This window comes from Chiroxiphia lanceolata, chromosome 4, assembly GCF_009829145.1.
Source record: "Chiroxiphia lanceolata isolate bChiLan1 chromosome 4, bChiLan1.pri, whole genome shotgun sequence".
Classification (NCBI taxonomy): domain Eukaryota; kingdom Metazoa; phylum Chordata; class Aves; order Passeriformes; family Pipridae; genus Chiroxiphia; species Chiroxiphia lanceolata.
Genome location: NC_045640.1, coordinates 31,093,154 through 31,218,000, shown reverse-complemented (window position 1 = coordinate 31,218,000; position 124,847 = coordinate 31,093,154). Strand labels below are relative to the sequence as shown.

The window sequence follows — 124,847 nt, the reverse complement described above, 5'->3', positions numbered from 1 at the left end:
CAGCCCTCTAAACATCTTTGCAGCTTACTCCAGCAGTCCATGTCTCTCTTATATTGCAGGCTTCAAGCTGGACTCAGTACTCCAGGTGGAGTCTCACAAGAGCAGAGCAGAGGGGCAGAATCTCCTCCCTTGACCTGCTGGCTACACTTTCGATGCAGCCCAGGACATGATTGGCTTTCTAGGCTGCAAGTGCACATTGCCAGGTCATGTCAAGTTTCTTGTTCACCAAGAACCGCAAGTCCTCCTCAAGGAAGCTCTCAATCTGCACAGCTTGTACTTTTGCTTGGAATTGCCCCAACCCACGTGCAGGACCTTGCACTTGGCTTGTTGAACTTCATGAGGCTCACACAGGCCCATCTCTCAAGCTGACATTTTTGTCCGGTTTGTTGACTTCACCACAGAGCTTGGTGTCATTGGCAAACTTGCTGAGTGTGCACTCAGCACTTGGAGGAAGTTTGCCATGTCATGAACCTGTCAGAGCTCAATCCTTTTGGAAGAAACTTAATCCAAAGATGCACAATAGGTGTGTGTCTCGTGTCCCACCTGCTAATGGGCATGCAGTCTGCAGGAGCAGGCGGAGTTTGCTTAAGCCCTAGCCTAAAATTCTCACTGGGTATTTGACTTCAAGCAATTCTACTCTATAATAGTTTTCTTCCTGTAATAAAAGCTTTTCTCAGAAGCCACATATCAGCATGGAGCTAAGATTATGCTTTATTCTGTGAGAGAACTCTTGGTCTGATCACTGCGATCTGTCAAGAGTTGATGATAGCTGGGGAGACATCTGTGAGTCATTCATTTCTTTGGCAAAATTAGATTTAGTTTCCATTAAGGAGTGACTTAAATTGTGAATTGTAGAGATTATGAAAAAAGGAATTTCTTCTTATTTGTAGGACTATTACTTGTAAACTGCAGAACCTGAAATTTGAATCTGTTTCCAAAGTGGACAGCTTTAATTGCTTTATGAATGTGCAGGCAGAGTTCCAGCTGTCTAGACATGCACCTTTTTGTTCAGAGACAAGAATTCTCTTTCTAGGCCTCTGCTTTTCCCAATTCATTTAAAATACATCATTGTTTGTCAGAAGAAATGAAGTATCAAAACCTGTTATATTTGATCTTTCTTTTTTTAATCCACTTGTATTTTTGGCTTCTGGAGTCAGATCAGTGTTCCAGGAACCTTATGTTCTCTGTCACTATTTTTTTCAATATATATAATTTTTATTTTAAGCATTTAACCCTCTTGCTCATTGAAACTAGGCAAGGAGAATCTTTGAGGTGGAAGAAAATAGGTCTGGAACATATTCTGAGTACTTGAAGCTTTTTCCCATATGAATTCAGGGATGACCTATAATATCTGGCATCCAAGAAATCTTACCTTATCTGACTGGTTACTCTAAGCTCAAGAATGGTTCATTCCCTCATACAGGAAATCAAAGAAAAATAGCAGGAAGCCTGCATTGATAACCAAGGAGCTTCTGATTCAACTCAGAAAGGTGGAAGCAGGACAGGTGACACTGTCTGACATGTGGATTAAGGGCCTGGGTTAAGAAAGCTAAAGTCTCTCTGAAGTTGAACCTGTTGAGGGACAAGAAAAGATTCTACAGGGACTTCAGGAGCAAAGAAATATCAGAGAAAATGTGAGACCACTGCTAAATGGGAGCAGGAGACTTATTTACAAAGGACATGGAAAAGGCCAAGGTACTCAATGCCTTCTTTGCTTTGGTTTTTACTCTTAGGATTTGCCTTCAGGAATCCCAGGTACCTGACATGCTTAGCAAAGTCTGGAATAAGGAAGACTTATCCTTGGTGGAGGGAGGATCAGGTTAGGAATGTGTAAAAAAATTGGACATAAAGAAATTCAGGGGACCTGATAGGATGCACCCTCAAGTGTTGAGGGAGCTGACTGATGTCACTGCAAGGCCATTCTTGTTATCTTTGAAAGGTCATTATCATAAGGGTAACTCCCTGACGCGGTAAAGAGATGTCATTCCTACCTTCAAGAAGGGCGAGGAGGACACAGGGAATTGCAGGCTGGTCAACCTCACTTTGACGCCTGGGAAGGTGAAGAAACAGATAATCATAGAAATTATTTCCAAATATAGAATGGATAAGAAGGTGATTGGAAGTAGTCAGCCTGGATTTATAAAGGGGATATAATTTCTGACCAGCTTGCTGTATTTTACCCTCCTTTGGGCATATGTTTTGAATTAGATGATTACACAGATCCCTTCCAATGCTTTCTCTTGTGTCACACTAGAGCACACTTAATGTAGATGGTACTGGGTCCTTATGATGGAAATAGATGAGGCATGAGTATGGGTGTTCTGTGCCCACAAGGTTACGGGGTGCTTATTAGTCACCCAGTGGAGACCAAGTGGGTACTTTATGTTGTATAGCACGGGCTGGAAGACGTAACCCACCTGGCAGGTAGTATAATTTTACAGTAGTTTCATTTAATAGTTCCAAGTAAAATTTCCTAACTTTTAAGTATTAGTGCTTAAGAAATCTTGTATTTAGTTGTGTTGGCTCAAAGTTCTTGAGTGGTAGTACTTGTTTAGCTCTATAAAACTCCTTTGTAGTCATTCAGAAAAATGGGTGAAGGGCTAGCTAAGTCACCTGGCAATGTGAGTCACAGTCCAGTGTTCTCTGACCAGGTTCTTCTAGGTATTCTACATGAGGAAAGCTTAATGCTGTAGAACCAAATTTACTCAGTTGAAGATATTTGTTGCTATGTGGGATTTTGATTTAGAAAAGTAATGGAGCAACACACTGAAATCACAACACAAACACAATATAGCAATTGTATATACAGTTGAATCACAATACAAACATCATTCCCTTTACCATTCTCTATAGCTTGCTCACCACTGCAGTGCTGGGTGATCCCAGCTGCCAGAAGGACCACATGGATTGAAGCCAGCTCAAGCCTATTGCTCTCCTCAAAGTTGCTTTTGCTGGGTGTTCAGGTTTTATACTCTATGTCATGCTGAGCCATGTTCACACATCCCCATGTTGGTGTGGCTGACTCGGGAATATACTACTTTCTATTGATTATTTTAGGGAAGATCTATTTGCAACCAGCTGACCCCTTCAACTGATACAGCTGTTTGTTTACAGCAAAGGCCATCTATGGTCACCTTGATGTGAGGTCAGTTCAGCTTCTTTGGTGACAGCTGTTGTCACTTCCTACATTCTTTTCTGAGCTTCACACACGTCTGTCTACTCTGAGCCTTCTTCCACTGAAGGTGTTCATTGATCACTCACAGAACTAAAGTGTGGCTTTGTAAGGCCAGATGTTGCTGGTTTTTTGGGTTTTGAAGAAAGGGAAAACCCAACAAACTTACACTGCTGTGTCTTTACTTTGGCTTCTCAGTGGTTTATCTTTTTCTGACATGTTTTGGGGTTTTTTCCCCCCATTTTCTCAAGTGTCATTTTTACTTGAGAACATGTGTTTCTGTGACCTCTGATTTAAACTCCCAATTGTTTTTTCAGCCTTGAATAACTCACCAGAGTGCACTGGAAGGAAGAAAACACTTCTGGTACTGAATCAGTTTTTAGAACTTCCTTGGAAGTTTAATATTCACATTACGTCGATGGATTTAGGGTGGTGTGGGTTCATTGCAGTTTATTAACTTGTAAGGTAATTACTCTAAGAAGTGAATTTTTAAATAAAACAGACTTCTCAAGATACTGATTTAACAACACCAACTCAGTGATGGCACAGAAAGCTAAAAGCCTCCAGTAGAATTGTGGGTATTTCTCTGACTACCACAAATTGTTGAATTTGAACAAAATCTCCCAAATAATAAACTTTTCTATTCATACCATGAAGTTATTTTTCTGGTATATCTGATCTTTAGTGTACTGGGGTTGGTTAACAGATTATTTTGGTATTTATTTCCCTCTTCCGTGACTAGGTTACACAGGTAGTGAAACAAGGATGACTCTCCTGCATTATTTTAACAGTCTTGAGTTGGGAATGAAATGTGCCCATTGATGTCAGCTGGTTTCTGCAGAGGCTGGTGTGGTCCTTCTTCTGCCAGCACAGATGAGATATTATTTTCTGCCTCTGCTGAAGTGGGAGAGTTGTCTTGCCCAAGTGTGCTCTTTCTGTGCTCTTAAGACACTTGCCTCAATTCACTCTGTTGGATAATGTGAGGGAGAGAGGGGAGTGGAAGCCTTCCCTTCTCCATGCACCAGGTAGAAGTTGGCAACAGATGAATTTTTTGAGCTGCATTATAGAGAACATGCTTTATGTTTTGTAGAACAGCAAATCAGAGCTGGGTTACATTTGACAATATCCTTTCTCTACCTTTCATAATAGCTGAGCTTGGCAAGCTCTGTTTACCTTCATTCTTGTCTGTCTGCATGGAGTGTAGCTGTAGTATCTAAGATAGTGTTTTATATGAAGATTGATTGCTAGTGCACTTATACCATCACTAAGCTATTTTTTTCTATTGCATCTGTTTGAGCTACTGGCCAGTCATATCTCTGGTATGAAAGAGAAAATAACTGGAAATAAGTTTTTGTTGCTCAGACAAACAGTTTGTGTGTTGTGTATTTTTTCTTTATAACCAGAGCCCCTTAAGTGAACTGAAAATTATTCTGTTTTCAGGGAAAAGAAAAAAAAAAAAGGAAAGTGACTTCATAAAGTAATGACTGTCAGTAAGTGTTGGGTCTGTTCCAGTTATGCCAATCAGTTAAACTGTGAGCACGCAGGAGGTGGGAAAGGGGAGATGGGCTCATGGCACACTCTTCCAACTGCTGCACTCAAACTGTTGGGACCATCTGCTTGAGATTAGAGTGATCTAGGATGAAGCATGTGATCAATCCACCTCCCCCCCCCTCCGTACTGGATTTCAGGATGACCAAGTTGCTATATTTCAGTGATGCGTGCCAACTTGGAGAAATGAAGGAATTATCTATCTAGAATCAACTTGGGGAGGGAGAGGAATAAAGAGACTGTAAATATTTTTATATTTCAAATTAAAGACTTTCAATCTGGACTTCTATGGAAGCAAAGAAGAGAGAGAGCAGAATGATAAAAAAATTAGAAAGGGAACAACTGAAAAATTGCAGAGAGGAAATGGCAGGGCATTCCTTAGATGCCACTTCCTCAAAATTTCACCTCAGAAGGCTGCTGCTTTTCCCATACTATTACCAGGTCACTGATGAACTCTTAAGAGAAGTAGCAACAGAGACACCCCACCACCCATACAGCATAGCAGCACATTCTTTTATTTATTTTTGGTTTTGTTTGCATATGGTTCAATACCAGTATTTATGGAAGGGTTTTAAAAATGGGATGAGCTTAAACCATATACCGCAGGTTATGTCTGAACTGGAAGAGGTGAAAACTGCTTACATAACTGCTCCTGCATTTTTAGAGGCCCCTGAGCAAACAGTCTCCATCCTCTCAGCACCAGAGGTGGAGCCAACACTTTCCTAGGGAAGACTTAGCAAAGAGTGGAAAGTCGGGCAGATTAGAATCTGGCACGGGAGAGACTGGAGAGCTCCCATGAAGCAAAGCTGCTGTGGGCAGCAATCCTGGTGAGTAACGTTACTCCCTTTCTTGCACCACCTCACTTCTATAAAGTTAGGTGGGTTTAAGAACCCTCTCTTCTTTTGAGTCAAAATTCTACCTTTTTGACCTTTACAGTATCCAAAAGAGTGCAGCTGTCTGCTCTGCCAGCATGAAGACATTGAGTGTTTCACCCATAGAAGACCATAAAGGAAATGGTTCTTTCTCAAACTCTTTCAGTGTTGGTGCTTTCTGAGGTGCTAGAGATTTCACAATTAAACTGGGGAAAGGAAACTTACCTATGAAGTCCAAGATTGCTGGTGAAAGGATGCCGAGTGACATTTACTGCAACTATGTTGTTAATGAAGCCACAGCAGAGATGTGTTCTGCTGTTCAGGTACACCATAAGTAAAACTGAAGGAAGTGTGTCACTGACTCCTACGTACATGACGTGCTGAACAAGAGGCATTTATTTATGTGAGCAATACGTTAACAAGTAGCAAAGTTATACACTAAATTTATGTAGAAATATATTTCCCCCACCTCCATGACACCAGTCAACTGAATCAGGGCAAGACCTCTCCAAATAATTATTAAAACCAGCTATAGCATTCCATGCATTAAAACAAACTTGTTTACTGAACCATTCTGGAGTTTCCTTCACTGGAGATACTCAAGAACCACCATGGCAATCCTGTGCAATGTAGTCTAAGACCCTGCTTAAGCACAGAGGTTGGACCACATGACCCCACTTGTGGTCCCTTTTGACCTTAACCAATTCTGTGATTCTGTGTTTCATTCATTTACCTTCAGTCTGCAATGTAAACCGGACAATGTTTTTTCTCTCAAGTTGAAGAATTCAATTGCACAGCACCAGCTGTGTCTAATTGCTCAGTGAGAGGAACTCACCGACATTGTGTTCCATTTTCTTAATAAAAATTACTCTCTGTGAAGATTTTGAGCACTCCATCACCAGTCCACCAACTGACACAGAGTATGGTGTGGACCACTTCTGGTGCAGACATGTTTTGGATTTGTTCTAACCTACAAACTAAAGAAGCTTCTTATGCATGTAGGGAGCTATGATTTATACCACTGTTTACATATATACAAAATAAATTTAACTCTTGTCATTAGGGATTCAGGTCCATCTGAGAACTCGTCCAATTTCCACTAAAGCTTGAAACGCAGTCCTACTACTAGAAAAATCACAGATATCAGGGATATTATTTTCTTTTTAGCAAAAAAGTAGACTAGTAACTGTATAGTAGGTAAAAAGCAGTCCTTAAAAAAAATATACAGAAATTACACAAAAGGCTGTAGTAAAGTGCCTAGCAAGAATATAAAGGACAGGAGAATCAGTGTAAGCAGACAAACAACATTGCATCCTTGCTCCCCTGACCTCTTCACAAATTCTCCTGTGTGCATTTTAACACTGACAATGGTCAATATGTCATAAAGAGCATTTTCACTTTGTTATAGAAAGTATTAGAGAGCTTAAAGCCAAGAACATAGTCATATCATCAGAAATTATACTTCGGAGCATGATTAGCTCACTTTTGTCCGTATCTACACAGACAGGAACCCTCAAAAGCCTGCTGACAGTGCTCTTCATGGAGACAACTCATACCCATCCAGAGAGCAGATGTGGCAACAACCCTCTGGCTCAGATCTGCTCAGTGTTTACCTCTGAGCTATCATCCTTTCTCTTTCCACTTCTCCTCCCTTCATCAACATCTGTTTCCCATGCTTCCATCAGTTTTTTGCTAGGGGGACAGCCTCTGGCTGCACCAAAGCTGCAGATTACTTAGGGCTATTGTGCTTTCCAAGTGTGACTTCTGAGACGCGGAGAAGCCAGGCATTTCTTGATCCCTTATCCCTTTCTCTACACTGATCCCCAGCCTTACTGAGAGCTCTCAGAGAGACTGACATCTGTATTAGAGAGATCCATTTCCTTGATATGTTTTGCTGGGGAAGAAATCTTTTGTCTTTACATAAAAATATGGAGCAAGTTACATTGAAGCTGAATTTCAACTCTTTACTCAGTATTTTTAAATGCATGCTCCATGACAAACCACCCTGTGACTGAGTAAAAAACAAGACTCTACAGATGCAGAGAACCTGAAGTGTTAAAAAATATATTTTCCCTCTTCCCCCTTATCCCTTAACAAGTTCACCTTTAAACAAACATAAATACGAGGTAAGCTGACAGAACAATACTGAATAAATAGCTGCAAAAAATCTTTTGGTTGCTAGACCTCTGCAGGCATCATGTAAACTGTATGCTACCTTCATGCTAGTTCAGAAAAAGTGTTCTACATCAAGGGATCCGCATTCTGGCACTTCTGGCAAGAAACAGATGTTTTCAGGCTGGTAAAACATTGAGATTAAAAAAAAAAAGTAAAATAAAAACATTTTTCCTCACTAGAAAAAAAGCGCCACATTTGTGCTCCACTAGCTATCACTTCAGTTGTAAACCCAAGAAAGGAAAATTTTAAAGTTACCTGCCCGTAGAAGAGTTAATGATAGTATTCTTTGCTTTCAGAATTATGTCACTTAGTCTTGCTGCCAGTTTTGTAAACAAACAACTGGCATCTTTACACTGTGAACCAACCTGCTAAGAGACTCAGGTTTGACAACAGAAGCACTTTTCTGTTTCAACTGAGCTGAGCTTAGTCTGAGAGGTTTTTACTATTTTTTTTGAATAGTCCTTTTATCTAGCCACCTAGAAAGAATAACTGAGTTTCTCTTAAAGTTGTTTTCAGAATAACAATTTGCATTTAAATGTAAACACTGATACTATAAATGTAGTGTACACAAAAGGCACAAGACAGTTAGATTTATGTTGCTGAAACTTCCTTGACTTTGAAAACTGATAGTGTGTCTTTTATTACCTGGCCAGTAACCTCTGATGCTAAGAAAGCTGCTAGCTCCTAACTTTACTGAAGGGGATTTCCTACGTACAGCAGCTTGGCTTTTTGGTATTGCAATCAAAAGTCTGTTGTCCTGTAAATGCAAGTATCACAAGTCATTGTGATAAGTCTCCTTGATTGTACATGATATCCATTAAATTATACAGTAAGAAAGGCAGTGTCTTGAAGAACAAGAAAAAAGAAATCTGACACAAATATCGATAATAAGAAACTAGGAGCTTGAAAGACAGAGGCCCTCAGGAACATAGGTTGGTAAAAAGCCTTTTGGATTAAAGTTCAGTGCCAACATTCACTTCCCAAAGCGGTTAAGAGCTCCAAATGTGACAATAAAATCCCCATTTCATAGCACTATCCTGTGCAGCTCTCATCAAAATCCCCAGCTGGCCAGTTTCATTTATGTATTACCCACCTGAATACAGGCTTTTTATCACAGCACTGAGCAGTGACCCACTGTAGCATTCAATTAACAAAGAATTTTTTTCCCCTCTATAACTTTTCAAACTATTGGTAGTGCAGATCTGAGGGGAAATGGAGCTTTTGCAATAATGTTTTCCAAAAAAATGTTCCAAAAATAGACATTTCACTTGGGTCTTCTTATCTTCAAAAACTGCTTATCAAACACTCAAAAGAAAATACAGTCCACCAAGCCACTAAATTATTCATAATCAACACTGGGTGTTCTCCCAGTTCATAAGGAATTCATAAGGGCAGTAGTGCAAAAATTTGATTTTAAAGTCAACTACTTACAACAATTTGAATTAAAAGGTGAAACCAAGGCAAGAACATGGACTGATATGTAAGAAGGTCACATTTTTCTTGTGCTGAATATCAAAGTAAAACCAGCCATTTGTAAACTCAGCCTCCTATTTTTTTCATTTCCTAATATTCAGTCATCCTTCACCACTCAAACACAGTAATTTTAAGTTGAAAAATTCTTTGTCTGGTTCAGAAGTAGTATGTCTAGTTTTGTATTTCAAGCACTGACATGGAGACAGTTAATCATCTGTTGGTTTGTTTTCTGAGCACATCCATACAGGAGCAGACAGGAACAGCTGACCAACAGGGCTGAACTGGGAAGAATCCATCTTCCTTCCAATGACGGCTTGTTCTTAAACTGGAACAGAACATTAATTACAAAATACATTATTACAATCAAAGAACACTTAAAAATTAAGTTATTGCTACAGGTATCATCAACTTGAAGGGGAAAGTGACCAACAGAAGCATGAAAATTATGAAGAGGAACACTGTAAGACTGTTCACAGTTGTGTTACTCATGTTATGTTATTAATCTACTTCAGGATGACAGTGATTAAGTACTGACTACACAGCAAGCAGGCCACCAGTTTATAAAATGAAGTGAGCTATTTTTACAGTATTTCCAGGTAACAGCATCATTAAAGAACAATTCTCTATTACATTACTGTAAACCACATCTGGCATTCTCAGTAATTAGTCCTCTAATGAACTATGAAGGATTATAGGATACAGGTTATTGAACACATCCTTAGTTGGGACAGAAATTCTAACTCTAACACACTGGCAGGGGCTGTGGGCTGTATTTTTCATGTCAAAGATGAAATTACTTGGTTTTGTTGTGGTGACTTCAGCAGCTCTATTCTATTCACTCCCTAGGAACAAATATAACTCAAATACTGACAATAAAGCAATGAAGTTAAATGCAAAGTAGTTAAAAAAAGTTGTTATATAAGGGCTCTTATTCCAGCAACTGTATGTCATATATATATATATATATATACACAAACACATATATATATATACATATATATATATATATATATACACAAATTGGCTTTTTTATTACTTTTCCATTAAAGTCTTTTAAGTGCCAAATCGGACGAAACCATGCCAAAGAATTAGCAGTCCTTAAGATATTACCCTTCTGAAATGTGCAGGAGCCCCTTTATGTGGTTTTACACTTACTCTTTGGAACATAACCTCCTCCAAAAGTGGTACCTCTTTTAAAAGCCTCATTTCATAATGGATGCTCGCAAAAAGAAAAAACAAAAAAGCTCCAAACAAACAAACAAAGCCCACAAACCCCAGGAGTGAGTTAATCAGACTGCAAACATATATCTAATGGTTACTTTCTCAGACTGGACTAAAAGGAAAAAAAAACCAATTAAAAAAGAGATGAGTTGTTTATCAAGCTGAACAGCAGGGAAAAAACCCCCACTATTAACATCTCTAGAACAGTCACAGACCATGTCTGATATTCAGAATAATCTGAATGACTAAGTTCCAATAAAATGTACAACTCTTCAAGGAAAGATTAAAGTTTAAAAGCTATAACTTAAGTAAATAAAGTGTTAGGACTTTAGAAAGTAGAACTCCAACCCAATAAAACTAGTTGCAATTAATGGTATTTCTGTAACATAATCCAAAAATCTGTTTCTTTAAAGTCTGTCTCCAATGTTTTACTCTTGATCAGTGATGACATGTAAGACATCAAACTAACTGAAGCTGAGTAATTTATTCTTTCCCAGTAGCTGCTCTTTTGTTAAAAAAAAAAAAGATGGATTAAACAAGGCAGAAATACAGCATTTTCCATTTTGAACAAAGGCTTAGAAATGAGGTTTTTATATTCTATTCAGATAACATACACAAAGCAGTCAAAATTGCAGACACTGTCTTAAATTTCCTTCGCTCGTCTCTTTAACTTTGCTCATCTGACACCCACATTTTCAACACTTCCAACACTTCACATCATCATCAAGTTTGCAGATGTACCTATATCTGGAACTGTGTCTTCATCACTGAACACAAAACCAGAATGTAAGGGTCAAGAATTTTTTTAGTTTCTCTTATGAATCAAACTGAACTTTTTGGTACAAGCTATGGTATGTGCCATATATTGCCATATATGCAATACCATCTATGGGTATGTGCCCACCTACCATTTTTATAATCTGCTTTGACAGTGCAATACCATTTCTGATGGATCTAATAACAATCACTGCAGTTCCCTGATGGCTTTCTATGCCTTCCACTTTCTCCATGAGGGACCATGACAGCATGTCCAGGAGCCATGTCGCACACAAATGAAGCATATCCACTGGAAAGGTTACTTCCAACAGTAGAGACAGAATTGACCTTGCTGTCATACCAACTATTGCTCCATACCAGTTATTTGGTATACAGAAAGTCTTAGGGTTGGGGTCAAATTTTTTATACAGTTTTAAATACAAAATAGTTTAATTCCAGAAGCTTTGGTGGACTTAGCAATATTCAAATACTAAACTGAATATGATGATCGATTGTGTTCATTCCCCAAAACCCAATTATTAAGGTCTCCTTATGTACCCAACAGAATCTACTAGCTGCTTCTCAAACCTGCTTTCTGGGAACTCTATGTTGCAAGATATCAATGCAAGAAATCAAAAAAATCTCAGGTGTTTTACCATACCAAGCTGTGATCTTGGCATTCAGTGTTAAGAACTAACTTAATTTTCAAACTCAGCTTTACAAATATGGGCTGAACAGTTTGAATAGTCACAATTTCATTGTCTTTCTAGAGAAAGGGAATAATAATATGTTGGAACATTACCTAAAACTAATAGGTATAAAGACTGAACTATTTTGCAAATATGATACATCAAGAAATAGGAGGTTTAGTTTAAAACTATGAATTCATGTGCTACTACTCATGGTAAAAAAATTAATTGAAGAAAAGAAAACATATAGGAATTGTTTTAGTAATTTTCTTTTGTGCGTTCCTCAAGTGATAAGGAATCATGGAATAACATATTAAGTACAGAGAATATTAACATACCTTTTCCTTACATATTCAGATGCTTCTTTTAAGAGAAATTAGGTTTCATTTTCCATGGTTAATGCAGGATTGTTCATACCTTTAAAGACAAAGAATGGTACTTACACAAGAAAAGGTCTCATGTCTACTTCAGCAAATAATACAATCTTTAATTAACAATCATTTTAATGCCATTACACTATTACCAAGTCTATTCCTGTGTCCTGTGTCTATCACACAGCTTTTCACTAGTTGCAACTAGGTGTTATCATACTCTTTTATAAGCAATTTCTTGTCAAAAGTACTATCAGGCTTAGCTTGAAAGATAATAGCACCTACTGGTGTCAGTGTCCTCAGTACCTCAGTCAGGTTTAACTAGGAAGGGCACAGCAGCTTTGACACATGGAACTTCCTATAAGCACGCATTTAGAAGAAGCTTCATGAATTTTGGTTCATGAATATGAATCAAGTGACCTTCCAAAACTAGTTTATACAACATGAATCATTGCAGCATAAATCAATTCCTTACCAACTTTGCCCTTTTCAGCCTTTACACTAGTTTCTGACCAAGAAGGTGTATCCGTAAGTAGGTGGCTCTGGGAATCACGCAGTGGCTTCGCAGGAAACAGATGGTTCTCACTGTAGTGCCAATAAAAAGAACATTAGTGAACTGCAGTAATTTTTCATTATCTTACCACACATTACAAACACTTTGTCATACGCAGTACTTTTCTTACCTTACCTTGCTGCTTTTCTGATGAATCACTACTCTTTTATCATTACATATATTACAGCGCAGTTGTCACAGATGCAGGTGCAATCTAAAAAGCAACTCCCTAGCACAGAACAGGGAACCATTCTGATTTTTAACTTGACAGCTATTATATATTAATACATGTATGTACTTCAGCTCCAAAGGCACTCTTACCTATAATCTTTCCCACTACAACAAGCTTGACATGATAAATAGTGGAGAGAACATCTCCAAAATCTCTTGCCTAACATAAGCTATGGAATGCTGGGGTAAGATAAAACGTCAGTAAGCAGCTAGCTGAAATATATTTCTGTTATGAATAAAAGATTGTCAATATGATTCCATTATAATTTCTTAGCCATGTATTCAAATTTACTATACTTATCACGCTTTTCATTATATAAATGTTGCAAAAAAGATATGAAATGCTAAGCTATTATATTTATTTAAAGGAGCATCTGCATACTTTTCACACTTTAAAGATGTCATGTTCATTAAGTTTAAGAATTAATAAAATATATTCTATTATCAGCAGAAACAACACTTAATATTTAGCTTCCTGTGCTCTGGCACAAGTGCCATAAGGGATTCCCTCATGTGAAGCAGCTTTCACCAGACACGAAAAAGCAGGTCTCCCCCAAAAGCTGTGCAAGGTAATGGATTTGTATCACAGGCAGACCAACTAACCAGCTCATATGTATGCAGAACAGAATGCTGCTGATACTGAATGTCAGGGAGGGGTAGAAAACTCAGGTCCTGGGATGCCACTGAACCAAGACAAAGTACATCGGGGGAAAAAAAACCCACCCCACCTCACTTCCATAATGTAAAAATAAATCTGAGAATTAGCTGATTTGCTTAGCTGTTTAAAATCTGACTTGGATTTATTAATAGGGTACATAAAAGTGATAAGCAAATGAAGAATATTTTATACATGGTTCTGTTTATGTGTGCACAGGAAAAAAAAAAATCAACTATTCAGAATGCGTAACAAAAAGCAGATTACTTTTTGGATGTTGAATTAAGACCACCAGGTGTGGAAGCTTGCTCAGGATCCTGATTAACAAGGCAAGTTGGGAAGGAGCAACCATCCCCTAAACTGAAAAATTCAGAATTAGTTTCATAGATACAAAAATCCAAGAACTTTGAAGAACTTTTTTACTGAAGTATTACTGCATCTTATTTAAAAAACTAACCACCCCCAAATCCTCTGGATCCTGATTATTCAACAGTTTCAAGAAATGAAGCATTAAGAACAGCATACCTTGAAAATACAGGCAGCAACCAATATTTCTTCTCATCACCAAACACCTGCCTTAGGTTTTTGCTGAAGCCCAAGCTAAAGCCATTCTTGTCTGTTCTATGACGAAATATGGGAGCTCTGAATACCTCTTAAAAGAAAATGATTAATCAGATCTCTTCACAAGTTCCACTGTTTACATTTCACACCAGTATATAGGCAATTGCACCAATGAGGAAAGGCTGTACTGCCCAAACGACTGAGAAAGCTGAAGTCAGTGCTGCACACTCGCTGTGCGTGCAGAGGAATGAATTCCAACGGCTCAGGAAGGGTGGAAGTCTCCTTCAGTCTCCTCCCTAATCAAGGCAAGGGAGAGTGAGGAACTCACTTTTTAAGAAGGCATGATACGTTTATATGAAGATTGCAGCATATGACTGTACCACAGAGAGTGTTCAAGAAAGAAAAACCTAAACGAAGGGTTTAAGACAGAAAGAGCAATGGAAAAGCAGAAAAGCGTAACCCACTTTAGTAGTAAGACTAGCCTTTCACACCCTGGGGTATGAAAATATTGTGTGTTTTTACAGCTGCATAAAGAAACGACTTTGCTCATAGACCCAGATTATTTCCCATGGACATGCAAACTAAATTTCTGGAGAAGAGAGCTAAATATAGCTTTAAGTGTTGCAAAGTGCCTGAAGCACAAAATTCATTCACTTTCCACTAAGTAACTGAGAGCCATTTAATTCCCTTAATTGGCTATATATAGTAGGCAAACTACATACTGATGTCCTGACAGTACAGCTCCCAGAAACCATGTCAGAATCATGCTGAGACTGTCCTTCTGCAGTAAAACCTTAGCTATGAACTGCTGGAAATGACTCTCCACATGCAGTATGCCTTAGTTACCATGGGTTTTAAAGAAGGGGGAAGGGAAAACTGGGGCACCCTTTCAGATGCCCAGGTTAAGCCAGGAAAACACCTCCTAGGATGATTTAATCACAGTCACCCTTAAAGCTATCATGGCTTCATTACCAAATTATTGCATGTTGACGGTTTCACATATTGAGCAATTTCCCAAAGTAAAGTAGGAAGAAGAGACAAACAGATCCCTTTGAGTAGCCTAAGCATGCCAAACCATGTTATGTTACCTGTATTGAATTCTGTTAGTTTTGAAAATGAAAAGTTGAATTAAAAGTGTAATGTATAATGGTTACCTCTGAACAATTTTTTTTGCACTAAAATTGTAAGACCAGTTTATATATAGAATACTTAATTACTGCCATTTATTTAAGCATCATTAATAAAACTTTTCTCCTTATAACTAGACTGAACAATTTTTTTCTAATACTAATTTCTAAGTCAATGATTTGTCAGAATATTGGAGAAACCCACAAACCCTAGAGAAATCTTGATGTAAACAAGCTTTCTTCCATTGATATAGATATCTATTCTCAAAGTTTTCCACTGTCACCTACATATTAGTAAATCTAAAGAGAACTGGAAAAAACAGATCAATTCACTAGCTTACTCTAATTCAGCTTATATCAACAGAAGAGCATTTAAAGATTTAGAACTTTAATGGCTATATTGCAAATTGACATTATTACAGTCCAGGATATAGCACTGAACAGGCACTCAAATCTTCTGCACCTTCTTTTATTTATTAAGATTTGTAATCAGAAACACATGTATTTAAGTGGAGGAAAATCCTGGTTTAAAGGCTGATATTCAATGCAGTTATATATACTGCCATATGGTAGAGGAACAGGCCATCTTCTTTCAGGTTTTGAAAATTAATTCATAACACAGAGTCCCTTCTACGTATCTATAATTATGTGATAGACAGGTCTCACAACTGTGAAACTGCCTTTAGGACTTCCATTGTTTCACTTACTACTAAATAGAGAAGCACTGCCTGTTCTTCTTTAACAGGTCATTCTCTGACAGAACTTTGGTTCTGCAGGGGGTAAGGGGTGGGTATGAAGTGCTGGAGCCACTGTCCTTAACTGAGACACCATATCAGAGGACTCTGATCTTTGGGCTGAGAATGCCAAACAACAATCACATGTGCGAGCATGCAGTACTGCATCTAATATTTATCAGAAAATCATCTCAATTTTATTTTCAGTTTTTTAGTTTATTCAGTTTCTGTTAACAAGCTGTGGGTGGAAAGTAGTGAGAGGAAGAGCCTAAGTTTGTTAATAACTTAGCCCTTTGGGACAAGAAGGAAAGAGAATTTCCAGGGAGCAGCAGAACTGGGGAGTCAGGACTGGACAGTGCCAGATCTGGGCAATTTTAAACAGGGTTCAAGGAACCTGTGTAGAATTGTCCACTTTTTCTATTACACCCATATATACAGTATACATTTATTAATTATTTTTTGCTGTCAAACACAGAAGCATTAAATCTACTTACCTAATGTGGATTTATTCTTGCTGACAAGCCAACAGTGATACCCAAAGAGAGAAGACAAACTGACAGAAAACATAGCTGCAGCAAAGAATAAAAACATGATGTGGAACTTGGCTTGAGTATCAGGAAGGCCATTCTAAAAATAAAAAAAATGATGCCATTAGAACTGGGGAAATAGCTGTTTAATTTGATTATTAATAATCCTCTATTCAGCAAAATCAAATTGAGCACAGAGACAAATGTACCACACAAGAATATGAATAAATGAATCCAGTGTACAGACAGCCACGCAACTAGGTTGGTGACAGCACCTAAGTTAAAGAAACAGGCCCTTTCTTGAAAAACTATAAATACTGAGAGCAAGAATCTGAAATTTGGATCTGAACTTTGAAGTCTTTTTTAGTGAAGAATAATTTGTCTTTACAAAAATTGTGTTGTTTAATTAGCCTTTTCAAAATACTTATAGCATAAATCAGCTTCAAAATAATTAAGAAATGAGTGAAATTTCATGACCTGTGATAAGAGAAAAAAAATGAGGGCTGTGGTTATTAGATCTTTTGTACTTCTGTACGTGATATTAGGAGATACTAGATTACAATGTAATGCCTTGGAATCATAGAATGCCCTGGCTTGGAAGGGAAAACTGCCAGCAAAACCTCGACTCTGGACATGAGGAGAGCAGACTTCAGGCTGCTCAGGAAACTAGTTAGTAAGGTACTCTGGGAAAATGTTTTTGCAGATGCTGGGGTCCATCAGTGCTGGTCACTTTTAAATACCACCTCCTAAGGGCACAGGAGCAGGCAATTCCCAAATGCTGGAAGTCAAGCAGACAAGGCAGAAGGTTGGCTTGGCTGAACAGGAATCCTCTCAGAGACGAGGCAAAAAAGGAAGGTGTCTGCCCAGTAGAAACAAGGTCAAGTAAAATGGGAAGAATTCAGAGATGCTACTTGCCACTGCAGGGAGAAAATGTGTGTGGCAAAAGCTCAGCTGGAGTTGAAGCTGCCAGAAATGTGGGTGACAATAAAAAGAGATTTTTCAAATACATTAATGGCAATAGGCAGTAGAGAAATATCATCAGCCTGTTACAGGATGAGGATGGTCACTTCACAAACAGGGACAAAGACAAGGCAGGGGTGTTTAATACTTTCTTTGCCTCTGTCTTCAACTCAGATGATGGACCAAGGGGGTCTCAATGCCCTGAGCTGGAGGACCATGACTGTGAGAATGATCAACTCCCAGTTGACCCTGAAATTGTGCAGAATCTGCTGCTCCAGCTGGATCCCTACAAATCTGTGGGGCCTGATGGGATTCATCCAGGAATCCTCAAAGAATTAGCTGATGTCATTACAAAACCTCCCTAGATTTTTTGAGCGGTCTTGGGAATCTGGAGAGGTCTCAGCTGACTGGAAGCTGGCAAACCTTGTCCTGATTTTCAAGAAGGGCAAGAAGGAGGATCCTGGAAACTACAGGCCTCTCAGTCTTGCTTCCGTGCCTGGTAAAGTTATGGAGAAGATTATTCTGGGAGATACTGAAAAACATCTGAAAGACAACGCAGTCATTGGTCACAGCCAACATGGCTTCATGAAGGGAAAGTCCTGTTTATCAAACCTTATTTCCTTCAATGATAAGGTAACCCACCTCGTTGATCAAGGGAAGCCAGTTGATGTCATCTTTTTGCATTTCACTGAAGCTTTTGATACTGTATCTCACAGGATCCTTCTGGACAAAATGTCCAGCATACAGCTAGATAAACACATCCTGTGGTGGGTGAGCAATTGGCTCACTGGTTGAGCACAGAGGGTAATAGTGAATGGGGTAACGTTAAGACTTGTGACCTGTCACTAGTGGGGTTCCACAGGGCTCCATCTTGGGCCCTGTGCTCTTCAACATCTTCATAAATGACTTGGATGCACGACTGGAAGGGATACTAAGCAAGTTTGCAGATGACACAAAACTGGGAGGAGCTGCTGACTCCTTTGAAGACAGGGAGGCTCTGCAGAGAGACCTTGACAAATAAGAGGGCTGGGCAATCACCAACCACATGAAGCTCAACAAGGCAAAGTGCCAGACTCTGGACCTGGGATGGGGCAACCCTGCATGTACATACAGACTGGGGAATGAGATGCTGGAAAGCAGTGCCACAGAAAGGGACCTGGGGGTCCCAGTCGATGGCAAGTTGAATATTAGTCAGCAGTGCCCTGGCAGCCAGGACGGCCAACCGTGTCCTGGGGGACATCAGGCAAAGCATCGCCAGCCAGTCGAGGGAGGGGACTGTCCTGCTCTTCTCTGCACTGGGGCGGCCTCACCTTGAATATTGTGTGCAGTTTTGGGCACCACAATAGAAAAAAGATATTAAGCTCTTAGAGAGTGTCCAAAGGAGGGCAACTAAGATGGTGAAGGGCTTTGAGGAGAAGCCATATGAGGAGCAGCTGAGGGCACTTGGTCTGTTCAGCCTGGAGAAGAGGAGACTGAGGGGAGACCTCATTGCAGTTTAGAACTTTCTCGTGAGGAGAAGAGGAGGAGCAGACGCGGATCTCTTCTCTGTGGTGAGCAGTGACAGGACTCAATGGAATGGTCTGAAATTGTGTAAGGGGAGGTTTAGGTTGGATATTAGAAAAAGGTTCTTCACCTAGAGGGTGGTTGGGTACTGGAACAGGCTCCCCAGGGAAGTGGTCACATCACCAAGTCTGACAGAGTTCAAAAAGCATTTGGATGATACTCTCAGGCACATGGTGTGACTCCTGGGGATGGTCCCTTGCAGGGCTAAGGGTTGGACTGGATGATCCTTATAGGTCCCTTCAAACTCAGCATATTCTGTGATTCTGTGATCTAGTTCCAAGCCCCCTGCCATGGATAGGGACAGCTTCCACTAGAGCAGGTTGCTCCAAGCCCCATCTGACCTGGCCTTGAACACTTCCAGAAATGGGCATCCACAATTTCTCTAGGCAAACTCACCATCCTCACAGTAAAGATTTTCTTTCTAATATCTAATCTTAATCTGCCCTCTTTCAGCTTAAAACCATTACCCCTTGTCCCAACACTACATGCCCTTGTAAGAAAGTCCCTCTGCAGCTTTTCTGTAGGCCCCCTTAGAATCTTATACTTCGGGCACAGCAGTAACTTCATACACTTCAAGACAGTATGTAGATTGGGGTACTTACTGTCCAAAACTTGATAAAGTACTGTAAATCTGTTGCAGCAATGAAAAGGCAATACACTAGCGAGTAAGCCAAGAAGAGAAGAAAAAATTTGTAATTGGAGAATCCTACACAGTTGTTCACCCTGATTAAAAAAAAAAAAATAGAAGTAAAAATGGAATGTCATGAAAGTTATTTTCTTTTGCTTTCATCCAATTTAAATTATTTACTCTAAAAAAAGTTAATATCAGCATGTAAACCAAGTTTTGCATCCTATCTCTGCTGCCCCAAGCTACTGAAATGGATTAAGTTTCAATTCTCAAATTAATGTAGTAATTCTAACCCAAAGCAAAATAACACCACCACCAGAAAAAGCCCAAAGAACTTTATCAGGTAACACTGCTTTCAACAGCTTACTGAAATTAAATTTCCTCTTATGGTATGAAATCTGTTTCCAGCACATCTGATATAAATGTGATTGCAGTTAGAGCTACTTTTTTAGTTTGCAGGTCAGTATCCATGTTATACCATTAGGCATACTGCATGTCAACTGGGACAGTAACAAGCCAAGAATTTGAATCTCGACTGAGTTTTGTGAGAGTAAAAGCAGTCTCACTTAATCCACATCCTCCTTCATTCATTACACTACATATTAAAACTTCTTAGTATTATTCTCAAACTTAAGAGCATTCATAGGCAATTCCTAAAAATATTTACATTTACATAAAAAAAATGAGAGAAATAGTCTTAAATAGACAGAAAAGATTTCATATCAGTGACAACATGACAGGAAATAAAAGACATAAGAAATATGCAAATACACATCCAAATGTTAAAATAAATCTCATTTTATCATTTTTGCTTATGGGATTTAAGTTCACCTGTCTCCCATTTGTGAAGATTTTATAAACAATAATGAGCAACTAGTATACACTATGATGATAAGCTTACATTTAGTACCATGGCACCTTCCCAATAGAGACAACATATCAAGTATTATGAATTTCAGAGCTCTATTAAACATGTAATGATATTACATCCACCAAATGAAAAAATATTGGAGTGCTGCCCACAGGTAGTCTATTGGCAAAACACTTCCTCTTTTATTTGGTTGCATTAAGAAGCTAATCGAAGTTATCTTTGCACTAATTTTGACAAAATTCTTCATATGAGTTTAAAAAAATAATTCCATATACCTTAACTAACTGATACTGCTGTCAAAAAGATTGGCTAATTAAGAGAAGATTACACTCACAAGAACACTTGTATATTGAAAAAAAATTCTCAAAAAAATGTGTGGCAAGTCAACTTCAGCTTCTAGAAGTGCAGGACACATTATTGTAACTGTTCTCTTCTCTAGGGAGACAGCAATGCTAATGGCAAAACACATGCTAATAAGATAAAGATAAAATCTTAAAACATCAAATAAATTTACACTGTACACTCTTGTTATTCATTCTCAGAGTGGACAGGGAGTTTGTTCTAAGTTTTGTTTTGACAAAATGTGCCACGTTGGCTAAACATTACATTTAGCATCATCATTTAAACATGCAGCAATAGCTAAGCATCTGCATTAACTACAATTAAGGACTCAAAACACATTGTTCTAATAAAAAAAAAAAGATATATTTCTAAGCTCATCATGCAGTGAAGCGGTTTTCTTTCCATTAAATACGGCCATATTGATCAACAAAACTGGTCTACTCTGGCCTCAAATCGGGAGGCCTGGAGACACATCATCTATAACGCAGCTGTTTCCTTTGAGAAAGCACGCAGGATCACTCTTGAGGAGAAAAGACAACGTGGAAAGAATTGTGCCCTGCAGAATATACCACCTAAGGAGTCTTTCTGCTGTGCCTTTTACAATCGGACATGTCTATCTCGCATTGGCCTTATTAGCCACCAGCGTGCTTGTAACAAATGTGGATAGAGCCTTTCCCAAATCTTCATTTGCAAAGCTTAGCCATGAAAAAGTCAAAGTAGGTAATTCCGTGATAAACTGCAACCAATTCAAATTCAAGGTTTCTGTGATAACCCTGTTTTCCTTTCACGATATTTATTTTAGGACTGTTTTTCCTTTGAGGCATTGTTTGGTGTGAGAAAAGAAATATCAAGTGAAATTTTATTCCCCAAAGATGAAGTTTCTTGAATCAAAGACAGATTTCTTTATCGCTGTTCTTTTGCACTATGGTATGTAGTACACATGTCAAAATAAACTTGTATAAATTTTTATGCTCCCTTCAATTCTGGCAAAGCCCCAGACTGTGGAGTTCTTCCTGGAAGAGAACACTTTATCAGAAGATTGAAGAGAAAGTAAACACGAGGGTTTTGTAATTGTACTGCTTGAGCACGTAGTACCAAATCTTAAAACCCAAGGATTGTGGTTAGATTTGAAATCTAACATTTCTGAGAAAGATTAAAATTGATAAATATACTGACAAGTGGCTAAATAATGGTATGTTATTGCAGTGAAACATTAACACAGAAGAACAGTACAGAGTAACAATTTGTATTACAGCTAACATTTTAAACACTTCATTTTGAAGTATAAAAAGAAAATACATAATTCCTGTCTCAAGAATTAGTTTACTGAAAATGCCAGGCAAAGAAATAACTTACAACGCATTAAAGGTGATGCAACTCAGTTAACAAGAAGCATCACAGAATTCAGGAGATGCTAATTTCTTTTTGGATTACTCAGGAGATAAAGGAGAAATGTTTCAAATTATTCCTAAGGTGTTCTTAATGGACCTTGTTAACATTAGTGTTATATACAAATGATATTTTTGGTGATGCCTCAAGCCATTGCATTCCCGCCTGCAGCTCCATCTGTCTATAGCGAGTAGCAGCAGCACTAGAAATCACTAATGCATCACTTAAAACTGTTAGTGTAGTTAGTGGGCAGTTAGCATTAAATATTTCTGTTTATCACAGCACTTCCATTAGCACAGGAATGACAGCCAAAATAAAGCCTCCCTGCCTGAGAGCAGAAGACAGGTGACTTGGGGCTAGGACATGACTACCTCTTATTAACTCTGCCTTCCAAATGCTTCATCTTACTCCCTAGGTAATTCTTACCTGTCTTCTCTCCAGAAATCCTTCTCGTGGCAGAATATTAAGTTAGAAGTAACTCTCATTACTGTTTCCCTGCTCTCCCCAAGCATCAAATGAGTTCTTTCCCCCTTCCTTCCCACACAACTTGCTCCCACCAAAAAATCCCAACATGAAAAGCAAAGCAGGACCTAATGATGTTCAGAGAGACTAAATCCATCCATTATACTGACTTACACCCTTACTTTTGTTGGCAAAATAGCCATATATTTCCCAAAGAACCTTTGAACATGGGTCTTTACAGGAAACTACAAAGTTTGATCAGCACTGCTGCAGTATTTCAAAACTTTTTTGTCTCTTCCACGTAGTTCTTTTTTTCTGAGTGAGCCAGGAACTCTGAACATCTACTCAAAACAGGAAAAATAACACAAGACAATACTTCTTTTTCTATGCTTTTCTGTTACTTGGAATACAAAAGGAACAATTCTCCATCAAGAAGCATTACACATCTTTCAATTATCTTCTCCATCTGTATTTTTATTTTTTGCACCCACTGCTTATTAGATTAAAAACAATGAGCAATGTAAATACTCTCTCAAACTGGGTATGTTTTTGTTGTTAGATTAAGAAGACTGCAAACAGGTAAAATACACAAATGCTACTGAGAGGAAAACGGAGTTTGTTTTCCTAGAAGTCTCAGCCCTAGTGAAATAACACTTCACTCCCCTTTTACAAAAAATTTAAGTGCTGTTTATGAGTTACTATTTGATACAATGGATTTATATTATGAAATTGAAGTTTACATGAAGTTTACATTTTCATTTAAATGTCTTAAGATAGAACAACTCAAACAATCTCAAAGAGACCATAAAGCTATAAGAAGTGTTTATAATACCGAACAATAATAGTCGTATTGAGACTTTTCACCAATATTTTGTCAGGAATAGCCTGACAGCTGTTTTTCTTATAGCTTTCCCTGTTTTGTTGTGAGGTTTTTTGTTCTTGTTGTTTTTTTTTAAGAAGCACATTACTAACACTGAACATCATCACATTTCACATGCTGATATTCCTACAGCAAAAAAACTTGTAGGAAGTAACTCTACCATATACAGATAACTATTTCTTTCCATTGAATCTACCATGTAGATGCAAAATAAGGGGAGATTCTTGAAATCAAATTGCATTATTTGAGGCTGTAGTCAGGACCACGACAAACAGGAAGAGACCAGCACCCCTTCTTCCCTCAGGACAGAGTCTCCTCTGCCTCAGAATTGGATTTAAGAAAGTGTCAAAACAGCTGCTTAGAACCCATCAGTTTGTCCAACACAGGAGATTCTTCTTTTCTGATAGGTTTCATACAGTGAAGAACTGCCACATATCACTCGATTATCTCAACTTGGACCTTACTAAACAATTATTTTAATTATTTCTGTGAGACACCTGCCAAACTGACATAAAATTAATTATGTAACCTGCCTACCCACTAGTCCCAAGGGCTGCTAAGAAAACACAGGAGAACAAAACCACTGTGCAGGCTGACATGGCAGCAAAAGAAAGGACGGTGGGAGGGAGAGGGGAGGAAAAATGAAAGAACACAAAAACCTGTAAATCTAAAAGAACTAACTTGCTGTTTCCAGCAAGCCCACTCCAGTTGTCCTGGGAGCTTCAGTAAAGGGAACCAGATACAGCCCTGCCCTTTCATTTTTAACCTAGGGTGGCATTTCATTATTCATTGCAACAAAGGCACAGTAATACTCAAACTATAAAGAAAATAGCAATCCTTAAAAGAAGTTTTTCATTGACCAGAAGTCTACCTCATCTTTATTGTAAAAACATAGTTACCCAACTCAGAGATCTAAGAAAAATTATACATGAACTTCTTTCCATATGTCACAACTAAGAAAAGAAGACATACAGTAAATAACTCCAATGGTTCTGCAAGGCCAGTAACTTCGCATAAGCATCTAACTCTAGGAATAGTGAAGTATCACCTTCACAAAAGGCCCAGCAAGAGCGTATTTTATCAAATCAGAAAGTGAGAAAAGAAAGCCAATAGTACACTCACCAAGGGCAGTGATGATCCATTTTCAAAATGCATCTGAATAACCCCAACAGAATTCCAAGCATCGCAAAAGGCAAAAGAAAAAAAAAAAAAGTCAGAAGCACAGATACATGTCAGATTTAAATTACTCACATAGAGATTAAGAATTACCCATATTTATTGTGTACCTAATCTATTTAACAAATATGTGCATTTAAATTCACATAAAACTGTTTACCTGCAAGTGAAGTGCAGATAACCTAAACTCAAAACACCCGATCTGTCACGAGCTTAGTGATTTAAGAAAACGCAATCCAGAGCTTCAACTTCAGGATTTGGTTCTCATTCGGTATAGGTTTTTCAACTGTTCTTTATTCTCTGCCAGAGCCTTAGAAATGGGGCTAATGCAATTACTACTAAGTCATTACTAATTACTTAGTCATACAACTAAATATATTTCCAAGAATTATGGTTTGCTTTTATAGAAATATACACATATGCACATGAGGTTTTTAAGAACTTACCTTGCATGAAAAATACCGAACAGTTTTCCAATTAATCACTCTTCATTAACAAAATGTGCACATGAAAATTGAAGTAATTGAAGTAAGCAAATTTTGACAAGGTAAGGACAAAATAAAGGTATCCTGCAAAATATATTAACTAATGGCATTCTGCAAATTTCATTCACATTTTATACGATAACACAAGTCACTCTTTTTCTCCAGTAAAAAGATATATGACTATTTTCCTATCTTACATTTCAACCACCATTCCATAAAACACAACCAAGATGCCCTTTCTGCCTCAATTCTGTTATTCTTTCACTGCCTCTGCTGCTCTGCTGGACAAAATGGAATGTCTTCTCCACCTCACAATCATGTTGGAAGGTTTGATGCTGTATCAGCTGAAGAGTAACTGGAACAGCCTTAAAGCTAAGAATAGATCATCCTTTGAGGAAGTGTCTTCTCTCAAAGATGAAATTTAAAGCACTGGGGGCAAGAGTGAAGAAACGCACAGACATCCAAGCTTGCTAGAGAAAGGTCAGAGAGAACAAAAGCCAAAAGAAAGATTAAATTAGAAAGCAATCAGACTTCTGGGGACTACAGATGTTAACTTCTTTTTGTGGCAGACAAACAAAATCTTTATTTTATTTCCCAGTTAGAAATGGGAGAATGTTTGGCTGCTTCTTTCTTTAAACAAAAGTAACCTGCAACTTATCCAGTGAAAACCAGGATATTAAGTTTATTACCTCAGATAAGATGTGACATCATGATTAGATTGAGATGGGTAGTGATGTTTATTCAGATTCTAACAAAAGAAGCAAATTTTTGTTTATCAGCTATTTTTGGTTACATTCTTAAAGAAAATTCATTATTATGTAAAGAATGTAGAAGACCACGTAATCAATGCTGGCATCAAGGAAGCCATCAAATGAATTAGACTAAGTTACAGACTTTCCTAGAAATAAGTAAATGAAAACTAAATCTGAAAAAAAATCTAAGGGAAAAAAGCTTACCTGCCAAAATATTAAACCTGAAAAATCTACTCATAAAAAATAAAAGCTGTTGTGTTAAGGAAAAAATGGATTAATTCAGAAAACCACTTATTTAAAATATTTTCTTACTTGTCGCATACAGAACAGTGATGACAACGATCTGGTTTTACAAGATGGCATCTGTCACAGTATCTGATTGCTAAAGAAAAAACATTCCAAGATTAGAGGTCAATGTACAGTTACACATTTTGATACCTGAAGTCTGTGCAAAAATAAATACTAGCAGCTCAGCCCAGAAGAACCCCCCAGGAAAGCATTTCAACATGATCAGAAAGAGTCGCAAATACCAAAGCATTCTTTAACTACTTGCAATGCTGAATCTATCAAAGTGAACCCAAAAAGCTCAATTTTTGCAATCTCTGCTAATCATGCTAATCATGGTTTTTTCCTTCCAAACCCCCAGCTTTGCAAAACAACCAACGAACCAACAAAACCCACAAAAACCTACTAGACTGGAAAAACTTTAAAGATCATTCAACAATATAGCTATTTTAAGCTATTGTTCTAACAGCTTTAATTTACTATATGAGATTATCTCTTGGATTTGCTTAGCTAGCCAGCATTCACAAACTGACAATATCAGTAGGGTTAGATTAACTCTTAGTTTGGAAGAACCTTTGTTCTTGCTACTGAACAACCAACAAGTAAAACAGTAACAATTTCTTACTGTGATCTATCTATCTATATATAACATGCAGATAGTGATTCTTTTTTTATAACTATTTTTTTAACCTATGTAAAAACAAATCTGTGCAGCTAATGACTGCTACAGCCTCTTCTGCAGCTTGTTAGTTTTACAAGCTACTTGCTAAAATCAATTTGAAAACATCTAAAAAGTGTCAATCCACTTTAAAATCCTAAACTGTATGCCACAATTTACTTTCCAACAATCTTTACGCTGAATAAATGTAGCTGCACAAAGTTACATTAAAGTTAAGTTCTTGGACCATTTTGTTATTTTATGAAGGATGAAAAGCACTTCTTCCCTTCAATCCAAACTCTTAAATTTTTTTTAAATTAGTTTAGGTAGTACACCAAGACACCTGTCTTCAGTGGCCTCCAGAACATCTATTTACCTCCAGACATTGTCCGTGTATAGATAGGAAGATCCTTGGCTGCCCGTCTTAAGACTTCTTGCTGGGATTCACCTCTAGGTTCTCTCTCTAGGGATTCCTTGTCTGAATATGATAGATGAAACTGGAATAATTTTTAAAATCAAAGAAATGTTAGCAAATTCCAAGTTAAATAAGCAACTGTAGATGTGTAATGAGAAATAAATATTCATTATATGAAGATGGATTAGCAGCAAGTACAAGGAATTACAGCAAATAACCCAGTGTTCCCAAGACAACTAATTCAGTTTATGGCAAAATTAAAAATACTTCTGATTTGGTATCAACGTAGAGATGAATGCTTTCAGAATTATTAAGCAACTCTCTTCAAGAGGAAGATCAAGAGCTTATCATTCCCCTGAAAGGTCAGCTAATTTACTTCTGTAATACCAAATATTAGCTAGTGAATATAAGCTACGGATGTCAGTATTTAACTGAAAGAAAATACACTACTAATAACAGCCAAAAAGATAGCTTTATTTCTCTTCTGTCTGGCATTTTCCCTTTTATTCTTTGTCACTAGAGAGTTGCTGTTCTTGTCATGCAGGTGTTACTACTCTGTTTTTACTACAGAGACTGGCTGAGAGAAGGAAGAGATGGGTGTCCTATATGACAGAATAACCACATCTTGAACATCTTCCTGAATAAAATGACAACTTCTGTTGTCATGTATAAGGAACTTCTGTTCCTTATACTCTAAAGTCCTTTGCAACACAGCACCATAGCCTTGTCACTGTAGCTTCTAGAAATGGGCAGATGCCAAAGACTTTAATATCTCCATCTCTGATATTCTCCAGAAAGAGGATACAAAATCATCTCTGAAAAGAAGTCCACATTTGGCAGGAAGAGTGGCTGTCTCTAACCTGTGCTAGAAACAGAAGCCCACTCCATAGCATTTATGTTTACAGGAAGGCTAGTTGTTACAATATTGAATTTTTTCCTAAAAGGAAGTGAGGCAGTAAGTAAAACTAAGGAAGCAAAGAGAAACATAGAGTTAGGAACCTACTCTCACCACCATAGAGAAGGCACCACTCCACTCTTCCTTGCAAAGCTCACAATCTTCCAGCTGAAGCTGGAGATTCACCGTTTAGCCTGAGTTTCTCAAGTCACCATTCATTTTTTTCCCTTCCAAGAACACACTCTTACCAAAATCTGATTTGATTTATATTAATGATACATACAATTTCTCACTGCAGAAACTTGGTTCAGAATACTTTTTTTTAAAATGCTGGTTGGATGTAAACAGAGCTACCTACTCCATTATTTTGTACTGGTCCTCAGAGTAGTCCTAAGTTTACAAACACTCCTTCCTGGGAAACCATCTTCTCTCCCACCCTCATGCAGTACTTGCATATAGCTAGTATGCACAGGTACAGAATGGCACACACTACAGCAAAGTCCCTCAAAGTCTACTTTCTATATGTGTTTAAGTTTGAAATAAGCTTAAAAGAAAGCTGTGCAGTTTGCACCAGCTACACTATTCATGAAAACCAAATGCTGAAACTGTTTTTCAGTATTCAAATGAGTTTTTGCTAGATAAGTCAGTTCAGTTCATTTGAAAAGATAATCCTTTAGTATTCACAGACTTCATCCTAGAAAATGGAAGTCAAGCAGTAACTTAACATCACAAAATACCCCAATTAAATTTTGAAAATACTGCTCTAGTAGAACAAGAAAAAGACATGGAACAACAAAGATGTCACTTTCTGCCAGCAACATTGTGTAAATTCAAAGAACACAGAAACATCACACATTGCTTTCTATTACCCAACTTCCATACCCCATCTGAAGTTCTTCAGTAGTATTGTATGATGGCTTTGGAATCCTACTGTAATTAGTAGGATTTGTCAAAATGTTTTGGAAGTCTTTCATTGGCATCAGTCCAGTGCTTTGAACACCCTTCTAATTATTGCTACAGTCACCATATACATGCACACATTTGGCTCTGTAATTACCAAATGAAATAGACTCCTAATTTATTTTGCTCCTCCCTATCCCAAGCTGTAGTAAAGACTGCAGTGTGAACTTCAATGAAAACCGCAATTAGTTTGAATTATCTACTTGTTTCTGCAACTACGTATCTTAGTGGTGAATGAAAACTATTCAGAAAAGAACCTCTGCACTACAGACAGCAGAAACCACCAGTTATTTTGTGTTGACATGGTACTTAAAGCAGCTAGACTTACGAGTCCATGCTGAAGTAAGTAATGGCTTTGTGGGTATTTCAAACTATAGAGCAGCCACAGAATGATTCCTCTTGGCCTTGGAGGTTGCGTGACATAGCACCTACTGAGGACTAGGGGGTTTCTGAATAAAGAGAGGATGGAAGAGGCCAAAAAGTTGTGTTGGTTGTACTAAGCTGCATGGGGAGCATTTCCATCAATAACCTTTTTTCCATGTGGCTGTTGTTTACTAGCTCCCTTCCTGCTTAGCCAGCTGTGGCTTCCCAGCATCAGCTTACCCAATGTGCACTCCCACTACAACGCACAAATTCCTTTATACCAAAATACATGGGGAAGAATCTTTAATTCAGAGGACAGCAGACAGATGCTGGCAGAAAATATAAGTCTTAAACATGGGGAAATAAAATTTTGCCCACATAAAAGTCTGATATTCCCATGCAAAAATTTAAGCTAGTAGTTCAAATAACTCACATTTTTCAAGTGGACAGGATTTTTTCTCCTTAATGTCATAAGTAGCTCATTTTAAAATATCTATTAAAAACTTTAAAATTTAGAGAAGGTGTTATTTTTTTTTGTCTTGGTCACTATATTGATTGCTATCTGACTCACTCCTATTAAGAAGCTGTGTAACTATCATCTGTGTTTTTCTACACAGTGTAAGACTACATCAGATCAGAGACTAAGTTATTCAAATACTACAGAATCCGGCATTTAACTAGGCTATTTCAAAAACAAAAGTTAAGTTTATCTTACTTCTTTTGAAGGATTCATTGGTAGCGTAAAGATTGTTTTCCAATATGACCAGACGAACAGCATGAAAAATATGTGGTAAGCAACCAGGCACACAACTAAAATTAAAAAGGAACAGAATTAATACAAACAGAGCAGTGATACTGTAGTACTTACAAACAGCTCTGCAAAAGCTTTGCAACAAAAATACAGCACTGCAACTTTACATTAGACATACACACTCTGTGGGGAAAGTCATGATAGAGTCTACATAGATTACAAAAGTTTGAGGGGAATGGGCCTATTAAAGCCCCATAATTATTTAGCAAGCACTCTCTCCTTACACATTTGTTAAATCCTAATTAACTGATGCATCTCTGCCTTTTAGCTTTATAAACCATGCAGGGAGACTGCTAACCACGCAAACTCCCCCTCTCCCAAAAACGTCCCAGCCCCCTGCCAAAGGAAGTATAGTTATCTAAATGATGACAAGAGTGAGGGGAGTCTTGGGGTGGATACACACATGATACCTGAGCAGTAACTATAACCAGTTAATTTGTTTTGCTAGATTTTAGGAGGGAGGACAGTTGGGTGGTTTTTACAAACCTGCAGTTCCTTTAAATTAAAATGTTCATTCACTACTTTTTGTTCTTCACAGCCAGTGATTATTCTTATATTTTTAACAGATGCCAGTGAGCATTTATCATGCTGAATTGTTTTACTAGAATACAGAAGGTGACATTAACTTTTCCTAAGAGCCTGCCATGGATGGATAGGTATTTCTTCTTAAAATCTCTCACTGTACTAAGAAATTCACTACAGTAAATAGCATATCTAAAACTCATATCCCCTAATTAACTTACTCCAAAGACAGGAAAGAGTATTTTTCTATAAATTCATAAGATCATTAAAAAAACATAAAGGGAAACCTGTACTTTAACTACACAGTCTGATATATTGCTCTTGTATGGTTAGCTCATGGGCGGTTTTTTGTACGTAATACTATTCAGTGCTAAATAAATTTCTATAACACATGCATGATGGAGTGTATAAATGCAGGAACAATTGCCCAGGATGATCTTATTTTTTGTAATTTTTCCCCAATAGTAACACTGAATAAATATTTCTGGTGTTGAAGTTTGTTTATTCAAAAAACAGAAACACTGTAAATATTTACTCTTATTCACAAAGCAGTAAAAACAATAAAAAAACCCTAAGAAAATTTAAGGAGCAACTCTGTACAGAGCTTTAGAGATGACAGAGGAAAAGAGCCATATGCCAAGCCTATAAACTGAAAGAAAAATCTGATCAGCATAAGTAAGTGATAGAACTGGACTCCACACAAAGAACAATACACTAAAAGACCAACCAACTTGCTATTGCACAAGCTTCTGGACAGGAACAGTCCACATTTTTATCAGAACATTTCTATCAACTATAAAAGCCCCCTGATTTACTCAAACAAAATCAGTATTTTTTTAAACAATAGTATATTCAAGGCATACAGTGAGAGCAAGGTAGGGCAAGTTACCTCAGTTCTGTACACGATGCATTTACTAATCTGCATCAGTATTCTATTGTTGTGAGAAAAACAACAATTGCGATTGATAAGGAAATTGTTCATACATTAAAGGAAAAAAAGAAAAGACTACTGAAGGAAGATGAAAGTTTAGCCTAAGGACATTATCCCAAGATTCCCCTTTAAAGATTGCACAAGACTCGAGCTCATCTTGTTTGATCTTGAACCTCAGTTCTCCAACCTGGCCAAGGTCCCAGCTGGTCACTCCTCCCAGGTTATCTACCCACCAGTTTTTCTGCACTGCGATGGAGACCCTGGGCTACCCACGGCTCCACTGGGTCTGTTGAGAGTCCAACATAAAACCTAATTTCCCTTGAGACAGTGAAAGAAGATTTCTGCATCTCCCTGGCAGAAATCCTTCTATTTCACAGTTTTTCTGAACCACCCCCCCAAAACCCCCAACCCAAATGGTGTATCCCTTGCATGAAGGCAATCTATTTACAAATAGCTAGGATGGCTAGAGTTGTCTGGAGATCTGAGGCAACCTGTAGTAGGGCTGAGTCCCATTTGCCCAGTTTTCACCCCGGAAAAAATTTAGGGCGGAAGTATAAGCCAGGGTAAATTTCTCTTGACTGGCTGAACCTGACCAAGGCCTTGAGTGAGAATTTAATGTTCTCCAATGCATTTTGCTGATAATTCTAATGTGTTTTGTGAGCAATGCATAACAATACACTTGTGTCCCCTCTCACACAGAATGGAGCAGCAAGAAACTGGAATTACTTCAGTGCAGGTGCTGAAATTTGCAGATACGTTTATGCACTCATATGTGTGGAAAGATCACTGAACTGAAGAAAGTTTTTCAAGCAAATGTTTCTTAATTGATAAGCACTTTTTCTAAGTGAGGGACTTGCCAATGACTTGATAAAATACGCTGGAATTACACAAACATAAAAAGCATAAAGTTTATCTCCTAACTCTTAACCCCGTCCTCCAAAAGCTCTGCAGCCCCACACTTTACATTTCCATGCTGTGCCATAGTAGTAAAATAGCACCTGAAAAAGTAATCTAAACATGTTACAGTCTCAGGGTAGGAACTGTAGGAACTGCTAATGAGGTAGTTTTATTATATTCTGAAAAGGCTACATATCCAAAGGATTTTGTTTCTTTAAAGACACTGGCTAAAAAGAAACTACAGTAAAAATTTACCTCCCATTTAAATAGATTGCATCTGCACCAACACCCTGTTCATAGCCAGAAGTCCTGCTTTTACAAGAGCTTTCTCTGCTATGAACACTTTTTTTTAAATAACAGAATATGAGGAGTATTTTAGATGGCACATCAGAAAGCCAGTAGGAACAGCGAAATTTTTTTCTTATCTTTATTTGCAATATTCAGGAATAGCAGGATAATAAAAGGAGCTGAGGAACACAAAAACTATACTTATTTAAAACTAGTTAGATTTGTATCTTAATTCTACTAGTAAACTACTATTCTACCCAGATATATGAATTCCACTTATAAACAGATAATAAAAATCTTACCTTTTTCTCCAATATTTGTCATTGTCACTGAAAAAAGATAAAAAAGGAAATAGTAAAAATTATGTTTAAACAGCAAATGATGTAACTGAATATTTAAACTTTTTTTTTCAAAGAGGGAAGCGTAATCATCAAACAATACATGTTTAATATCAGACACTATCAAGATTTTATGCTGGGTATATTCATTATGTGAATAGGTACAGAATACCAACTACTTACAGTGTTTTTTTGGCTCCTATTCCCAGGCTCGTTTCTTGAGAACTAGTACCTCCATCTATCTGAAACCGCCCAAATTTAATCCAAGAAAAGCCACCCCTGCAGACCCGTTATTTCTTTAACTATGGTTGTACGGGTTTCACTGTTGAAGCAGAGGTATCAGACTCCAGAACTGGTTTTGACAGCAATACTTGGTGATACCTTAGATCTTCAAAGCATAAAAATTTAAAGTACACAAAAGTTGCATTTAGTTTAAGAATTTGCCCATGGATTACAAGATTTAGCGATAGTAAAAGAGTGAGAAAGATGCAAGTATGTCAGGCATGGAGTGGAGTACACAGGTATCACACATCAGTCACTGCATTTTCCACTCTTGATCACATTATTTAAAAAAACGTAGCCATCCTGCAACAGGTGTCGCAGTAAGATCAAAAACTCCCAAGTGATCAAAACCTCTTTCCACTAAAACCACTCCACCACACATTTATCCATCCTAGTTAAGCAGTCTAAAAACTAAAACTAAACAGAGGCTGCATAGCCAGGACTTGTCAGCCTGGAGAAGGGTTTTGGGAGGGCCTAACAGTACCTCCAGGAAGGCATCGAGGAGGTGGAGCTGGGCTCTTCATACTGGTGTGGTGTGGGAGAACAAAAGCCAGTAGGTGTTAAGTTGAAATTAAAGGATCACATGTGATACAAGGAAAAACTTCACCATGAGAACAACCCATCAGTGCAGAAAGCTGCCCAGGTATGTTGTACAGACTCCATCACTGAAGTTTTTCAAGACTCAAACTGATAAAACCCTGAACAACCTGCAATGACCTCACATCTAACCCTGCTTTGATTAGCAGGTTGGACTAGATAAACTTAGGTCCTCTCAAACAAGAATTATTCTACAACTCTGTAATTATAAAATAGGTCTATTAAAATGGAGATATGGCTATAGCTCTACCAAAACAAGCATCTACTTTTACCTGAGGGAAAACAGTAAGCAACCATGTTTATAAAGCTCTTCACAAAAATCAGAAAGACACCACCGAAGTCGCATAAGCCACCATAAACTCTATTCTGCTCTCAGTTTTCTGAAATATTTAGAACTTGATAAGCTAAATATCCATCTAGACAACTGCTAGAGAGAAGCTGAGGGAACATGTATACACATTTAACTCTGAGGAACAGAGAAGGTCCACTACAATAATGAACAAGAATTGTGAAATTGCAAGTAAACAGTCATCCACCAGATGACTGTTTACAAAAGAAAAGACATCCTTAGAGCTGATGTGTAATTTAAAAGTGTTGGAGCTCTCAGATGAGGACAAATTAACCACCACTTAAATTCTGACTTTCTTTCTCCACTTGGCATGGTCAGCAAAGTATGCAGAAACTTTGACAGTCTTCTTGGAATAACTACTCTCTGTTAATTAAAAAGCCCTTGCCAAGCATATATTGCAGAATCACCAGTTTCAAAATAAAATCTATTTAACCAGCCTTCACAATGATATGTGGTATTCTTCTCTCCTTACAAGGGAATTACATAGAATATTGTGAAAGCAGTTGTAATCTTTTTTCCACCCCTTATCTTCGGATAAAATGTATTTATCAATGTCTTTGAGGCATCTAAATTTTTCACAAGCCTGTAGGTAGAGGGCAAATACAAGTAATAAATCCAAATTTCATAATCTCAACTGGACAGCAAACCTACAGCTTTTCAAAATTTCTGTCCACCTCTGGAAGGAAATGCATACTTCAGATTCTTCATCTGCTCAGAGGATTGTCTTTTCAGCTTTTCTGGTATCTAGCTTGGAAGCCAAATGTTCCTGACAGTCAGTACCATGAAGGTTAAAACACAAGTGCCCAGAGACGTCCAGCTAATCTCAGCAGGGTGAGAACATGGGTTTTTTCGAGAAATCTTGTCATTTTAATCTCTTTTACCACCTGAGTATAACTCAAGAGTTATTTCATACACTCCTGACTTTCAACTACTTTAAGAGTCCGAAGCAGAAGAGGTAAGGCTGAAAAGAGTACCTTCAGTCTTACTCTCTTTTTTCTCTACACATACTGCAACTGGTGTGTACAAGGAGACTGGCTGCATTGCCCAACAAGCATTCTCGCAGACGGTGACACAGAGGAACATGCAAGATATCCAATAACCTGTATGAGGTAAAGTACTATTCCTTCTGCTTATGCCTTTCAATTACCTTTGACGAAAGTTCCCTGAAGGAGGTGGGAAAGGAATGGACAAGCATCTGCAATACCACAGCACCAGAGAGGAAATGAAAGGGGGATTTTTTTTGTTTGGTTTGGCTTTTGGGTTGTTTGGTTTTGGGGTTTGTTGGTGGGTTGTTTTGCACAAATGTGACAGAATTGACCAGCAGGAAGAAAAAAAAAAAAAAAAAAAAAATCGCTCTTAGAAATCAAACTCTCTCAAATTTCTCTAAAAAATAAATTTTCTCTATTTGTTGAATGAAGGTGATACAAAGAGTTCTTAGAGTAACCACGAGATGTTTATAATTCTAAAATCACACTATTTAAGTGCATGGAAAATAATTATCTGACATGAAAAATGCCACTCTAATTTTGGTTTGATCGAAGAAATGTTTGTTATTTTCCCCATCCTCTGAACAGCACACATGATGTATTTATTTAAACCAAATTTTTTACTTTTCATTAGATTCAGTGATACAGCTTTACTATATTATTCAGCAGTATTTGATCATTTGGTCTTCCCTGAATCATTTATATCAGTATTTCCGGCAGTTTTCTCATTTCTCTTCCAAGGGGTTACATTCACTGTCTTAGTGCACAGAAAAGTAGGTCAGACTGTGCAACCCGTCATTAATAAATATCAGCTGAAATGCTGCAAATGCACTTACTGGTAGTCAAATAGCACAGAAATAATATGGGTAAAAAGCATTTATGTCTACGATGACTAAAACACTAAGGACATGGCAATCCCAACTGCTAAGCAATTTCTGGAAGAAAACAGGGTAAAACCCTTTGGGACCAAAATGGAATGGTACTCCTGTATATTCAGAGATGGAAATAATTATAAAACTGTGACCTGTCTTCAAGAGATCATTAAAAAGTTACAGCTTTGTTCGTCTGAGATACTGCAGGGGCCAATTTCATTAAGAATCATCCTTCCCCTGCTGAAGCGTCAGGATGCCATTTACAGTTCAGTACTAGCAGACTATCACATCATTAGAGCCTCTCCGGATAATTACGCAGCTTGCAGATGGTGCTCATCAGAATTAGGGACCAGGCTGGGACACACGCAGGACTTCAGCCAACAGAGAGGCCAATTTCCTGAGCCAGAAACATCGTTCCCTGCTTGTCCTGAGCCACAAGCAGCCAGAAACTGGAACAGCATATTCTGTAGTCAATGCTGCTAAACAGCCTGCGCTTGCAAAAAAACAATTGCAAAGAAAACAAAAGATCGGAAAAAGTCCAGGATGGTTTCCATCATCAAATTAGTTTGCTAAGAAGAGAAGTCATACTGCTAGCACCTTGCACTGCATCAGACCTTAATTAAGTGACAGAAATGGATTCTCCATTTCTTGAACTACTGTTCATTTTCTCTAGGAATGTTTATTCTCACTCACTTGTGGAAAAATTAAGTAGACATCCATCTCCATACAGCTAGAGACAGTAAGACACACTGCTACCGAAAAACTCAAAAGAGTTTGGAAGATAAAATTAATGTAAAAAATTTGCATTGGTTTTGTAACATTAAATTTTGCTTGACTTCTAAACCCAAAATCAAAGTTCCTGAACTGTAAATGTAATGGTTAGATTTAAAAAAAAAAAAGGGGGGAGAGAAAGCAATTAATTTTTTAAAGCTTTGATAAAAGTGGATATACAAAATCGTGCTTTCATATTTTATGTATGTGTTTAAAATATTTAAAACTTTGGAGTGGGAAAATAACACACACCTGATTCAGAGACTCTGCAGCCACATCTATAAATAGGTTCTTCTCTCAAACTTTTCTGAATTTTAACATCTTGGATCTCATTCACAAAACTAAGTACATATTTTATCTTTATAGCATGTTTGAATCTGGAAAACACTGATCTATAGATGCAGTTTAACTCAGCTCTGTGCACACATAAAAGTGTTTTATAGTTGTGACAAGTGTTCTGTCATTGCCTGCAACGGTCCCTTAGAAAAAATATCACTGCTTGCAATAAAAACCTACCTCTCTGCTAGACAGAGCAGTGATTTGCACTGATTCAGAGTGACAACATGCCACCAGCGCTTTGCTTCAGAACAAAAGTAACAAGTATTTCTGGGATATTTAAAGTTGCTATAAATAGCTATTAATACTTCATCAATAACCCTTATATTTGGATTTGATGGCATTTGTGAACATTTCAGTAAACTCATTTTAACCCTGTGCCCATCAAACTGCATCACCATCTGCCACCCAGCAGCAAGCTCCTATTTGGTACCTTTGTAGATAAGGTCACAAAACCAGTGCATTTGAATAGAGCATCACTACAAACTGACTTAATCTTCTTTACAAACTTCCCATTTATGTTCCAAATCACAAGGACTGACTGAAGAGTGAAGACTATTTCTAGCAATGTTGTAGAGTCAGATCCTTTTCAGCAAAAACAAAGTACCTCCTGACAAGAGCATCTATTAAAGTATGTATCAAGCAGTGTTAAATCTTTAATTGAAAACATAATCTTATCTAATAATTATATCTTCACCATAGACCTTACGTTTTCAACTTCAGGCCATGGTTTAAATTTCAAGGCACAAAACCTATAGGTAATACACCGGGCACTACATGGAGAAATAATCAGCCATGCTTAACATAGATTTCAATTCCATTTCAGAAGTGGTCAATGGCAGCTGCACAGGTGCACTGCTGGATATACTTCAGAAGCCAATTTTACTTCAGCTGCCAGTTTCAAAACTTGTCTAAAAGTACTCAGGGATCACCAAAGAGGGGAAAAAAAGTGGTATTTGCAAAATATGGAATAAAAATGCAAACTTTCCTTGAACAAAGTCCTTTTCTACCTTAGCAGCCAATGTACAGACAGAGTATTTAACTGGTATTTGACAACAGCCAACTGCAATGTTACAATGTACTTGTATTTCTATAGACAAAGGTAAGATGTAGATGGTTACAAGACAAAAGCTGCAAGTACCATAAATCCTTTAATTCATCTGAAGAACATACTCAGCAAAGAGCTCAAATCCGGCAGACCAAATTGTGGGTCTGACTTCCCCCCCACCACCTTTTTTTTTTTACCTCTTATCAGCTTCTATCTCCATATTTTCTGCCACTTCTTATTCCCTGATGACCCTACGTCAAGCCCACAGGGCACATACTAATCCTGCCTCTAAACTGTGATGAATTAGGCAGCTTTTTATCCTGTTATAATTCCATTCCACTGATGGTACACTGATGGTCAAAAATCTCAAATCAGCACTAATCAATCTGATCCTGCAGCAAAACTTTTTCATGATCATTAACATCTTCTGCATCTGGATGTCATTCCAGATTTTCTGTTCCATTCTGAAGGTAGCTGTGGACAGACACAAGCTACATACTCTACTCCAAAAACAAAGATGTGGCTTATGAGCTCTTCTGACAGTACTGTGCATGTCTTATTGTACCCCCTCTTCAGCTGTGCTGAAGTCACTCTTTTCCAAATCAGGCAAATCATTCACCAGGTGGCAATACTTCCTCCCTTTCCCTTCAGTGAAGTAGTAAGGAAATGCTTAGTGCTCATTTCTTCCACAGCAAATTCGTTTTCCTTCTTTAAAATTACAAATTCAAGCTACATTTTCAGACAGATTCCCTGAGCAAGAGCATAATCCTTAGAATTAAAAATCAGTAACATGTAAAACATATACACATACATCCATATTCTATTTATAGGATAACCCTTTCATGAGCTCAGTTAATATTTTCACTAAAAACATCTGTCACAGCACTGTCAAATTTTTACATTTTCCTTCTTATGTGCACGTCCAAATTACAAACTGGCAGGAAAACAAAACCAAATGCAAACAAAACAAATAAACAAAACAAAACAAAAAAAGCATCTCAGTATCCAAATTTGTAACAAACATTTCTGACAAACAACTATCAGAAAGTGCAAATAACTACTGGTTCTGCCTTACCTAAAGCATGGAGCGGGCAACTACTCCAAGTCTCTTATAGTTCTACAAAACTGAGTGAGAGATGCATCTAAGAAGGAAGACGTAAGAACAATTCTTTTCTTTCCATATGAAACATGCAAAGATTTTAATAAACACTAAATTTTCATATTTGGGTTTTCAGAAACACTGAATCCAATGTGTATTTTCTGAGTATAAACACATGGACGAGGTGCTCGCGGAAAAAACTCCATTTGAACTTCATGATAGTATTGTTCCATATATCCTAGGTTGAAATTTCAGTAACTTTAGTTATCAAAGTTCATTGTACTCTTTGCAGGTTGCCTGTATTTCCTCATCTTTTTTAGAGGAAGAACAACAAGTCTGTATCCCTCAGGTTCTCATAAACACATTCAAATTTTTTTTAAGAGAAGGGATACTTACAGGCCCATTAATTTTAAACACAAAGGAAGGTATTTGAATGAAAAAATCAACTATTATTGCCAGACAGGTTTTGGGAGATGACAATAGTGGCAAAGTTAAGAGAATGGTACCGGAATAGAGAGAAGCAATTTTTAGTCAGGTGTTTTAGGACCAATTAATTTACACATTTAATTCCAGTATTCTATAATAGGAAGAGGAGAAACATTTGCTAGCGTTCAACACCCTTGTCCTTTTCCTTAAAGGTTAAAACAGGATGACCACTTAACTGAATCCAGAGACAAACATGGTAATACTACTGTTAAAAACAGTGAATTTCTTTTTCTATTCCTAAAACCTTTTTCAATTCCTAAAATGCTTTTCAATGCTGTAGCTATTCAGCTTTAGGGATGAAAGGAATCAGACTAGTAGATTTCTTTTTTTAAAAAAATATAATGTTCCTCCTACGATGCTCAGACTAAAATTGCAGAAAAACCCCTCATTCAAAATACTACATTTGAAACACTACTAAAAGCTCAAAATAGCTCATTACTAAAAGGTCAAATAAACCACTTAAAACAGAGCAAAGTCCTTGCTAAGTCCTACTGCACAATGGTTAGCACTGTTCCCTTTATGTTGTCATTAGCATCAATGACAGTAAGCTGCAGGGAAAAAAAGCAGCTATATACGTCCTCTTTTAGCATTCAGTGCTGCAGGAATAAAAGATGCACTGAGCAGACAGGCTGGCTTCAAAGCACTGAAATGCTTACAGCCTATTCCTGCCGTTGGCTTTCGTTCCCAGAGTTGTTAGTTATTCCTTCTGTTGTTTACACTAAATATTCATTAGTAAGACAAGACATAAGTTTATTTTATCTTATTATGCCAAAAATGAGGGAAAGCATCCAGATACAGATAAAAGATGGAATTAGCGGAAGTTGTAGATGACTATTATGCTGAATTCAAAAACCGGTAAGCCAGGCAGAATGGGAAAGGGGTGGTAGTGGGGGAAACTGAAAAAAAAAGAAAAAAAAAAATCACTCTTATCCATAGAAAGGAATTCAGTAAAAGACGTTTTAGCAGAGGCCCAGGATTCTCTCTTCCTCCTCTCCCATCGCAGACTTTATGCTTTGAGGGGTTTTCAAGGCATTAGGGTACCACAGTTTACAGTTTGAAGCAGGTTTCAAGCATGTCATTTCCTTAAGACAAAAGCTTACGGGCTTTCAGGTAAGCTAAAACCCAATCTTCCTCTGTTATACAGAACTATGCAGTAGGAAAAATACAGTTGATCCCTGAAACAGTAATGCCCAAAACAAGCCTCCTGTACCTAGGACAAATGTTAACTACAGAACAACTTTCCGCTTAAATATCCTCTCCCTTGTCATGCCGGCTAACAGCTCCTCTCTCCAGGCTCACTCGGTCAACTTCTCCCAGAACCCTGCAGACAATTCACCTCCTTGCACTGGAGGCAGACACTGCATTCTTCCTCTAGGGAGGGCACAGCAACTCTAGCTAAAGAGTGGTGCTCAGAACTAACAGATTTGACTATTATTAAGGAAAAAATAAAAGATGCAAAAAGCCCACCTCCAACATAGGAACCACACCAAGTCTCATACTTCCCTCCAAAACAGAGGCGCTAGGCCTGGCAATCATTTTTCGCTTAGTCCCTCAATGCTCAGCCAAGCATCTATAGGAAAAAAATCCTATCAATCTTCTATATACAATAAAAAAAATAAAATCAAAATTACATACCAGAGTGCTGAGATTTCCAAGATGAATAGCTGAAGACTTACAACTCATATTCCTTTATGCCATTATTGTAACACTGTTAGTGAAACATCAGTATACCACACACTAGCCCCTAAAATTAAAAGATTCAATTGTTTTCTACAATTGAATACACTATAAGAGAAGTCAAAATCAGAAAAAAACCCAACACCAAACCCAGAGAAAACAAGGGAGCCTGGCAAGCTGGTCGTTTAATAAAGCCCTCTGGCTTGGCTACTCAAATTTACACAAATACTCATATCACACCCAGTCTCCAGTATGGGATTAATGATTTGCCTGACGCTGAGGAACAGGTGCCAAGGTGCATGGTCAGGATGACTTCCGAATGACATGCAGGTTTCCGATGCCAAAGAAGGGACCAAGAAGTTGTGACAGCCGGGCATTTTCTAGATGACTGAAGAGTGGCACGGGGCGACTCGCGGATTTCCTGTTACCTGTTCCTGCTCCCACGCCGGCTGACAAATGGCCTCACACGTTACATGTATGTGTATGTATGTGCACTGTGTGTCTGTGTACAAGCTGTCACGCCGAATGGACGGCGAACTCTGCTCAGCCACCCGCATGGTCAGACCCCGCTTCCCAGGTCCGGGATTGGGACCAGCCACCCGCTGCGCACTCCACGGAGGAAAACTCGCGCCCGTGAAAAGCCCCGTGCGACTGGATCCCTCCTCGCGCGGGATAACCAGGCGCTACCAGGTCGCGGAAAGAACGAGGCGGGGTGATGCCCCTCGTCCGAGCGGCCGGGACGAGAGGGGGTCTGGCCCAGCCCGACCCGGCCCGTTGCCAGCCCCAGCCCCAACCCCAGCCCCTGCCCCGGTCCCGGCCCGGCCCGCGGGCGTGGCGGCGGCGCCGGCAGCACCGGGGGGCGGCCCCAGCACCGACACCCCACAGACGCCGCCGCAGCCCGTGTCCGTCCCGCCGGCTGCGCTCCTCCGGCAGGGGCGGCGGCGCCCGCCCCCGTCCCGCCGTGCCCCCCGCCCGCCGCGGCACTCACGCAGGCAGAGCTGGGTGACATAGGCGTAGTAGGACCAGCAGAGGATGCTGGAGATGAAGAGCACCGGCACCCAGTAGAGCAGCCGCTGGCAGCGCCGCCGCACGCCGCCCCAAGCGCCCGGCGCCCCAGCTGCCGGCGGCGGCGGCGGGGCCGCCATCTTCCCGCACCGCATCCCGGCCGCTCGCTCCGGGGGCCCGGGCCCCGGCCGCGCTCCCCGCCGGAGCCCGCCCCGGCCCCTCCCTCCCCGCCAGGGCCGCTCCGCCCACCGCCCGCTCGCCCGCCGCTCCCCCCGGCCCGGGTAGGGTGGCAAGAAAGAGCCGCCTGGGAGCTCACAGCGTCCCGTCGGCGTCCGACTGGCTCCGCCGGGCTGGGGGCACGGCCGAGAAGTTCGGGCCGGGCGCAGAGCGGCCCCGCCCGGTGAGGGCGCGGGTCGTGCCCGGAGCGGCCGCCACGTCTAGGGACACTGGGCCGGGAAGTGCCCCGTGCCCGGAGCAGCATCCCCGGGCTTTATCCGCCTCGGCAACAGGGATGGCGACACTTCACCGCGCCCTGCAAACGCTTTAAAACACCTGGTTAGGAAAAGCACTGCCTCGTTTGCAAATAACGTTTCAAAGTATTGTACGATGAAAAGCAAGTGCTGCGGGCTGCGGTGCCATGGCAAGCAACAGGCTGTGCGAGGCCGAGGTGACCAGACCCGCTCTTGGCGGCTGCTCGGCCGGGGGAAGGGAGCGTAGGGTTGTGCTGACTCACTGTGCCCCGAAAAGACTTTACTTTCTGGCCATCGTAATGAAGCGCTCGTGAGGTGTCACAATAAGCCCAGCCGGCGTTGCAGTATGTGCACCCAAATTGTTGCTGAATTATGATTGCAAAATTGAAAATACCAAGCATGGGCCGTAGTGTTTCTGCAATCTGCTAGAACCTTTCAGAGCATCGGCAGCGCAGTAGGTAGGAAGGAGCCGGTTGATTAAAATGTGTTTTGAAAAAAGGCTTGTGTAGTATCTCAAACGGGAGACTACACATGAAGCTAAGTAATCACAATCTGGAAGGCATTCAACTGCTATTGATTTAGGAACAGGCTACAAGAGAGGAAAATATGACAAACCCAATAGTAGGTGCGCTGTCAGATTTCAGAGTACGAAATGGAGTAGGTAGCACATTTGTTGAAGAGACAGAAGTTGTCCGGATGGCTGCAGTTTTTTTATAGGATGAAAAATCATGCACCCCTCATTATTGTAAGATCAAGCAGAGAAATTTCAGTTAGCCACAGTGAACTGGGTGAATGGCCAATGCAGGATGATGTATCAAAAGGAATAACACATATCCCATGGCAGTAAATTATCTTTGCCTATTCAAGAGAAAGACTTGTCTATCATTGTGAAGGGCTCAGTGAAACCATCTCCTCAATGTATGGTTATTACAGTAGAGAAAAGAATGAAATATGCCATCAAAAGACTGGAATATAATAATTTAAGAAAAGATTCTGCATAATGGGAATTATGTATTTTACATTAAAAAGGTAAAGATATAGTGAATGTTGCTAAAAACATACATTTGATATTCCTGCATATTATATTTCACAAAACAAGAGCAAAGGGAGCAAAACCAACATGACATAGACAATAAAAGCACTTTATTTTACTTTAATTAATTATGCAAGTCATCACTTAGAACAGCATTTTAATAGAGCATTTAAAGTATTTGACTTTACTATGTTTTAATGCAAACATCCTTGGTTATTCAAAAGAGATTTTAAAAGCATAAGGAATAAGGTTACCAGTGCCTGAAGCACACCCAATGCTTTAATGGCAAAAGTTAAAAGAAATGAAGGCAATTTAATTAATTTGATGGCTTTTTGAACTTATTTGGAAATACATGACAGTGACCTCTCTCAGGTACCAAGGATAATGTATCTATTTTGTTGTGTGTTTGCAGGGACGTGGCTGCACCATGAGAAGTTCACAGCTGGATGCTGTATATGTGAAGTATGTTTTGCGTCATTCTTGGGGGCTGTGAAAGACTTCTTCCTATAAACACTTTTAAAATGCTCTATATGATATGGGGCTTATTAACAACAACACATACCAGGGAAACAGTAAAAATTAGAGAAAACTTTATAATGTAATTTATTCATTGAAGTCATAGTTATTATACAAAATTATGCATATAGAAAGGTGGCAGTCTGCCGGAGGACAGAAATTGTGTGAACAATTTCTATTGCATTTCTGCGACCTTTGCCTTGGCATGGCTGGGTGCAGACAGTAAGAAATACTGCGCCACTGATATGGCTGCAGGCCTTGTGCCAAGGTGAAGGAGGAGTTATTTTGGCAGGAAAACAAGTTTTATGGACACCTGCTGTGGTCCAATTGGTACTGTACAGCTCAGTGTGTTTTTCTTATGTATCCAATGTAGAAAAGAATCACATCTCTGTGTCACAAGCAGCTTATAAGCTGTCTTCCCTCTAATAAAGCGGACATTTTGCCTGATCACATTGATCTAAGAGCAATCTGTCTGTCCCCCTCCGCCGTTAGCAATCTGCCAGAGGTGATGTGTTACAAAGACCTTAAATTATAATTTATCGTAAAATTTCTGGTCAGGGGCCTTTTATTACCCCTTCATGAAAATGGGCTTGTGTAGTCCAGCTTTCTGACTTTTCCATGGCCACTACCACCCTCTGCTCTCTGCTCAGATTTCACGATAATCAGAATTTTCCTATTTAGTGTGCTATTAATTACATGAATAATAATTATTATAGCATATGCTTTACCAGAGCTCCAAAATCATGATCATTCTGGTTTAAAATTAGCCCATCCAGTGAAATAAACAGGCAAACCTCACGTTAATTTAGGTGGGACAAAAAAACCTGCCTTGACTGATAATGCCAATTACTTTGGAGCATCCTTTGGTCAGAGCTGTAAAGAATCACCTGTCCTTGTGTTTTCGTCCCAGGGACGTGGGCTCTCTAGCTCTCCTTCATGGCCACAGTTACTTTTTATTCCCTCCATGACTCTCATCACTCATGGGTGATGGCGGTGATGGCCATGAGAGACCCTTTCTTCTGTACCTTTCCTCCTCTTCCTCCCTCTGTGGTATGACCTACAGACATTTTAAGTAACAGCAGAACAACTCAAGAGCGAGCATATTCAAAGGAGAATTTGTACTATGGCAGAAGTAAATACTGGCATAATCTAAACCCATTAGGTGTTAATGGACGAGTTTCCCAAATTACTGTACTTGGGCTGCCTCTCTCTATAATGAGAGAGGTTACTTGGGGAACAGTTTATTGCTGCTTGTATGAAAATGTTCACAAGGAAAAGATAGGGGAAATGAAGGTAATTTTCTTGTCGGGAGCTGGGCTGTGAAGGTAGCTGGTGTTTAAGGAGGCAACTTGAGTATTTGGCAAATTGAAAAAAAAACGTTCTTGTCACAAGTGGTAATACCACTCAGCTTTTCTCCTCAGGCAAAGTATATGCGAGGTACTGCTGGTGGATTTTTTGTTTTAAATGTGTCTCTCCTGGAATACATTTGGAAATTTCTAACATTACCATGTCTGACTATTTTCTGTATCCAGTTGTGTGACCTTGGTAGCATGAAGGGATGTTAGAGGAAGGGGCTGCCACACATAGCTCTGTGGCCGAGCATCCTCTTCCCTGCTGGAGCCCAGCCCAGGCACTCAGTGTCTCCTCCCTGGTGAAGGTGGCTGCTGCTTTCCTGCCCAACCACCAGCAACTTCAACAGTGCCTCTGCACTGCACTCGCACAAGTGCCAACAGCCAAGTTCCTTTCTCCCCTTTGGCTGTCAGGGCTGAGTTTCACTAGTGAAAGCACCTGCCCCCCCTTGTGCAGCTGATCTTGCTGAAACAAGCAGCTTCCTGCTCCACATACCCTTGTCAATGAGTCTGGCTGACCAGGGTTCTCTGCTGTTGTCTTTTGGGAGTGTTGTGCATCTATATGCTTGGCTTCCCCCCTTCTTTGTCTTCTCACTTGACAAGGTCCTTGGTCAGATGACATTAATAAAGCAGGTGCTCTCTCCTTCCATATGCTCTGACAGATAGATTCCAGCTGGGCTCAGATACAGAAGGGGAGGGGTGGGAACTGTGCCTCTTTCTGAAGGAAGGCATCTTGGTACCCTTAGCATGCAGTCCTAATTAGAAACTACTCCTTTGCAACTCTAGGGGCCTCTCTGCTTTGTTGAACCATCTCTAAATAAAGAATTACACTGTTCCAATTGCTGACACTAAAAGTTCTTTGACACTTACAGTCAGGTGATGCTGCATTCCTACACTGCTTACTGTGTATAGATAGTTAAGAGCATTTTGGTGCATTTAAGAAGTAAGAAACTACTAGTAGTAGTTAGTAAGTTGTCTATCTAGAGCAAACAGTAGTAGAAGGTTTGTATATGTCTAATGAAGTTACACAGACATCTTGAATGTATTTTATTAAGGTGTGATAAACAGTTCCTGACACTCAGTCTTATAAAGTAATGGCAGCAAAATGGAAGGAAATTTAAAGGGAGGATATTTAACACATAACAGAGAAAAATTATCTGTTAATGATAATTTAGCATAGTGAGTCTCTTCAGAGCACAGTTTTATGCAATTTGAAAGGTTATAAAACTTCAAAACAGTACAAATAAGAAAGTAAAATGAGCCACAAAAGAAATGTGATCATGAAAATTAAGTCTTCTCCTTAATGTGTATGTGAATTGAATACCACAGCACTGCAGTAAGAGAGCATCTGTAGCTGGAAACACCATATGTTTATCTAGCTCATTACATTTTGACTATAAAATTACGCTGAATTCTTAAGACTACCATTGCAACAACTGAGTGTGGAAAATAAAGACTTCACATTATTAGATAATTAATTTTAAGATGTCACAGGTTTACTGTGCTAGAACAGTTTGAAAATCACAGAATCACAGAATATTCTGAGTTTGAAGGGACCCACAAGGATCATTGAAGTCCAACTCCTGGTCCTGCACAGGACAGCCCCAAGAATCACACCATGTGCCTGAAAGCGTTGTCCATATGCTTCTGGAACTCTGTCTGTTAGCAATAAAGCATGATTCATTTTATAAACTCATAATAGCTTTTTTTAAGTTCAGTATTTCTTTCATTATTTGGTCTATTTCAAAAATCCCAGACTAAGTATATGCAGAGTACAGTGACAGATAAGCACACACAAAAAATGTTCTTAATTTAAGATGCAATTATCAGACTAGGCACTTACAGTCTATAGACTCTTAACATGTCCTCCCCTATGTAAGCAATCTGATAGGGTGGAATACTTTCTCCCCCACCACATCCTGTGTATTCAGTGGAGCAGCAAGAGGAGGAGGGACAGTAGGACAGGAGTATACATATTTGCTCCTACACAATACACAGAGCAGCACCTAGAAGCAGGAATGCACACAGACAGACATACACGCACAAGGCACTAATTAGGTGAACCAGCAGCTTTACAGGGATGCTCTCTGGCCTTCAGGACAGTGGCTGTTCTGCTCGCTTATCTCCAGAATGTTTGAGTGTCGGACCACGCTTACCACACAAAGGAAAAGAAATCCCTCTGCAACACCTCTGGCGTAAGGTGTCACCTAGAAAATGCATGTTGCATCTCAGCTGGAGTCAGGTACTGTCTGTGTATAGTTTGTGGCTCCTGGCTACATGAAAACAGGCAGCTCAAGTAGCCTCCCCAGTGTCAGTCCAGCTGTCAAATGTATTTTAATTGAAGAACTGGCCTAGATGTATTCAACTTCTTGCTCTCCCTTCATCTCAGCTCGGTACTCAATTATTTGCAACTGTTTGGATACCCAAACCTAACTGTTGTCATATGATTTTTTTTTGTTTGTTTGGTGGTGTTGTGGTGGTTTGTTTTGGGTTTTTTTTGTTTTGTTCCAAGTAATGAAGTCCCTCCTCAAATGTCTTGATTGCTACCTCTGGATTGATACAATACTATATTTGTCAGAGTCTGCCTTCAAGGAAGTTTTTTGAAGTCCTATTTGGGGTTATTATCCACCCACTCTTCTGTCACTTTCAGCAGTAGTGCATTGTTGCAATTCATGCATTGTTTTTTTCTCAGATGCACCCATCTGTAAATTTTCATTCCCCTGCTGCTTCCCCTTTTGTCACTTAAGGTGGGAAATACAGGATAAAGCTAAACCAGCTCCAATCAGTACTAGTTCTGGTGCAATAGAGATCTGTACAGTCGCCCAAGGAGGTCTCTGCTTAGGCAAAAATCAAAATCCCTGTAGTGGAAAACCCCTCAAGAGCTGTATTAAGAAACCTTATCCCATGCTGTGTGCACCAATCCAGTGCTTTCTGCCATTTGCAATAGAAGTTAAGTGACTTAATGGTTGACTCCAAAAGTAGACATCTAAATTTAAAACTATCAGTCTGACAACCTCCTTTTTTCATTTTAGATAGGCTCATTTAAACCTTCGTCTACAGCTAATGCCCCAAAATGCCTTGACAGACCTGAGCCACTTTGTGCCTTGGTCATACATCTAGGTTTGGCCATTGTTCACGGATAAAGTTCAAGCTTTCTGTTGCTGGGGATCCTCAGAATATGTCTGCATAAAATGTAGCAACAGCCATAATTTCTTTCTTTCCACTTCCCATGGAAATGTTTTAACTGCCAGCCTGTAAGCCAGTTTTAGTAATTTGTCCACTCTCTTTTTGAAATGATACGGAAAAGGATGCAAGGTTCACAGCACCAGAGAAAGTAAATGCTCCAGCAGCCTCTGAGGGCATCTGACCAAAACACCAGGGACCTTTGGATTCCAGTCCCTGCTCCTTGTACTGGTTTTTGTCACATGACTTCCAACTGCAAAGGCATATTCTCTTTACAAGCCGTGTTATTTCTGGCAAGATGTATAATTGGATTGCAACTACCACATCTCTCTGAATCCTGACTGCCACTATCCTGCCCTTCATCTCTGCTCCAGGCAATGTACCTCTGGCCTCTCTCACATGCTGTCCCCAGCACTCTTGTAACAGGGAGTTGTTCTCATAGGATCATATCTGTGTGTATGTTTGCACAGGTTTTTTTGGCTGTCACTTTCTAACTGAGCCCTCTCCCCTCACATGCTAATGGCCACTAAAGAAAACACAGGAGAATGCACAGCTCCCAGGACCAACATCTTACAATGGCTCTGTACTCAGTACTGCCCGGTTAACTAGTTTAGTTTGTGGATTTAAAACAGTTTGAGGTATTTCTGAATCTTGTGCAATTCCCTGCATGCATTTTTTGGAAAGCCCAGGTGACTAACTTCAGACTCAGTGATTTACTCCAGAGATTTGAATATCTAAAAGTTTATTTTATAGCACTGCTTTTGAATCTAGGTTGTAGCTTTTGAATCAAGGTTAGAGTTAAAAAAATCCCAGGAGTGATATGTTGCTGTTTCTATGAATATTTATATATACAAATTAGGTATTTTAATAAAAAAATTCAAGTGGGTACTAGTATTTTTATGGAATTCTACTAGCTAATAATAATGCTCCTCTGTGGGAGGAATTTATAAGTCAAACTAGTGGTGAAAATTAACATTACCCATTCAAGTTTAAAGCACACCTCATGTATTTAATTGTGTGCGTAAGAAAAAAGAATGCAGTATATCCCTGCTGACAGGTTCAGGGTGCCAAATACTTTCATGGATTTTCAGATATAGGGAATACTACTGTACATTAAGACCTCACACATATTAGAAAATATTCATATTAGTTTTGGCTTGATTTTAAGGGGATTTCAGACTTTGTATTGCTAAAAATTAGTTTCAGATTCATTTTTGAATAGTAAGCTCTTAGTCTGATTCCTTTTCTTCTGCAAGTGTTAGTCTGGAGTTCTTTTGCTAGAAACTGTCTTGAAAATACCCTCAGTGGGACAAGAAAGCAAGACACATCATAAAGTAAAGAATATCACATGATGTCGAATGAAAAAGAAAAATTTCTCTATAATTTTTTCCCCTTTTATTTCAATGCATTTGTATCCTGATATTTAGGTGGAAGAGATCAAATAACTACAGAAACTAGGCAGTATTACCAACAAAATTCTGCCAATTACTGTTCAGTAGTGTTTCTTTTCCTTCAAGCTGATAGCTTTCTGTGTCATACAACACGACAATCTGCAGTGGTAGGAGTTTGTATCAACTTACTGCCAAAATGTGCAAGGAGGGAAACTGCCACTGTAATCTTAAACATCAGAAGATTAGCAGGAAGGAGCTTGTAGTACAGGGTATTCTGCCAGGAACTAGGAATTCATCAGAGCAGGCAAGAGTTAGTATCACAGAGCTACCCAAAGCTGCAGGTTTACTAGTTCCCATTTTATCCCAGCTAGTCTGGGCATCTGTGGGCAGTTCCTAAAGCATCCTCTAAATATTCACTTACGCTATTACAGTTTTCTTAACTTACGGAGGAGAACAAGAGCTGGTTTTAAAAAAAAGCCCTAATTTACACAACTTTTCACATTGTTTCATGGCAGCATACACATTTTCTCTGCTGCCAGGAATTTGGCAGATTTTGAATAATTTATGAACTTATTGAGCACAGTGACTGCAGCCTATCCGAGGGGTGCCTCTATAGCAGATGGCATGTGCCGTTACCCTGCCTTGTTTTCACCTGTCCTTGCATTCCAGCTCTTTTATACAGAATTCTGTGGCAGAAAAGCAAAGCTATCTCAAGATATGACCAAAAGAAGAAAACAAGTCTATTTTTTTGTGATGGTGAGATGCTCTAATTCAAAGCGCTTACACATTCATGTTACCAAAAAAAAGATTATTTTACAACAAAAGAATTTTAATGAAATACATTGCAAAGAAAATTAGTTTCAAGTGCATTTATTTTGAAATATTATATGTATATATTCATATTTATATTAAATAACATTATTAAACATGAGGAAAAATATTCGTAAAAACTAATCTGACACTTTCACATTCTACTTTATATTACGTGACTACAATTATGAAATACATAGAAAAATGCCAAAATTGTCTCAAGCCAGCCATAAATGCAAAGTGCAATCACTATTGCCTAGGGCAGTGGAGGATCAAAATGATGATGGTACTGCTGCTTCCTCCAAGGGAAGGATCACTGTGAGTGGGCAGTAGTGAATGAAAAGGAAAGATGGGAGTCCCTTCGATGACTCCCTGTCACTTCTTCCCTTTTTTTTGTCCTTCATCACTGAAGAAGCAAACTGGGTTTTTTACATGCTGACAAGAAGCAGTGAGACAGTTCTGCCTACCAAGACAATACACTGAATACAGGTGATTCCCTACATGATCACACAGGGATTGCAGCTTATCTATGTTCTGCTGTGTCAATTCAAGAACCTTTATCCCAATTTATTTGATTTTTTTTCTTGTTGTCAGTAGTTTAAAGACACCAAAGTTGAAATTTTCTAAGTTTTTATCATGAAATATTAACTAAACTATCATCCTTCAATAGTTTTCTAAACTGACTTTTTGTTTTTAGCCAACACCTAGCACACTTTTTCTGGACTTCCTAGTGTGGAATTTCTTAATAAAAAAAACTTACTTCCTATTTTGTTTTGATTTTTTTACCAGAGATGAATCTGGCTATAAATTAAACATTTCTAAACTTAGGTGCACTTACACAAATGCTACTTATTCACATGTGATATAAGATGGTATTTGAGCAACATGTGCACTGAATAAAATTTCTAAAAGTCTGCTTTCACATATTTGATATTTAAAACTATTATTTTGGTTCTGTTTTGATTGTCTGACTACCAAATATTTGCCTTTCTGATAACAATTTATTGACATTAGTTTTAGTGTGTGTTTGTATGTATTCAGCTTGAAGGATTTCGAGGCACAGATTGTTCCAGGACAGATACAGACTTATTCAATGTTCAATGAACCTTTTCAAGAAGGGTATAAAAATATGTGTTCTTCTTTGTTTGAGCTTAATTCATACCACCTGACAATAATCTTGAAAGGGAGTAAAGAAAAATGCTGCTGCTGAATAGAAAACAAGAAATTTACAGAATATGAAAAACAAATATAACAGTGTCCCTACCACTGTTTCAGTAACATTTAAACCTAGAAGGCATGACAGGTTGTAGTGGCTACTGATGGCCTGTATTCTCCATAACCTTTATACAGCCTAATTTATGTCTGATGTTTCATGTGTGATATTCAAATAATATTACTTAATGAGTGTTTTTCTGTACTGCTGCATGCATTCATGTTTTGTTTTGCTCTTTTGTTTGACACAAACACGAGTTATTTGTTTTCAGATACTGCATTCCAGAGTAGCAAATTAGACAACCATAATTTCTACTCAGTGCCCCTTCATAAAAAGTGCACTGTTCACAAGAAATACAAGAAGTTTTACTCTACTGGAAACATATCAGTGTATGGCAATAATATTTATAATAAATATTACAAAGTGTGTGTTACTTAACATGAATTTGAACATTTTGACTTTTCTTTGACATACTGCTTGTAAGACATCTTAAAATCCCTACTATTTTTCAAAAGGATAAATTAATAAACATAATAATAAGACTTGGAGAATCTGAACGTTATAGTTCATACAGTACTTTTCCTAGGTAAATACCTATCATTCACATTATAACCATAACAGCTTTACTCTTTTTAAAATTACGGCTTCTAAGAGTTTAATTTGTCCATTCAACTCATACATAATTGTTATGCTACTTAATGCATTCTCATTTTCAGTTTAGCACAAACTTTCAATAGTGCTCTTCTGAAAGCAAATTCACAGTCTAAGCTGATGCAGGGAGTTTCTCTTCATTGCCAAAACATTTTCCTACCCAGGCATAAAACTTTTTTTTTAATGACAAACTTATCTCAAAATAATAAAAAAAAATATTCAAAAGATGTTCTTAAAAAAAGACTTCTGCCACTCAGGTAATAGTTAGTTCAATATTTAAATAAAATACATACTGAAAAGCAGTTTTAAGAGTTGGTGATCACTACACTAAGTGGAAAAGAAGTCCTGTATTTTCTACTGCAGCTGGAAGAGTCACAATTCACCTGGGTTAGTTTGTTCTTCATTAGGAATTCATAGGAATAAATATTTCTAGCCAGTGCAGATAATTCTTCTTCCTTCCTTTATCTCAGCATATCTTGTCTCCGAAATTGCTTCCACAGATCTCTGAGATGTTCACCGGTTACAGTCATCACACAAGAGTAATATTCCTTCCAACCATACTTTGGAGTCTCCTGTGAAAAGTGAAAAACATACAATTGAAAAAAAGATATCATTCACTAAATTCTTTAATTCTACATTATATTTTACTCAGACTCATACACACTAGATAGATGTTTTAATATTAAAATAATGAAAGATCAAATTTACTTCTGTAAAATGAGGGTTATAAATCCATACACAGGTTCAGTATTCAAAATTCATCCTCACCTCACAGCACACAGTTAGCATTCAACAGATAGCCTATTTATATTAAAAGCTGCAGGAAAGGATTCGCTCTTTATTCAGGTATGTCCTGCTCCCTTTCTAGTTTTGTTTCTTGCTTGTGTTGACACTGTACTAAAAAGTTCACTTATGACACCAAACAAAAAGCACAGAAAATTACTAATGTTCATTAAACGGAGGCATCAGGAAAAGCCAAATACAATATAGGCAGATGACATGAAAGCTTCTCTATTCTAGGTTACCTTAATCCTAAAGTGCACTGTAGTTCAGCAACATGACTAAGTGCCCATTGAATGGAGAAGAATACTGGCCAAGGGCTGGCCTGGGAGGTTCACTAGACTCTATGCTATCTGTAATTATCACTAGATCTTATTATTTCTTCCACTATTCCTAACTTCACAAGCCTATTTTGAAAGCAGGTGTAGAAAGATGGAGAGGTACTAAGTATTAGAGCAACTGGGGAAAGAAGCTAAGGGAGAAACAGGAATTATAATTGCTATAGGGAAGTAAAAAACATTTACAAGTAATTTTAATTTCTGAGATGATTTACAATTTAAGTACAGTGTCTGGAGGCAAGTGGTTACAGTATCAAGGTGTCATGGTTTAACTGGGTAGGCAGCTGAACATCACTCCCCCCACTCTGGAGAGAAAAATCAGAAAAAAACCCCTAACCCCCTAAAATTCATGGGCTAAGATAAAGACAGTTTAACAGAAAAGGGAAAAAAGAATTCAAATATATGAAACAAGTGATGCACAAAGCAATTGCTCACCACCCTCCAACCAACGCCCATCCAGTTCCTGAGCAGCAGCCCCCACCCAGCTTTCCTCCCAGTTTATTTGCTCAGCATGACACCACTTGGTATGGAATATCCCTCAGGCCAGTTGGGGTCAGCTGTTCCAACTCCTTGTGCACCCCCAGCCTCCTCACTGGGGTGTAGAGGACCCCAGGAAAAGCTGAGAAGTCCTTGACTTAGTGTAAGCACTGCTCAGTAGCAACTACATCATCACTGTGTCACTGACATTATTCTCATCCTGAATTCAAAACACAGCACAGTACCAGGTACTAAGAAGAAAATTAACTGTCTCTTAGCCAAAACCATGACACAAGATTAGAGATTGTCCAATACCTTGTTTTGGTTGAAACGAGTGAAGCTGTTAAAAATATTGCAACATTGCAGTACATTAAAATCAACCATTAGACAGTGAAACCTATATCCATTTATTCTTCTCACTCATCTTTTTTAATTAAAAATCATAGAATTTTATAGAGAAGTTGTAAATATTCAGAAAACAATCTAATCCACAGAAGTATATAATCCAGACTTTAAATGAAATATTAGAAACAATACTTACATGAATGCATAATTTATAGTTGAAATTTATAGTCAATCTCATGAAAAAATGCATTACTTGTAAATTGCACTGCATTATTTAACAAAAGCACATTCAGCTGATTAACTTGTGCTTTAAGGTACACATTTTTTATTTTATGAAACAAGTTCAGAGAAATGTTCATGAAAGTCATTAAAAGAAATGCTGAAATACACTGACTGTTCAGATGAACAGTGTCATTTCTAACACATGCACCATTCTTGCATCTACCCTCAGTGTACCAAATCCACAGAAAAAACATTTTGTTCACATACGCCGCAGTGCTTTCATATTTCACTGGAACATTCTCCTCCCACTGTATCCAGGTATGTTTTTAAGCTTCTAGTCAGGTTTAGACTCAAAAGCCCAGGTTCTGTAACCTTCAATTACTTTTGTAACATAAGTCAGTAAGGTGTGCCTTATCACACGCTTCTCACTTTCTCTACTTTAGAGAAGAGGTAAGCAAAAGTCTCTTCAAGTAGTAAGCAACAACCTCTTTTAGTTTTTTTTAATCTTACAACATATATATTCAACTGCTATGTACTAGGATAATATAGAAATTAAAAGCTTTAAAAATATTAGCTACCTGAGAAATTTAATCTCACTTGACAGAATGAAGTGTTTACAGAAGATAACAATTTATAGTTGAAACATAGCTAGAAATGAGATTCTGAATCCATGCTTCACTCTTTCAAAATGAAATTTCCTTCCTCGGTCAGTCCCAAGGCACTATTTTCAGCTTTTAACTATTACTTCCTAAAAACCTTAAATCAGAAATTTTGAAACCCCACAACATTCAGAACATCTAGAAATCAGTTCTTTTAAAGCAAAATGTCTTAAGATTCTCAGGAAATTACTGGTATATAGAACTTAATTTCTAGATTTACATCTGTGACACGTAACAGTTACTTTCAATACTTTAGAAGTCAATAAAATCAGAATTTGGCTTAAATATCTATCACAGCTACTGACCATGCAAATAGTTTGGCAAACGGTATTTTTAGATGGACTTGAATCCCTTCTTAAATTGGCTTCTAGCATCCCTTTTCAGAAATTAACTTTGAAAGGGCTTTGTTAGAAATTTCCTTTATATCCTTCTATAAGATTCAAAGCAGAGTTCTCCTCTATGCTCTGTTAGGCAGCTCTCTCCTAAAATGTTGTTTTCAGTTCTCCCTGCAGTGTATGCAAAGGAGTACCTGCCAATGCTGTGTCAGGCTCTGTGCCCTGCAGGGACCACACACAGCTTGTTACAGGTTTCCCAAGGACAGACTATCATTATTTATTATAAGGGTACAACATTCTTTACAAAGTGGAGTAAATGGCATTAGTGCATTTTAAAGCTACGTGATGTACAGCAGAATGTGCTTTATCCCTTTTCAAGGTGTAGATTCAAAGTAGGGTATAATCTGTAGTGTGTGTGCCAAGTATCTTAATCTCCTTCATCAGAGTTCTACATTTACCATAGGAAGTATATCAAAGCACAATGATCTGTACTTTTATATTTAGAATGAAGTAAAATTAATAGTAGTTGTACTGCATCTACCTTTGGGATGTAGTTGCAGACGATTTTTGTATTTCATGTATATTTATGTGCTTCTTTGTACATCAGACTGAAATTAAATTAACCACTGAAACTGTTCAATTTCAAATCTCCAATGATTCCATCTTTATTATTTATAAACTAAATGGAAAATAATAATTTTTAGAGTTACGTAAATCCACTTTCACTCCACAAGGTATGGTAAAGACAGAACTATCTCTGTTCTCCATGCTGAATGTTACATGTACAAGAACATACACAAATCAAACAGAACTCATCTTCCTTCTAGGAGGACAAACCATCTCTGTAAGCCTGGACATGCCCCAAGCCATCTCTACTGCTGAATTTCAGAGAAACGGCCTGTTCAAAAGATGTGACACACTTCACTAAAAAAAAATGGTCTGAAAAGTTACAAAGAACACAGTTCATGATACATGACATGTCGTGCCACAGGAAAGGTCAATAGTTTAGATATATTTCCTCTCCCTTGTCTATCTCGTGCAAGGGTCTACAAAGGAAAAACACTATTGGGACTGGAGAGCTGATGGGCTACCAGTCTGGGTAAACAGACCCCACCTCTCATCCTTAAACACTTAGATTTTACACTGTTGCTGGAAGCCAGCCATCAACCCAGATAAACAGGATCCAAGATGCTTTGCTTTGCTTTCATGACATGCTATCTCAGAGTTAGGGAAGAAAGATGGAAACCATAGGCCCAGCACACTCAGTGGCATACAAGTGGTCAGAGAGGCATATGACAGAAAAGGATAGGATTCAGAAGGTCAGAGGCCGATGTGATAATATAGGGAGCCATCTGAAGACGGTTATTGAACATAAAAGCTTAATATTACACCTCAGAATTAAAAACAGCAGGGGAATGACAGTCAAACCCTCCTGGCTCAGAAGCACACGAGATGTGCTGGCTACTGCATAGGGTCCACTGGCACCTGACCACCGACCATGGGGCCTTGTTTGTCATGGTGTACATCTCTTTGCTCCTCCCCTCTGTAAAATAATACATCTGAGAACTAACAGCCTTCATAGCAACAACTGCAAACTTTTTAAATGTAAATAGGAAAAAACTTTAAATCACAAAGAAAAAAACTTTTGCTTTATGTAAGAAGGGAAATGTCTACCAACACACAGTGTCTGCTGTGTCCACTGCGTGACAAACAGTTTCACGATTTGGCTACAGAATATGCACACCCCAGTTTTTACACTGAAACCCACAGCACAATCTAATTGTAAGAATGGGCATTCATGTAGTGCATACATGGAAAGAGTCATGGTGATTGTGTGTGGACACAGTGCTGATTTTTGAAAACTGCTGGTATAGCATTAATCAAGCCAAAAATGATTATTGCTTTCAAAAGTCTAACAGTATAAATTGAAGTAGAACCAAGTTACTAACAGTCAGAAAAATCTACCTCTACAATCTTCATTGGTAAATCCTTATTAACTATAGGTACCTGGGAAATTACTTGAAAAGAAGTAACAGGACAGACAGAAAACAGCAACAGAAACTATGAAAGAATACTCATTTCAAACACAGTACAAAATTGGAGCTGGCTTACAAAAACAGTGACAGTGTGAGTCAGTCATCACCAACTCCAGCATAAAATTCTATTGCTTCATTCAAAAACACAACGTAATGCTTTGAGCTACCACACTGCTTGCAGTCAGATAACCTTTTCCTGAGTTTTTGAACAGGAAACAAAGCAGTGACAGCTAAACATTCAGCCATTCTTGCAAGCATGCCAGCACACTCAGATTGGGTGGCTAACACATACCGTCATTTATCTGCTATAGAGTTCCTTCCTCACGCAGGATTTGAAAGTAGTATACCTCTGTATAGGTTTGTAGCCCTGTGGAGCAGAAGATGGAGAAGTGCGCAGATGCAGACAACATGTGAAGGCAGCCAGAGGTAAGCATAAGACAACGGTATCATGAAAATACAAAAAATGGCTTTAAGTGACAAAGAGCTAGGAGATACAGTACAGTATGTGTTATGCAGAACGTTTAGCATTTAGTCATTAAGTCCCAAGTCTTTCAGTTTAAAAATGGAATTTATAAAGGAAAGGGAATATTCTTATATATTTTTAAATTAATAATAAAAAAAGGAAATAACTAATTTAATTAAACATTAAGCAAAAATAAAGTTTTTCATGTCTGTACATTTTAGTAAGTTTACGGCAGTACTCTGAATGACCACCTGATGGCAGCCTAACATATGAATTGGTTTCAAACTACTAAAGCCAAAACGAGGTTTCGGGTTATGCTACTAAATTGCAGAAAGAGAGAAATGTCATTTGATAAACTCTTTAAGACATTTACTTTTCCAAAAACGTATTTAAATTTATATTAAAATGCAAATTTATTATGTTCCTATAAGAAGTAGCACTTGATCCTCCTCAAGTTTGTAGTGTCATGGCTAAGCTTTTAAATACATCAAACTTGGTAGGTTCTGACTGATGTTTCAGAGCTCCATTTTCACTGGACTTGTGTAACTCTTTGCTCTTTAATATGTTTGCTTTAGTTTGACTACATAACCACAAAATGCTCTTTTCTAAAATATATGGTCCTGGTACCAAACTCTGTTATGCCCTCATGATTCTGAGCAAATATTTTAGCAAAACAACTTTTTAAAACGTTGAATTGCTAAGTATAAGATGTTAGTTGTAAAATCATACTTCAAATCGTAGGCCTAGCTGAAACTGTAATTTTTGGACGTTTTTAGAGTGATAATCAGACACTACACTGATTTGGATAGACATTAATTGTGGGATACTTTACATTAAAATTGAGCATTTATACTTCGTAAACAGCTTCATATTTCTCATGGCAAAGATTTCTATGCTGTTACAAAATACTGCATAAGCAGAAGCTGTTATGATCTTTTATCTGTATAATGGAACTGACCGAATCTTCATACGGATGGAAAACACAGTTATTGACAAAGAAGAGGTTAGTGATTTGTTAGTTTTGATTTAGGACCAAGACAACATTTGTGCCTCCACACTGCAGGAGCAAGAGGGCAAATTTTTACTTGTTATGGACACATTAAATACTGTTTCACTTTTAATGTACAAACAACAGGAAGCAATCAATGACCTTCCACCAATTTGTTCTGTGAAAAAGGTTCTTACATGTTTTCTACTTTTCGTTCTAAACCAAGACTGGAGTGGGTAGCGGGTGTTTATTAAACTGAAAAAGCAAATTTCTGCAGAATTTTTACTACTACCCACTCTTGGAAAAATCAGGTTTGTGTGACACTTGAGAAAACTTACTGGAAATTGTAATTCCTTGGTTTGGTACTGTAATTGTCTTGGAATACTACTGATTAATGAAGAGAATGCATTTAACAGAATTGGAGGACCAAATCATGATCATCTCCTATGCAATCTAGGAGGTATTTAGTATCTTATTAAAATTAGACATGTAATTTATGAAAGACTGTGTTATTCTTCTGAATGTCCTTGGCTATTCTTTATAGTTCTTTTACAATCCATGGCAATATTTTATGGAGGTCTAGGGAAAAGAAAGATACATACATGAGACAGAATAGTGCTGGATGATACAGATTTTTTAGGATTATATGTGATTTCTGTCATGCTTTTTGTGAAATAGAAACATGTAATATAAAAATTACTTAGTAAGCAGACCATTTTCTGGTTAAATAACCATACACTGCACACTTACAATTAGTAAACAATTAAAACATATAGCCAAACATCTTAAAACGATTATGAAACAATCATCATTCCCACACCATAATAAAAGGAACTGAGGACCAACAAGGAAATAAGTTTGTTACAAATTCAGTGGTTGTTATCCACATTTTATGTTCGATCATAATATTACAGAAATAACAAGTAAACTATTAAACTCAACACCACTTCACAATAAGTTCTAACATTATATTTAGGAATCTAACTAAAATAACTAAAATTACATCACAGAAATAACATACTGAAATGTGAATCTAAGAACCATAATGCAGCTTAAGATTTATGTCTTAAGTGATAAGGTTGTCAGTAAGAACACCATTTTATGTTTAGTTAAAATGTTAAGCCCATCATATATATAAAAAAAGGCTTTTGTTGATTGTACCCTAATTAAAAAATTTTCTGCTACTATAACATTCCCCTGGCACTATATTGAACCTGAAGAGGGCAGCAAGGCCTACACATTCACCATTGCTCCCTATGAAAATTTTCTGCAAGTAATTTCCTGCCCTCTAGCTTATTATAATTGAATGTATTATATGCAAGGTTTAATTATCAAAAGCAACTCTGAACTAGAATACAACATTGTTCAGCACCACTTCACTGATTCTTTATTTGAAAATTAAAACTATCTTCTGCTGCAACTCTTTCCAACTGTCATTATCAACACTTGGTATTTTATATGTTTTAGAATAGCCAGTGTTTGACCTTTAACTAAATTGTGTGAGCTTGAGAGAGGCAAATTCTCTTTTCTCTGCAGGCAACCCAGACATAATTGCTACCCTTGTAAAAATTCTTAATGCTAATCTATTAATCACACAATACAGAAGAAATGACAGTATGCAGAGGATTTCTCATCTCCGATTTGGTTTGGTAAAGGTACATTATGTCCTCTATGTATTGCTTTCTAAGCAAAAAAAAAAAAAAATCAAGAATTTGGGAAGGTTTTTATCTTACAGACTGCTTCAGTATTTCTATAAAACATATGTCTTTAAAGACATGCACTGCTGGTTTAAAACCTACATGTGCTACAGATGCTAAAGTAGTGGTAAGTAGTAAAGTCAACTAAGGTAAATATAAAAATTAGAATCCTTACCCTAAACCCTCGATTGAGTCTGTCTTTCATAATCCCGATAAATTCTTTATAACTCAGCTGATCATCTCTGTCGACATCAAAAATCTTGAACACTGTGTTCACCAAATGTGGTGAAAGCTTCACACCTGTGGCTACATACACTGCACGTTTGAATTCATCTGCGTAAGGAGAACAACAGAAAAAAATTTAAAACCCCATTAAGTTAATGGTACTTTGTGGACAACATACTGTGAAATACAAGTAAACTTTTGAGTTCTCACGTTTAAACACCAAAAAACCAAGAAAATGTGAAAATTGGGATTGAATTTCACAGTTCTAAATCAAGTAGTTCTCAACTGATACAAAATGACATTGCTTAATTGGTATCAACTATTTTACACAAAATATAACAATTCATGTACTATACTACGTGCAATAACAAACATAGAAGAGCATATTGTAATTAAATCTATGTCACATATAGATTTATTTATTTGACACAAAACAGAACCCAGGGAATACAGCACAGAGAAAATGATATAATCTTTTGGAAAGGACACATGAGGTAGGACTATGCTGGTGTTACTGTGTCAGACTCATGAAGAGGCTACTTGAGGAGAGCACACAAGTCTGACCACATATTGTTCACCTTGCACTCCCCAACCATCACAACTATTTTATTAAGGAGTTTAGTCAGTACATACATGCCTAGTTCTTTTAGCAGCCACTTACTGATTTCTTAAAAAATCTAATCCCTCTTCAGACCTTCTGACACTGTTTCCTTCTGCAACCTTTGTAGAAACCAGATTCCCGATGCTCACTGTGTAAGGAAATGCTTCTGTTTGCTTTAATCTGATCTCTTACTAGTGTCATCAAGTGCCTCAACTCTTGTATTGTAGGATTTGATGAACAAGTATTCTGCATTCAGCTTATCCACCACTTATATGACTTGGCAAAATATCTCTTATGATATGACCGAACCTTCTCCTCTCAAAGCTGGAGTCCTTTTTAGCCTATTACTGGAGACATTAAAAGTACAAACTAAGAACTACAAAACATTTTTGCATTTTTTTCAACAGTTTTATATTGTTATCAAGAGATTTTTATACAAATATAAATAATTACCTTGACCTATGGAACGACTTGCAAAATTATACATTTGCATTGCAATTGTAAAGTCTTCTAGATTGTTCAAGAACTGGAAAAATGATCTAAATTCATCAAAGGTGATACCCTAAAAAACAGAACAACATGCACCATAAGAATTATCAGTAGTAGAAACAACTGAATAAACAAACTTTGCAGTTATATATGTCTACTTCATTTATGAACAGATATACCTATTCAAAAAAAAAAAGAGATTTCTAGTAAAAGTCAATGAAGTAAAGAATTGGAGTCTTTCCTCTTTGCAACTGCAATGGACAGCAATTCTCACCAGAGCAGCTGAAAATACTATTCCATTGCTCATGGCAGTTTTTAAGAATTACGGGATTTATTATGACACAACACTTAATACTGACAATGAAGCCTAGGTTTGTATCAATATTGGAGTATGTTTACTACTGAAAACCTGCAAACCACTGTTACATATATGTGAGTGCATGTGCTCACATAAATACACTGAATGAAATCACAAATACATATCATGATCTACCTTAAGTCTGTACTTTAAGGTGAATTTTTTACAGATCTAGATTTAAACACACAAGTCTCTTCAGCTGATACTCCAAGAATCAAGTACTGCAGTTTGTTCAGCTTTTTAAAAAAATCCTTTGCATTTTGACCAGACTTCAGAATATGTTCTTTGAAAGTTTCACTGAAAACATTGTTAAAAGAGCTTACTTTATCTTCTTTCCTTATATTTGTTCTGCTCTTCTCTCAGCTACAAATCCAAAGACCTGATAAACTATCTCTAAATCAATTTTGAAAGAAACTTTAAACTAAGACTTTGAATTAAGCCTATATCTGAATCCTCTTAGTCTCAGCCATTCTGAACATGGGTTGGCATTCTTTGTCAAACCTTGATCTCCACAGACTCCTTTAACTGTAATTTCTGGCTATTTTTCTGTTTGCTTTTATCCTTTTATCCTATTTAAGTACTTGCCTCTGAAAATAAACCTGAAGACAACGGAAAGACCTGTGAGCCTTTCTGTTCTAACTAAAATATTGACCCGTGTCTCTCCTCAAATACATACATAGTCATTATGGTATGGTGGAACACAGAAAACATACTAAAGTAGGTTTGTGGCAGAGCAGATGGCAGTGTTTGGGTGTAAACCCATATGAGACAGCAAGTACTGTGGAAAATGTGGAGAGCAACATAATATTGTTATAATAAGAGACTTTTATAGGCCTCCACACAGTTGAGATGTAAATCCCTGCTTAAGTAATCCTACCTAAATTCCAGTAAAGGTTTATAAACTGTTTGGAGAGCTTGACCCATCTCCACCATTAATTGCTTTTCTCAACAAGCATATTTGTTCTCTGTTTCATCCTTTGCAAGTGGGAGGAAACTCTCTTAGACACAAGCAGAACCACCTCCTTATTCTCATTTAAATTTTTATCTTAAAAACTTAATTTACTACTACCAGTACTGTTTTTTTGTTTCATTGCACTTGACACTAATAGTTTATGTGCCCAAGTTCCATTTCTTGCACTGTGTTTAGACTGAAAACTCTCTGGGACTGGAATACTTTTGTCACGTATTTGTGAAATTCCTACAAACAAGCCTTCTTGCAGCTTCTGTGTTTCCCCTCGTGGTCAAAACTGCTGCCATGAGTTGACACTGGAGATGGAACAGTGAGATAAAGGAGCCACACATGCAGTCCATGGCTAACCTGTACCTACTCCACAACATGTTAGCAATGAGGAAAATATCTTGCTTCATTTAGGAGTTGTACAAGTACTGCTGAAATAATCTGCAATCATAAATGCTTACTTCCTCTCAAGGAAAAACAGCAAAGGACACAAGAGAAACAGAAGGTCAGGCAAAATTACACCCAGACAGCTGGGCACGCAGCATTCTACTATATCTCTCCTTTTCTACTACCCTATTTTGTTCAACTGGTAATTGTAATAACGTTTCATATTTGCCACACATTTTGTATTTTCACACAGGATATTATCTTTGTGTAAGCGTGCCAGAACTTTCATACTGAAAAATATTTTGTATGTAAAAATGTGCTGGTTTTGCATAGGGCTGAGTTAATTTTCTTCACTGCAGCTGGAGTGGGGCTGTGTTTTGGATTTGTGCTGAACACTGTGATGATAATATAGAGATGTTTTTATTACTGGTGAGCAGTGCTTACACAGAGCCAAGGCCTTTTTCACACTGCCACACTGGCGAGGAGGGAAAGTTAGGAGGAGATGCAGCTGGGACAAGTGACCCCAACTAACCAAAGGAATATTCCATACCATATGATATCAAGCTCAGTATATAAAGCAGGGGGAAGGAGGAGGAAGTGGGGGACGTTTGCAGTGATGGCATTCGCCTTCCCAAGTAACCGTTATGTGTGATAGGGCCCCGCTCTCCTGGGGATGGCTGAACACCTGCCTGCCCATGGGAAGCAGTGAATTCCTTGTTTTGCTTTGTTTGCATGCATGACTTTTGCTTTTCCTATTAAACTGTCTCTATCTCAACCCACAAGTTTTCTCGGTTTTACCCTTCCAATTCTCTCCCTGATCGTGCTGGTGGGGGAGTGAGCGTGGGGTTTGGTTCCTGGCTGGGGTTAAACCATGACAAACAGGAAGCTAACTTTTTATTTATGTGGACAGATTATATATTACTACAGCAAGGAGAACTCATATTAACACACCAGTGCTGCTAAAAATACATAGCCTTTCTTCAGGAGCTGATATCTGTAGTAATTCAAGATGCCAGCTTAAATTAATCGCTGCTTGGCATCTAGTTAGTAAAAGGAGGAAAGCATCTTGAGAGCAGGCAGCATGCCAGCTGAATATTTTAATGTGTCTACAATATGGCAAATGATCATTGTGTTGCTTTAGGAGCTTCTTCATACAGGGCCCTGAAAGATTAACATCGCTAACTGTGAGAGTAGCTGCCTATTACTTTACAGACTCAACTAATTTTTCTTCTAAATGGAATCCTCTGGTTAGTATTAGTATTGCAGCATATCACTGTAATAAAACAGAGAGCACATTTTATAATTTTTAAATTATAATGTTATTACAAGTATAAGAAAGTACAAACACATGAACAGTGCCTCCATGGCAATAAGAGGCAAAATCCCATTCTCAAAATGAGAATGTGGCCAGCATAAGAGATGCCACAGGGATTTACTTTTTTCACTGTACTAACAGCACAGTTACTGAGCCAGTGATACAAAGCTATGAAAAACAGCAGTGTCTTGTTTCACCTAATGGAGGTATAGCATATGACATACGGATACATGGCACTGGTCTTGTGCCAGGATATTCCCAGAATGCAGCATAAGCAAACCTGTGAATAAGTGACACAGCTTTCTACATGGAAGTTTTCCTTAACTGATGGCCCCACCAGAAGTCAAGAAGAGGAAACTACTGTGGAATACTTGCTATCAGAACAGTGACATTGAAAGATTTAGAAAACCTTCAAAGAATACTTCCTTGTGTTCAAAAGAAAGTGTCAGTACTTGTATTTACTTAACTTCACCTTTGCCATTCAAAATATTTCTCTATACCTACAACTGTCATTATTTTTCAGTTTTCCAAGTGATACTTGTATTATTGTTGCTATACGAGCCCCAGAGTGATGTGGTTTTGGGTTTTTTTCACATTTCTGTCTCGGAACCACACAGATAAAGCTTTTTAGCAGTTCTGTTGCAGTATCTTGGCTCTGAATACTACCTTTTATGGTAGGTAGAACTGAACGCCTCAGTGGCTAGACCAAGAACTCAGAAAGGGTCACTAAGCAGGAACAGACACCAATCTTACCACTGCATCTTACACCTAATCTGGTCAAAAGAGACAACCCTGCTTCCCCCTTTCACTCCCCACCTGTATTTATCTCTCAGTGGCCCTAACTGCTGTACAACCACAGGAAGAGTCAGATAATCCAGATATCTGAACAGAAAATTGTTGATTTTTGAGTGTGCTTCTTTCAGGTCAGTTGTCTGTTCTTACTGTGAAGACTGAAATTACAATTTCATTTCTCAAATTGACAAAACAAAAAAAACCTGTCCAAACCTATTTATTACTTTTCCTCACGAGCTCTGCTGTCAATGCCATTAAAGTATATAGCTATTGAAGAGTTAGATTTCTAGGACAGATTAATCTGATTTCCTTCTGTAAACACAAACAGAATATACCCAAACAGTCCTTATTTACAGGGCTACTTTTAACATTATCCTATTGGTTATCACTGATGCAGAGTTACTACTACATTTCTCTCAGATACACTTCTGATGACACATTTGTTGTTAAGCAAATGAAGGACTATCTACCTCATGTCTTTTACCGTTTATATTATCATTTCTGTCTCTTCAGTCACTAATATTAACCACATACCAACAACAATTATACACAAATGATCAATTATTAAGACTATAAAACAATAAGATAAAAGGTGTCAGTGTTATTTCTGAAGAGGTGCTACTCCAATGGTAGTGCAAAAAAGAAGTAGTAAGAAAGAAAGGGTTTTTTAAATACTTCATTGCTAGAAAACTGTTCTTTAAAGCTGTATGGTTTTTGCTATTTAAACTATATTTTTATGTTTTATGTAAACTTCAAAAATATTACTAGCTAAATCCTATGGAACACAATTCTATGCTATTTCTATTCATGCAATTTTTTATTCAGCACGTAATCTGAAAAACAAGACACACATTTTACAGTCAGTATAAAATCCTGAACTAAGTAATTCAGTGACAGAATCTCATTCAGTCCAACAAGGCTATGTTTTCATCTTAGTGACAATGGGACTGCATGCTGTGGCCCACTGCTAACAATTACCTTTTCTTCAGGAATACTGCAGCGCATGTTTTCCAAGTAACTTGATGTATTTTCCACATTTGTATACCTCAAAAGAATATGGGCAAAGTCTTCCTCACTGATTGTGTTCATCCCATTAGAGTAGGAAAGGAACTCTATCTCTAGAACCTCAGTTTGTAGGTTATCCATAAATCTGAAGCACAAACAAACATGAAGAAAGAGTCATACTTTCTATTTCTATTGTTCATGTTCTTAAAAGACTGGTAGAATATGAACCAAGTAACACTACGCAAATTAGTTCTCCTTTTGCAGCACAGATGGTAAATCTATCTATGTTGATGTATTTTCTAATCAATACGATGATCTTAACACAACGATGAAATGTTAGTAAGGATTAAAATTAGTTAATACTTATATTTTTAATTTAATTCTAGTTTCTAGTTGTCTGATTTTCTTCTTCAGCGGGTCACTGATCTTTATTTGTATATGTTAAAGTCAAAATTCCATCATGGTACTAAATTAATTCCCAACATATATTCCCCGTGTTGTTACTTACAGCTTGCAATTTAACCTTGCCTTTGTCTTTTTAGCAAGCCAAGTATGATGAGATCTTTAAATCTAACCTTTTTTTATTTGTTTTTATTCAAGACTTTACTATTCTCATGATATTTCTATAAACTCTTCCCAACTTAACAACCTATTCAGTATAATCTGGACCAAAACTGGATACCAAGTATAATACCAGCTGCCTACAAAAAGGAAATGTAACTTCCCTGATTCTGTCTGATGTCCTAGTCATACAACCAAGGGGGAAATTACCTCTCTGGTCACAGCAGTGCACTGGGAGCTCACATTCATCTGATTGTCAAACAAAACCTGTAGCATTTTAACATTTTAGCCTTTTGAAAAATTACCTTCTTTTCTGCTTTTTATTTTGAACTCACATCATGATTTGACTTGATGATACAGTTTTAATATTCTGTGAAATACTGAATACTTTTCATGACTTTTCATTTAAGGCAAAATATTTTGAAAAATAAAAATTGATTGGAATACATAGCTAATTGATAACTAGAAAGACAATAGGTATTGAGAGCATTTACTGAAGGAGCAATAACCAAACACTGTATCTATTTCAATTATCCAGAAGCACACAGTTTTATGGTTCTGTTTTGATGGCACTCTATTTTTAAATTTTTAAATTCTACTTTTACTGGCATAACTAAGTCAATAGCTTCCACTGTGTTTTCACTTCTACCCAAAGAAGTTTGATCTAAGGTGCCTGCATGGTATCTTCAGAAAATCTTTGCATAAAAAATAAATCAAAACCAAGAAAAAAAGTTCGTACATACCCATAAGGACAGGGCTGGGGTATAACCTCTCCACCCCAAACTAATCATGCACACAAGTGCTAACAAAATTTGCAAACGTAGCAGCATTAGAAGATGACTTTTTATTGTTTTATTGGGCCAATTATTGTTTTATTTTGCTCTTTTTATATATAACACACACAAAGGGAACATAAACCTTATAAATGTGCCTGCATAAGCTATCCTATAGTAATATAAGACACATTAATTAGAAGAACAATGCAAATTTTTTTTACAGGGAATTAATAAAGACTCACCTATAAAAATCTTCAAAGTTCAGTTCAGCTTTTCCTTTTTTGCCGAAAAAGTGTACAAGCAGTGTAGTATCTGACAGTGAACTTGAAATATCATCAGCACGCTTAAAAATTAGAATAAAAAAAATTAAAGGCCATGATTGGATCAGATACAGAAGTATAATCTGAGAATGCCTATCATCACAATAGACCTTTGTATTGAAAGAGTTTATATTTTATGTTCATCGTCTTAAAAAAGATTTTAGTATTAAAATCCATTACATTAACTTTGCCATGCAATTTTCACACAAAAGTGGCATTAGCTGTTAATTGCATTTAGTAGAAAATACTTAAATGAACAAAATAATATAATGGAAGCTGCAGTGAAGGGGGAAAAAACATAAAAAATAAAGCCAGAAACTCATGAGGAAAAAAAATTCTTGTCAGCTGAGATAAACCATAAGCATAATTCCCTTTGTACACAGTTTCCTTTCCTTTCTCCTACGCAACTACAAAGAAATTAAAGGACGTTACTTCATATACTCTTATTTTCTATTTCAGTACTAAGTATGGGATTGTGTTCCAAAACCACTCACATCAATTAGGTATACATTATATTACAGTTTAAATTTTATTGCTCAAACATATTTAAAAATCCAGAATCATAAGGTATTTTGAAATAATCACAGACTCACAGAATCAGCCGGGTTGGAAAGGACATCTGAGATCATCAAGTCCAACCCTTGATCCAACACTGCCGTGGTTACTAGACCATGGCACTTATTGCCACATCCAGTTTCATCTTAAAAATCTCCAGGGATGGTGAATCCACCACCTCCCTGGGCAGCCCATTCCAACGTCTGATTATCCCCTCTGTAAAGAACTTCTTCCTAATATCTAACCTAAACCTTCCCTGGCAGAGTTTAAGACAGTGCCCTCTTGTCCTACTGATAGCTGCCTGGGAGAAGAGACCAACCCCCACCTGGCTACAACCTCCTTTCAAATAGTTGTAGAGAGGGATGAGGTCTCCCCTGAGCCTCCTCTTCTTCAGGCTAAACAATAATGAAGTAATATTTTGACTCATTCTCCTAAGAATGTTCCACATTTGCAGGCAATGTGCTCTCTGCATAGGACAGGAATTTCTGAACATGTATTAATACTTTTTCCTTAATAAGCAACAGAAAACTTTGAAAGCCAGAATTACAGTAGAAAGCCAACTGATTTCGACCATTTGTAATTGCAAGAGTTGTAAACAGAGGTTTACATGAAACGGAAAACTAACAAACAGAACAAAACAAACCTAAGTAACTATCACCCGCGTATAGTGATTGCACAGCATTCCACTTTTTTTACTACATATTCATTGCCTTTAACTATTGTGTACTGCATTGATTTTACTTATTTTACATGCATTTTACATGCATTTTACTTCATTTTATGTGCATTGATTTTACTTCTTTTACGAAGAAACTCTTGATATACTGAAGAGCTAGAAGAATAATTCAGTAACAAAAGGCTCTTAAGCCATAGTATTCCAACATGGCAGTGACCTTCTGAAATTAATGGGCATCTGCCAACATTTGAAATATAAAAAGTAATATACTTAGTCACCTTACTGCACCTGCTTAGAGAGAAACTTCTGTCTGAGCTTTCATTTTTCTTATAAAGACAAGATTTTATGAAAAGCAAAGAGTGGGAGACAGTAGTTTCTGCTCCTCCTAGGCAAGCTACCACCGATCAGGAAGTTTTTCTGATGACTCTAGTGTTACAGTACCAAACAGAATGCACAGTACAGGAACACAGTAAGTATCTGGGAGATTTAAAAGTACTAATTTTTTAGTACTTTTAATCACCATAATGAGAGATTCTAAATCTATGGGATTTACCATAAGTATAGAAAACTCTTTATAAAGATCTGCATGTATAAACCTGTAAGCTGCACTCAGAGTCCTGTAAGTTTGACTTTATTTCATAACTGAAGAGGTTATAAATTTATAAGACAGAGAAATTCCACTTCCAAGTGAAGAAACCAGGAAGAAATTTTGAACAATATGCAATAGTTCAACATCATGAAAAATCATTTTATGATGTACCAAGAAAAACCATTTCATATCTACAATCTCAGAAATATACTATATTAATTTAAAGTTTACATACTGATTTGTAAAAATAGTAAAATGCAATATCCGTTAAGAGAGTATTTACATATCAACAACAAGGGAAAACATGAGGCAGTAACAACACAAATCCTTTCCTTTCACCATCCAAGATCTAAAGAAATGAGAGAGACTTTTCTGTTCTTTAGTATAATCAGTTTAGTATTCTCAAGATTGTATTTCATGTACCCTACCTTCCTCTTTATTCTCATATTCTTCTCCAGGGAGAAATAAGATGACAGCGTATATAGAGATAGAGAGATATTTCATGCCCTTCAATTAAGGCAGCTCTGCTCTTCAAGTGAGCAAACTAATTCAGAAAAGTAATCACTATTTGTCTTTTAATACTGTTATCCTCCACTACAGGACACAATATACTGAAATGCAGATACCCTGACTTCTTATGTCTTTTAAGCAATTAAATCCCTAAGCACATTCAAACAATTTCCCTCAAGTACACTGAAAAGATATCAAATGTTAAATTACAGCCTTTCATCTTGCAAAAACATTTCAAAACTTTAGACTTAGGTTGCATTCGCCCATATCTAAAGAACCATTTAAAAAAAAATACAATCTCTAAGTCTTTTCACAATTCCCATTTGGTTGGCCTTGCTAAATGAAAAAACCCCAAACAAAAATGTCACTGCAGAAACTCAACCCAGTATGCTTCTCTGCAGAACTGCAGGCAACTGAAAAGTATTCCTGTGCTCCTTCTGCACTGATAGCATTAAATAAATTTGCTCTCTTACATGGTAAGGATAAAACCAAAAGCCTTAATCATTTAAAGCTATTGTTTACTGTTCATGATAAAACGATTTCTTTACTTTAGATCAGTGAAAATTTAATGACCACACCTGTTTCCATGTACACAAATATGAGCCTCAATTTTGATCAAATACATTTTGCAGTCATTAAAATGAGAATAAAATCCTGCTGATTTAATTTTACCTTTACACTAACCATAATACAAATACAGGTAAAGAGACAAACAGGAGATAAGTGTTTCAATCACATTATTGACTTGCTGCATAACAGCAACATCTTCTCAATTTCCTAACCTGAAGTGCATTAAATCTATTCATTTTATATTCTGAGAAGTTAATTTCAAGCTTGTGATTAAAGACAGTTGACTAAAAATAGGTAACACTTTACAAGCATTAATTCCACTTGTAGCAACCAATTCTGATAATTATGTATATTATTTATTAAAAGCTTTCTTACTGCAAATTCTTGATTTTTAAATATTGATAAATAATCTGCTGATTTTCAATTTCACTTAGTAATTCAGGAATAAACCCAAAAACTGAATTCAGTGCTAAGTGGTATATTCCAACAGGATGGTGTAGTTATTAAATTAGTAAGAGCAGAAACAGTATTGCACACTGTCCTGGAACGAAACTAGAAGTGATGAATAACTTTTCTCCCCAAAGAGACATTTCCAGTTGATTCCCACAGCAACAAACCTTATTTACACTCTTTTTCAGCTTACACATAGCCTTCTCAAAAGCCTATCAAACAACACAGACTCCAGTATCACTGAGCTTTATGCCACTTTCTTACTACAAAAGCTATAGTATTATTCAGATGCAAGAGGACCTGGGAGAGATAAGAATATGGATGAAAGTCAGCTGACTCAAAATTAAACCAAACGAGACAAAGATGAATATGGTGAGAAGTGGGAAATTGTCAGTGGAGAAAATGCAGAACACGGGTTTGCTTCATAAAATGATTTACAAGTGAGCAAACAGGCTTTTTACATACTTTACAGAGAACTGAAATTGATGCTGAGCATAGCAGCTGTTAAGCTTAAATTACATTGTAGTTACAGATATTAGTCTGAGGCATCAGATATTAAAAAACTTCTCTCTCTTCAAATTAAATGTGTGTAGACATTACCAAACGTAAATCCATCTACACTTGGGACTGAATTCATGCCAGCTAACTGTAGATTAAGATGACAGTTCATTCTGAAAACTCAATGCCTCAAGCTTTGTAAATGGTCAATGAAAAGAGCAGCCTTCTCTCCCCTCTGTCTCTCTCAACTGACTGGACAAGAGCACTGATATTCTGGGTTTTAAAATTTGGTGGAATAAATAAAGACTAATAACTGGACTAACAGTTCAGGATCTCATCAGTGTAAAGCAAGGAAAGGAAGACTGGGTATACTGCTTTATTGCAATATGTGTTATTACTACGAATATTCCTATAAATATTGTTATAAAACTCAATTCTGTAAACTATATTTTGTTTGTTCAAGGTCAAATGAACGCAAGAAGAAAGAAATACAGAAAAGGCCTATTTGATACCTGGGAAATGTAGGTTTTACCTTAAGAGAAAAATCAAGTACCTTATTTTGTTTGGCCTATGAAAATTAAAACTGAGGGATCTGACTACATTTATAAACACAACTACGAGTAAGAAGATTAACACTAAAGAAGAAAAAGCCCTATGAAAATTAAGGAACAACAGACTGGTATAAAAGGTCTATCAGTAAATTAGAAGTAAGTCCATTGAAGTCGTCAGGTTATTCAATAGCTTCTGCAGAGGAACAGCAGGGACAAAACACTAACTACTTTTAATAAAAAGCACACATTGCTTACAAACCAAAGAAAAAGACTGTTTTACCCTGGAGGTCTGTTTCAGTTCCTGGTTCTTTTCTCATTATGATCCTGCTTAGGAAACATTGGACTTTGAGATCAGAGTCAGTGGAGAGCTGCTCTATGTCCTTTAATGCCACAACCAGCAGAGCAATCACTCTCACTGCATGGGGCACAGAAAAGCCTAAATGATCTAGTTTTCTGACCTCTGAAATGATCGATACAAATAAATGTCTTACCCAATTATCTGGAAGCAGATCATGAAACATTAATTATTAGAATTTAAATCACTATGGAAAAATTATTGACTAATGTTTTGGTTACCTTAAAACATTCCTGGTTTTCTCCAATAATTAAAACAATCTTTGCATGATACTTTTTGTGAAGATAGGCTCAGATAACATATATAAAAAGTGCATTAAAGACATAAAGCTTAAAGGGCTGCAAGTCTCATTAAAGCTGTCATATCACTAGACCAAGTCTAAACGGCAGAGTTTCTGAAATTACTTCTCCAACTGTGAAATACCATCACTATTAGTGTTAGAAAATGCTTCTTATAGTGAGGACTGAGGAGGACTTCATCTTCCAACTCTTTCAAAAGGTAACTTTGCTTTTTCTTGGAAATTACAACTTTCAGTTAATGAACTGCACAGAATCAAATGCATTTTATCTGAGAACTTTCGGGTTTAAAAACCAAAGTAATTAAAAGGAAGAAAAGAAACAAGGTGCATAAAATAGGAAAATAATCAGGACAGAAATAAAATAGAAGTCTGTTTATGGACCAGAGACAGAGGTTGTCTTATACCTCTGCAAGGTCCGAAAAGAGTGCTTGGCTTGTGCTACGTCTCAAAGTATCCCAATAGCTTCTGGGGACAAGGTCCTCTCCTTCTGTTTTAAGAACCTGCAGTTTCAAGAAGCACAATTGTTTGAAAAACAAAGAACAATAGAAAAAACACTTATAAACTTTAAAATATTTTTCAACTGATCTTCAAAAGCATGGCTTCATTCTCTTGCTTCTAAATAGAAATTTCAACCCAGTTACATAACAATGAAAGGAACACTGGTCTATCACAGCTACTTGCTTATTATTCTTGGTGGTACCAAAAGTGTCACCAGACTCCACTTTCCCAAACAGAATAAATTAGAGAAAGCATAAAGCGAAAATATTTATTAAAATATTTATTAAAAGGAAAATGACCATTTAAACTCAGCTTTTTGCCGTTGTTTTTTCTAATAATTCTGTTTTGCCAAAAATTATTAATTTATATACTTAAGAAATGTGTTTTGTCCTTGATCAAAATATAAATATCACCATATATAAAAATAATTTCATCCAAAAATCAGGATGACATCCTTGCACTAATAAAGAAAGGCAGTAAGTTCAACTAATAAGCCTAATAAGTTCAACTTCAACAGTAACATACTTATCAGGAAAACACTCTGCATGTCTGATGATCAAACTTACCTTGTCTTGTGAACAAACAGCAGCTCATTCTTTCATGCATACAATTCCGTAATTATCTATCTTAAGTATTCACTGAATTTGTTCTCTTACTGGAGATTTACTTTAGTCAATGGAATTAGTACTTCTGGGTGTGCACATTTTATTTTATTTACATGCATCTCATCATAATTATCATGTTCTGGTTGGCATTTGGCCAGTGAAAGCACTCATGCAATACATGCTGAAGCGGCCTTAGACGCAAATGCAGTATGCACCAGAACATGGCTGGAAAGAATTTGCAAATGAAAATACTAAAATATTTATCCCATTTAAAACATCATTCGATGCTTTCTATGGTCTATAGACCTCAACACTTTTCAAAAAGTTAGCATTGTTTTGTAAGACAAAGTGAGGAGAAGGGCCCAACACAGCATGTTGGACTATCTCAGAATTTTAGGGTTGCATCTCCTTGGTCCTGAGCATCTTCAAATCCTTGGGACATCAAGGGAAACTGAAAAGGCTGCTACACTTCTTGTTTCAGTAGGAGAAATAGAATCCCCAAAAATATCAATTTTGGGGGTGGGGGATTTATTGGATACTGTGAATTCCTATACACCTTAGCTTCCTTTGCATGGAGATCTCCATTCAGGTAGTAGGAGGGCAAAAAAAAAGATGGAGAACACCTGGGCATCATCTTGATAAAGTGTTTGGACATGGCTGGGGTCTAGAAGGAGGATTTTTTCTAAAGCTGAAAATTATTGTATGAGTAGAATGCCTAACTAGTTTGGTTTCCGTTTGAAATAGGCAGCAGCACAAGAATATGTTAACCACTGTACAGAATGTTTCACTGCAGTAAGGCCTGATCTGAAATACATTGAATCATAAGGCCTTACATATTCTACTACATTTTTCTCACAACATCCTGTCAACTGCATCTTTTAATTCAACAGAATTCATTCCTGCATATTGCCCAAACTGTTTGTTTCAACTTCACAGGAAATGAATCTGCACATTTCTCTGAGTGATTGTATAAAGAAACAAATTTTAAAACTGGAATTTCACTAGTCATCTAATTCTCAGATTGCATCCCCTCACTTTGAATATCACAATAATCATACCAAAACAAGATTAATTCTTCTATTTAAACATCAAATCAATCTGGTGTTTTTTTAAACAGTTTTACTTCTGCCATGATCCAAAAATTAATCAGGTCAAGATGAAGACATTAAAAACCTTAGATCTCTCTCTTGCTGATTCTCTCTCCCACCTCTCAAAAATGATTGAAGTTTACTGTCACCTACATAATACAGGGACTATTTTCTGTAAAATCCTGTTCTAGTTCAACACTAGAGTTCTTATGTATTTGTTCTGTAAGCGAAGCACAAAAACAGGAAAGCTCTCTTCTGGTTCCCTTTTTGGGGGAAACAAAGAGGTAAAGGATTCATTTGACTAATTATTACTTCACATTATACACAAGGAAACAAGACAGAGCTTAATCAACTGACTCATGCAGGATGACTTAATTTACATACATTAATTAAAAACAAGTCTATAATTTATTAAAATGTATTTTCAACTTTCTCTTAAAAATACTGTTTCCTTCATATATAAATAAAGAGAACGACCTCTCCTCCGTGTAGGCTTGCCTGTTCAGAATGTGTGCAATGAGCATGCACAATCTTTTACACAGGTGAAGATCCCTCGCATTTTTACAGATTAGCAGAAGTAATTTACTTCATGAAAAAGATTAATATAGTAAATTTTCTTATAGCATATTATCTCACTGGTGAAGACTGCATCGATTGAAAATAATTAGAGTACATACACTGTTAGTAGAAGTATGATATCCATAAAGTTGAAGACGCTGACATACAGCAAAAATGGGCCAAGCCAAGTATCACACGTCAGAATGAAGACAAAAGAAGGGAGAAAAAAAAGACAACAAAATAGGTTAAGACAAGCAAACCTTTACTTTCTATATTACTAGTCTTTTTGGTTTTTTGTTTGCAAAATGACAGTGAAGAAAAAATGGTTTATTTTCAATCTCATTCTTCAAATTTTCAAAAGAGAAGTACAGATTTGTAGAAATTACTCTCAGGAGAAACGTGCAATTTTGCAATCTTTATGTTTTCCAAAAGCTCTTCCCTTGTGTGTACATTTCCTTTTGTCAAAATAAACAGTGTGTGTGAGATTCAACAACTGACCTAGCATTTTGAAAAGCTGAGCAGGAGAGGGTGGGAAGGTTTAAAAAGTATTAATTCTTGAAATTCAAAATTCTTATGATTTCAGGGACAAAGAACTGAGATCAAGCATCTACAGTTGCAAAAGGACAATGGACACTGTGAGAAGTTCCGTGCATGTGTCAAAATGTTTCTTATAGCAAAGAATTTTTTCCATAAATATGCAAATTGCAAATGAACGTGGTTTGTTCTGCTGTGGGCTTTACAGACATTTGTACCCAATTTTTGCTTTTCCAGCAGTAAAATAAGTACCTGCTACTGCTGCCATCCTTCAGACAAACCACCAGAGTCTCATTTATTTCTGACTTACCTTTCTTATGTCCATAAGAAACGCAAATTTGACATCATGTGAGCATCCAATATTCCATAAAAATCTATTCAGATTCATATATATAACTGAAAATATTTTGCATTGGTCATAAGCCTTATTTAGTAAAGGCTTAAATTTGAAAATAAAATCTAAGTTCACTTGTAATATTTCATAATCTATTTTTAAAACTACTCTATTGATAACAAGCATCAGGACCAGTATGTCTACATGAACAGCTTTAGTTAGTTATGAAAGCACAAGTCTTGGTCTTGTCACCAAGATCTCTCACTGGGTCATTACTATTCACTTTTCCCTAGATTTAAGACGCCAAATGCAACCTTTGGTACTGTCGTAACATGTCATAACCATATTTAAACACTATTTTTTCCTTTATATAATACACTTACTTTTTTTTCAGTAACTGCAGTTTAGGATAAATGCTTTTTTTCTGCATATAAGGTTATGCATATTCTTTTAACAATATGAATTTAGTGTTTAAAAAAATAGTGATTAGTGAAATATATACACACACACAATTTTGTCCTACATTGAAGAAAGTAAACCAACTCCCAGATGCAACTATTCTGATTTTACTTACCAGCATTGCACGTTTTTCTTCATCTCCTCGTTTTTCTCTCTTCTCATTTTTTTTCCTGAAGATCTCTTGGAGCTAAAAACCAAACCATTTTATTCATATTTAGTGTTCAGGCTATTTCACATGCATAACAACCTTTCATCATGAGGAAACTACAAACAGGATTAAAATGTAGCTCTTTACTAAAAGAGTGGTGTTTCAATGATGTTTTATTGTTCATAGTCATGCCTTTATGTTCTTTTGTGACTTAAACCATCCTACAGAAAGGAAAAAGGAAATATTTTTTTCCACAACGGAAGGCTAACAATTCTACTTGGGAGCACAATATTAAGAACATCCTATTTAGCCAATCTGACCTATATAAAAAGGGGGAGTTCCAGCCTTTTTCACCACCTCAAGGCACATTCTTTCTTGCTGGGTACTAATTAGTATCTGTGTAGTTACACTGTCAGCTGGATCAATCTTTTTTTCATACTGTTAGTTTCCAACCTGATCAGTTCTTAACTCCTGCTGGCACAAGGGAGGGGTAGAAACACCTGGTGGCGGTGAAACATTCCCCTTCAGCAGCAACAGACTACTACTCAAGAGTAATTTATCAAGTACCCTTTTTTTTCAAGTCTGTTCAAAGAATACCTTCAGGTCTTGTAAAATACCCCTTTCACAACTATCTCAACATTAAGAGCTTTAAACATGACTTCTGAGAAAACCTCAAATACAAGATTTCAAACACAGATTCTTGAGCATATTTATTTTTGTAAAGTCTTCAGAGTATGAACTGGTTTGTACTTATCTTTCTTTGTAAGTATCTGTTTTATTTAGATCTTTTTATTTATAGTAACACCTATTAATATTCCCAAACCATTGGAAAAAAGTGTCACAGTGTTTACTCTTCGTAGCAAGAGAGTGCAGTATTAACTATGATATCACCTAGATCTCTACCAGTAAAATTCAGTTTTTAAAAAACTGCAGGTGAAAATATTGTACTGTCACTTGTAGCATTTGTTACCCTCTAAGTGGGCTGGAAAAAGAATAAATACTGCAGCTGACAAATTCTTCCTATCTGGAATATGGTATTTTCAGAATCAAACACCATGGCATACAGACACAATTGTGGCAGTCCTTTCAAAGACCTGATTTTACCTACCAAGAGTCTGATAAAACCTGATACTGTAATGGCATCCACACAGCTCCCCAGGGATCGGAATGTGAAACATAAAGTGTGTGCGATAAATTTTGCAAGGAAATTTTCCAAACTAAATTTCAGGATATCACTATTTCAGAGAAGGCAGATGACTAAGACAAGGGGATCAGTAAGCTTTACTGCAGGCGTATGCAATATTGAAACAAAAGAATATAACATTTAGCGATTAAGTAGCAAAACACATTTATAATAAACATGTTATGAATTACTAAAATTGACTACAGTGTTCTGGAATTTCCTATAAGGCAAATACAGACCAGAATATTTTGTGTATCACTATACCTATTTCTGAGTATGGATAAACTTACAGATCTTGATATTTTTTTCTAATTTTTTGCAAAGCTCCACGTCCAAATTACTGTAACTTATGCTGACAAGGAAAGAGTCATGATAGGACATCTAGCTGTATGGCCTAGAGTATTACACAGTTTGCAACCCAGAACAATGGAAAGAAAAGAGTTAAATGAAGAGAGAGAAGTAGAAAGAAAGTCCCTTGTGAAAAGTGAAGTGACACGCCATCGAGCAGGAGCGAAGAGTGGCAGTAATTGAAAAACCAAAAAAAGACTGGTAAAAAGCAATGCATCCTTGGATGTATTTTCCCTGCCACAGAGGCAAAGGGAGTAGGATTCTGTTGCATACATAATTAAAGCCCTTGCTAAACTTCTGGAAATGGATCTTTTGTTCAGAAAGGGTGCTATAGGATACCAGCGAGTAAAGAAGTGAATTCAAAAAGGGTCTAGGAGTACTTTCATAGGAACATTGTCTGAAACAGGATAATGGGATTGACTACTGAAGGCAGCAAAAACAGGATCTCCTGTAACAAGGCAACACAATCCTTCTGTTCCCTGACCTCAACCCTATTACATAAGCAAAAAGGGAAGCACAAACACCATGGAATTAGTTTACAAAAACACTAAAGCTGCTAACAGAAAAATTAACAGAATTTTAACTCTTCGCTACATGTACTATTCTCCTCAAGAATAACCCAACATGTGATCCCAAAACAAAACTCTTTAAATTCTCTTTGTTTGCAAAACTGAATAGTATTAACTGTACTTCCAATTTTGTGTTGATAGTTGCCTGTAATCTATGGATAAATACTTTGCAAATACTGGACCAAGTTCAAATGGTATCTTTTGAACAGCCTCCTGCTTCCAGGCACAGAGGGTATGACGCATCTAATTCAAAGTGAGTACAGAAGCCAAATGTATGCTCTGGGGTCAACTCTATCACAGTTGCAGCATCACTGATTCAACTGCTATTTTCAAATTTATTTACACAAACATTATCTATCTACCTACCTACTTCAATCTTTTTCACTTCAGATCTACCATTCTGACTTACAGGTTTTGAACTAACTTTTAAGTGTCACTGACACTCTAATGAAGCAGAGTTATGCTCAGGTTTAATCTATATGAATTTGTTAAACACAATCATAGGTGGAGGACAGTATATCTAATGTTTGAAAATTCTCCTTTCTTTTTTTAATGCACCAAGTCTCCTAAGAGAAAATGTATAAGGAGAATTTTTTGCCAGGGACCATGACAGACAGTAAATACATAGCAGGATGTGAAGGAGACTATAAAAACATAGTTAGAAAGAAAGATACAATATCCATAGTTAAATGTTGTCCTTACTTCCCACTTCACATGCTTATTTTATTTCATTTTTAGCATTAGTTTCTGAAAGATGAAGCCTCCTGCTTTAATTTTCTCCCATTTAGCTGTTGTGATTGAAGTCCTTTTTTTAAAACAAAAAAAGTTTTTAGCATTCCACTACATTCTGTATTATTGAATCATTAGAAGTTTTCTTTTTTTTTTCTTCTTCATCTATTTTTCCTTTTGCTAATTAATCCAATGCTTGCTATTTTGTTCTTCCAATTGGAAATTAGCACATACAAGGAGGCGTACATTTGATATTAGAAGACAAAAAAGTTATCAGCATGCCACAATTTGCAAGTGGTTTCACCTTCCAAAATAAATGACACCTGTTCTGCTTAAGCTATGTCACCAGAAAACAAGCCCCCAGACCTCAGATGTAACTTCCTTGAAAAGGAGAACTGAGAGAAGTTCAGTCCTTAAAACTAAGCACAGTTTCTTTCACATTTTTGTTTTCTTTAGGTTAGCATAGTTTATCTCAATCAATTATGAAACTGCACACAGGAAATTAGGGTGTCTTTGTTTTAAATAAAATGGGATCAGACACTTAAATACATTCCATGTGTCTGTTTCGTTCTTTGTATTTTGTTCCATCTTTGTCAGTGTGGCAGTGGACTTTTTCTCATGTGTATTTACTGTATTTATTTATAAGCTCAACTACACAAAACTCTGTGAAGATAAAATTTATGTCTTCTGCAAATGTCTTTTTTTTACGAGCATCTGATTCGATTCTTGTATATATTTTATTAATCACCTGTACTTGTTCAGTAAAAAATAAAGACCTTGTGCAGTTTACACCACTAACCACAAAATTTTAGATGTTAGTTTCTAGAGAACCTGAACTAGATATATGTACAATATGTTTTATTTAATTACGAATCTTGTCCAAAACAGGTGATAGTGTCCCATTATGTCAGTCAATATTTTCAGGTTACTTGAAATTATCAGCAGAATGAATAGCAAAGTGAAGTGGTCTCCCAGGAAAAGATTCTTTTGCAAGTCCCTTATGATTATAGCAATTAAGTAACTCTGCTGACAATTGATACAGCTATATTAGTTTAACAGCCTAACTATATGTGAATGTAGAAGCAATTAAAAAGATACAGAATAAAAACTGGAATTAAGCTTAAAAAAATCAATATATACAGCACATCCATGCACTGTAAGAAGGAGCTACTATTTTCAATTTACATTACAATAACCATTTATATTAAATAAGGCAAATAAACAACTGCACTCAGTGAAGAATAGCTTGTATGCTCATAACTACTGACATCACATTTGTTTCAAGATTACTTCAAAACCTGAAAATATACGTACCACTAAGAATTCCTTTTTGTCCACCATCTCATTGCCATCCGTATCAAACATGTTGAAAGCAATTCTAAAACCTGCATGTGGCTCTGCCAAAAAAAACCCATTCAATTATTTATTTACTTAGAAAGAAAGCAAATATAAAACTCTAGGGAATTATTCAATGTCCATTTATAAAAGCCATACCCTCAACTAATGTACATCAGTACATTTGTGTACACAGTAAATGCAAATCGTACCATCTGTAAAACAGTATTACCCGTGTTATGCCACCAGAATGCGTGCTCACAAAAGTAGAAATAGAACATGAAATATCCAAGAATAATATCTCACAGTAATAGTTGGTTAGATAGTTAAGACTGTTCATAGGCAGAATCCATTTTATGTTACAAAACCAGATTTGTAGAAAATACATTTTCTATTAAAACTCAGTGTTTTAAAAAGACACTTTTAAAGATTTCGCAGAAAAGTTACAAGATCCAACAGCTTCTGATCAAAATAAATGTTATGCAGAAAGACATCCAGCATTTTCTTGTTTACATGCTTAGAGCCATCGAAGTTTGAGACCAGGTTAGAATTTGAAATTATTTCTGAAACACGGCAATTTTGAAGGTAACTGGAAGTGAAGCCTTTAGGCAACATTTTGGTGACACTCAGAGATTTGAAATATGGATGAATTATGGCCAAAAGTTAACCCAGGTAACAAAGAAGTAACAGAAGAATATCCATTGAGCTGGAGTTGGAGATGAGTTTAGGGTCAAGTTCCTGCTCTGATTCATAACAGGAATCCAGATCATGTCTGATGAAAACCCACTATGAATCCAATAGAAATGGTTTAATTACATACAAATGAAAGAAAAATAAAACTCTTTGCTCCTTCCCAAAAAACACATCTCAAAATATCAAAACAGAGTCTCCATCAGGCTCAGTTCAGTCTAACTCTATTCTAATTCAGTTTTATGGGTGATAAAAGCATAATTATTCAATTTTGTTAGTGTTTTCTAACATAAATACTCTATATTTTATTATTGTCTCATTGATGTTACCTATCAGGCACTAATATGAAACAAACAAGTAATAATGGGCATCCTTCTCTTCTCCCTGTATTCAGTGTCCCTTATGAATGTCAGCAAATTTAGCTTGAAATTTTATAGAAATTTCAAACAAGAAAATAAACTTAAGCTCTTAACTGGGCTTTAGCTGAAGTGTATAGTTTGGCTTCCTCAACATTTCAATAAACATAACACAAGAATCCACTAGGGCAAAAGAGGTTCAAATGGACATAGAGATGTATGATATAGTTTTTTCAATACTGGGATACGTGGGATAAGGGTAAGAATACTTTAACATAGAGCAACACATTCAGAGAGTAGAAATTTGTAATGAATCTTTTAGGGTTTTTTCTCCAGAAATACTTACTTGTTAAAATACATAAGAGGAATAAATATTCTGTGTAAGATATCACACCTGAAGACAAAAAAAAAAAGTTATGTCATATTAGTTTCACTTTATCTTTATATCCTAAACTTGAAACCATTAAATCTATGTGTAAGGAGAATTTTTGTACGTGTGTATATGCATATTCATACTTGTGTGCATATAATTGTATTCAACCTGTTAAATGAGTTATCTGTCTAAAATATTGAACTGGAATGTGGGGCTTTTTGTTTGTTTTTTAGTATTTTAGGGAAGGAGTACATTAAATATGGCAAATAAACAACTACAGTCGGTGGAGAATGGCTCATTAAACAGAAGCTGGATAGATTCTTAAAAGCTAATATAAATGATTTATTAAATTTTCTTTGCAAAAACCCCACCAATAGTTCATGACAACACTCTCTAACAGTATGAAAAGACTTACCTGGAGAACATTAACAGTGCTCCCTCTTGATACATCCCATTTGAATACAGTTCTTGACTTCAATATGTGGTTTTTAAGTGCATTATATTAACAGAGAACTTGGTCTCGTGTTACTTATGAAAGCACAGATTTTGGCTTTTAAGTCGACCTTGTATGAACCTTTTCATAATAATTACCAGAAATTCATATTAAAACTCTTAGTAAATATAAGTGTAATTTGTTAAATATTTTTAAAGCCTGTTAAAGACATTTGTACTCTCTCTTCTTCTACGTTCAGAAGACCTGTAAGGAATATGTTCTAGGCTTTTCATCTTTTACAAGATGTCAAAAGGGAATCACAGTGTGGAATGGCACTTCCTTTTCTCTTCAGAAGCGATTAAGGCAAAATTTAAATAAGAGCTGAAGTCAATCCCCAAATACTATGTCTGGTACCATAAGCTGTACTTGTGCTTTTCTAGCTCTGAAGTAAGGGGCAAAAAGAGACAACTTTTCAAAATGCCCACGGCAGCAACAACGAGAAGCATCTTACAGTTCAGTAAGAACTGAAAACAATGACTTGCAGCTCCCCCAAAAGCCCTTAGCTCCAATGATCTTTGAGGCTGAACTAGGAAAACATGTTCCTTATTTCTAACAAATTGATTTTGTCTGCCCTCCAAAACCAGAAGTGTTAAGTCAGTCCACAATATTAGACTATTTCAAAAGAGAAAAAAACCAAAGTATTTGGATGCCTGAGAGTAAAGATGTCTATCAGCTGGGATTTTCAAAAGTTGCTGGCTGTCTCCTTGATTTCAGTCCAAGTCAGGTGCAAAAGTTTTTCCAAAAACAGCCAAATCTTTGGATTTTTAAATATCTTTTAAAATCTGACTTAACTGAGTGTGTGACAAACCGTGCAAATAGTCATCTGAACTTTTTTTTACACTGAAAAATCTGTACAATTAAAACTCAAAACATTGTATCATTCATGTGGATTTTACTTCCGTTATACTTCATTTCCCATCTTTTGATCCAAAAGCAAATTTAAGTCTTCACAACCAAGATTTTATTACTACTAGTAGATCTAGTTAGGAAAGTTACTAAGCATTTTTAATACCATCTACTCTTTTCCTCAATTTACACATAGCTCCACACTGAAGACTGGCAAAGATTAAATAAAGGTATTTAAATAGTACAGCTCTTATGCTTTATCTTCTTGATTTATACAGCAGCTTGCAGAAATTAGTTTTCAAAGACCTGCTATCAAGAAATCAGATACCTCAAAGGTTCTCATTCAGTGATGTAAAACCTTCTTTAATGACCAGTCAATAAATGTAAATATGTATTTTTGGCTTTTTGATGACACCATCTTTGTTGTAAAACAGAGAAAGAAAGTGCAATTGTCAAGTAGTCCATCACAGTATGAAGAGAGCAATACACAAGGCCTTGAAAGCATTCTCTCCTTTTGTTTGTACTGGTATATTGTAGCTGCAGACAGATAGTTCTGGTTGATTGCTCCGAGGGTTATGGGAGAGAGGCTCTGACATGATGATTGAAGGGAAGAAAAGCTTACACTATGGTCAGAAAGAAGAGAAGGAGGGCACTCGAGGATAAAACATAATAAAACTTAAGGACAGTGGGCATAAATCTGTGTGGCTTATCTGAATTAAAGAAATCCAAGGGAAAATAAATGGACATAGGCTTTTGCTACTTGCTTCGTATGTGCATGTTTTAAATAAAATGAGTAAAGTAATAAATAATAATAAAAAAAACTAAATTAGAATTAAGGAGAGCTGAATTCTATTCCCATTCCTTTCACAGGCTTACTGAATGACATTATCAGTCCTAAGACCCATGGTATTTTCTCATATTATGTATAAAACTGGACAACAGAACTCACTTTTTCAGAAAGCATGCTGAAAAAATATCTAACTGCTAAAGTTTATTACTAATTTTGCCAGCTTATTATGACAGTTTTGAGTCCTCCTAATTCCATCAACTTCTGTAGAACTTCTCTGGCAGAAAACTGGAGTAAGATACTGTTGAATCAAGGCTGTGCATATTGCAGACATTTTATTACAGGCTTAACAAGCAACATCCAGACATGTTTTTTTAAAACTGATAATGTATTGATTTAAGAGATTCTGAGGTTGAATTTTTATGCAATTGATATTTCAAAAGTCAGCTAGACTATATAGAAAGCAGCCTAGAGCAAAGGAATACATGGGAATACAGTGCAAAGATGTGCCAATTTCTGCTTCTCTAGAGTTCTGGCTGCACATTGAGAAAAAAAAGTGAGTGCCTTCATGCACTAGAGATTCAAGCCTAGGATCCTCCTGTGAGGGCAGGTTCATACTACTTAGTCCTTTAATAAAATTTGAGCTGCATTTGATTGGAATTTTGTTGCTGGCATATTTATTTTAAACATCCATAAATTGTCTTTATTGTGGCTGCTTTTAAAAATGTTTCAAACGCTCCACCAGACCTTTGCCATTCTGAATATAAGCAAATAAATATGCAGATAATTTATCATAAATTAAATGTCTGTACAAGCCATCATTGTTTTTTACACTCTATATTTTTGGTTTTGAAGTTTTGATAGAGCTTATTAAGAAAAAAAAAAAAAAAAAGAGGAGACCAGAAGTGACTCTTGGCTCTTCACTTACCAATAGTGTGAGTTTTAAAAGCTATCAAAGCCCTCATCTGCAGAACTTAAAGGGATATATAGCATTTCTGAAACTGTCACTTTGTGTTGTGTACAAAATGCTTATTCAGTGATATACAATACCATTACTGTCTTTGGAAATAAATCATATTATCAAACTTATTAAAAAAAAAAGATATTGTGTCTTTATTAAAATACTCTGTCTATATACCATTCATTGCAACAAACTGAACCTGCAACATTCAACATGAGTTTAACAAACTCTAAGACACAAATTCACCTGAAGAGGCTAGCTGTAAGATGGCATCATTAAAACACTGTAGAGACTAAAAGGAATTTTTCCATGCTGTAAAATGGAGAAAGCAAGGACAAACTTTTTATCTTTTTGAAATTGTGATGCATATGAAAGTACAACTTCACTTTAACCACAACAAATTAATACAGTGATAATCTGGTTCAGGAAAATAAGTTTTCATCAATCACCTTTCTCATTAAGGTTACGGAAAAGTTTGGATGATCCTTTCCAAACTGGTGGTGTCTCCATAAGGATCTGATTCAGTTCCTAAAAAATAAGGTTTAAAAGTATAAAAGCATATAGTTCAATATTTAATGAAGAAGTCAACACATTACGAGTAAATTCTGGGAAAACAATATAAAAGACAAGAAACTGCAAGCAAATTACCAGTTAATTTAACTGCAGTTACCACAATCATTTTGAAAGAACTCAAGCACCATATAAATTTTGCACACACAATTACTGCAAGTATTACTCATCTGCATGAATGCAATGTATTTGTCACTGGAATTACTCACCACTGATCATATTCAGTGAAGCCAAGGATAAGTTTCCCTGCATTTCAGTAAAGTCTTCATACAAAATCCAAGCAACTGTTCTTTTAAAACACTCAGCCTGAACTAAAGCAAACTTCACCCATGAATATGAATGTACTTTCCTTAAAATACAGGGAAACAGAGTGCTTCTGCAGTTATAGAAATGTGGGGGGGAAAAAAAAAGTAAGAGGCACTTAAAGACCACAAAAAGGGAGAGAGTGGCATTTCAGTCAGTTTGGGATATACCTGTTACACTAAGAAAAGGAGGCAGATATGGACTGAGGAAGGAACTGCCAAAGGCTAGAGGAAGTCAGTAAATAACAGGTACAACTGCTAAAGCATCTTAGAGATTCTGGATTCCACTGACTCTGAAGTGACAACAATGAAGAAATTAAACTCTCCTGTGACTCTGTTTACATACATGAAAGTAACTATCAAAATATATGGTTATAAGACACAAAGGAATTAATGCCCACCTGCTTTGAAAGGGATCGCCACTTTTTAGCACCTGGAACAAAAGACAAAGTCATGAGCTCACAGCATTTAGTTTTGCCAATGTGATGTCATAAAAATTAGACTGCATTACACTGTGTTTTCAAGACAAAGAAATAGTATTTTCCTTACTCCATGAGTATAACCTTTAACCCGCTTCCAAAAAAATTCTCTTTACGTTATTTAAAAAAAATTAGCTTAATATATACCTGAAGTCCTAACTTTAAAGAAACAATTCAAATGTATAGTTTTTAATCCAACTCTGCTTCAGTGAGAGAAAAGACTTTCAACCTCCAAAATACATCCTTAAAACATTTAACAGGAAATGGTTTCCCGTTTTCAGCTTTCAATAGTCTGAAATGATTATGTAGTAGCAGTAGTATTACAAGGCAGATTGTAGGGAGATCTAAATTCTGGCCCTTGCTTCAGGGACCACTGATACATTTTAAAGTAAACACAGAAAAAAAAAGTCCTTAAAACTACACCAGGCGCTAAGACCCTCTTCAGCCCTTCCTAGTAACTCAGATTCATGCTTCCTTTTACAAAGAATTGAGCCTGACAGAGGCTGTAAGTTATAACAGAAGAGCTGAAGAGGGCCTCCAATTCAGAACTGCTCATTACCACTGAAAACTGGCTATGACTGACCAGATCCTTTCTTCCTAACATCTTAACTCCAGGCACAGAGGACAATACTCATATTCAACAAGAGTTGTCCATAACCATTCAAGAATTCAAAACTTGAGGTCTATCCCCACCCTCTTAAGACAAATATTTGCACAGATGCAATAAATATTAAGACACAGCTCTGTGAATATCAGAATTCACAAGGGTACAAAAAGTAGCATTGCATGTGATCAAATCCATAAAGTTTTGGTGGGTAAAGGCTCCTTTTTATAGAGCAAAACACACTGTGGTATTAGAAATCCCTTTCCCATGCTCCATTAAATAATTAACACAATACAGAAGCTACTTACTATAGTCTGTTATTAGTTCACAGTTAAAAACTGACTGAAATTAATTTTACATCTTGGTAAAGGTTTGCACCAAGGCAGTCCACAAATCCCACTCTAACAATGGGGGAGTTATATCAAACAACATCATAACACAAGCTAACAGATTTTCATATACTTTTCACCTTATTTTTTAAAATTCAATTAAAGTCTCGTCTCAGAAAACTAAATAAACTCCCCCAAAACGACCTCATTTACCATACAAATCCATATATGTTTATGCCTACCATAAAAAACTTGGAGAATAGATATATCTAATTTTCCAATCAGATAATTTTCCAGTCTCATACATTATATACGTATTTTCTTTCTACACAAGTCAGTGAAGATCTAAGTGTACATTCATACTTCTTACAGCTAAGGCTAAAATTACTATAGTTAGCACTACAGGAAACAAAATATATTTCCTTTTCTCATAACTGGCTGATACAAATGTATCAAGCTTGACTTTTAAAAATATTATATTTTCCCAAATGAAAGCCTGCACCATAAAGACAGCAGCAAGTTAATTATAGCATTTATTTTCTATTTTCTATAATAACTGCCTGGAGTAAAAAGCTCCACTTTATAAGAGAAAATATACTCTTATAATATTAGTTAGTGTTTAATCAAAAAAGGAAGTGAACACCCTCTTGACTTCTGTAGGGTTTACATGATTTCCAAAGTAAATCAATCACAATAGATGCATTCACTCCATCACAAATCTCATTCAGGTCTAGTATTATTAGCTTTTCTATAAAGCAGACATAAAGAGCTACTATTATTATGCTTCAAAGGAGTTTTGTCAAAAAAGAAAAAATGCCAAGACCTTCCTAGTCTTCATCCATAAAACCTCCCATGTCTATGTTCTTTTTTTCTTATGCAAAATATAGATGCTCTAGTATGTCAGCCTGAATGGACTCAATTATTTACAGCCTGCAACATATTTATACAATGACCCCAAAAATACAAAATAAGATGTTTAGAATGTATTACTTTATTCTGAAAAACACCTTCCTTAAATGCACTGCCTTCAATAGAGCAAGACAGAAAATTAAGACTTGCTCAAGCAGACAAAGCAGTACTTTGACAATGCTTTGACAGTACTTTGATAATTTTAACAAGGGTTAAAATTATCCCAGTCAGATATGAGAAGCTGGAAGTGGTAATCTGTGGGTCATCTATTTCACCTATTTCTATTTATCAGCCTTCTGTCCAAATGTCCCAGACAATATGACTTCCACTATAATGAAGTCATCCACTTCTGCTTAGTTGCAATCCCTTAAAATAATTGTCAGCCATGTAGTCTCTGATATTAGTCTAAAAATCTAAAGAACATCCAGGTTAGTTTTGCTTTTGGTCTCAGAGGTGAACTGGATGCACAGGAAGGATTTTGATACAAACAAGGTTTGCTACACTGAACACAGAAGGGTGCCTGACTGTTCAGATCTCAGATCTCTTCTCCTTTGCAATGAGATAAACAGAATGTCCTTGTGAGTTAAATGCTTTTTGGTTTGGTTTTGTTTTTAAAATCTGAATACTTGCTTTGATAGAGGAGGAAGCACAAATTTTGTTAGCAAAATTTTAACAGCAAACCATACATATAGTGTGGTCAAGCCAGTCAAACTGTCATAAAATGGAGTTAAACCAAATGTTTAACTGATGTCCAGTACATGTAGCACAAGTGCTTCATGACCATACACAGTGAAACCCAACTCCACAGTAACAGAAAAAGGAAGACTTGAAGGTCTGGGCAGAGGAAGTAGATATAAATCATCGATGTGTATTTGTATTAACTCGTGTGATAAGCAATCTGCTTCCTCTCTTTTAACTGCAAAGCAAAAAAAAAAAATTTTTGCTTTCTGGTAAGAGTTTCAAAGTTTTGCAAGTTTTCCCCATCTAAGCTCTATCCTCTGTCTTCACTGTTATAACGAGATTATATCTTTATTCAAAAGTTACAGAAGTTTTGATGTGCCATGGCTAAATTCTTTCCCTGTTTCATTACTGTTAGGAGAACAAAGGGAACAAATTCAACAGCTGCACAGAGCTTTAAGCTCTCCTCTGACTGTTTTAGTGCTGCTTTTGACTGTTCTCTATACTAGCTCTGTGGTGTAGACTTCATGAAGAAAGACCCAAGGTGAGTGATCACACATGTCACACCTGAGCAAAGATATTCACATTCCCCAGAAGTTGTGTGCTGCTACCAATGCACTACAAACCTGAGGGGCAGGAAATCAAACTAGAACCGAAAGGGATCACCTTACTAATCAGTCACTCTGATACTTAAAGCAGAGATTTTACAATAAATGAACTAAAGTTGATAGCTGATTTTTCATTAATTTAACTAACACATAATACTAACTCTGGCAATGTTAAAGTGTAGAAAGTGGATCTCCCAGGGGACTGAATCTCTCAGTCAAAGCATGTTATTTAGAACGCTGTGATACAGACAGAGAACCTTTGTGGGGCAAAACACTCCAACAGGACAGCAGATGACAATTTAAGATGGCAACATTCGCAAAAAAATGTTATCCTAGCTTATTTAGAGAACTCATATGTTGCCTGTTTATAGAATAACTATAAAGAGAAGGAAGCAAGAGTTTACAGCAATACTGGCCTGCTCTGAAAGGAACTGTGTCCATGGAAATGACACAAATTAACTTGCTGTCTTTCGTGACTATTGAGCTGTTTGTGACCTTTAAGAGAAGAAAGTTAAACTAATAGCAGATGTTTGCAATCTAGTAGCAATCAAGCATACTGATTGTATGCACTTGGATACCATTAAAAATAAAAATGTGAAAGGTGCAGTACCTTTTTACTACAGTCAGAAATAGAAGTAGGAATCAAAAGCAACTGGAAAAATAACATACACTGCTGACATTTTCCCTAGCAATTTTATCATTATAAAACTCCTGCTTACATTTGGGTTCATCACTTGTAACAGCCTGAATGAAGTCACGTGGAGTCATATATAGCTGTCCTTCAAATTCTAAACTGGCAAACATACGAAACCGTTGCTCGCGAGGAGTTGCGTAAAGGTGCAAATCTTCAAGGTCTGATCTGCTTTCTGTAACCTTCAAAGACAGAAGGAAACAATTTTAATGTACAAAAAAAGTTTTGGTTTACAATGGCATTGCCATTCATCATAAAGGAACTGTAAACATAAAGGTGCATAGAGTGCAGTTGTTGGTATTCCACTGTAAATTCTTCTATGAATACTGCTATTTCGAGTATCCAATGCAATTAAAGCTACTGTACTTGGGGGAACAGAAGAAGAGAAAAGCACAATTATACCTTCAGAGTTACAAAAGTATAATATGACATTATGTCCACACATCACAAGAGTTTACATATGTCAGGATTTTATGGTATATTTACCAGCCAGCTGATTCACATGTAAACTTGGTAGTACAAAATGTTCTGAATTGTTATATCTTTGTGTAACACTGCCAAACTTTGAACAGAAAATATACTACTGCTATCTGAAAAGTTTTTTTAGCCCACAATGAGGCAAGCTGCTCTGTGGAATCAGTGTCTTGAAGAAAATGTAAGTATCCAATGTTTTTTCAGAGATGAAAACACCAAACCCAAAGGAAGAGCAACGATATAGCTAACTTCTCCCAGAATGCTAAAACAGTAATGCAGCATCTTATCACTGAAATATCCCAAGTTGCTTGTTATTCTTGTCATTTCATGCAGTATCCCTAAAATTCTTCAGCTGTCAAACTAAGGAAATGCAACAAGTAGCACATGATTGAACTAATATTATGCTTTCTTTTAACAACTAAGCAACAGACAAATAAACCTTGTTTTTCAGAGAGGCATCTAAACCCAAACAGAAGTTGGAAGATGTCTGCAGTCGCTGTCCACTAAGAGATAACTGACCTCAAATACAAACAGAAATTGGTTTTCCAAAACCCGTCTAAGAATAGACTTCAGATTTCAGCAATTAGAAGCAAAGGCACATTTATACCGGACAGTCAAAGATCGGGGCTCACTTTTCTTCAGCTTTCCAAACAAAGTCCTTAAAAAATAAAGCATTAGTAAGACTACTGCAGTGAAACAGAATTTTATGGCCTCCAGTTATAACTAGGTTTAAATCAGATTGTAAAATAGACACATCAAAAATGAATGTGTCTAGAAGAGGTCAAACACTTTCTATTTGGAAAAAAATTGATTTTATATAGGAGAGTCTTACTACTTGAATATTTTTTCTAGGACACTTTCACCAGCCTTGTAGAAGGAAGAAAGACTATTGACTGGCTATTCCTCTTTCTGGACTGTCTCTAGTATTTTTAAAATCATTGCTTTGTGTCTGTATGTGTGAAAATGTTTTGTTTCAATAGAAAAACCTGTCACAGAAAGTGAGATAAACACTTATACGATAATTTTCACGAGACTGCTCTACAGACAAATATTCTGCACTTCTGCCTGAGAAGCAGCTTTAAACCTGGGCTTTGTGTTTTTTATAATTTTCAAATGATTACCAAATTAAATATGGGTAGAAAAAAAAAAATCTAACAGCCAGTTAGATGACTACAAAGTCATCTTTGAATGATAAAAAGAAGCTAAATTCCTTTCTGACATACTCACATGCAAGCCAAAATATTTCTGTCCTATCTCACTGTCTGAATATTTTGGTCTTACTGATCCTTCAGCAGTCCAGTGGCATTCAAGCTATGTCTTCATGTGGGATTTACACAACTCAATTGTTTTGATAGAGCTTGTAGTGACACAACTGATTATCCCTGTATTTGAAGTTTAATAATCTATCTTATTTTTGATACCTGTGTTATTTTATCACTATTACAAACATGCTTTTTGAATACATTCAGGTTGTAAGCATGAGTAATAAAGCAATATTTCTGCAAAGTCAATTTTCAGAAAAGAAACTGCTTCAAGGCCATATTACACATGCAGTATGTATAATTGATTGCAATCAGTCCTAATCAATCATACACAATCAAGGGAATCTGTAGATAATGTCTCTCTCAAATATCATCTTAGTTTTGATCACTGTTACCATTTTGAGAACATGTTCAGATTCTTTGCTCTCTCAAGAAACTCTGTCTCAGGTACCACTGCTTAGTATTTTGTTTGAGAGGCTGAGAAAAGCATTTGCTAAATTCTCAGACACATATTTCAATATTATCTTAAGGACTCTATGCTACTACAAGTATAAAATAACATGCTGCAAACATGGAATTTTCAAGACATGCTTAAACTTAATACATGTCAGTACTCAGGTCTGCAAAATCTTAACTTCTGCCTCATTTTTCAGTCTAGTTTCCCTCTGACTATATAGCAATGCCAATATTTCATGCTCTGGCTCAAAGTCATTGTCACTTGATATGAATACAGCCTGCCACCAAAAAGAGTAGCACCTCCCTAAAGGCCCAATACCCACATGCCATTGCTCTGCCACTTTATGTTCATTTTTCCAAGTGTCAAATTAGATAATGGAGCTGGTCTGACTGAGAACTTTTCTTTTGGTGGTGTTATTTTTTTAGCCAGATAAATGCCTGGATCTACTCCACAAGAACAGTTATTTGTTTCAAAACCTAGGCCACAGGAACTTACAGATTATGGAAAAGAAAATACCACCCATTCCAGCAGCAAGCTCCACCTACTTCTAATTAAAGTGAAGGGAAAACTGCAAGCTTAATTTATTCCAAGGAATAAAAACACCACTTTATTTTAAACTTTGTGGTTTTATCTGAAAGAACTTGTTTTAGTTATTTCTGCTATTGATCCAACATGAATTTAAATAAATGTACTCAGGGCCTAACATGTATTGGATGACTGGTCCATATACTAAATGGCCAAATAAAAGCAAGGTTTGGCTGCAGAAGACTCCAGACACACACCTTAGTAAACTGACAAATAAAACCATCTTTGGAATAATATTACTTTTTGTCCAAATGTCTTGTTCAGAGCTTTTCTGCTTCTATTACTGTTTAATAGATTAGGAACTATATGATTTTTAAGGTCCCTTCCAAAACAAAGCACTCTATGATTCTATGAACAAGACACAGAAAGTAGATGTTGGATACCTCTGGGAAGGTACTGTTGGTGAAGGAGTGAACAGCATTCACTAAGATTGCAATTTGTATTCGAAGTTTCAAGAGCTTATCCACACTAAATCTCTCTGTAATTATCAACAATCTTCAAACACTTTCATGAAAGTAAATCTCTTTGACAAACAAATGAGGGGAGATTTTTAATGCTTCGTTTACTAACCTCTTGGCAATCCTGCCTACTAATGACTGTGATCTTCTGTAATGTTATGGTTCTCTGCCTTTTAAAAATGGACACAGCCATTTCCTTCAAGCAGAACATCACAAATCTCCCAACAGCAGCATCATCACAATTTTAGATGCAGAACTGCTTTGTAATTAGAAATTTGGGGGGGGGGGGAAGACCACAACTGAAACCAAGAATCTAGCTGGTAGACAAAATTTCCATCCTTCCAACTTCACAACTCAAGAAGTAAATAAAAAGAGGCAAGACTGAAGCTTATGTGCGCTCACAAACAATATATTATCTTTTCCCTATTCTCAAAAAATTCTGAGTGTTAATAGTTGTAATCAAATCATGGTTATCATCCTCCCACCCTTCCTCCCTCAAACTCTGGTACCTTGCTGCTCCATATTTCACCACCCACTCCCTGTCCTCCTGTGCCATACCCTTGCAGAATGACTGAGGATGGAACACAGCACCTTTTTTGGGGTGTTTAAATCAGCTGAAGAGAAAAAATTATCTTGGCCTACTTTCCTGCTGTTCCCTAACACAGAATCGTGCATACATATACCTAACTCACCCATGGAGAAGACATTTCAAAGCACTTTCTAAAATGGATTCAGCACTTATCTGCAAACCACAATCAGACAAAGAAAACAGAAGGAAACATTTTCCATAAGAAAGTCCATTTTAACATCAGGGTATTGAAACAAGGTAAATAAAAATTAAATTGAAGACCAAATAGTAATTTGGCAGGGTACTTCTCTGAGCAGAGAGTATCATTCTTCAATTATGAGCACTTCCGTTTTCTATCTCTGCTACAGACATATCACAAACAGCCTAAAGTACCTGGAAAAGGCTTCAAAAGTTTCAAATTTTTTACAGAAATGAAAATATGACAATGCTCTCTAACATGTTTCAATGACTTAATATAGTTACTAAAAACTCTTTTCTGTAAGTCCTGTATTTAGAGAGGGCCACCTAAAGCCCTGCTTCTTCTAATAGTACCACTATATGTGTCACAAAGCAGTAGTCCTTTAGAGGCAGATCTTTTTTACAGACACTTGACATTTTTAAGTCAATCAACTTTGAAATCATTCCTTGCAGAACCTCTTCAGAGTGACACCCCTCCATATTTCCTCCCCCTTCATAGAAAAAAATCTGAGTGAAGAAAATCTAGGCTTTCTATCAAGCAAATTCAGTGTTCAAAATCCTTTCCCATTATGAGTTCACCTTTCATGTACTGTGTCTACCAACAGAGACAAGTCAAAATGCCCTGAAAGTCTGGTGCTGTCACCAATGGTGTCCATGTATTACTTGAACCATGGCCTAATCTCCATTTCTGGTCCCATGCTTATCTCACTAGCTTTCTTATCTCAGAGACATGCTCAGTCAGAATTTGGTATAACACGAATTAACCTGTATGGCCTTCCAGTGAATCCATCCAATAACTTTGCATTGACGGCCTAACACATGGCATGAGCCCACAGGGGCATTAAAATAGCTAAAATTTTACAGTAGTTATGACCCCAATATCAATAAGTATTAATGATGTGGCTCAGATTCACTGTGAGTAAAGTGCAGAAGACAAAATGCTACATAATTACTCCTTCTATTAAAAACCACAGATGTTCTTTGTCAAGTGTGAGTCTTGTACTACATTAGGTCAGTAATTCGGAAGTCTTTATTCTGTGACAAAAAATATAATTTTCCCACAGAAACAAGCTTAAATCCAGATACAGAAATCCTCTCTTGGAAATTTAAAAACTGATGCCTATCAGCTCATAAAGCTCAACAGAAGTAATCTGCAAGAATCCTTTATCAAAACCCAGAATACTAGTCCAACTCCCAGATTCTGAGAATACCTACAAATAATGCAAAATATTTTACAGAACAAACAGGTAAAAATATACATGCTGTTTGCACATGAGGCAAAACGCTCCAGCAGTATCACATTAAAAAAAAAAAAAATCACAACTTTGCTGTGTTCCACGTCAATTCAGTATTCTCTTGCTTTTTCCAACTGAGATAAAGGTGAGACTATTTTAGCTAAAGAAGCCAACATTTACTACTAAAAGTACATTTTGCTTGCAGTCAAAATTATGTTTGTTGTAGTAGTTTAATCTTTAATTTATTTCAAGTGAGTAACTTTCTTTGAATTTTTGCTTGCAAAGTAATCTGTCTTCCATCAATGAGAATCTGTGCAAATCATTAAAATAAAAAGGTTTTCAAAGCAATGCTGTTCCCAACTTCCTTCGTTTATATTTGACTTCAGGCTTATTTAATATGCTCCCATGTAGATAAAAGTAGCACAATTCTGTTTTCATGCTGGGTGGCCAAAAGGTTAAACGTCAAGTTCCCAGTGTGGGAAAATCCCAAAGTAGACAAAACTGTTTTGATGCTTACTGAAGTTGTCTTTCTAGCAGACAACTTAGATGTAGTACAGCCAACAATTCTGTTAGTTGATCCCGCTTCACTGAGATACGGACATTATTATATTAAAGTATTTACAAGCACAGGAAGCTAGAGTGTATCTAAAATACTGTAAAAAGGGCCATGTTCAAGTACAATTGTGTTACAGGAAATCCTTGGGTAACAGTGTTTAACTGTAAGCACAGCTATTCCAGAAATCCTTTGAAGTAAGTATTATGCTAAAATATTCTCCAACAGTCCTTCTTAGATTAGTTTCACATGGAAGTTACTTAACCTCTAGCAGCTCAAGAAGCTTTAGTCAGTGTGTATATCCTGCACGTGCTTCACCGCATGCAGCACTAAAACATACAAGTAGCTGCATCCATCTGTCCCAAACATGCATTATCCTTTTTTAACATTAGGAGGAACACAGAATTAATGATGAAAGGTAAACCTTCCTTTTTCTTCAGCATGGCTCTCACTACAGCTGCCTGGCAAGCAGTATTCTTCTCGGGATGATGCCAGTAAGGAGCTTCATCTGTGATCAGCCGAAGAGCAAACCATCTTCCTACATTTGGCAATTGACCTATGACATGAAAAACCATTTGCTACAAGTGGCTTCTGCAAAAATGATGCTCATGCATCTTTTGGAACAGCATCCTCTTCGAGCAGGCAGAAGAGTCTCTTTCCTAGGGAAGTTTGCCTTGCTTTTTGGAGTTAAAAGTTTTGTTCTTCATTTCATGGAGATGGAAATACATGACATAATGCACTTAGAAATGTGCTGCTACAAATAAACTTGACCTTTTGAGTATTTTCACAAAAAGGGAATTTGACAGTACTGCTGAGGTACGAGGAAAAACCCTCTGGAAACCTCCGAAGTATGCAGCTTCCTTCTCCTGGAAATCAATGTGCCTTCAAGAAATGTGATAAAGTACACATTCCATGTCTGTCTCTCCCTGCCTCCCTCTTAATACCTAAATCACCTCTAAAGGAAATGACTCTTAGAGACCAACTCCTAAAAATAAATAGAGGCCTGGAGTTCACTACCTTTACACAATGACAACATGACTACAAAAAAGATCTCTTAGGAGTGCAAGAGGCATCATGTGTATTGCCAAGACCATTTTAATAACTTTTACTAATAATGCTGGACTTCTGGAGGTAAGAAACTGGACGACAGTATTAATTTCTCTGAGGAAATCTGGCACTGGATTATGTTTTTAGAAAATTGTTATATTTCTTTGAAAGAAACATGATACACAGCTGTTCCAACAAGGTAAATACTTCATAAGCAATATGTTAGAGCAGGGCTCTTCTTGGGTCAATATCATTCTCAGTTACCAGTACGGAGAACCTGTATCAAAATAACAGCTCATTCAAAGAGATTCCTGCTCTGCATAAGCATCTCCTAGACTTTAAAGGAGCTGTCAGCCAGCAGAGCTCTTCCAGTCTTCACCAAAACCTTCAGACACAAAACTAGCACCTCCCAGTGCAAAATTTTACTTTGATTCTGAGGCAGCAGTCTTGGAATTAAAGCTGCTGCTTTGTTATAGCGTACAAGATTTCACTCAAGGTAATCACATATAAAGCTGTCATGACTGGAATTATTCTCAGAAAGCATCTGGGAAAAGGTAATCCTGTAGGGAGCTTAGCTTCATGCTGCTTCTGTAACAAATTTTACTCTCCACCAGAACACCTCCAATGATATGCTCAATCAAGCAAGTATACTTTTGCACTGATCACATGATCTTTGTCTGATCAAAATGCCTGCCACACCACTGATCCCATATTGGTGATGCATATCATAGCTTACTTGACTTCTAACAAAGAGCATCTTCTCACTCATCTGTACATAAATTCACAAATCTATTGCTCATCAGGTTTCATACTGTAAAAGCCTCATTGAACATGGGGACAGATGTGCAGACCATTTTGACACATTGTTTCTCTACGAGTCTGAAACACATTTTTTTTCCCAGTTACTCTCAAATGGTGTGCCTCATTTCTGAACTGGCCAAGAAAGTGTCCCATCAACATCTGTGTAATCATCGCTATTACTCTTGGAATCTAAAAGCCCCTTTAAAATTTACTTGTTCCATAAATCCTAGATGACAGCAGTAGGACAAAGCAACTAACTAGCAAGATATATATGATAATCTTATATTCTTACATATGCCATCACTACTGCCAAGCATTATTTCGACTCAGTAACAGAATCTCATGAAAAATCAACCGTAGTGATACTAACTGGGATCAGCAAACTCTCAAAATACTTTCACAAGCCATATGAAAATTACCTGGAAGCAGGTGACCTGCCAGAAAAGAAAGTTGTTCTTTGACAGTCAAGATGTAAACTAGGTTAACTGTCATTTTTTAGTATTTGGTGGTATCAGAAAACTGTCCTGCTGTCTGCTGGAGCTTCCTAGATGAAACAAGAAGGCCATTTCACTTATTAAACTTTTACAGAAATTCTTCTGAAGAAACAAGAGAGACACATGGAAATTCAAGACTAGATATTGTACTTAGTTTGGCTTTCTTTACAGTAGTTGGTATGGTGTTATGTTTTGGATTTGTGACCAAAACAGTGCAGATAACATAGAGATATCTCAGCTATTGCTGAGCAGCATTGGCTCATTCGAGGCTTATTCTGCTTCTCACACTGTCCCACCAGCAAGATAACTGGGGAGGCACAAGAAGCTGGGAGGGGACACAGCTGGGACAGCTGACCCCAACTCACCAAAGAAAGCTTCCATACAATATAACTGTGCTCAGTAATAAAAGTTTTGGGGAAGAAAGAGGAAATGGATGCACACACATTCGGAGTGATGGCATTGTCTTCTCAAGTCACCATTATGTGTAATGGAGCCCTGTTTTCCTGGGGATGGCTGAACACCTCCCTGCCCATGGGAAGCAGTGAATGAATTCCTTATTTTGGTTTGCTCGTGTGGCTTTTGCTCTGCCTGTTAAACGTCTTTATCTGAACGCATTAGTTTTCTCACTTTTACACTACCAGCTCTCTCTGCCATCCCACTGTGGGAGGGTGAGCAAGTGGCTGTGTGGTGCCTGCTAGCCAAGGTTAAACCCCAACGTTATAGATGAGACAGCTGCAGCTATCTTGAATCCTTGCGAATGCTCTGAGTATCTAAATATTTTACTTTTTTACTGAATATCACTTTTTGTGATACTGTTTTCAGTTATAAACTTACTATGTGTTAACCATTAAAAATGAAATTATCCATTCTCAGTTGCTGTTTCAGAACAATTTTTTTTTGAATGAACACAAAAAACTGTGGGAGGAGATAGATTTCTTTTTCCCACATTAGAACACTAAAAAATTTTTAAGACTCTCTGACAAGTCTATGTTTATACAAGTCTATACATTATGGCTGTCTATGTTTTAAAAATTTAAAGGATTTCAGGTCTTGCAAGGGCTGATCACTTTAGTGTCAGGACTGAGGGGTTTTTTTAGAGGTTATTCTGTCCCCCAGGGGTGATGCAAGAAACCAACAGTGTAACTGCTTTCACCAGCTAGCTGCTCTAGATCTCTCTACCAAGACACTGACAGCAGAGATACCAGCTGCTTCTTGCTTCCAGTGGTCTAAGCAAATGCATTTGGGAAAAGCATGCTGCTAGAGGGAAGATTAAGGAAGAAACACACAAGTGGAAATATTAGGATGAAACAGAAAAGTGTGGCTTGGATAGAGGAGAAAAAAAAAGCTGTTGCATTATTTGCTTCGGTGTAATGAAACGCAGACTGAGATGGGAAATGAGATGGGGGAACTAGGGAAATGGGAAAGTGGGGGAAGGACAACCCTCGAAAGCCCCAGAAAACAGTGTCAGACTTTATGCATCAAGAATAAAGAAGAAACACCCAAAAGCAGCTAGAAAGAATCCCAAGATACTTGACCCTCATCATTTGTTGTTGGTCAGTACTTGACAGAATTGTAAAAATCTCCTAACAAAACATGCATCACAGTTCCATCAAACTCATCTATACAGAAGCTGCAGGTTATCATCCTCCAGCCATTAGTCTAAACACACTCTGCAGTATATCCAAGAGCTCCAGCCTTGATCCTAATAACACTGACACTTTTATGATTTTTCACAACAGAATTTTCTACTTCCAACATTATTATGCTTTTTAAACTGTTAAACTCTATTAAGGTTGCAAGCTCAGCCCTTAAAATTAGGAATTAAAAAAGTTATTGTCACTACCATGAATACCATTCAATGCAATATGAACAGTATTCACATCCTTTTTTCCACCTCTGGAGATGTTTCAGAAATCTGTAGTGAGAGAGTTGGTGCTCATCATAGGTCTAGAAGGCAATTATAAACGGATCACAGATAAAGCTCCTGGTCAAACTACTCTTGGTAGTTCACCATCTAGATCTGCTTTCAAACTATGGTCTTTCCCCACTGCTATACAAGCCTTTTGCAGCACGAGAGTCACTAATAAAAAAAGCACAGGAACCCACTACCTCAGACCAAAAGTTTCACAGCTGTTTTCCACATAGGACCATGGTGTTTGTCTTTAAAGCTGTGTTTGTCTTCAAAAAAATAGCCCGTGTATACATTGAAAACACATTTTACATATTTTTTTAATTTTACATGGATTAAAATATAACCTTAATTCTAAATTTGCAACCTCAGTCCTTTTACAGTGATGTATCTGAAAATTCACAATTATACATCCGACTAAATTAATTGACTATTCTAGGGTGCAGGAGCCATATTTCCCCTGAAAAAAGACTGAGAATTAAGACTGGCCAAGTAAAACAGTGTTAAGTTCTGTCAAATCAAACCAGTATGAAAATCTGGAGGAGTTTGTCTTCAGTCCTCTATACCACAGTAACACACTTAAGAAACAAGTACATGAATAACCAAAAACACCTGGCTCAACTTCCCTTCATAAAGGATGCTGCCAACAGAATCTGCATTTCAGGTAATGACACAGGGCAAAAGGGCTGATAACATTCATTCTTAAGACCAAGGCCTCTGCTGCAAAAATGTAGATCCTGCTCCCAAAGACAGTTTAAAATAAACTTGGTATACAGAAAGCAGGCCATTTGCACCACTGATTTCCAGTCTTAGCAGATCCCATACTGACAAACTGCCTAATTACAACTCTTGACATTTTTAAATGAAAAAAACCCCACCCCTATCATTACCACGTTACCCATGTCACGGTGTGGAGTTTCTCCCTATCACTTCATTTTCCAGGTAAACTCCAACTGTTTCTTGTCACCCCTGGTTACTCAACCTGTGTTTTCTCTGAACTAGTTCAGCTGAAGCGTTATTTGTCATAATGCTGTCACTTTGCACGAAGCTCCGCGTAAACCTTTCACTCTACAGGAAATTTTATACTAAATTGATGACTGTCCTAAGTATAAAGAAGCTGAACTCAGGTTTTGAGCTGCTCCATTTGCAAACCGGCAGTCTCTATTAAAGAAAGGTTCGGACAGCACCAGGCGCAGCCAAGGCGCGTCAGTGCCCGCTCTCCGCCGCGCTCCGGTGACAGCCCGTCTCTCCCGAGGGGCCACAGCTCCTCCCGGGGCCCTGACTCGCCTCCTGGCCCCGGGCCGGCCCCACGCAGGGTCACCTCTGCGCCACAGCCCGGGAAGCGCCCCCCCGACCGGTCGCCCCTGGCAGAGACGGTCCCGCTGCGAAAGGACGCGCACACACCTACCGTCTCCTTGGCAGCGGCCGCCACGGGGATAGAGAGCAGCGCCCGGGCCCCTGCCGGCTCCCGGGAAGGCTCCCGCCGGCGCTCGTACAGCTGGTACCCCGCGTACCCGGCGAGAGCCGCCCCCGCTGCCGCCAAGCCCAGCTCTCGCCGCCACCGCCGCGGCCCCGCCGGCCCGACCCCGCCGCCGCCCCACAGCCGCCGCGCCGGCGGAGCGCCGGGCGCGGGCCCCAGGCGGCGGCGCCACCGCAGGAGGGAGCGCAGGGCGGCCATGGCCCCCTCCGCCCCAGCGCCGGGCTCTCCGAGCCCCCGGTGCCGGCAGAAGCCTCGCGAGAAGCGGGGAAGGGGAGGGGAACCGAGCGGCCCCGGCAGGCCCCGCCCCGCCCGCGCCACCGGGCGCCCCGCGGGCACCGCGCCGGGATCCCGGCTGCTGGCTCCAGGGATAGGCAGCAGCCGGCGGCGGGATGTGCGGTGCCACTGGCGGGCCGCCGCCAAGTTGGTGGAGATAGGAGGTGGTCAGACCAAACACGAAGAACGAGCACGACCCTGGATCCACCCAGTTCAAACCAAAGTGCCTGGGAAAGGGGATGCGTGGGAACTGCCGCGACTGCGGGCAGAGCTGGCACGTGTGCCGTGGGTCCTCGGTAACGTGCTCTAGAGCCTGACCGCGTGATTCCAGGGCCGTGCTCCCAAGGGAGTGTGCCGCACGACGCAGCAGATGTATCTTTGCCATGTCGGCAGCCTCTCCTGTGATAAATACTCTTGGCGGCAGGTAGCCTCCTTAGCATAACCAAGCAGTAGTTAAAGACCAGTGGTGAAAGATGAGCGTGGTCTTTTGTCCCTGCTTGGTGCTGATGGGCGATACACTTCGTCAGGCGTTTCATGTTAGGCCATTCTTCCATGGTACAACCTGCATCGCCACCTAGGTTTCCTTGAAACTTCATAAACTGCAAACACACACTTCAAGACATAGCACACTGTATGGCATTTTTTTGCAATGGCCAGGTAGAGCCTCAGTCTTTTGTACATAACTTTTTTCCCAAGTTTCAGCCTATTATTCTTTTTTCCCTCCTAAATCTTTGATGGCTTTGTATATTATTATGAAAAAGATTTTGGGAAATACACAAACCATAACTCATTTCAATAGCTTTAAGACACTCTCATGCATTTTCATATTCTAAAAAACATTTCAGTGACACAGTGATACCGTGTCAAGGGAAAAGTGTGGCCGTGTTTGTCAACAGACAGTCTGTCAGATCATGCAACTCTAAGCATGGCCATGGTTGAATTTCCTCAGAGCTGCAGCTGGAAAGGCAGGTATCTGAGCTGAATGATAGGTTTATTGCATTTCTTTCAATATTTTAGAATACTGTAAGCAAATTCATCCCTCAAGTAATTCTCTTGACTTCATTATTCCCATTTTTTTTAATTTTTTTTTACCTACGCTTTATTTTATAGTATGTTGTATGTATAATTCCCAGTCAAAAGTTGTCTCCAAATCTGAGTTATATCTGTGTACTAAATGACTAAAAGCCAATATGTAGGTGTCAAGGCAATAATAGTTTCAGATGCTTAATATGACTGAAACTGGAGTACTTTTCCTGCAGTTACATGACTAACCATCTAGTCTGTAAAATTCTGTAGAATGTGTCTCGAATCTTTTCAGTTCTAGCTGCCTCATTAGGAGACATCATTCACCAATACCATTACCTTTTTCAAACAGCCTACTTTTCCTGTTTGGCTGAGAAAGAAACCACTTTTGGTCAATGTAGTGTCCCAAAGTAAAGCTGTTAGGAGCTCATCAATCATGTACACTGTGGACATGAACCATGATTTATCTCCCTGTTCACATTGTTTCCCTGAAATTGGTAAGACACATTTTAATGACTTTTCAATAACACCTTTAGGCTAAATTTTTTTCACTTCAAAAAATCCAATACACATCTGCAGCTACTTACACCTGGATATATTAGTCAGAACCTCCCTGGTGAGCTATTTGCTCAGGAACAAAAGCAAAATTTATTTGTGCAGCAAGTCAAAAAACATAAGCTGCCTGCACATCTTATATACACGGATTCAGAAAGCATATAATTTAAAGAAATCAAGGTGGTTTTAAGCCAATGATTCACTTAGAGAACTAATAAAGAAGCTGCCAAAGGAGGCATTTGAATGTTGATATATGGAAACAGTCTATTCTCACTGGATGTAACCATGTAAATGTGTGCTTGCTACCTAGCTTCTCTGTTGCATTCTGCTTATACAGGAGTTTATTCATGTGTGTCCACAAAAACATGGACAAAAAAAATCAAGAATCTTAAAAAGCCCTATGAATTTCTAACTTAATTTAAAGAAATAAAACAAGAAATGAAGGTGTAAGAAATGCAGAGCTTCCTTTCCATAGGAAAAGAATTTTTTTCAGCATAGTTTTTCTCTCATTTGAGTTTTTGCAAATAGGTAGATATATTTATATATACATGTATGCATACATACCTGCAACTGCATCTGTTCAGAAGAGAAAGTTGTGAATGTTTTTTAAATCTGCGTGTATTGCATTTTAAAAGCTTTTGATCATCAGACTATGACCTGATTTGTACATGGAGCCTTGGAAAAGGTTCTGTTCTTTCTAGTAAATTCTGCGCAGAAATACTCCTTGTTTCATTCAGACTTGCAGTGCTCAGAAAGGCACTTGCAGCTTCTGCATGTTCTGCTTGCCTTGTTGAAAGTAGCCAACCATGTTTTCTTGTCCAAATCAAGGAAGAGTCTTGAACTGATCATGATACCCAGGTATCTGTAGCTGGACATACTCTTTTATGTTATACTTCGTGGTTTTTGTTCTGCCAAGTGTTTTCTTTCTCGTGTATTCATGAACCCTCCCAGTATTTTATGTCATTAAAAATTTACGGCTGGCACAGCAGTGTTGTAAGAGAGTTTTAAAATTAATAAAGGTGCAATAAATTGCAGGACATACAGTTTTATAACAACCAGGATCTTTATAGATACATAGATATCTCTCTCTTTCTATCTATCTATCTATCTATATATATAGACTATCTGTGAAAGATTGCAGTCCCTTGCTTTGTCCACTCCCTTTGTAGGCACCAGATTTTGCTTATGACAACATGCTATTCTTGGTAAATATACAGTAATTATATTGTCTATAGAAGCCAGAACTATTTGGTATGGAAATAAAAACTCAACGACATATGTATTTGTTCAATGACACTGAAAGTGCCGTCTCTAGGAAGTATATGTAGAGTTGATTAGATTGTACTGTATACTTTAAGTTGAATTATGTACTCTTGTAAAAACTCTCTTCCAAATTATTTAACTTCCCATGGTAGAGTCTCAGAAGGTGCAAAAAAAAATCTTTAGTGTTATCTTTTCCTGTCACATGACTAGTGCAAACACACAAAAAAAATCTTATCTTTTTGTTTCTTTTCTGGTACTTTATAGAACAGCATAACCGGTTTAGTGCCCAGACATTAAAGACTCCACTCGGAAAAGATCGATGTTGTGTATTCCACTCTACTTTAAATGTTTCCATTATATAACAGGAAAGATTTAGCCATAAGGGTCTTTCAGTGTGTGATGGCTGAAGATTTTTTTTTTTTAAAAAAGCCATCCTTCTCTACTGGAGACAGTGGTGCCATCTGACCAGAAAACCCCTATACTATTTGTAGGACTCGAAGGTTCTTCTTGGACCCAGGAACAGTACCTGTATAGGAGCATCTTTAGGCTGAGAAGAATATACCTCCTCCATTCAGCTGTACCATCCTAGTGCATGTACTGCAACTCAGCAGCTGTGATGAGCAGTTTCATCTTGACCTGCCAGTCATGTCAATAAAAATACTTGATGTGTGTTTCAAACGTTTTAGGTATATTTGAGTAATCAGTGTACAGGCTACTTGAGAAATAGGTGCCATATAGATTATTCAGCTTTGATCTATTTCTTTGATTTAGCACTACAATTAAGTAGATTTGCTTCAAAGAGAAAGCTCATTGGTTGATGTTTTACACTGATGTGATAATGTTTACACAGATGTGCTTTGAAATCTCGATTATGGTGGATTTTTGGGTCCCACCACATGACAGGCTCCTGTTATCTAAAAGGTAAAATAATATAACATCTATCTGTAACTGCCTTCAGAGCAGGTCTGCCTGTGCTCTCTTCTGAGGTGATTTATCTGATCATTGTATTTAGCATTAATTTTTTCAGTTTTAAATCCTTCCACAGTAAATCACTTGCTTTAAAGCAGCCTTTTTATAATTCAGGTGCACACAGGGGCAGTACTTAGGACTGCAGTGATGAAAAGGTGTAGCATTACCTGCTTTAAAGCACCTGCCAATTAATTAGCCCTATACTCTCCGTAGCAAATAAAGGTAAGCAATCAAATCCATTTGATCTCTCAGATTTAGACTGTGACTGAAAAGACCACGAAGCAAGATGGGAGAACTAATCTCTCATGATTCTCTGCAACTTTTTTGTTTAAATGAAACCTTAAACTGCCAAGTGATTCTCTTGAACTTTTAAAAGAATTAACTGTGAAAGATCTTGCATTTTATACTCTAATACTGTGTTTTAACATAGGCAAGGAACTGCATTGCGTTCTTAAATGCTAAGATGGGTCATGTCATTTCAGCCCTAAAATTCATTAGACCTTACAGAAAAAACAGGAAAGATAGCAAAAGTTAAGCTCTTAGATTTAATATAACATTGTTTTACCATTGCTGATAATGAATGAACATGTGTTCCACCAATGCATTTGCATGCATGAACTGTTCTAATTTGGGGATGAAAAAAAAGCATATGCTCATCTTGAACAGGACAGCAAAGTGCCAAACTCTTTCAAAACGCTGTGGAAAGACAGCAGGGAACTTTCAGTAGATGATATTGCTAATTTGTGATGTTCCCAGACTTTGGCTATGGGCCCGATGCAAAACCCCAAAGAAGATGGATTAGATGAGCCACCTCTCAATCTTTCTTTCTTTTTCTCGGCAAGTTTTGAAAGTACGTATTGCAAGCAATGTGTTGCCCATTTATGTTTTTAAGACCTCCTGTCAATACCCAAATGCTATAGATCAGTTTCATGTCACATTAATGATAAATTAAATGTAAGGTAGAATTTGCAGAGGGGAAAACACCTTCCTTGACTATGCCAATTTCTTTAGAAATCCCCGTCCTTGTAGTTGAAGTGATAAAAGGGAAGGGTAATGCATGTACATTTTATTAGCGTTTTAGAAACAAGGAGTAAAACTGTCAGATCTTTGTTTTTTTTCTTTCATGTGTGTCTGGGCAGGTCTAACCCTCAGGTAACGCCCTTTCTCCTTCTTCCCTCCTGCCTCTCCTTGCACCTGTCCACGTAATGCTCCGCCAGCTCCCGCCCGGGACCCGCTCCCGCCCGCCCCCCGCTGCCCGCTCCGCGCCGGGGCCGCGCCCGCGCCGCGCGTGTGCGCGCCCGTCAGTGCCCGGCTGCGCGCCGGAGGCGCGCCCGGAGCCCCCTCCCCGCCGTCAGCGCAGATCAGAGGAAGGTGCGAGCGGAGTTGGAGCCGGTTTACAATTTCAAACGCGGCCTCCCCGCAGCGCCTTCATTAGCATATGTCAGGGGACCGCCGTACATATATACACGCGCGCGGGGCGTATGAACAGCACCCCGCTGCCTGGCTCGCACCAGCTCGGCTTGGCTCAGCTCGGCTTGGCTTAGCTTGGCTCAGCTCAGCACGGCTCGGCTCCGCTCGGCCCTGCCGGCTCCCCATGCTTGGGGCTCCGCGGCGCACCCCCACATGCCCACCGGGAGAGGCCGGCAGCCCCTCTCCGCCGCCGCCGCCGCGCCCTAGCCCGCTCGCCCCGCGCCCCCATGGCTCCGCTGGCCGAGGTGGGCGGCTTCCTGGGCGGCCTGGACGGCCTGGGGCAGCCGGTGGGTGCCCACTTCTTGCTGCCGCCCGCCGGGGAGCGCCCGGCGCTGCTCGGGGACCGGCGCGCCCCGGCGGAGCGGGCGGCCCGCGGCGGTGCGGCAGCAGCGGCGGCGGCGGCGGCGGACCTGGCGCACTTGCAGGGCATCCTGCGGCGGCGGCAGCTGTACTGCCGCACCGGCTTCCACCTGCAGATCCTGCCCGACGGCAGCGTGCGCGGCACCCGCCAGGACCACAGTCTCTTCGGTAGGCGATATGGCCCCGGCGTGTGCGTGTGTGCGCGCTACCACACGCGGGTGCGTGTCTGTGCGGGTGCTGGTTTGTGTGTTTGTGTCTGCGTGTAAACGAGTCTCTGTGTACCTGGACGTGAGCAGTGTGCTCTTGGGAGAAAGGTGTGATACTGATGATGCTGAGGCAGGTGGATGAGCCCTCAGTACCGGCTTCACCCTTTGGCATTAGCCCATGGGGTCTGCACAAGGGCAAGGTAGCGAGGGAGGGTTGCTCATCCCATGAAAGCCAGGAGATGGGCATGTGTTCTTTGCTCAGCCTATGCTGGGGATCTATAAGCACATGCGTGTGCTTGCAGAGTGGGAAAAGTCGCGAGTCAGGCCGATCCTTTTTCTATTCGCTATAGGTGTCGAGCTTCTTGAGTCTTTGTAGAATAGTATAGGTCACGGACCTGGGCCTGCTGATACTTAGGCTGCATTAGACTGCTCTGCTTCACAGGACTGAACGTTGAAGCTGAGGAGCCTAAAATGCCTCTTTGCTCAAATGCTTAAAATGCTTCCCAGTCAGGTTTCTCTGTCAATAAACCCAAAAGAGGTGAAGACAACCCCCAAAAGTAAACGTTTCCTGAGATATGAGAGTAAAACCTAAATATTAGTTGTAGAAGTTGGACATCTGAACAAACCTCCTTTTGTCAACTACACGTGACTTTTGGTGTGTATTGATTTAGCAGTCCTAAAAAGGTGATTAAAGAGTTTCCTATCATCCTCCCCATAGTCAAAACAATCTGCTGAAATGGCTCTTAATTGCTTTTATAACACATGGATGTTCTAAGAAGTAGAAAAAGAGTAGTCAAACAGATCTTCTCAGAAGGAAGTTTTCCTACAGCTTGTAAACGTGAAGTAAATCTTTGCTTTAAAAGGAAAATCAAGTTAGCCCCAGATCTAACATTTACTGGGCTTTTTAGAATTGTACTACCTTTATTCTACTGCTGTTCTCAGTAAGTTTGCCTGATCTGGTTTCTTTGTGGGTTGTATCACCTGCTATCGTAGTTTTGGAAAAGGGTGGCTTTGAAAGTGATATCAGAAAGACAAAATACCTCCACCTCCTTTATGAGACTTTTCACTTGCTAAAGCAAAAAGGATTTATTATTTTGTTGTGGTTTTTAATATAACTAAGAAACCTGCCGAAGTTGAATTAAAATTCAAAACATTTTAAATTTTTGCATAGTCTGGACAGTCCATCTGTCTGAGAGTGAAAATTGTCCTGAAATTGTAAATAGTAAATAGACAAAAAGTCATAATCAAATGCCTTATTTAAAACTACTTACCTTAGATTCAGATCTTTTTTTAATGTTTTGTGGTTTAATTGCTGAACAGCAAAATCTTAGGGATGATTCTAGCACAACTTCTTTTCGAGGCTTTGTTTACATTGTTAACAACTTCCAAAAAGCCAGTTCACACGTTCCCTTTCTTTCATGTTTTGTATATACTGTAATCTGTGCATATCAATTGGTTAAGTATGTTGACCTACCCTTGCCAAATTCAGGCTTCAAATAGTACCTCATCTCTCAAATACTTTATTTTATTAATATATATTACATTTTTGGGCAAATGTAATATAAATAATGTTGTAATCCAAACAGTAGCAAAAAAAAAGCAGCACATTTCATATACTTAAAAAGCCTGTACTGAAGACAGCAAGTTGTGTCAAGAGGTGTGGGCCCATATTCTAGATAAGATGTTTGGCAAATACTTTTTTTTTCTGTGGGTAGATATGAAATTCCCATCTGTACTTTGATTTCCATTCAAATGATCTAATAATGGATGTGTGTTTTTAAGATAACTCTATAGAAGTAAAATATGATTTCAGGTAATTCAATCCTATCTTCCAGTGTTTGAATAGGCAGTTTAGCAAATAGTGTACAATCATTCTAGATTCCAACAGCAGAGTACTGATGGCTTTAGCCTTGTGCTGAATAAAATCCTTTCATATTCAACATTAAAAAAAGTTTCTAAAATAATGTAGGATTCATGTTCCTAGATGAGGCTTCTCAAACTGCTTTCCTGTGAATGTTGAGTGCATTTCCATATAGTATTTGAAATTTCAGAGAAAGTAGACCACATTTATTATAGTATGTACATTTTCTTGTTTTCAATTGTGGTTTTGGATGCTATGTATTGTGTGCTTATGAAATGAATTAAAGTGATCCTTTTTTTTTTTTCTTCCAGGTATCCTTGAATTCATCAGTGTGGCAGTGGGACTGGTCAGTATTAGAGGCGTGGACAGTGGCCTTTACCTTGGAATGAATGAGAAAGGAGAACTCTATGGCTCTGTAAGTATCACATCCGTGTCAGCTCATACATCTTGAGGTGTTTTGATTCACTTCTTAACATTATGCAAACCCCTCAAGAAACTAGCATCTCAGCTTTCAAAACACTAACATTTTTTCCTGTTCAAATGTGTAGTATATTTTTGAAGTATACAGTATCTTTGGATACTAAAGATTCAATGGGAAAAGTTTCTCTATCCTAGATGAAGAGAACTGAAGAGATTCCTCTTAAATAATGACAAAAATAGAGAAATTAAATCAGTTATTTAAACAGCATTTACATTATGTGCTATCTAATTTTATTTTATGAATTCTGTAAATGTATCATAGTGCATACTCTCTCATCAAAAACATAAAATGCAACTGGAAAAAAGTTAGAAGGATAGTTTGAACAAATAAATGACAATTGATATAATACCTGGCTTACTTTATGTATAGTTTAATGCTCCTTTAAAAATCAGCAGGTGGTGCTTCCAGGTACCAAGTTTACAACATGAAAGCATTGCTGCAAATGCTGCGGAAAAGAGCATAATAGCATATGTCACAAATAAGTACCACTGTTATTTGAAAAATCTGAATGGTGCAAGAGTACTGGCAGTATCTTAGATCCCAGCTGGAATATTTGTGTTTAAGAATGAAAATAAGCTTGTACTCGTGACAGTTGATTTGCATCTGTTAAATAACTTCAACAAAATAGATTTTTACCATACTATCAGTCCTACTCTATTCCTTTCAGGTTTTAAAACATCTTGAGATAAAAGATGTTTTTTCTCCACTTTGGTTGTGGTTATTCCAGTTGAAAATGTGAGAAGTGATGCACACCACAAAGAACATATGGAAATACCTTCCTGATATGTTATAGTGCACCTGAGTCCCTCCACCAAATCTCATTTCTAGAACAGTAGTGAGACAGAACTCTACATAATATAGTTCCTGGAAATCTGATGAATTTTAATTAAATAATAAATAAGTAATACTTTCTTAAGTGAGTGTTATCTAACTCATGTTTAAATCCAAAATTGTGTACTTACAATTTCATGTCTTCAGATATCTAGTGACAGCTTAACATATTTTTCTTTGCTCTTTCTGCAGGAGAAACTAACTTCTGAATGCATCTTCAGGGAACAGTTTGAGGAAAACTGGTACAACACTTACTCATCCAATGTGTACAAACATGAAGATTCGGGGCGGCGATACTTTGTAGCACTTAACAAAGATGGTACTCCCAGAGATGGGACAAGGTCCAAAAGACACCAGAAGTTCACACATTTCTTGCCCCGGCCTGTGGATCCTGAAAGAGTTCCAGAACTGTATAAAGATGTGTTAGGATACAGCTGAAGAAGGAAGCAGCTTTGGAAAAGACCCAAACTGGAGCTGTTGCCCCTGCTTTCCTGGCAATGCGAGCATGAGGAACCTGCAGAGGTCTAGAATCTTGGATGCAAAGAAGCTAATTTGTGAAGGCAAGCCTCTGTTTTCTAACCTTTGGATTTAGGAGACAAAACCTTAAAGCTGAGAGTGGACCAACCTCCTTGAAACTTGTGATTTGTTTGGTAGCCAGTAACCAGAGGGAAGTGTGACTTTTAAAAATAACAAACTCTTGGAAATTTTGTCTGGATTATCTGTGGTCTGTAGATTAGCAAAGAACTGCCTACATCCTATGAATGACACAACGGCAGGAAGAAACAGAAAGAAATGTACTGTAAAATAATAATAAATCCTGAGAACTGTATATGAAGTTTTACTGGCTCCGCTTTAGTGATGGACGTTAGATGTCAATACATCGTAGTCAGAGCTGGAACTTTTCTCCAGGATGGACCTATTTATACATCTCCAGATAGCATATATTTATTTTATATATTTATTTATTAAAGAGTTTATTTTTTACTGGGATATGAAGAGAATACAACCCCTAACCCCAACGAGAAATCATTTACAGTGCCAATATTTACTCTAAATAGAGTCATGATACAGAAGTGACATTTCATAGAAAAGCATTCAAAATCTGAACGTTCATATTTCATTGCTTATCAGTTACAGATAAGTTTATATTTTATGCACGTACCATTGCCTTGTAACTGTCTTTATTTGGAAAAGAATGTTTAATTTTCTTTACCAATGAAGAGTGCCTTACAGATCTGTATGAAATTCAAACGCACATTTAAAAAGGGAATTAAAAATTATTTCACTTTATTTGGTTTACTGTTATTTTTAAATTGAGAGTCTCTTAGCACACTATGTGTAACATTTCAAACCTGCAAAAATTGTGAAGAATGTATTGCAGTTCCCTTGAAAGAAAAAGTAGTATTAGCTCTTCAAATCTTGATTCAAATCACAACATGCTTGATAGTTTTTTGCCAAAGGGTTCCTGCTATCTTTACTAACACACAAATAGCTATTCTCTGTATTACTCAAAATTTTTGTGGAGGGTTCTCATCACTATATAAGATGTTTTAATTATATTTCTTATTAATATGCTTAAGGGGAAACAAGTTCAGAGTATGACGTTTTTGATATTGCTGAATGAAAAGCTTCTATAAGTGAAGGTCGCTTCTCCACTGAGTACAGGGAAGCATAAGAAGACAACTTTCTTATCTCGATTCCCCATTTAGGGAATACTTTCAGCATAAGTTTTTCTGTGAAAAGTGTCAGGACAAAAATGAGCTGTGTCTGTGCTAGTTCCAGGTACACAACAGGTATATTGCACTAATTCAATTCAGAACTGTCAGTTATGAAGCACAAACTCATCTGCATATTAACTGAGGGGAAAGTCTGCTCTCTGCAAGAATACTAAGGGTTAATGACAGACCCTATATGATTTAGACCTAAACCTCCTGAAGCTTGCTCTCAGATGATTGCCACCTGCACGGACAAGGTTGACCTAGGAGAAGGACTACAGAAAAGGCAATTCAGGAGAGGGCAACAGTATTTGCACTGTACCAGAGGTGGTCTCATGTTTCAGAGCCAATGCTCCCAGTGGGCTCCAGCTCAAGATAACTGTTTCATTCAGTTTTATGGAATTGTATATGGTTCAAGTACTGCACATGCATCATTTAAATAAAATTAAGGTATTAATGAAAAACATTTTCCAGTATATAGCACACTTGCTAGAACCATTGCTGTACCAGAATTTCTTCCAGTCTGCAGTGAGAAGTGGATGAGCATAGATTACTGACGGACCGTAGACAAACTCATTTTACTCTCTGCCAAATAGAAATGCAATGCAGGTCCACAAATGCATGTTTCAGTGCTTTGTGGTTAGCAATATGTAACTTACTGAGGTTAAATATTTCATTTAAATGTTCTGAAAAATAGGAAGATCTACAGTGCATTGAAAATGGCTTAGTAAAATAATGTTGTAATGGACTTCAATTTAACTTAATGATTTTATGGGTGACGCTGAGTCCCATTAGTAATACATCAATAGCTAAAGACAAAAGTATATGCTTTAAATAGAAAAATTTTTCTTCTGTATCTTGAAAAGTAATTTGTTCCATGTAAGTTGTGTAAAAAAGGAGTAGCTGCTGCTCAGGATATAATTCCCATGAGTTTCTGGCAAACACTCAGTGTTTAACCATACCAATAAGAGTTATCTTTCTTTGGATCTCCACAATAGTAACTGAGGACAACTTTAAATGGTGAATAATTGGCTGAAACTTCTGGATCCAAACACCTACCTAACATATAGATGAACAAGAGTGATATATGCTTGCCCCATTCCCATTTTAGATCTATGCAAATAATCCTTGAACAAAATGTAATGGAGTGGGTACTGTGGTGATGAATGACTGAACAAAACCTCCAGACCATTGAAAAGCTGTCACAGCTTCCATTTTAGTTCTAGTGTATTGCCATTGAAGAAATACCTTGAGTTTTCCTATTTCATTTTGCAGCAGCATTTATTTGCTCTCTGTTAAATTTTGTCCATGATGTTCAGATGCATTTAACATTTTCCTGGTTTGAAAATGGTGGATGCAAAAGCAACACTTAAAACTATCTCTTTTCACATTTTAATAGACTAATAGCTTTAGTTGTCAGTTGGGTTTTTTGTGTGTGGTTTTCACTCCCACTGCAGAAAGTCCAATAGGATAGAGGGAGAAGTTTGTTCTGTTTAACCAGTAGAATTAATGATCTAGTTTACCACTCATTACATTTTGCATAACTATCAATCTGAAGGCTGTGGGCTGCTCTTAATACTATGAAGAGGGTAATCAGAAGGAGATGACATTATTCAAGGTTCAGAGGAAGTATCTGAAAGCAGAGAAAATGCCACATCTTGAAATAAATCCCTGCACGATTGACTGCCCCATTTCTGCCTTTGCTTTTTTTTTGTGTAGCAGTTGCAGCCCCACTTTCTGCTTCCCATGGATTCTCCTATTAGCTGTAAAACTTGGCCTTTTGATCTCTGAGTAGGCTGGAAATTGAGTGCTCCATGCCAGTTCTGTGTTTCTTCATATATTTTGGGGTTTGTTGTTCTCTTTTCCAAGTTGTGTCAGAAATAATATACTGGCCATACAGAATATTTTCTGAAATCCAGGAGGAACCTTGACTTCTGAGCATATTTGGAGTGAAATTGTTACTTCTGTTAATGCAGAAAATAGAATTCTTAACAGTCTTCTGTGGAAGTTTTTCAGTCGTAATAGTTACTGGATGTAGGAGAACCCAAATCCTTCTGGAAATGGGTATTTTTTGTTAGATGCACTTATATAATCAGGAAAAGTGGACAGCTAGTCTGAAAGGTGCACAGTCCTTTTATTGGTCTGAGCCATTTGTGTTTGCCTAGAGCAGTTTGTCAGGTGTAACAGCCACCTTCACTGCTTCTATCTGAAAGTCCAAATCACTGGTGTGGCCATGCATTCTGGTAGCATTCCAGGGTTGGGCAGAATTTACTTTCTGGCATGTGAGGGTCATTTAACATATTCATAACAGCTTTCATTTCCAACTACTTTAATTTCTTGATGTACTTTGTTAACTCTTTTTTTCATAGCCATCCAATCTAGCTTCAGTAACTTTATCAAGTTTACCTGAACACAGGCCTTTAGCAGCAGCTATAAGGGCAATGTTTGTGACTTATTTATTCTTATCTGCTTATCTTATCTTAATAGTACTACTGTGCCATGGCTCTAGTTATACCACTGCAAACCATTAGGTTTGCCTTACTCCTTTTTCTGTACAGCAAAGACCTAAACAGAGGTAAGACAATTTTATATTCCATAAATGAATCTTTACTATTGTCATAGTGTACTGGACCAAGCCTGGTCCTGTCAGGTACTGAGAACACTGTGGTAGGATGCTTAAGTTTTTCTTATCTTGCTATATGGAGATGCTATTGGTAAGGAGATCTTTTGGAGATCTTTACTGTATTTGTTCTTTCACTTTTCATGTAAGAAAAATTAATCACCTCGTAACTGTTCAAATCTCTGCAATTATTTGGTGGTTTTTTTAGTAATGGATCCATTTGAAGATTCAAGTTATATGGACATAACAACAGCTGTGTGAGATAAGACAGTACCACATTTTCTGTGCATTGGGAGGAGAATAAGACATATATTCTGGGCATTCTCCTCTATCAGTTCTCCTCTGGGCTATTTCCTTTTATGAGGCAGAAAAGAATTATACATTTCACAGTTGAAGAACATGATAGTGGAATTCAGCCATTCCTGATAAACCTACACTTCATCAGACATTTCTCTCAAAACAATTTCTTTAGCAGTAGTAGTATGTTCACCTTCTGTGGTGGAATTGTTGCTGTTAGGGTACCTGGTGTCAGTGTACATCTGGATGTACATGTGCTTGTCTCAGTACATGGCAATAAGTGCATTGCTAGAGAGAGAAGGAGAATGTTCTGAAGTTGTTATGTACCGCGAAATTGGTGATCAGGGAAGTTTGGTTTATGGCATTGGTTTTAACTCAGTTTTTGAAACAAAGTTTTGCAGAAGTTTTGACAATCCTATATGGGTTCTTAACATTCAGAGATTCATAGGCAGAAAACAGAAAGGTGTAGAAGTTTCTCAGGTGGGACATACTTAACCATGACATCTTTATGAATAAGTTGTGCACAAACAGGAAGAGAAAAAAATCCACACAGGGAAGAGGTCAAACAGTTACTTCTATTACCAGTTGGAGAGATATTAAGTTTCAAACAGAAAGTGTTTGGCAGGTTGCCAAAATAACTGTTTCATCTGCAACATGATAAGACACTAGAACCATTCTGGAAGTTCAGGAAAAAGAAAAAACCACTGATTTAAAGCAGTGGTGACAGTATCTCTCTGTATTTTAAATATATCAAAAAATGCTATTGGTAATGTTCTCTTATTATAGCAAGTCTCTCATAAATGCAATTCATGGGGAGAGAAGTAAGAGTGTTAGGCAGTCTTTTGACAGTAAACTTAGTAAAAATCTTCCTGTGATAAAATCCTGGTTTATATATTTTGTCTAGTTGTGGGAAAACTGAATCATATTTTATTCCCACTTAAAATACCACTACCCACGTATTACTTTCATGGATGTCTTCAAGTCAGGAGTGTTAACTGATTTACAAATATAACCCAAGTTAAGTAACATTTTTCTCTCAAATGTAATCTTTTAAATATATATATATCCACTGTAGCATATATTTATGAAAGATGCTTTTCAAATTAGTTACAGGAGTTTCCTTTGTTCCTGGCAATAACACTCTCAGTTGTTGACTGTTTCCGGGGACATGTTTGTCTCTTTTATTATTCATGCAAGATCTTCCATCCATCTCTAATTCCAGTTGAGCTCTATTGTACCGAAGCTTCTGGATAAAAGCATTAAGTAATATTAGCAGCCAATGTTCTGCTAATGCTGATTCTATGTCTTCTAGTTTCCTGGAGTCAGAAAACATAATTTCTTTTTTTAATAGATATGTGGATGGAAGCTTGGTTTAAATATGATGGGGGTGAAATTATAGAAGGAGGATATTCTCAGGACTTTTTGCAAACTCTGAGAAGATTGTCACAATTAGTAAGTCTTCCTTACTAGAGAGCCTACTTATCAGGTGGATTATTAAGTTCTGAACTCCAATCAAAAACTCTTTCTCTTTTCACCCGGACAAAGACTGTGTCTTCATCTCCTAGATTTGACACTACTTTGGCCACCTACTCTTTCTAAAAACTAGCATAATCCAGTGACAGCATGAAAAGTCAGAACAGCACTCTGCTCTTCGTTCTGACTTTTCCTCTAGCTATTCAACCTTGGTCCTATCTATTTAATCTTTATATCTCAATTTCATCACCTATAAGGGGACAATATGTCTAATTAATCATTAAGCTAAGCAAATGCAGAACAGTCTTGTAAGACATATACCTATGTAAATTTGTTAAGAGTTTTTTCCTGATCCAGAATGGGCCTATTAAAATGATCTATCCCTTTGGTAACTTTTAACATGAAGATATGAATGCATGCTTGTAACCTGCTGTATTCCAGATATTATTTAGAGAAGGTTTTGATTTTTAAAATGTCAGATAGTAGCTTTTCCTGCTCAGGAAACTCCTTGTCATGGTTCTACAAAGATATGCTGTTTTGCTGGCCCTCCAGTCAAACTTTCCAGCTGTAGTTCTTATCCTCTGTGATTTATTGTAGGGATCTGGATACCTGATTTTTTTTTTTTTTAATTGATCTCTTTACAGCTAATCCACAGGAATCCTCTTGCTACAATCTTATTCTTCTTTAGAAGAATAAGTAGTATAAAATCTAGTAGATTTTTACTGTGAGAAGTTTTCTTTGTCCAGACTTTTCTTAGTGAGAATCCAGTAGTTAACAGTAACCAAATGGTTAGGAAATGCTCCTAATTCTATTATCTCTATGTATAACCTAGAAACTATAAACACTAAACCCTGTGTGGCGTAGTACCCACCCACTCACAATTTCTCTTTTAGGTCATGGTGCCATGGGTACTTTTTCTAAACTCATAAAGTCGCCTGAGGTGAGTTTTGGGCTTGTGATTGTTGAACGCTCTGAGGTGCAGTATGAAATGGTCTCATACAGTATGAAATTCTCATTTGACTAGAAATGTCCTATGGCTGTATTCAAGTACCATTACAATCACCACATTGCATTTGAGTTATTACTAAAAATTGAGTCTAAGATACCCACATTTCTGCAGTGGTTGTGGTTTTGTGGCTTTTAACCTCAGTTAACTCCTCAAGCTTACTGTAATGAGGAGGTAAATTCTTTTGTCTAGGAACGTGTCTGCTAATCTTAACTATGTAAAGTGTTCTCCATTCTGTGATGGTGCTAGGTAAACAGCAATAAGACATTTCTGTAGTTTTCTTCATAGCGTATACACCTTGAAAAGCTTAAGACATCTAATTCTAGGTTATTAGCAGTGTATGTCTTAAGCTGTTCTATCTGCCCTCATGTTCTTTAGGTGACTCTTTAGGATGCATTCCCTATCTCTGAGCATCTCTGAAACAGACTTCTTGCAGCTCAGCAATGCTTTTCCAAAAACTCTCTCAAGAGAGCAAAAATAGGATACATCTTATAATCAGGTATCATGTATGTTGCCTTGGGCATTAAGGATCAAAACCCAAACCTGTCCTGGCTGTGCAGTGTAGTGGCCCTTGCTACCTTTGCATATTTAGGCATCCCCTTGACAGTGTTTCAAATGAAAAGGCAACAGATGGTGAACGACGTATAGCACTCTCATAAGTTTTCATATTAAAACAAGAGGTACTATTGTTTCAAAACAGCAAAACTCTTTTATCTCATGAAGAAACTTCAATACTTCTATGAAAAGTTTGGTTGCTTAAAAAGTTGGTGAGTATGCCCATATGTTTTTGTATGATTCTTCTATGATGCTGACCAGCAATGATGAAATTAGCATGTTTTGATCTATATACAAGTTGTTCATAAAGAACTTGAAAGAAGTACTTAGGAAAACCCAAGTGCTGAAACATTTAAGATATACTTTCTGGTCTCACTTTTGTGTGATTGTCAGCCAGGGACTATCATGATCAAGGTAGCTTGCCAATTGCCTGCCATAGTAATAATATTTATTGCTGTAGTGGGGATTTCCTATCAGAGATCTGAAGACAGACTTTTATACATTGTTTCTCCTAGGTAACCTATTCAAATCAGCAGAAGAGATCTGATAGTAAGGGAAAAATAATCAAAAGATATCTATTTTTGACCTTCAGGTTTATTCGAACTTCATTTTTTTTGTTCGAGTTTTCCTTCACATAGCTGATAAAAAAGTCAAGGAAATTGGTTGATGTTCTCCTTTTCTATACAAAATTCATAACTGTTTAATAATATTAAAATTAATGTATTTTACTACTGACTTATGAGGTATAACATTTATTTTTTCATACTAACAGAAAGCAGATATATAGAGTTTTGCAGGAAATTAATTTCTTTTAAGTCTGTTGGAAATATATGGGAATACTCATCTAATCAAATCATAATTGGCTAACATTTCTGCTTCTCTTTTCCTAAGACAGAAATAGACCGTGTTCCAAAGCACTGAGAATAACAGGATGGGGTTAACACGTTGTGAACAAAATTCCCAGTCTCATGTCCCTGACTTTTTGCAGAAACTATGCTCTCCATGCAGTTGCTTCCCTCCAAAAGCTGATCCATCAGTCATCAGTTCTTCTTCTATGTACATTTCTTCTATGTACTCTTGTCTTCCTTTCACAAGCACATTCACCTTCATGAACAAATCAGGTCTTCCTAATTACCCATTTGTAGCTATGTTTAGAAACTGTAGCCTGAGTGCCTTCTTCAACCAGCATCTGTTTCATTGAAGAGATCTGGACTTTTCTAATGAAGGCTATGCCCCTGTTGCTTGTATTGTTTAGTGTTTACTGTCAGAGACAGCTCTGGATTTTGAACAGCTGCCCCTGCTTTTACAAAGGAAAGCATTGCCTTGCCTCCCAAGACATGCTGAATCCCTCAGGCAATGTGGCTACCTTAGCCTCCAGCACTAACATTGGTGTTTCTGTGCAAAGAGATGCTGCTGAGGCAGATGAAGGAGCAAAGCTACAAAGCACAGAGTGCCTGAGTACCATCAGAGTGCTGAGGGTTGTGAGTGGCAGCAAAGGTGTATGTGCAGGGAGGGGAGGCCATGGCAGCCAGAGACAAAAGTGCTTTGCTGGCATTTAGCCCCTGGTTATAAAGCTGGAAAGAGGGATCAGAAACTGCCTGGTCTGACCTAGATCTCATTGGCTGTCTATCCTTAAACATCAGGTGAATTTTTTTCTTTTAAAAACATTCAGGAGAATGTTCACCTTCCATATTCTCTGAACTACAGCATCCGAAGCCTCTTGTGGTACAGGTTTTCACATCCCTAAAAGTTCTGTATTTTATTTTCCAGCTAAACAGTCACAAGGGTGATTACTGGCAAACAGTGTGGTGTTTTTCTCACACTCTGCAAAATATATGGGGAACACAAGTTTATTTGATAGGGAATGCTGATCAAACTATAATTTTATTGTATCTTTTTTTTTTTGCCACCAAAGTCTGATTATACAAAAACCTAAAGACTTTGGACTATATATTCAGTCACGATCTGGCACATTCACTCATAGATAAAATATTAGAATTATTAATCTCTGTAGTTTTTCATGTCTACAATTTACCCTTAAAATTTCCTAAATTCTTAAATTCTGTAGCACATTAATATTTTCCTAGTATTAAAAAAAAACAAACCAGAGAGATTATGTTCCAATAAATTATTATTTTATTTTAAAACATTAATATATTAGTAAACAAGAATGGAAAAAAATACAGTTCCTAGCCATGTTGATGGGAAAAACCAGGAAAAGCTTGGAAAAAAAATTTTTTTCATATACTATAATTACTAAGAGAACTATTTTCTTTAACTGTGTTCTTCTATTTTTGCTAGTGTTACATAATCTCATCACATTATGTATAGTCTTTCTGCACCCAAAGGGCCAATGATAATGTCAATTTGCTGCTTTATAATTTCCTGGAACTAAGTAACTTGCCAATAAAGTGAAGCAGAAAATCAAATTAAAATAACCTGATATTTTTGCTGAAGTTTGAAAAGTGGTGAGCAAATAATCATGACATTTAAATACAGTAGAAACCAATACAAGGCAAAAAAAGAGATATTTCTATCAGAGACAAAAACTTATGGCCAAATCTGCAATATGCTTACACTGGTGCACAACACTGGTAATTTAAAAAAAAAACCCAAAACAACAAAACATGCTAATTTCACATAGATGGAAAAATCCAATCAGCTCTGATAGGGTGCAAAAATAACAAGTAGCCTGAGGTAGGGCTTTGCAACACATCTGCTGCAATTTTGAACCCCTCAGAACTCTACTTTTCACAGAAATGCTTTCCCAGCCTTCAGGGTAAATGCCAGAAAAGGACATGGCATTTTGATAGCATGTGTTTCCAGAGGACTAGGTGGAATTCTAAAGAACTAGAGATTCTTAAAATGCTTGTCACATCAGACATTATTTGAGAACTAGAAATCCCTCAAAGAATATTGTTAGATAAAAGCAGTCCACTTAAGTACACTGCCTGAGACTCCTGTACGTGAAAAGATAGTACAATATTAAGGAGGGTGCTGTTTCTTATCGGGCACCTGCAGAACTAGTCCTGTAACCTTGAAGAGTACAATCAAAAGGAACAATATATCAGTAACCCTGTTGGCATCATGTGTACTGTAAAGAAAGAGAGAGAAATAAACCCCATTTCTAAATTGGGAATTATTTTTTTTCCCAGTAAAAGTTCTGCTGCTGTCAGAACAACCGACAATAAGAAATGCTGACAAAGAACTGGTGTAGTTCTTTTATACAATTTTCCTCCAGCAAGACTGAAACTCTATTGATTCCCAAAAAGTATAAAAGTATAGACCTGCATGGATGGAATGACTCAAAATGCTGAACACACTTTGTAGGTGGAAATTGCATTTGTATGTTTCAGTAGTAGAATTTAGTCCCAGAAAAAAAAAGAAGAAAAAAGGCATCATTTGCAGCATGGGGCACTTGAGAACAATCTGTATGATGGAGAGAAGCATACACATAGCATGAAT

General features: G+C 37.5%; 3 protein-coding genes across 9 annotated transcripts; 1 reads left to right on the top strand and 2 right to left on the bottom strand.

The window, feature by feature from the left end:
* Positions 1-5,970: 5,970 nt before the first annotated feature.
* On the bottom strand, positions 5,971-43,378 carry ZDHHC2 (zinc finger DHHC-type palmitoyltransferase 2). Of its 7 annotated transcripts, XM_032686199.1 has the most exons (14): positions 41,998-42,256; positions 39,853-39,919; positions 33,501-33,527; positions 30,465-30,559; positions 27,493-27,613; positions 26,486-26,555; positions 24,883-24,915; positions 19,791-19,911; positions 16,633-16,765; positions 14,242-14,368; positions 13,984-14,076; positions 12,753-12,862; positions 12,245-12,323; positions 5,971-9,565 (listed from the first exon to the last, which is right to left on the bottom strand). In XM_032686199.1, exons 3-13 carry the CDS (start codon positions 33,520-33,522, stop codon positions 12,283-12,285), a joined length of 966 nt encoding a protein of 321 aa, XP_032542090.1. In that variant the 5' UTR covers positions 33,523-33,527; positions 39,853-39,919; positions 41,998-42,256; the 3' UTR covers positions 5,971-9,565; positions 12,245-12,282. The 7 variants fall into 7 exon arrangements, 6 of the variants coding, with proteins under 6 accessions (XP_032542090.1, XP_032542091.1, XP_032542086.1 ...); XM_032686200.1 differs by lacking the exons at positions 39,853-39,919; positions 41,998-42,256 and adding an exon at positions 43,361-43,378; XM_032686195.1 differs by lacking the exons at positions 39,853-39,919; positions 41,998-42,256 and adding an exon at positions 43,028-43,207.
* Positions 43,379-52,383: 9,005 nt separating this feature from the next.
* Positions 52,384-104,479, bottom strand: MICU3 (mitochondrial calcium uptake family member 3). Its single transcript, XM_032685157.1, has 14 exons — positions 104,353-104,479; positions 92,932-93,085; positions 89,007-89,038; positions 88,183-88,261; positions 84,620-84,667; positions 83,207-83,289; positions 79,031-79,102; positions 77,708-77,746; positions 75,244-75,339; positions 69,710-69,810; positions 68,104-68,275; positions 63,280-63,388; positions 62,176-62,333; positions 52,384-54,232 (listed from the first exon to the last, which is right to left on the bottom strand). The coding sequence occupies exons 2-14, from the start codon at positions 93,014-93,016 to the stop codon at positions 54,122-54,124; spliced, it is 1,185 nt and encodes a 394-aa protein (XP_032541048.1). The 5' UTR covers positions 93,017-93,085; positions 104,353-104,479; the 3' UTR covers positions 52,384-54,121.
* A 5,710-nt stretch (positions 104,480-110,189) lies between these two features.
* On the top strand, positions 110,190-114,966 carry FGF20 (fibroblast growth factor 20). The gene is made up of 3 exons (XM_032686182.1): positions 110,190-110,505; positions 112,716-112,819; positions 113,909-114,966. Exons 1-3 carry the CDS (start codon positions 110,205-110,207, stop codon positions 114,152-114,154), a joined length of 651 nt encoding a protein of 216 aa, XP_032542073.1. The 5' UTR covers positions 110,190-110,204; the 3' UTR covers positions 114,155-114,966.
* The last annotated feature ends 9,881 nt before the right edge of the window (positions 114,967-124,847 follow it).

Bases quoted from the DNA above. Each gene is read 5' to 3' on its own strand.
- ZDHHC2 (XM_032686196.1), bottom strand. From the start codon at position 43,199: ATGCGGTGCGGGAAGATGGCGGCCCCGCCGCCGCCGCCGGCAGCTGGG. The intron at 27,614-30,464 runs GTAAGATAAACT...AAATTATTCCAG, and splicing joins CAATGAATCCTTCAAAAGAA to TTTCATCTATCATATTCAGA. The intron at 14,369-16,632 runs GTAAGTAGATTT...TTTTCTTTTAAG, and splicing joins CAAGAATAAATCCACATTAG to AGGTATTCAGAGCTCCCATA.
- MICU3 (XM_032685157.1), bottom strand. From the start codon at position 93,016: ATGTTTGCCAGTTTAGAATTTGAAGGACAGCTATATATGACTCCACGT. The intron at 83,290-84,619 runs GTAAGTATTTCT...TTTTTTTGGCAG, and splicing joins CCTCTTATGTATTTTAACAA to AGCCACATGCAGGTTTTAGA. The intron at 75,340-77,707 runs GTATGTACTCTA...TTGAAACTGCAG, and splicing joins ATCATACTTCTACTAACAGT to GTTCTTAAAACAGAAGGAGA.
- FGF20 (XM_032686182.1), top strand. From the start codon at position 110,205: ATGGCTCCGCTGGCCGAGGTGGGCGGCTTCCTGGGCGGCCTGGACGGC. The intron at 110,506-112,715 runs GTAGGCGATATG...TTTTTCTTCCAG, and splicing joins CCAGGACCACAGTCTCTTCG to GTATCCTTGAATTCATCAGT. The intron at 112,820-113,908 runs GTAAGTATCACA...CTCTTTCTGCAG, and splicing joins AAGGAGAACTCTATGGCTCT to GAGAAACTAACTTCTGAATG.